This window comes from Melozone crissalis, unplaced genomic scaffold (genome assembly GCF_028551555.1).
Source record: "Melozone crissalis strain CALT ecotype California unplaced genomic scaffold, PUWL_Pcris_2 ptg000009l_1, whole genome shotgun sequence".
NCBI lineage: Eukaryota > Metazoa > Chordata > Aves > Passeriformes > Passerellidae > Melozone > Melozone crissalis.
The window spans coordinates 3,762,321-3,906,499 of record NW_026535787.1 but is presented as its reverse complement, the minus strand read 5'-3'; the positions used below and the strand labels follow the sequence as shown (position 1 = coordinate 3,906,499).

The window sequence follows — 144,179 nt, the reverse complement described above, 5'->3', positions numbered from 1 at the left end:
GTGGGGTCTGTGACACACTCACTGCTGTGCTGTGCTGTGGGGTCTGTGACACACTCACTGCTGGGCTGTGCTGTGGGGTCTGTGACACACTCACTGCTGGGCTGTGCTGTGGGGTCTGTGACACACTCACTGCTGGGCTGGGTTGTGCTGGGCAAGCAGAGCCTCTGGGCAGCCACCACGGGCTGTTTGTGCCCCTTGTTCCCAGATAATTCACTCCAGCTGCTGGGGCCCTCCTGTGAGCCCAGAAATGGGACTGGGATCCACTCCCACACACCTTGGTGCCATCAGGGGGCACTGAGTGACAGTGAGCACCACAGCTGTCCCTCTGTGGGTCACACGTGCCAGGCCAGGGACCCACACAGTCCAGGAGATCCAGCTCTCCTTCTCCTCCACCTGGCTGGCAGCAGGGCCCCCTAACCCTGGCCAAGGTACAGCTGCTCTCCTGTAAACGTATTCCTGAGAGCAAGGAGTGGTTCTTCATGAGAACCAGCCATGTTATCATTCCTGTACCTACAGGAGTGCTGTCCACAAGGGGCTGCAGCAGCACTGATGAGCTTCTTGTGGTGGGTGCTCCTCTTCTCAGCTCAGCTACCCAGGCTGCTGAGGAGGAGGGGGGTTCCCATTCCATGTTCCTGAAAGAGAAAACAGAAATTACCTCGAGGGATGGGGCAAAGGTGGCTCCAGGATGTCATGCACGGTGAGCTCAGGTGTGAGTGTGGAGGCTCAGAGCACACCCTGAGGGGCCCTTTCTCTGCTGCTGCCAGGGCAGTGTGAGCCCAGGCCATTCTCCCTGGGGCAGGGACACCGCCCGGGCCGCGGCACAGAGCCCCAAACACCCCGACCCGCGGGCAGGATTTGGGGGATCCCCGCTCGGGGGATGTCCCCGCACGTCCCCGGAGCCCCGCTTGTGCCGGCACAGCTTCGTCCCGTCCTTCCTGCGGCTGGGCTCCTGGAACGTGGTGATGTTCGTGTCCTACGAGCGGCTGCAGCGCCTGATGGTGCTGGCACGGCCGGCGCTGGCCTGAGCCCCCGGCGCCCCGGGCCGCCCGGCGAGGCTCACATCGATTACATTCATCGCATCCATTCTGTTCATTGCCGGAGCGCCGGGGAGCAGCGGAGCCACGGGCCCGGGGAGGGACGCGAGGAGGAGGAGGATGCTGTAGGAGGAGAAGCGCGGGAGAACAGAGGCTTTCAGATAAGAGTTTTAAGGGACGGAGGAAAAAATGTTTGTTGGCTTTGCAGCCGGGAAGAGCAGCGCTTCCCGAGGGCGGTGCTGTGGGCAGGCGGGACCAAGCTGAGGGCCAGGGAATTCCCGTTGTTCCTTGCTGGCGCTTCCAATAAATCGCCCCTGTGGGGTGTGATCACAGCGTGGCTCAGGGTTTCTGTGCCTTTTTGGGGTGTTCAGGGCCATTGTCCAGCTCTACGTGTAACACTAGTCCAGCACATTCTCTGTCACTGCCGGTGCACTGAACAACTTCCCACTGATCTCTGATTATTCGGGTCATTGTCACAACCACCAACAGCAGCTCCACCTTCTGCCCTGCCAAGGCAGCAGGTCCTTGACCCACGGCCATCTCTCTAAAGCCTCAAATGGTCCCTTTATAGGACAGTGAAGATGTGTATCCTGAGCAGGAGAGGACACAGAATTCCCTTTCCCTGTTTCCCAAGCATAAAACGCTGGGAATTGCTTTCTCCCCATAGGTAACTGGCAGGAACAAGGTTCCCTCTGCTGTCACTCCATCTTTAGCACCCTCATTTGTCACAGACGCTCAGCTCTATTTCAGGGACTCCCGTCAGACACCTGCTGGCTGTGATCAGAAGCAATTCCCCAGGCGGGTTTTACCCCCGGGAGCAGCAGGAATGGCCAAGGACAGCTGCTGTCCCGGGACAAGGCGGCCGGGCTGCGGTTCCGTGCCCAGCCCCGTGCCCGCCTGCAGAACGCGGGGTCGCTCTCTCCGCCCCGTCCCTGTGCCGGGATCGGGACAATTCCCCGGCTCGGGCAGGGGACGGTGCCCTCGGGTGCCCCCGGAGGGGACAGGGGTGCCAGGGGCCAAACCCCGGGCGGGGCGGCACCCCCAGGGCCGTGTGTGCCGTGGCGCTGCTGCCGGAGCCGCTGCCGGGCGGGACGGGTCTGTGCCGGCACTCGCGGCTCGCTGCGATCGCGGTCCATGGAGCGAAACCCGCGCCGCGCTCCGGCTGCGGTTCGATGGGATGGGCTCCGCTCTCGGCAGGCAGCGGGACGGGGGTCCCTGTGCCACCCCACGGGCCCCAGAGAGAAGCTGCTCCTGTGGCCGAGGAACAGCGGGGAAACTGAACAGTCCTGAGGGAAACCGATGGAAAAACAACTTTGGTTTGGGTTTGGACGTGACATTTTCCCCCTGGCCCCCACCTGATCCGGGTGTTTTGCCTTAGGGAACAGGAGCCAGAAGGGGGAATGGGGAAACAGATAATTTGTTACCCCAAAAGGGACGAGCTTATTTCTGTTAATTCCCGAAACACCTGGAATGATTTGGGTCTGGGAAGCACCTGGGAGCCTCCCTTTGAATCCTGGGAGGAGCCGTGGTTATAAAAGGAGGAAAGGATGGAGGCAGGGGGGGTTCGGGGGGGAGAGGAGCAGCGCTGCCTTGGGGATCTGAATCTGGAAGCGGCCACCAGTTTCCTGCTGGGAATCCTGGAAAGAGAACTCGGTGAGAAATGCGAATGCTGCAGCTGGAGCGCTGAGAGGGGAGAGTCTGCAGGGAATGTGTCTGGTGAGTCCCCTCATGCCCCATATCTGATGCTGGGCTGGCACCAGGGCACCTCATTCCCATTGAAACTCTCTGGAAATGCACTTAAATTACAAACTGGACTGCAAAAGGCACGAGGGAAGCTTTGTGTCCCTAAGGGAATGCTCCGGGGATGTGCAGCCTCTGACCTGCACAAATAACTCCTGCTCCCACAGAAACCTGCTGGCTCTAGGGCAGCAGTGGCAGCAAAGTGGCAGCTCCAGTGCCACCCCAATAGGTGACTGTCCCTGGGGCTCTCGGGGCCGGGAGGGAATGCTGTCCCTGCCCCTCTGGGAAAGCAGGAGCAGGATCAGGGCCGCAGCTGGGTCTGTTCCTGCTCTCTGTCTCCAGGGTGCCCCGGAGGGCTCTGGCTCGGGATAATCTGTGTGTGAGAGCTTCCCGTGCCTGTGCCAAACCCCTCTGGGCACAGAACGTGCCCAAAAGCTCCATTAACCCTTTCTCTGTGTGTGAGAGCTTCCCGTGCCTGTGCCAAACCCCTCTGGGCACAGGACGTGCCCAAAAGCTCCATTAACCCTTTCTGTTCTGCTGGCAGGGCAGCGTGTGAGCCCAGGCCCTCCTCCCTGGAGCAGGGACAGCTGAGGATGAGCCCCAGGGACTCAGCCATCAGAGCAGGTGAGGATGGATCTCTTTGCCCTTGGCAATTGCTCTGCTGGTTTAATGTCACACTGCAGGGCTCCTCCAGCCCCTGTGCCCTGCAGCAGCACCCACAGCCCCTGGGCTGGGCAGGGAACAGCTCTGGGAGGGAAATGGATGTGCAGGAAATTTCCAGAGTCTGACAGAAGGCTCACATAGTGTGGATCTGTATGGAAATTCTGAGATAAGAAATGCTGACTTAGAAATGCCACGGAATAGGACAGACATTGCTGAGAGAGAACTGGAGCTGGAAACAAGTTTTAAAGGATGACTTTGTAAATAAGACTGGATACCTTAGAGAAATAGAACTATGAAAGATGCATTGTAATAAGATTCACAAGGGGTAATTTTAGATGATTGGCCTTAAGGCATTTACAGCATGGTGTGGCAAAAGCTGACAGGCCAAGAAACACTCACAGTGTATGGAATTAGGAAATAGTTGGCTGCTGATTGTGATGGTGAATTCTAACATCTGTATTGTCTCACCCTTCACATAAGACTGAACATGGAATCAAAGTTTTTAAAATGCCTCTCAGTTGCCTCATGTCTGGGTCAGAAAGGAGCATAATCTGATAAACTGGAGCTTTGTGTGAGGAAGATTTAACAGATTCCTTCCAACCTTCTCTGGGGTTTTTGTGCCCAAGGGGCTCTGACCCCAGAGCCACACAGGGTGTCTGTGCCTGCATCAATGTCAGTGCCATTTGCCAAGTCTGGCAGGAAAGCAGAAACATCCTGGGTTTGTTTGGCCAGAGATGGAACATGGAGGTGTCTGTGCTAGCAGGGTGTGAGTGCTGCCAGCCTGGGCTCTGTGGTGCCCCTGTCCCTCAGCATCAGGGCAAGGAGGGAAGCTGCAGGTGAGGCAATTTTGGCTGTTCCAGGCTGCTTGGGCCAGAACTGGCAGCACTGGAAGAACAGCTTTCCTCCTCCTTTCTGTCCATCCCTGAGCAGAACATTGAGATGATGCTGCACTGAGCTGTCTCTTGTGGGTTGTTGTTTGGTTGGTTTGTTTGGGTTTTTTCTGTTTTTAATGTATTTCTAAGTGGTGCAGTGAGGAGCAAGGTGCTGGTTCCATGATTTCTGACTGACACATCACAGAAATGGGCACAGGTGAGTGCATGTGCTTCCTGGCACATCCAGTGTGCCATCCTGAGCGAGGATTTCCAGCCCCAGCTGCCCGTGGCACAGCTCCTCACTGCTCAGTCACTGGAACAGCTCCCTCCTTTCCTGGGCACATCCCTGGAGTGGGAGCAGAGTCCCCTGACCCTGCAGGAATCCCCTGCTCCTCTGGAGAGGGGGTGAGGCCAAGGCTTGGGGGCACAGGACAACAAGCAAAGCAGGGCCATTGTGTCCCTGATGCATCCAGGACAGCGTGTTTGCCTTGTTCCCAGCACTGGTGAATCTAAACAAGATTTATTTTTGACAAGATTGCCTGTTCTTCACTTCTCCAGCTCTCCCCCACACCTGGCCCTGCAGCTGTAGCTCACCTTGCCCTGGCTGTGGCTGATAAAATATCATTTTTGTAGCAGCAATCCATTCTTTTAAAGAGCACAAAGAGTGTAAAGTGCAGCAGAGACTTTGGGAAATCCATCCAAGTAAGGGACTCTGCCTTCCTGCTGTTCCTGTAGCTCTCCTTCCTGCTTTCACCTGGGCTGGCAGGATGGGCAGGCCCATATTTATCATATCAAAGTGCTGTTACTGGATTTGTCCAGAATCTCTGATTACAGACACTCATTTTCTGACAGCAAGCATTTTCACTTTGCTTTTGCCCTGTTGTTCCCAGGTGCTGCCCAGGCTGTCTCTGTGCTCCCAGGAGGAAGGGCAGCCCCTGCCTGGCCTGCCCAGCCCAGCTGGATGGGACAGGATGGTGTGGCCTGGCAGGGCAGGAACAGCTGGCTGTGCTCTGGAGTGCCTTGGACCCTTCCCCTGGCAGCTTTGGAGGGGTTTCTCTTTGGGATTGCTTGTGAGGCACCAGCCCTTTGTACAAAGCCCAGTGCTAAAGGACTGACGAGATGTGAGATTAAAATGGTTCTGGTAAAATGAGGCAAAGAATGCAATAAGAAAAATGAGCTTGCTTTTAATGTCTGAAATAGTTAGGAATGAAGATGCTGGAAAAGGGCACTGTTATGTTTGCATTGGTGTCACCTCTCACGGATAAAACCCCACAGTGAGCCCTCAGAGCAGAAATGTGAAAGCTGCATCCTTGGACTTCCACAGTGGACTTAATTTTCTTTTCCTCCTCTCTTTCAGGCCAGCAAAAATCACCAAGCTCCTGCCACCTTTGCCAAACCCTTTGGTGTTCCAGCAGCCACAGCCAAGGGGCCCCAGCACAGGGCTCTGCCTGGAGGGCTCAGGCCCTGCCCTGCTGTGGGGTGAGTCAGAGGCACACAGGGCTCCTCTTGTCCTCCCTGCTGCATTCACTGCCTGGGGATGCCATTGCTGCCAGCCCAGCCCTGGCACTGCTCACAGGGCCCAGGGGGAGGGAAGGGACCAGGCTCTGACTCTGTGGTTCACAGGGCTGGTTTATTATTTTATGGTATATATTACGTTAAACTATACTAAAAGAATAGAAGAAAGGATCTCACCAGCAGGCCAGCTAAGAATAGAAAAAGAAGGAATGAATAACAAAGGCTTGTGGCTGGGACAGAGAGTGTGAGCCAGCTGAGTGTGATTGGCCATTAATTAGAAACAACCACAGATCTACCTGTTTTATGTATTATTTTTCTGTTCATGCCTGTGTCTTGTATTTTTTCATCAATCCAAGCTTCTTCCCAGGCTGCAGATCCAATCTTTGGGTGTCTTTGGAAGTTTCTGGTTTTCCAATTCCCACATCTCCCCTCTCTCTCTGCATTAAGAAATTTTTATTAATAGATTTATATGGATAATTTGTAATTGGTATATTGATTAAGTAAGTAAAGAATGGATTTTTTTCAAATAGTGACAGATAAATACAAAGCATTTAAACTTGAAAGTTTAGTTGAAGTTATTTAAATGTTTGGTTTAGGTTGGTTCATTGGCAAAGTTGTATAATTAAAAGTAATCAAACTAAATAGAGGCATAATATTTGATTGAATTTTATATTTTTAACTTATTATTTAATAACAATTTTATACCATTGCTTTTTGTATTTATAAAGGAGCTTAAAGTTAATAGTTTTTGGTGGGTGTAATACAAGGTGCTAGGTGTAAGTTGGAATTTTTGTGTAAATTACATTTGTACTTACCTTGTCTAATTTTGTTTTTTTAGTCCTGGAGTGGTCAGTGTGGTTGTTTGTGTGATGTGGTTTTATGTTTCTTATTGAAACTTACCTGGGTTTTTCTACTTGCTGAGATGTAAGTAAACTTTATGTTTTCATATGAGAAATAAACTGTTGATACATCTTGGTTTATAAAATTGCATGGAGATGTGACATACTTATTTAAGATATTATTATTATAATTATTTTTGTTAAAAGTATGGAGAAATATTAGATTAAAATAATGTATGCAGTAAAGTAAAAAATTAAATTAATTAGGAATTATTTAGATTATATACAATTAATAACATGTGAAATGATATATTTATTAAGTATTAAAATATTGTATATTATTTTAGAGTTTGTAACAGTTGATAAATTTTAAATTAGTGGAAGGTTCCATAATTGCTAAAAATAGGTTTAGTTGTTATATTGATAAAGTCAATGTGTTAAGTTAAAATAATTTTAATTTTATTTTGGATGTAGCAAAGATTTGGGATTGTTGTTAATTATTTTATTTCAGTAGAGTTAGGGTTTGATTATAGTTTAAATTGTAATTGGTGGATGTTACTTAATACATTTTTATGTAAGGTTTTTAAAAATAGTAGTTATGAGTAAAAACTTTAGGATTAAAGATTAATTAAATTATCTAATAATTGGGTTTTTAAAAGTATTTTTAGAACAGAGATGTTTTGAATATAATAAACTTATTTTTTAAAGATTTGAAAGTGCTTATAGACAGGATTGTGAATTTGGATTTAGACATTGAGAGTGTGAGGGGGCAGGAAATGTAGTTGTAGGAGAGGCTGAATACTTAGTATGAAACTTAGAAAAATGAATTAATGTTGTAGCTGGATTTTTTATAGAAGGGTTTATGTAATAATAACTGAGGAAAGTTATAAGATTAATAGTTTGGAGGAGGTTTTTAATAAAGTCTAATTTTTTTTAACTTTGGAAAATATGTAAAATGATGAGATAATATTAGGCTAAATGACAGAGTTAGTGTAGAGATCAGTTAGGGAGTTGACTTGGTTTCAGAGATGTATAAGTAGTTAGAGAATAAAAAAGTGGGATTTTGAAATTATGTGGTTTTGGTAATTATATAAAGAGATGGTAAAGTATGTGAAAGTCAGTTGTAAATATTATAATAATATGTTATAAATAATGCTTATTATAAACTTAATAATTTTCTATAATTAGTCTATTAGTACTAAGTGTTTGGAGAACCTAAGATAACTTTCTAAAAAGATTTATGCATTAGGGAAATAGAGTAAAAAAGTTAAAATAGTATGATAGTAATAGTAATTGCTATTTTTTTGGTGTTATTTATAAAAGATAAAAATGAGACATTGTAATGAAGAATAGATTTTTTAATGAAATGGATGATGTAATAAACTGTATTTTTTTACTTATGAGTAGGTGTTTGTTAGAGTTTTATTGTAGTTGTTTTAATTTGAGTTGTTTTACTTTTTAAAGAAAATTAACTATATACTTTGTAGTTTGGAAAAATGATTGATAATAAAAATTAGGGTAAGTTTCATTAAATAAGATTTAGAATTAATTAATTCTGATAGTAAAGAATAATAAACCTACTTTTATTAGACCATTACAGCGATAAAACGAAATTTAAGACTATTTAGACTTAAATGTAGTGAAATTTAATTGTGTTTGATTTTATTAATACTTAAGTTACTGAAGGTCGTTATTTATAAATATTGAAGTTTTGAAAGTGTTTTGGAGAAACTTTAGATTGTTGGGTTACTATTATTACCTATATCCTTACATGGTGGTTTTATTTATTGGGAGCTATGTCTCTTGCTGAAAGATTTTTATTTATGTTCTATTTAGAATGGTACTAATTTGTATAGTGGGGGTTTTTTTGTTTTTTTAGGATATTGATTAGAATGTTCTATATTTTTGTGGGCTTTGAGTAATATTTATTTATAGGCTTTTGATATTTGAATAGTTTTTAATGGTTTTTGTTACTTTTTAAAGAGTTTTTGATTTAGAAATTGAAGAGTATTTGGTGTTTGGAGGAAATAAATTTGGAGTTATTTTTGGATATAGTTGAATTGTATTTTTAATGTTAATAAGGTCTACTTTTGGTACATTAGTTTGATTTTTTTATTTGGTTATGGGGAGGGTCTCTTGTGTAAGCCTGAGACTGGTATCAGGACTTTTTGTCTAATGTTCTATGAGTCTGTTGAGGAGGAGGTGTTATTTTAAGTTTCATAAAATCTACTGAGAATCAGTTAAAATGAAGGAAGAAACATTATGGTAATAGAAGGGTGTTGTGTTTAAAGAGTTTTATGTCTTTTTGAATAACTTGAAATAAGGTGAGCCCAATCTACTTTTTCTGCCCCCAGGAATGGCATCACCTGTGCCCACTGCTCACAATTCACCCAACCAAAATCAAGAGCAAATATTGGCTGGGCTCTAAGAACCTGAAATAACTTATAAGCAAAATAAATCACATTTTTCTACTGTGTTTTTTTTTTTGTTTCAGATGCTGGACTTACCTCTGTGGACGTGTGCTGGGCTGTCACTGCAGGAACCTGTCAGGCCTCAGTGGCTGTGAGTTCATGTTCTTCTCACTGGGGAATTGGAAATAATTAATTCATTAATTGCAGAATTAATTAAGTTAATGACCCCTTTCCCCTTTTGTGCCCTGCTGTGTGGGACAGGGGCAGAGAGAGCGAGCAGAGGAGCGGCCGGGGCTGGAGAGGGGCAGGAGAAAGGCAGAGGGACCTCCCTGGTGTCACCAGGGCACTGTGGGGAACAGAAGGGACACCGTGAGGGCAAGGGCAGGTGAGGAGGGGACAGCTTGGGGCAAAACCCGGGTTCACCTGCAGGGAAATGAGTCAGGGATGGTTTGGAGGGAAGAGCTGAGGGGATGAGTCCACCCAGCTCGGCCCAAGTGGGAGCAGAGGTGAAGGCCAATCCAAAGCCAGCCCTGCTCAACCTCTGAGTCCCAGAATAAATACTACAAACTGACATTGAGGGACTAAAAATATATAAAAACAGACCCGGAAGCAAACCAGAAGGTTCCTGGGAATCCCATTACAGTGCTGTCATAGCCTTTTTAACAGGATTTTTATCACAACACTGCATTTCTCTGTTGGGATCGCTCACTCTGTGGGCTGTGGGGTTTTTGGGTCTGAGCTCCCTCACGGCGGCCCTGACACCCTCAGGAGCGGGGAGGGAAAGCAGAGTCAGGGCTGCTGGCAGGGCAGGGGGTTTTACCCCAGAGCAGATCCAGCAGCTGCCCCCCAGCCTGGCCAGGAGGGATCTGCTCTGGCTCCTGCAGGGAAGGAATGTTCCCAGCCGATTCAGCCGGCATTGCAGTGGCCTCATCTCCCGATTCAGCCGCCATTGCAGCGGCCTCACCTCCCGATTCAGGTGACATTCCAGCGGCCTCATCTCTCCTGCACTCACCCATTCTGAGGGGAATTTGTCCCACCGGCAGCAGGGGAAGGACACCAGCTGCCACCCTGGGACTTGGATTGTCCCCCTGGGGAATGCTGGCTACTGGGATTCAGAGCATTCCATGTATTTGGCTGCTGAAATTTCCCAGTCCAGGGATTTTAGCTGACAGGGCAGCACAGAGATTGTTCTCTATGTGGTGACTGGATTTGGGGTTTGGTGTCAGCTTTGCTAGTTCAGGTGAGTTATACCCACAGCCCCACATTCCCTGATGAATTCCTGCTGGAATAACCTGACAGCAACTCATGGAGAGTGGAAATTCCCATGCAGAGGTACCACTTTCACACCAGCTGTGTCAGGAGCCAGCAGAGGTTCCAGGGAAGCTGAGTGGGATCAGGACAAGGACAGGTCTATGTTCCATAGAACTTGCTGTTTAAAACCCTCATCCCCCAGCTCCCCTGATGTCCCTGGGGTCACTTGGCAGAGTTCCCTGGAACCCAGCTGATTTCACCCCCCAGCCCTGGAGCTCGGGCTCCAGTTGATGTTTTAAAGCAGGACAAGGCAGTGGCTGGATGCACTCCCAGCCTGTGCTGAGGCAGCACACCTCTCCCTGAAGAAGCCCAGCTCCTTTCAGAGCTTCAGCAGCAGCCTCTGCACATTTTTTCCCCTCAGGAAAGGGATGCACATCCCTGCCTTCAGCACACCTCCAGTGGGACCCACCTGCAAAAGTTTTCCTTCACTTCTGCACTTCAGCTGGCTCCCTGGGAAGTTCCAAACTTCATCCTGCTTGAACCTCTGATTTTGAGGCATATCCCAGGTATGCTGCTTGGAATTCAATATCTGTGAGGGAAGATGGCTTTGGTGTTAGCGCTGCTGAGGAACAACGGCCTCAGGCTGGAAAGGAGAGAGGAGATTTGGGGTGGCCGAGACATACCTGGGAGCTGTGTGGGAGCTCTGGAAGGTCAGAAATGGGAACTGCTGTCTGAGCCCCTCTGCAAACGGCCCGTACCTCCATTCCAGGCAATGCCAGCTGCTCCTTGGGGTCCTTCTGCGCTGTCGGTGGTGTCTGTCCGGGCTGAGGCATCTCCGTGTGCCTGTCCAGAGCAGCCCCAGGCTGAGGGGCCGCAGGCAGCGCTTTAGCCGTGTCTGTGCCAGCGCTGTCCCGGTACCCCGGTGCCCACACCGGGACGTGTGTTCGGCACGCTGCAGGCACAGCTCCTCCTGCAGATCCCAGGGACGTGAGGGCTGCCAGCCCTTCGGGGGCTTCTGGCCTCCTCCAGGCCCACACCGGGCACAGCCGCAGCGGGAGCAGCGGCCCCAGCCCCGGTCGTTCGGCAGGGATCCCCCGGGGATGCGGACACGGAGCGGGGAGATGCGGGCGCTGTGGCTCTCACAGGGGAGCGCGGTGCCCGCGGTGCTGCCGGGCTGGGCTCGGTGTCCCCGCAGAGCTGAGGGGCGGCGCCGTGTCCGCCAGGGGGCGCCCCGCGGGACGGGCGGCGGCGCTGAGGGCGCGGCGGGGCCCGGGGGGTCCCGGGGATGCCACAGGCGATTCCCCTGCCCTACCCGTTTCCAGCCGTGACCCAGGGGCTGCTCCAGGGAAGCGCCGTCTTCCTGGGGGCCCGGCACCACCATAGCCCCGGCTCCCAACGGTGCAGAGCCCCAGCGAGACCCCAGTCCTGCACCGACCAGAGTAGGAGCGGCAGTACCAGGCTCGGTCCCAGCGCCCGTCCCGGAGCGGCTCTTCCTACCTGTAGCGATGCCGGTCCGATCCCGGGCTCAGTCTCGCCTCGATCATCCGGTCCCGGCGGGACCCCAGTCCCGCCCTAGCCGCAGCCGGAGGAGCAGCATCAGGCTCGGTCCCAGCGCCCATGCCGGAGTGGCTCTTCCCACCTGCAACGATACCGGTCCTGATCCCAGCCCCAGTCCCGCCTCGACCCCAACCTCGCACTGGCCGGAGCAGGAGCAGCAGCGCCCAGCTCGGTCCCAGCGCCCGTCCCGGAGCGGCTCTTCCTACCTGCAGCGATGTCGGTCCGATCCCGGGCTCAGTCTCGCCTCGATCATCCAGCCCCGGTGGGACCCCAGTCCCGCAATGGTCGCAGCCGGAGTGGCAGTGCTGGGTTCGGTCGCAGCATCTGTCCTGGAGCGGATCTTCCCACCTGCAGCGATGTCGTTCTGATCCCAGGCTCAGTCACGCCTAGACCATCCAGCACTAGTACCCACACCCTGCCCGCCTCCCACAGCAGACACCGGCGGGACCAGGACCCGAGCCCCCAGACCCAGATCCCGATCCCGGTCTTACCTGAGCGCCTCGAGCTCCACGCAGCACCAACCCCTGATCCGGATCTCCTCGCAGCACTCCGACCGTCGCTCCCGCAGCATCCCGAGCCGAGCATCCCCCGAAGAAAGTGGGACAGGCGCGGATCCGCCGGGTTTTATGGGCGGGAGTGGGGGGCGGGGGGGAGGCGGGGCCCCGGGGGCGGGGCCGGCACAGGTGCGAGGGGCGGGGCGTGCACAGGTGTGAGCGATCCCAGTGCGCCTGCGCGGGGCGGGGCCTTGGGGGATTTAAGGCGCGGGGAGGGCCCAGCGGAGCCATTTGCTCCTCGGCGTTCGGTGGGGTAGGTTGCTGTCGGTGGGGGCTCTATATCTCTGTTTCTCTTTATTTTCCTTTATTTTCTTCTGCGTTTCTTTTCTTTGGTGTTCTTGTTTCTCTACACCTCTCCTTTCTCCCCTCCCTTCCTCCCCTCCCCCACCCCCCACACCCACCCCCCCCCCCAAACCCCCCCCCCTCCCTCTCCCCCCTAGCCCTCCCCTCCCTCCCCCCCTACGGCCGCCCCCCGCCCCTCCTTCCCATCCCACCTCCCTATTCCCTCCCTCATCCCTACCCTACTCATCCCTACCCTACCCTACCCTATTCCTCCATCCTCTCCCTTCCCTCCCTACCCTGCCTTCCCCCCTGCCCCGTCCCCTGCTGCCCCGCACACCCCGACCTCTCCCCGCCTTCCCCTCACGTACCCCCCCGCTCCCCTATTCTCGTTCTGTATTCCTCCCTATTCTTCTTTCCTCGCAGCCGCGGGGCGCGGGGTGCCGGGCAATAATAAAGCCCTGAGGGCCGGAGCCCGGCGCCCCCGCCCTCGCTGGGGTCCCCACACGGGGCCGGACCCGCTCCGCGGGTCCCCCCATTCCAGTTCAAGCACCGCCCCACACCGCCGGGGTTCCGGCTGTCCCTACATCACACTGGGGGGGTCCTGGGGCGGGGGGTGCGGGTTACAGCGGCCCCCTCGTTAGGAGGGGGTCGGGGGGGGGGGTAGGTAGGTAGGGCCCCCTCCGGAGGAGGGGGTCCCGGGGGGGGCGGGGCGGGCCCCCTCCGGGGGAGGGGGCCCCGGGGGAGGGGGGCGGGGCGGAGGGGGGGCATTCCCCCCTCCTGGCCCCGCCCCCCTCCCCCGGGGCCCCCTCCCCCGGACGGGGTCCTGGCCCTGCCCCCTCCCGGGGACCCCCTCCTCCGGACGGGGCCCTGGGGGGGAGGGGGGGCGGGTGGGGTGGGGGGGCCGGACGGGGGAGGGCGGTTCGTGGTTCGTGTGTGGTGTGTGTGTATGTGCTTTTACACGTGTATGTGTTTCACGGCGCAGAGTGACGTGCCCCCCTCTGCTTCCCCCCCACCCCACCCGCCCCCCCTCCCCCCCCGGGCCCCGTCCGGAGGAGGGGGTCCCCGGGTGGGGGCGGGCCGGGACCCCGTCCGGGGGAGGGGGCCCCCGGGGGAGGGGGGCGGGGCCAGGAGGGGGGAATGCCCCCCCTCCGCCCCGCCCCCCTCCCCCGGGGCCCCCTCCCCCGGAGGGGGCCCGCCCCGCCCCCCCCGGGACCCCCTCCTCCGGAGGGGGCCCTACCTACCTACCCCCCCCCAAGGACCCCCTCCTAATGAGGGGGCCCCTTCCTAACCCCCCCACCAAGGACCCCCTCCTAATGAGGGGGATCCTTCCTAACCCCCCCTCAGGACCCCCTCCTAATGAGGGGCCCCCCACCCCGGGACCCCCTCCAAACAAGGGGGTCCCCAAACCCGACCCCCCATCCCGGGACCCCCTCCAAACGAGGGGCCCCCGTGGGATGGGGGAAGCGGAGCCCCGGCGGCGCCCCCTGCGTTCAACCATGGAACTGCATGGGGACACCAGCGGGGCTCCAGCGGGGCCGGGGGCGCCGGACTCCGGCCCTCTGGGCTTTATTATTGTCCGGCACCCCCAGCCCCGCTGCTGAGGGGAAAGAAGGAACGGACAGAACGGGAAGAGAGGAGGGATAGCAGGGAGGAAAGCGAAAGGGAAAGGCTGTGAAGGGACAGAGGGACAGCGGACAGAGAAGGGAGAGGGGCAATAGAAAGGAGTAGGGGGAAGAGGAGGGGAGGGTCTGGGGGACAAAGAAGAATACGGGGAGGAGAAGCAAGAGTAGAGGAGGGGACAGGAGGGGAGGCCGAAAGGGGAGGAGAGGAAAGGGGGGAAGAGAGAGAAGGAGAATACAGAGAGGAAAAGGAACGGCAGAGGGGGAGACCGAAAGAGAAGGGAAAAGGAGGAGAGAAAAGGGGGAGAGAGAAAAGCAGAGAAAGAAGGGGAATACAAGCAGGAGAAAGGAAAGGTAGAAGAGGGAACAGGAGAGGAGAAAAAGCTGCGGAGCGGGGACAAAAGCCACCCGTCCGCAGCCTGCTCCGAGCGAGCAAATGGCGGTTAACGAGATTACCGGAGCTTAAAAAACCTCGGCCACGCCCCGCGCAGCCGCGCTGGGGTCCCGCACACCTGAGCCGGTCCCGGGCCCCAACCATGCACACCTGAGCCGGAGGCGGGACCCGCCCCTGAAGCTCCGCCCCGGCCCCGCCTCACGTAGCTCTGGCCCCGCCCCCGGCTCCGCCTCACGTAGCCCCGGCCCCGCCCCCGGCTCCGCCTCACGTAGCTCTGGCCCCGCCCCCGGCTCCGCCTTCACGTAGCTCTGGCCCCGCCTTCGAGCCCCGCCTTCACGTAGCTCTGGCCCCGCCCCCGGCCCCGCCTCACGGAGCCCCGGGCCTGCCCCGAGTCCGCCCCGCCCTACCCGGGATGGGGGCGGGGTCATCGCTCGCGGCCCCGCCCGTGTCCCCTACACCGGCCCCGCCCGTGTCCCCTACACCGGCCCGGCCCGTGTCCCCCACACCGGCCCCGCCCGTGTCCCCCACACCGGCCCGGCCCGTGTCCCCCACACCGGCCCCGCCCGTGTTCCCCACACCGGCCCCGCCCGTCGCACCGGGCCGAACCGGGGCTGCTCCCGGCGCTGCGCGGAGCCCCGAGCGCTGAGGCGGGGCCGGGGATGGCGCCGGGGTTCTGGCTCGGCTCCTGTCGGTGTCGGCTGCCGGGGGGTCCCGAGCGGTGCCGCCTCTCCCGCGGCGGGCGCGGTGTGGGGCGGGGATCGGGACCGGGATGGCCGCGGGCGGCGGGAGCTCCAGAACGGAGAGGCTCCACACGGACGGAACCGGGAACCGGCCGGGGCGGGGGAGCCCCAGGACCCTCAGACCCCGCCGCTCCCCCGGTGCCACGGAATCATTTCCCAGTGTAGGCCGAGGAGTCTTTATGAGAAAACTCAAAACTCAAGGATACGGGATCCGAGGGGAGGGGATGGGAGAGAGTCTGGTATAAATTCAAAACACATTGCAAAAAATAAATCTATGGAACAGCCCATGTCCTCTGCCAGCCTGGTTTCTGTGTGCTCGTCTGTGATTCCAGCTGCTCCCATGGGATTTTCAGCCTGCGGGGCTGTAATGCCTTGCCCGGTGCTGAGCACGACAGGAAGCAATGGGAAAACCCTCGGGATCAGGCCGTGGAGCCTCTCGGTAACCGTGTCCCAAAAGGCTGGCAGTGCTCAGCGCCTCTGGCTGCAATTTGAGGGGTCCCAGCACAGGCCCCCAGCACAGGCCCCTTGCTTCCCCAAGTTCCCTTTAGCCAGGATGATTTTTGGGCTAGGAGCACCCAAAGCCAGCAGAACTGGCCTTAACCACTTTTTGTGGGACCTCTCCTCTCTCTTCCTCACCAAATTCCCTCTGTCAAAAGCCATGCCCTCAGTCTCTCCAAGGAATTGGGCTTGGATTTCCCAGTCCAGCAGGGCAGAAATGCTGCTGTCCTTAGTGTATATCCTAATTGCAGTAATTGCTTAAGAAATAATTGAAAGGAATTAAAGGAATGAAGAGAAAACAAATAAGAGCTGCCAGCTCCAACTAAGGGATGCTCAAACCCCTTTTCAATAATTTGCTTTAATTAACCAACTCAAACAAAATCATTGACACCACATTGATACAGTATGACTCTTTTTAATGGAGTTACAGATAAATATTGCAGAATGGAAAAACCTTTATAAAGCCAGAAACTCTTTTAAGAGATAGACAGTGTACAGCTGCAGAGAGTCTTGGGATTCAGGAGAAAAATCCCCAAGTTTTCAGTCTTTAGCATCTTCCACTCTGTGGTCACTGACAGCAAACGTGGCTTCAGCCTCAGGAAGGCACAGGGAGTCAGGGATGTCACGGATCCTGGTGTCACCTCAGCCTTTCAGCAGGCACAGTCTGCAGGGAGAGAGAACAAACGGGTCAGAATGGACAGCCTAATTCCAGAAAATCATCCCAATCCATAAAGCACTGAGCAGAGCTGTAAGAACTTCCCAAAGGTTCATTGCCCTGAGGACTGAGGGCTCCAAGCTAAAGGCACAGGCTGGACCTGCCATGGACAGACTATGGGAAGCCCAGAAGGAAAAGCTACTGGGCCAGTTCTCTCAAACATTCCAAAATCAGGCTCCTCACCTGGTGGTGGAAGCACATCTTCCCTCCTGAGGGTTTTTTGGGATCTGCAGTGAACTGCAGGGGAAACAACCAAAACCCAAGTATTTCCCACGATTGGAACAGAACAGTGGGGAAAAGGATGGAGGGGCAGCTCCTGGGGTGAATAACTGGGATCCAACCCCTCCAAACCAATGGAAGCAGAGGCTGAGGGACAGAGCCCTTGGGCCCAATTTGGGATTCACAGGAAAACTGTTGGGTTTGACTTTGGCAGCAAAGCCGAGCTGGTTATCACCTCACCACCAGGTACAGCAGCAGCACCCACAGGGACCTGGCCAGGTGTGGAATTAAGCTATGTGGAATTAGCTGTGGAATTAGGGAAAAAACCCAGAAGCACTATCCAGAGCATGAGGGTGAACATCCACAGCAAAATGAATGGGAACTTCAGAAAAAACAGAGACATTGAAACTAGTTCAGGTGAACACTGTCCATCAGAACAATGCTTGCATAAAGGAACTCTGGCACAAAGCCTTGATTCACTATATGGTTATTGAACAATACCTTAACACCACTTTTAAGTGCTATAAACCAACTAAGCCCAAGCACACTTTCATTTTCTAGACAGATTTTAAACGGCTGAGTGAGCCTCAGGCACATCCTCAGCTGTCGGATTTGCCTTTGCCCACCCTAGAGACAGAGCAGATGTGGCCAGCACAGGTCAGACCTGCCCCGAGTCCTGCCTGAGCCCCTCTGGCCACGCTGCCTGCTGGCAATGCTGACCCCAAAGGGGCTCCAGACAGGCCTGTCTGGTGCTTGGCTTGTGTACTCCTCAGAGAAAACGAAAGGAACCTCCCGTGCCCTGGACCTGCTGGTATTTGCTTGGCAGGAATGCAATTTCTCATACAAAAGGCAGATCTGGCTGGTTTGGGGTGGTTTTTTTCCTAGGATTTGCCTTACACAGTGATGTTCCTCAGAACTGAGCACTGTGATGCCAACAGCAGCAATACAGAAAACCCCTCTGGGGCAGAGCAGCAGAAAAAGTCACCTCTGCACTTCCCAGAGATACAACAGGAGAGCCCTCAGTGCAATGCCTGTGAGTGCAGTGGGGCTGGCACACAAACATTCTGTGCTTACCTTTCAATGGAGTCAATAGTGAAACAGAACAAATCTCTCTTGTAGTCCAGGCTCCTTGAGGTGCACCTGTAGATGCTGCCGAGGGTCTTTGAGCAGCCAGAGCAGAATAAGGTTTCTACTAAGCTGTAAGTGAGAAATAACATTGATTCAGGAGAAAAGAAAAGGAGGCAGCTGGCCCCATCCCTTTCCTTAAAAAAAAAAACTGAAACAAAAACCCCCCAAACAATCATGCACTATAATTTTTTAAGCATTCATTCTTGCTTTACACAGTGTAAATTATGAGCACTCATCTTTCAGCCTGAATTTGCAGCGGCTCCTCAGGATGACTGACCTCAGCAATCCCACATCAGAACTGCTAAAGATCAGAATCACCAAAGATCAGAATCACTAAAGATCAGAATCACTAAATTGTGGAAGGGACCTCAAAACCCATCCCATCCCACCTGTGCCATGGCAGGGACACTGCCACTGTCCCAGCTGCTCCCAGCCCCAGTGTCCAGCCTGGCCTTGGGCACTGCCAGGGATCCAGGGCAGCCACAGCTGTGCCAGGGCCTGCCCACCCTCACAGGGAAAACTTCTTCCTGACACTGAATGTAAACCTGCCTTCCTTCATGCTGAGGCCATTCCCCTTGTCCATGCCTGTCCCTGTGAGGAATCCAGCAGCACCCAGGGGAGCTTGGCCCAAACTGGGGGCATCAAACTGGGCCAGGCACCCCCAGCCCCTCCGGCCACGAGCTGGAGCTGGGCAGTGCCAGGGTCCCAGACAATTCCCCACCTGCCAGGAAATGCCACAGCTTTGTCCCAGAAAGGAGAGAGTCCTGCAGCTTTAGTCCAGTAAAGGGAGAGGCACTGGGGAATGTGCCCAAGGGGTTTTTCCTTCTCCCTTTCTTTCTCTCCCTCTCTCTCCTGGTTTTTTTCTCTCATTCTCTCTCCCGTTTTTTTCTTTCTCTCTTTCTCTCTCTCCCTCCCTCCCTCCCTCTCTGTCCCTTCCTCTCTCCCTCTTCTATTTTTTCTCTCTATCTGTCCCTCTCTCCCATTTTTTCCTCTCTCTCTCTCTCCTATTTTATTCACTCTTTCCTTCTCTCCCTCCATCTCCCTCTCTCAGTTTTTTCTCTCTTTGCCACCCTTCCTCTCTCCTCTCCTGTTTTATTCTCTCTTTCTCTCTCTCTTCCCCCTTCCTGTTTTTTTTTCTCTCTCTCTCTCTCCCTTTTTCCCTCTCTTTCTCTCCCTCCTTCCCTTATTCTTTTTCTCTCTTTTTCTCTCTCTCCCTCCTTCTCTCCCTCTTTCTCTTTCTCTCCCATTTTTTCCTTTCTCTCCCATTTTATCTCTCTTTTTTCTCTCTCTCCTATTTTATTCCCAGTTTTTTCTCTCTTTCTCCTTCTCTCCCGTTTTTTTCCTCTCTCTCTCTCTCCTGGGTTTTTTTCTCTTTCTCTCTCTCCCCCGTTTTTTTCTCTCTCTTGTTCTCTCTCTTTATCTTCCTTTCTCTCAGGGCTGCAGCCTCCTTTAATCCCAAACTCCCAGACCTTCCCAAACCAACTGCCCCATTTCCCCCCTGAGCCTGTTATTTCACCCCAAAGTTCAGGAACCCAGCCTTGTGCAGAGCCCAGAGTGCCTGGGCTGTGTAACAAACCTGCCAAAGGCAGCAGAGACACCAAAGCCATCCCAGAGCCTCACCCCTCACACTGTCTGTAACACATCAGTTTTCCTCTCAGACTCTTCAGCTGCCTTTGCTTTTATTCCTTTAACATTGTATCATTTCTTTTTCACATTAACGTGAAGCAATGTATGTCCCCATTGCCAGGGAAAGACAGCTTCAGTATTTTTATAATGCTCCTTTCTTCTTCAGTCTTGGTTTTTACATTCTGCTTGGGGTTTTGCTAGATAATGAACAAAGTGGGTTTGATTCCTTGGGAAATAAAATATCCAAAAGTGATTTAGTGCTGGCTTCCCAGACTTGCTCATGAGAAGTTTCCTGAAGCAAAGTGGTGTTTCAAAACCTGCTCCCAAAATGTACATTCATCTCTGAGATGAAAAGAAAAGATTCTGGAGCAAATAATCCACCACAAAGACGCAGCCAGGGGAATACATTTATGGTGAAAACAATGGCTTAGCAAAACATTATAGCAGGGAGAGGATCAGGCAGGCTCTGAGACAAACACACACACACGGTGCTCAGTCCTGGGCTGTGAGGGGCATTCAGAGTAAATGTGTTTGTGCTCAGCAATGTCACAGCTCTGCTGCAGATCCCTGTGAGCTCTCACACAGGAGCCTGCAGAAAGGCAGGAGAGGTTTTCCAGGGCAGCCAGGGGAGCTGGGCCAGGGCTGAGCCCCAATGAACAATCCCTGCCCTCTGCCTGCCCTGGAAATGCTCCCTGGCTCACCCACCTGCCCTCCTGGTCCATCCCAGAGTCTGACTGAGGCTCACCTGGCATTCCCTGGCCACTGGTACAAGCAAAGAGCAGCAGAAACCAGAACTGTGCTGGGCAGGGAGGGCATTTCCAGCTGGGGATCTCTGTCAGTGCTTCCTCTATTGGGCTGCCATCAGAAAATGCTCCAGCTGTCAGTGAGGACAAACACAACGCACCCGAAGGCACAAATGTTCTGGTTTTAGCCATGCCAAGGAGCAGGAGTGGCTGTGACAGGAGGGGTCACAAGCCATGTACAGCCACAGAGTTTGTTCCATTCCAGGGATCAGGAGGGACTGAAGCCACTGAGTCCTCAGTGACAGCAAATACAACCAATTGTCTCATCCTAAAAACAGTTCAGGGGGAAAGAGAAAATCCACATTGACCTCAGCTGCCTGCAGCAGAACAAAAGCAGAGCACAAATGGCTACCTGGGATCTCAGCCCTCCACTCCCAGACCTTTAAAAATGAAAGAGGGAGCTGATTTTACCATTAGGCTTTTTGTTCTTTTATCTCATGCTTTGCCTGTCCCTCCAAAAAGGCTCCTCACTCCAATGTGTCACACCTGAGCAGTGGGAAATTCTGAGGCATTGTGGAAAAGTAAACTTTGCTGTAAACTTTTACTTTTCTGTTGTAGGCAGTGAGCCCCAGCAGGGTCTGTGCCAGTGGTGCTGCCCTTCAAAGCACCCCCCAGAACAAATCCTGCTGCTGAGGGGAGTTTTCTGAGGTGCAGTTTTAACCAAACACAATCTGAGTACTGATGAACACCTCACACAGCTTCCTTCAGCACCCCCTCTCCTTTAAACATCTCTCTTCATTCCAACAACACCCAAACATTGAGGGCTCGCAGCAATTTCAGTGACAAACCCAACACCTCAGTGCAAAAACACCCTTCAAAAGCAGCAAACTCACCTGTTCCCTGGAGCAGCCACAGCAAGGCCATGAATTCTGTTCCCCATTCCTGCTGAGGGCCTGAATCCTCTCAGGTGCTCTGAATTGCCAGAGGTGATGAGCCCAGCAGCCCCAGGGACTGGCAGGGCAATGCTTTTCCAGCCTGAATGATTCTGGGGTTCCAAGAGGTTCCTGGTGGGCAGAGGCACAGTGCAGGTGCCCAGATGTGTGTGCTGCTGCCCCAGGATGTCTCCAGCAGCCTTCATTCCAATCCCTTTGTGCATGTCTCTTGAAGCAGCCAAGTGCAGTGATGGTCCTGCACCCATCAGGAAATGGAGTTTGTGCACCAAGGGATGTGTGCAGGGCCATGAAGCGCTGCCTGTGCAGTGTCAGGCCTGGCACCCATCAGGAAATGGAGTTTGTGCACCAAGGGATGTGTGCAGGGCCATGAAGCGCTGCCTGTGCAGGGATGGGCCTGGCACCCATCAGGAAATGGAGTTTGTGGAACAAGGGATGTGTGCAGGGCCATGAAGCGCTGCCTGTGCAGTGTCAGGCCTGGCACCCATCAGGAAATGGAGTTTGTGCACCAAGGGATGTGTGCAGGGCCATGAAGCGCTGCCTGTGCAGGGATGGGCCTGCACCCATCAGGAAATGGAGTTTGTGCACCAAGGGATGTGTGCAGGGCCATGAAGCACTGCCTGTGCAGTGTCAGGCCTGGCACCCATCAGGAAATGGAGTTTGTGCACCAAGGGATGTGTGCAGGGCCATGAAGCACTGCCTGTGCAGTGTCAGGCCTGGCACCCATCAGGAAATGGAGTTTGTGCACCAAGGGATGTGTGCAGGGCCATGAAGCGCTGCCTGCCCAGCCCTGCCTCAGGGATTTCCTCTGCTGGGCTCCCCACAGCCAGCAGGGCTTGTGTGACACCCCAAACCTGTTTGCACATTTGGAAACCCTCCCCTGGCAGCAGGAAGCACTCAGGGATCCCATGGCAAACTGGCTGAGCTCTGTGCCCCACTGCCTTCACGTGGCACCGCGGGCCAGTGCCATTCACACACACAGAGCCAGAACATCCCTGCAGCCCTGGGATGGCACAGAGCCACAGGGATGGCAGGGCTGGCACAGAAATGCTCTGGCTGTTCCCATACACCCCGAGGAGGGTGAAGGTCAGGGGTTACTGCAGCCCCTGCAAAGGTCCTTGCTGTCCCCAGCTGATCTTTAAGGTCACAAGTGTAAGCCCCAGTTAGAGCTACCCTGGGGCAGCTGCCAGGAGCCCTGGGGGTGTTTGGCTGCTTGTGAGGACAGAGCCCTGCAGCCCTGGAGATGTTTGTGAGGGGATGGACACTGCCCTGCAGCCCTGGAGATGTTTGTGAGGGGATGGACAATGCCCTGCAGCCCTGGAGATGTTTGGTTGGTGGTTTCTGAGGGGATGGACAAAAAAATGACCTAAAGTAACCCCTGGAAAATACAAAAAATTCTCAAATGACCTAGAGAAACCTTTGTGTCCTCAAATGACCCCTATGACCAAAAGTAACCCAAATTTGACCTTTCATGACCCCTACAACCTGGAGTAACTCTGATTGTGACCTCAAATGACCTCTCATGACCCCTGTGACCTAAAGTAACCCTGAGTAGGGACTTAAATTACTTTAAGTAACCTGTCCTGGTTTGGAAATAATCCCAAATGTGCACTGGACCCAGACATGGCCCTATAGGGCTGGACAGGTCCTGCTGACCTCCCCCTTGGCTCCCCAGTTCCCAAACCATCTCCTGGGAATGGGAATCACAGACACAAGTTGAGACAAGGCTTATTCAGGGCTTTATTTTGGTTTAATTAAGGGGGGAAAAGAATAAAAAGCACTTTATCTTTGTTGGGCTGTTCTACAGCCAGTTTTAGTTATGATGAGGAATTGTTGGTGGTGCAGGGCTGCTCTGGGGATTGGTTCCTGTTGTTCCTCAGCTCTCAGCAGTCCCACAGCAGAGGGCTCATCTGGGAGAGCAGGCAGGGCATCAGCTCTGTGATGGCTTCTGTCTGTGCAGCAGCAACCCCAAAAGTGCTGTCCCTCTAACCCTGGCCAAGGTACAGCTGCTCTCCTGTAAATGTGTTCTTGAGGTCCCTGCAAGAGAATCAGAGAAATATTATTATTCCTGTTCCAACTGGAGTTCTGTCCACGAGAGACCAGAGCACTGTTGACTCTAGATGAGCAGCCTCTGGTAGATGTTCCTCTTTCAGTTCACATCCCCAGGCTGCTGAGGAGGAGGGGGTTCCCATCCCATGTTCCTGAAATTAAAAACAGAAATTACCTTGTGCAGTGCATCCTCTCTGCCTGGCTGGGGGACAGCTGCTCCTAATGCAGAGACTTGTTGGTTCTGCTGAGGTGTGGGAAATCCCTTCCTGAAGTGGTAAATCCCTTCCTGAAGCTCCTTTCTCAGTTTCTGGTGGCCTTCCTCAATCAAGCTCCAGCTGTGCTCAGCCAGCTTTGTTTCCATGGATGAGAGATGGGTGCATAACAGAACAGTGACAGTGTCCTTGTAAATTATTCATTTGTTGACCAGTGCTCCCACCTTGTCCTCTCCTTCCCCCACTGCAGCATCTCCAGGTAACAGAAGGATCTCTGGTCCAAGCTGTACAAATCCCATCCACATCTGCAACGTGCACTGGACACCCTTGGGGCTCTTAGGGAAAAATTATCTCCTTGTTCCATCGTACTCTATCTCCCCTGGTGCACCTGGAGATCTTCTTTACAAAGGCATACAAAGGCTGGAAGAAACCATTCTCTGCTCTTGCCCCCAAGGGCTGGGTGTGATTGTTGAGGAGGACACAGATGCAGCAGCCCAGGCTAGGACAAACAAACAGAACTGAATTTATATTCCAAATGATGTTCACTGCCTCAGAGGTTATCATGCAATAAACATAATAAACCAATAAAGCAATTTTCATACCGTTCCCTGAGCTCAACAGCAGCATTGCAGAGGCAGGTAGTTCCCCCTGTGCAGAAAAATATAGAGAGCAAGATATAAGACCCATGTAAGCATGGTGAGCATCATGGTCCATAGGTGTTCTTCTCTAATACAAAATTGTAATTCTGACTTCTCTCAGGACTGGCCCCACACAGGCTGCCAAAATATGTACAGGCCTGAAAATAAACCAGTGGGAGATTCCAAGTCAGAACTACAATTGAATAGGGAAGTTAAAATAAATGCAATAATACAGAAACAGTGACAGAGTCAGGATACAACCTGGCACCCTGGAGGTCAGAGTGATGTTAGCACTCCTATGGAATGGTGGCTGCAGTCCTGGAGTGACAGATGTGGTTCTGTTGAAGCAGTGATCTCGTAGAAGGGTCTGCAGAAGGGCCTTCTTCTTCTGAAGGTCCAGTGGTGGTTATGGAGCTCTTGTCCCCTGGGGCTCCTGTAGAAAAGGCTGCTCTGGTGTCCTCCCATTATATCCAGGCAGGTGCTTGGCTCCTCCCCTGGGCGCAGCATCTCGCAGTGGGATGATGTCATTTCTGAGGCATGCAGTGACACTTGATGGCCCATTAACAGAGAGACAGCCTCCCAGGGCCTGCAGGGACCTCAAGAAACCCCAAATGGCCTCAAGAAACCGCTGTGACCTCAAGCAGCCCCTGGGGTTCTGCACCCGCAGTTCCCAGGGAGGAGCAGCCTGCAGCAGCCCAGGTACCAGAACAAGAACCAGGTCCCAGATCCAGGCTGGCAGGGGCAGGGGTGCCAGGCAGGCTCTCCACAGCTTCCCTCCCAGCCTGGTCCCTCCATCCATCTCCTCTTCTCCAGGAGTTGGCTCCTCAGCAGCAGGATCTGAGCAAGCCAAGGAACTCACCTGGCTTGAGGCAGCCCTTCAGTTCTGCTGTGCACAGTCAGTACCCAGAGTCCTAAACTGGGCTAAAAAAACCAAAAGCAATTCTTGTTCCACACAGAAAAAGTGTAAAACAACTCAGTGGACACGAGACTGCTCATGTCTCATCCTGCCTGGCCTCTCCCAGCCCTGTACAAGGTGTTTGAAGGGAATGGCAGCTGTGGATGTAACACACACAGTGCTCGTTCCCATCCACACACATTCACCAATAGTGCTTGAATCAAATGCACCTGCTCATCCTTCCAACTTCACTAAAGAAGATCTGAACAACTGTTCCCCCTTTGGCACAAAATTCACATCAGACACAGGAGTTCCCATGTCTAGCAGGAAACACTTCTTGGTCCAGCCAGGGCTGCAGTGTGGTGAGCCCGGGTACAGCAGCAGATCCTGGCACCCTGAACAATCCATTTCTAATGTTCTTTATAACAAATGGCCCAGTGATTCCTTCCCAGTCACTGTCCTGGTGGCTGCCCCCTTCCATGCTGCCCTGAGGCTCCCTGTGCTTTTTCCCATTGGGGGATGTAAAAAACTGTGCCATTATCCTTGCCTGTAGCTTTTCCTCATCCCTTCTTTCACACCTTTCTGAGATCCCTTTCTGACCAATTCCTGTCAGACTCAGCCACCTCTCCATCCCCTGCATGTGGGCTCTCACCCCCCCACAGCCTCCAAACTCTTTGCAAAATCCCTCTCCTCCCCAGTGATCCAAACAAAATCCCTTTGTGTGTCAGGCCCGGCTTTGGTGACACTTTATCTCTTACAGGGTACACTAAAGGTGATCCCTGTGACATACACCAAACCCTGTCCCTATACCTCACAGGGCACACCAAACCCTGTCCCTGTACCTCACAGGGCACACCAAACCCTGTCCCTGTACCTCACAGGGCACACCACAGCCTGTCCTGTACCTTACAGCTCCACAAGCTCTGTGCAGCAACAACCCTTTACAAATCTGCTGCCAATTTCAGCTGTTTATTTAGCAGCTGAGATGAACACGGAGGGGGTATTTGGTGTGAGGAGTTACCTGTGGTTTAACTTAGGTACAGCCTATCCTGCATTTCAGACTGAGTTCCTTTTCTTTATCCCAGACACATTAGACCAGGGTCCTAAAATTTTTCTTCCTGGGGTCCACATTAATTTTGTGCTGTTTTACTTCCCAGCTTAATACCTGTAATTTCAATCAAAGACTAAAAAATTCTTCTGAAGCTGAAGAAATATATTAGAAACCACGTTAGACTTTCATTTTCTTTTATCATCTTGATTTATGGATACTGAATAGAATTCAGAATATGAAATACTTATATCAATAGAGTAGTAGTGAGAAAAATAAATAAAAAGGAAAAAAAAAAGAAGCATACCTGTGTTTTGAAGCAAAGCTTTGCAGTTTTTGAGTTATATCAATAAATTACCTTTGCTGAATAATTTAAGCCTTATCTCCCAACATATTACAGTTAGTGTGGATGTTTCATTTTATGTAAAGTGAGCACAGCACCCTTGTCTTCTGCTCTAGGAGGGATTTTTCATGGCACTGTCAGCATTAGAGCAGTGGAGATCACAGAATCCCAGAGTGGGTATGGTTGGAAGGGACCAAAAAAATAAAACCCTAAAAACCCAAAACAACAAAACAAACCCCAAAATTTAATAGATGAAGGAGTAGAAGAGCCTCTCAGGCTCTGTGTTTGTGTCCATCCCCAAACAGGCCCAGCTGTCCTTTGCTGATAACCTGCCTAAGCATTGCTTTTCTAGAGCAGGTGAAATAAACTGCAAAAATAAAGTGTATTTGTCACACTGCTGCTAAGCTTTAATTTGTAACCTATGTGAAATCAATTGTTCAGATCTTTAGGAGGCGTGTCTGGAGGCAAAAAAGGTTAATTCTTTCTATGCCCTTACTTAGAAGGCTTCTGTATATTTAGAGAACAACCATTTAGCTAATTACTTACTAATCCTGAGCTTGAAGGATCAGAGACCCACAGAAAACAGTGATGGAACAGCAAACTCAGTGAAAACTGTCAAACCTGATACAGCAGGAATAAAACACGGGTGTTTAATCAAAGCCAGGAATGTGCAGAACTGGGTACAGGACAATGTTCAGACTTTAAATATAAATATTTCTTTGGCATGACAAATTGGACATCACTGGGCTGCCTTTTTCTGATTTTGGAATCATCATCTGAATTAGGTCATTCTCTCAAGAGGAAAATTCTTGAGAATTTTGGTCTCTGAGAGATTCTCTGAGAATTCTTGAGAGAGCTTGGTCTCTGCTCTCTCAAATAGAAATTCTCATCTCATTGGATATCAGGATTTGATATGTTGCATTTTTAACCACAGCCAGAAAGGTTTGGTTTTTTTCCATGCAATGTGATTATCTGGGGGCATATCCAAGGAAAATTAAAAAAAGAAAAAAGGCAGCTTATTCCAGCAATGCTCACCCACTCCCACATCAACAGGAATGTGTTTCACCAGGTGTGCATTTCCCAATAAATATTCAGATGTGGAACTGTGGGTCAGAACCCAATAATATCAGACCGTGCAGAAACACCAGAACAGGAGAATAAAAGGTGGAAATTGCCCCAGAAAGCCCCATACAGTGAATGGTTTGACCTCTAAACTTAGACTTTTCTGGTGTTTTTCTCCCAGCTCCAGATTTATTTGCAGCCCCTTCACTGCAAAATTCTTGGATGAAGGGAAATAAAGTAATGACTCAAAATATGCTGCCCAGCAATCTGCTGTGGAAAAAAAAGAGTGGATTTCTGGTAGTAAAGAGTAAGTGTACTAATAATGATTTTTTATGTATTATTCATACCCAGAATGCACAAGAATTTTAATAACTTGAGTGAACAGAAGTCAACACCAGGACCAGATGGAAAAGAGAGTCTGGAAATTCAGCACCTATAGCAATTTTGATACAACAATGAGCAGCACATCTCTGACCCTCATCTGAATCTGAAATGTTTCAGATTTCTCTAAGTAATGCCATTTTGCACCAGTCAATATATTTGTATTATCAGAAAAGCAGGTCTGCCATAGTTGCAATTAAAAAATACTAAACACCACTAAAATTAATACATCACTGAATAATTATATGTGAGTGTAAGTGCCAATTCAACCATTGCTTATTTTGTCATTTCTGCAGGAATCTTTTTAAAGTTCCCTGTCAGTCACAGATTTGATTTGTCCACATGAATCAGAATCACACAAAAATTCACCTATTTGGAATATAAAAAAGCCCCAAACAAATAATGAAAATAAATTGATCTAGTAAACATACCTTAACCAACAGAAGAAATTTTTACAATTAATAGGCACTAATGATCTTTTCAAGTAAGGAGCAATGCTCAGTAATCACAGACCCATCCTTGTAAAAAGTTTGGGGGGTTTTTTTTGCATTTTTTGCTAATGGTCATACCAGGATTTCAACAAACCACAAGAAGGAGATACTCTACTTCTTTGTGGAAGGTTTTGAGCAACCTGAAAAAAAAGGATAATTGGGACAATAAAATGCCATAGAAATGCCATTTATGCTGAAATTATTGTGAAAAAAATCTGTGGGATTTGTTCGCTAGAGTCTTGCTTTAAAATTGTGTTAAAACTTTCTACAGGAATGAATATCACAGATAGTATTTCTATTAAACACTACAGCATGGCTCAGTTTAAGATTGGAGCTTTTCCATTAATAAGAAGGAGTTACCTGCAGTTGTCCTTGACCCTATGTGGGTCATATGCAATATTTCATAGGTTTTTAACCTTTATATTTCACATATATCATGTTAATTTTTATTATTTATTAATAGGCCTACTAAAAAACCTCTATATTTCTAGTCCCATATTTTGGGCTGTTTTACACCCAACAGCAACCATCAGGGGTAAACAGTTTTACATTAGAAGAAAAGAGAGAGTGAAAACTATTACTTACAGTGGCTGAAAGAGTATTAACAATTATAAATTTTGGCTGATTCAAAGCATGACTTAAAAAAACTAAAAAATGAAAAAAAGAGGTGGGATGAGCATCACCATCAATGGTGCACAACAAAGAGCAATAGTAAATCGCTCAATTTTATCTGAAGCAATAAAGCAAAACCTTCTAAATAGTAATGAACAAAAAATAAAACCTAAAAAACCCATAGAAATACAATACCAGAACTTAAACAAAGTAATTTATAGGAGAATATTTGTAGCATATTTCCAAAGCACTGCAGTAGGAAAATTCATGAATAATATTAGGAGCATTTATGTGATTCACTTTCCTCCTGTACAGTGTTGGTCCAACATAATGAGACCTGGATTGGCTGAATATAATACAAATTTGAGAGTGTTATACTTGAAACTGATTGTGCATGTTAGGAGGAGTTAAAAAAAGGGAAATGGAGCATTTTTAATGCCTACAATGGCATGTGAGAATATTGACACTCAGCTGCACTGATATAGGTTATTGCTACTGAATTAACAATGCTCACAAATCAACAGCCAGAGAAATACCATGGATTACACTTGCATCTTCTGTGTAAATATTTTTTTAACATTTGTTTCTCTTCAGGTCAAGGCCGTGACTTTCTAATTTCATTGGAAAAATTCAAGTCCCATTCTCTGAGGCAGGCAATGTGGGGGAACTATGACCCACCGAAGATGGGTTTGCTTTATTCTCCAAAATTGAAATGAAAATTACATTTGTGTGATTACATTATAATACAGCCTCCCATGAATATACATACCAATATACATCTCTCTCTATATATATGTTTATATATATATATTGAACTTATTACCATTCCAGACACTAAAAGTTTACAGCTGCAGGAATTCAAATAGGATTAGACAGAAAACTTTTACTTGTTTGCAAGCCTTGCATAAATTTTGAACAGCAGTTTTCACCAGGCAGAGACCATAAAAGTCTCTGCCATTCTGAGAAGAAGGCCAGAAAATATTAGCTGGGATAGGGTTGGGTAGGAAGGACTGCAAAATGTCATGTTTTCATGAAATTCATGCCTTTTTCAGGCCTGATCCTGCCTCATTCATTATAGGAATAATCCATTAAATAGTGTATACCAGTTGCAGGTATTCCAACAAAACTTTACCTTTGCTTTTCCCACACAAGTCTACACAATATTTTTATTAAAATCCCCCCACAGCAGATCAACAAGACTTTCCTCCACCATCAGTTGTGTACCTGAGGACCTGTCTTATAGAACTGAAACTTTGTCCATTTGGAGCATTAAGTTTAACATTTTCCAAGTGCTGAAATTATTTTGAAGGCCCAATGAACTGAAAAGGAAAAAAACTTTTTCAGGGTCACTTAGGCACTGTTAACCCTGCAGACAGACTAAAGGGATCATGTAAAGAGAGAAAGGGAATTCCCATTTTCCTTTTAAGTCAACAGAGGATGTGCTTTCCCGGGAAGTTTTTATATTATCCTTTTTACAGCCTATTTCAGAAACAGCACATTTCCTGCTTTCTTTTCCTCAACAGAAAGAAAAAGGTGAAAGAAGAAACTTTAGATTTCAGAATTCTAAGATACTTCTCCATAGCATGGGTTTGTTTCTAGATATTCCTCTTATTCAAAGTATATGAAGAAAAATCAATAATCAAGCATGTTCAATAAAACAGACAAAACAAAACATACCCAAGTTTTAATGGTTAAGAATGTGCTGCTTGCATATCGTTAGGAGCTCCACAGCTACAAATATATGCAAATCTGACCATTGAAAAGGGACAAACCCAGAAGTTCAGAGTTCTGTTCCCAACACTCTTAAGACTCTTTTTTCAAAGTTTTCTGCCACTTGAAAACACCTGGAAGTAACTGAAAAATTGGTGTTCCAGCCATTACTGTAATTACCTTAATTTTCTTTTTACTAGATCTGCTAGATAGCTGTTGCACTCTACAGTATTTTGGTTCCAGCATGGGAAATCTGGGCTCAAAATCCATTTTACGTGTAATTTTCTATTTCATGGGTCAAGCATCAATAACTTTAAAAAGCAGCTTATATCTTAGACTAAAGCAAAGCTGAGTTTAGAAGCTAAAGCATTTTGTATTCTGCAAAAAATAGAAAAGGCAATTCAGGCCTGCTGAATTATGCACTCACAGGTACCTCCTACAAGTTTTAGTTACACTGCAAACTTCTTGTTTGATTCTTCTGCAAACCCTGCTTGTGCACTGGACTGGGAATGTGCTGCTCTCCAGCATCCTTTCTGGTGAGGAAAGGAAGCTGAGTGAGAACACCAGCCTGGCAGCTCATCCCATTTCCACTGTGCACACATTGAAAGCTGCTCTGAATCCAGAGCTTTCAGTGCACAGCCAACAAGGTTCACAGCCACTGAAATATGGCTCATGCATTGTGCATTTTCTTTAAAGAGGGTCAAGGATGATGGATTCTGCAGGTAGCAGGCACCTTGCCTCCATTCAAAACATTTCCCAATTACAACATGAGTTAATGTACTCATCCAATTAATTTTTGTTGTTGTTTGTTTGTACCTTGCTGATTGAGTGAGTCGCTATCCAAACAGCTGCTTTTCAAAAGGGACCTTTCTTAGCCTCTGCTGCTGCAGACTGCTGTGTTATGTACTAACCCACTGATCCATACTGCCTTCAATTTTCTTTGATGCTTTCTAGTTTTTAAGTGCTGCAGCATAATGTTAACCTTGCAAGGGCAGCCTCTATTTCTAAAACAGTTACCTCCTGCAATTTATCTGGGCAACTTTTTCAAAGGCAGTACTCCACACATGGAGACATTCTGCATGCATCCTGTGCCCCTAGCAAATTAAAAAACAGGTAGATAAATAAAAGCCAACCTTTAAATCCTGTTTTGGAGGCAGATCACATTATCTCATCAGCTGCAGATCACATCAATGGTTGTGACTTCACCACTTTATAAAACACTCTCTGAACCTTGGCTGAGGAGCACGTTACACACAAAAAATGGCGTGTGCAGGAAATATCCATTGTATATCTACAAAATGGGCCATATCCCAGTGCCATTAAAATTGATGGGAGTTTTGCCATTGCCTTCAATGGGATCAGCAGCAGTATATAAAGATGGATTGGCTCTGAGCGTGCACACTGGCGCTTTATGGGCGTGACAATATAAAAGCCCTGTTGAAGTAATGGAATGAATTATAACAGTGCTGGGGATGTCAATTTGCCTTCTTCTACCTTCACTTGCTGTACACGGAACATTAAACATTTCCCTGGTTAGCCAGAGAATCATAAAAATTACAGATAAAAAAGTACTATTAAGTCTATTTCCCACCAATACAAAATTACTCCTCCTCGTACCTTTTCTGATCCTCTCTGCAGCTCTGTTTTACACAACTCAAATGTTCTGGCATGTTCTCCTCCCTGTAAAGAATTATTCCATCAGCTACTTATTCACATATTCAGACAAGATAGATTTTTTTCCTAGAGTAAACCAACAAAGCAAAATAAAAAGAAATATATATATATATATATAGCTCTGAATTTGCTCTTAGCATTTTATTCCACTTTGGGACAATTAAAAAAGACTTTTCAAGAATTTTATCAGTGACATTTTTCCCTACTTTTCATGGCCCACCACATGCAAATGCAGGCAGGAGGAGCTGCTCATTTGTTAGTGGTGGGATGGTTCTCCACAAGGTTGAAATCATTAAACAAGGAAGCCACCTTTCTTTTCTACTCTTATTTGCTTCTCTCCCACCTTCTCCCTACTGTCTCATCACACTTCTGGGCTTTACCCTGTTTTGGTTAGGATAGAGAGCACTCAGTCTCCTCTATTTTTTAGGGTAGGATGTTCAATAAGGACCCAGTACATTAAGGAGGAAAAAGCAGATGTAAAGGATGTGCTATGTTTTGAGGCATCCTCAGATCAAGGGACCTCGAGCAGGTTATAATAAATGTTACCACAGCACTTATTCTGAGACAGAAGTTTGGCCAAATGACATCAAAAGGTGGTTTGAAAGCCATTCCCAGGTTTCTCACTGAAGATATGTGACTCTAAAGATCTCCCCAGAAGCAAAGGAATTTACTGGAGACAGGGGAAGAATCAGCAGGAATTGTGTCAGGCCCATCCCCAACACAGATGCTGCTGTACAAGAATTACCCCAGAGCAGCACAGGGGACTGAGACACAGCAGCATCAACCCAAATCTCTTGTGGATGCTGCAAGATCTGCTCTGACACTGCATGCAAACAAGCCCCTTGTCTGCTCTGACTGCTTTATTTGACTTGCCTTGTCAGAGGTGAGGTCAGGCCAAATGCCTGTGGTCCTTAAAGATAAAAGACTCATGTCAGGGAAGCATCATTTTGGAAAGAACAAGGTGAGAATGTCACTGACCAGCTGAAGTGCTGGCTCCATTTAAATTTGGATTGCTGTGCTGCCTCCTAGTGCCTTTATCATCTTTAAAGAAATAGTCCTGCAGCAACATTTGCAGCACCTGTCACTATAGGATTATTACCTGTTTAGGGTTTAGGGCAGCAGATCCATTTCTTTTTCCTCAGGGCCCACGAAGGCTCACATCATCACAACACCATGGTGACCATCTCAGAGATAAACAGCAAAAAACACTGATGGGAAGAACCACCTTGGATACAGCTGTAGGGAGCAGAAATTCCTCTGTGGAGTACAAAACACAGACCCAGGTTTAAGTTCCATCTCTCCCTCTCAAGAGCAGCTGTGACTTTTTGATCCAGGCATTTGGTGGCACACAAAACATTTTTGAGATGGAGCTGTGGAAGGTGCATGATGCTTGACCCTGCTGAAAACTATGGAAAGCTATTAAAAAAATAAAAACTTCCAAGGTCAGGAGACCTTGACCTCAAGTCATAGGATGCAGACAAGAAGATCAGAGAAGGAAAACATTTTCTGACAAGTGATAAACACCAGTCTTTAGTCAGGAATCACGTGGTGGGGTGACATCTAAAAGCTGTGACCAGTGACTGTGTGCCCTGTGCGCTCTGAGCCAGGTTTGGCAAACAGAAAACTCCAAATTTCACTTTTCCCTGGAAGTTAAGAGACTACCAGCAGGTGCTGTTCCAATTTCCCTCAGAATAAAGAATCTCATAGCCAATACTGCATAAAGTTACATCAGCTTAGAAGTAAACCAATTTCTAATACAGTCAGGCCTGATTCTGAAATTTTCCTCCCACTCACCAAATTAATTTTTCTGACAGGAACATCTACCAGTACAGCTGTTTGCTTGGCAAGAAGCAGGTAGACATGTTTCATTTAAATGTTTATAGCTGGGTTAAAGATCCTGCAAATTTAAAGCAATCCCACTGCAGTTTTCACAACTGATGTCCTCAGTTCTCCTTCTAAGGCAGTCAAATGAAATGAGGGGATACTCCCAGCCCAGCACTTGTGGCTCTCTCCCCTCTCCACTCACAGAGCTTTTCCTGAACAGGCAGCAGCCACTGCTGCTCCTCCATGCTAAAAGCCACAGTATGGCACATTGGCACATTTTTCACCCACTGCTGCAAGTCCCAATCTTTTCATTCTGCCCCTCCTTCAACCTTCCCTTCCCACACCTTTCTGAGACAGCCAAGACTTCATGAGTCCCCTGGTCACTGCATCAGCACACACACATTGTGTAATCTGTTTTTCCACTCCACTCCACTCCACTCCACAGTGGAGAATGCTTTTGACAAGCCATAATTGAACTGTGTCAGATGCCACTGAATAAAGGATAAAATTTGGTAAACACTGAAATTGCCTTTAGATAAGGCTTTCCAGTTTCTTATTGTGCCAACCCCCTGACCCAGGGAAGTGACTTTTTGGATGCTGGAAAAGGGAATGGCAGAAAAGCATGAGGGCAGCTGAACTCCAGAGCTCTCTGTTGCCTCTACGATGCTGGCAGTGCTGTGTGCTACACATACAACTGTGGATCTCTAATCTTCATTAGAGATCATGAAGATTTCTCTGGGACTCCCCAATGCAACAAAAATTCGTCATTTTCCTGCCCTCAACTTGCCTGGGGCTGCAATTTCTTCTGTGATAGAAAGGTTGATTTGTTTTCCACCCCATCTCCATCAGCATTGCTCAGGAAAGAGGAGGAAGGACATGGCAAGGAATTAAATTACAATTACCTGTCTGAGAAAAAAAAATAGGTGAAAAAAGGAAAAATATTGCAGCCTTGTAATGAAGGGGAGCAAAAGTCAGAAGTATCCAGGAGATACATGAATGGACAAGAAGCCTTTTCAAGAAGTGCCTTTGAGGGGACAGTACTTGCCAACATGTGCAAATTTTGCCCCTCACCTCTACAGGCCTGCCTCCATCCTTTCTGCTTTTCCCTTCTCACTCCACATGTGCTCACCAAATTCCTGTCACCAGCCAGAACTGATTAGAACAGAAGTTAAAAACCAACTCCACAGCACTCTGGAATAGAGTATAAACCGGAATTAATCAAGTACAAACAAAAATAAGTATCACTTATTAATTTACCTTGTTTTTACCTCTCTTGTTGGTGCATTTTCAGACTGGTTTGGGACTGGAAAGGGACTCCAGGAGATCAGCAAAGGTTATGTAGAACTCAGTGCAGCTTTTAGACACAGGCCTAAAACAGCTCACAGGGATTTGCCCATCTGCTGAGACTGAGTTCAGCTTTCAGGGGCCTCTTTGTTCTTCCTGTGATTACCCAGTCCACGTCCTCCTCAACCATCCAATTCCAGCACATATTTCAATTCCATCCCTGAGCAAGTTACATTCTTACCTTTCCATTTCAATTTCCACAGGGCAAATGAAACTGATGGGAAGCATTCTGCCAAAGACATGGTTATTTCACCCAGCAGCCTGACATGACTCCAAATCTGGATATTACATTTAATGTTCCTGGGACAGATGCTGTCAGGCCTTTTCACAACATCCTCTGCATACTCAAACTCATCAACTTTACAGCCTCTCAAGTTTTCAGAGACATTGCTGACAATTTAACACTGCAGGGCCACCTCAAACATTTTTCATCCCAAAGCAGGGGAAAGGATAACTGTGAAAGCTCACACAGCAAAGGGTGAGGTTTCAGAACCTCTGATGCATCTGTTTGCCTCAGCAGAAGGTACAGCAGTGTTCTGAGGGCAAACTGTGTGATACACACATAAAATATACCAAATGTTTGCAAACTGAAGCAAGGGAGATTTGGATTTGATATTAAAAATAAATTCTTTACAGTGAGAATATTAAGACACTGGAACAGCTTGCTCAGAGAAGGTCCCATCCTGTCCCATCCATGGAATTGTTTAATTTAAGGTTGGATGACACTTGACAACCTGGTCTACTAGAAGGTGCCCCTATGCACAGCAAGGAAGTTGAAACTTAATAATCTTTAAGGTCCTTTCCAACCCAAACCATTCTGTGATTCTGTGAAATTAATAAATGTACAATGCCACACACCCTCATTTCCACATGAGCAACTCTTCTACCTCTGTTCCTTAAAACAAAGTTTTTAAAACCAGTGATTATCACCTTCCATCTGGCAAAGAACCCTTGGGGATGAAAGGGTTCCACTCTGCTTCAAGCAAAGCATAGGCTGGAATATACACAACATTACTCTTTCAATTCATATTTTTGCAAGCTCAAAATAGAAGAATATTAATAAATTAAAAAAAAAAAGCGCTGGTGTTGATCTAACTGCTGACCTTTTCATCTATAAACAAAAGACACCTTTGTTTTTTAAGCAAACAACTTAGCAAATATGAAACCTGTTCTGCCAGTGCTTGAAGATGACACTGTCCATACAAATCAGTTCTCGCAGAAACAGATTTCTAAATGTGTTTAGAGAGAATGCAGGATTTCCATGACTTCAGACCACTGAAAACAATTTATTTCAAAACATACTGTATTAGAACCAAGCTAGTAAATAAATCAACCAAAACCAGTGCAAAACTCTACCACATTAAGCCCCTATTCTAGAATCCAAATGTCTTTAAAAGCATCACCTTGAAAACAATACAAAGTTCATAAGGACTTCTCAGAAGCTCACAAGCCGATGCTGGAAGGCACATTCATTATTTTAAGTTAAAGTAAGTTAAATTTCTTGCTTCCTTTTGATCAGGAAACTGCAATGCTCTAAATTCAGTTGCCTTGGATGTGTCCACATTCACATACTGTATTTAAATCAATATTAATTTATCATATACTGCTCATAACCAACAGGCATCAGCTGGAGGACACTTTCTTTAATTTAGCCACGTACATGGGACCCCACGCTCTCCCTTTCTCTGGGAGAACCAGCAGTTCATGCTGCTGCATTCCACTGAGGAAAGTGAATTCCTGGGAGACACCTCTGGCCATCCCACTTATGTCCACAGGCACCACATTCCTGCAGGAGCTCAGCATGAGATTGATCACATCACTGTTTTCTGCCCTGGAGAGGGTGCATGTGGAATAGACCAAGGAGCCACCAGGACGCAGGGCTTCAACAGCAGACCTGCAGAGAACAACAGGAAAAAGGGGAAAAAATCAACATCAAAAGTGACATACTGCTAGTGGGAGAATGTGTAGACTTATAAATCCAGAGTATAAATAAATATGACAAAAATAACATTACAAAAATGTCTTAACTTTAGGTTCAGGAAACCACCCACAACACAATTTTGCTTTTCATTTATTGCTGCATTCTCAGTTAGCTGAAGGTATTTTTTACACCACAGTGACAAGCACAAAGCAACATCCATTCAGAATATACATCAGGCATCCCTGTGCTCAGCACTGCTGTAAAAATGCTGCAATTGCAGACAGAATGGGTTACCCCACATCAGAAGGGCCTGTTAAGACACTTGGCAAGATGCTTGTGTGAACCTGCAGTAACACCTGAATTAATGACAGGGCTGTAATTTTAGAAACATTCCTGCTAATTCTGCAACTCATTTAGCAGGTAAGAGGATTTGGGGGTGTCACTGAGGCCTTAAAAACCTCATTTTTTAAGGATCATATATTTATGTGCCCTTCACTTATTAACCTGTTGACAAATTTTGACTAAACAAAGGTAAAATACTGGCTTAAAGCCTGAAAGCTTCACAACTACTGCTGGGTGGAGGGAGGCTCTTTACCACTGAAAGTGAATTTAAATAAACTGCTTATTTCCCACTACAAGATCTGCCAAGTCCTTACTCAGACACACGAAACACAACATATAGAAATGAGATATGCAACTTGTATTCACCTACTCCAAATTAAAAGAGTAAGGAGAAAACTCAAAAATCTTGCACCACAGAAGTATTCTTCAAACCTGGTACCACCACATTTCTAAAAGAAGCTACACAAAAGATTAATTTTGCATTTAAAACACTGTCTGAATATAAATCGCACTAAATCATATGTTTTTGAGCCATTTTTGGGTCAAAGACTGCATTGTAAGCTGGTATACAAACAACTACTACAGGAAAATAATACATTGAATACATTTGTTCCCTTAGTAACATTTCTTTAATACCAAGAAAACCAGAACATGTGAATGGTGTAAACGACGCTGAATAACCAGAGACTTGTAGATGTTGCTGACAAAACTGTGCCCAAGCCCCAGGGGGAAAAATATCCTGGGACAAATAAAAAGAAGAAAAGTAACAAACATCTCCTCAAACCAGATGAGGTGAGCAGTCCCCAAATGCAGAAAGTCTGATTCCAAGTCTAGATAAACAAAGACAATGCCGTGGAAACAGCAATTCCTCTAGAAACATGCTGAGGACTTCCCAAGGGTGATAGCTGACCAAAAACAGTTGAGAAAGGAAAGAAGAAAATACAAGGGGGAGAAAAGATAAGCCATTTAACAGAATTGTAACTTTTTGGGAAAATAATCAATAAATAAAAGCTTTAGCACAAGGGGGACCAAAGCTGATCACAGCTTTCAAAGCTGCTCTGAAAGTCCTGCCCAAAATAATATGGGAACACCAGGACACTGCTTCAGACAATGATAAGACCAGGTGAAAACTCCTGAGAATTACACCAAACCTGTTTCTCTTGGGAGCATACACATGACCTTGCTCAATTCTTTTATGAATCTTGATTATGATAACCAGTGAGCCAAGTATATATTAATAACCCCAGTGCACCCACATATATGGACTTACCTGCTACATTCAGGCAAAGGAGGGATGTGCAACCTTCCCTTCTCATGGACCCCAAACCAGCAAGAAAGCCTGATGCACTCTCTCTTGGCCTCATTCCCATTTGGGGAAATTAAAATCACTTTTTCCCCCCATGTATTGGATTTTGCTTTTTAACTTTCACATTAGAACTCAAAGAGAACAGAGGTGAAATCTAAATGGGCTCTCATGAAGTCGAGCTGATCTTCAGATTTTTATCAGAATCCACCCACATAACTCATTTTTGACAGACTTTCCCCTGCCAGCTACACCTTTTCCATGCATGCAGGAGTGCCAAGCCCTGAGGGCAGCCAGTGAGCTTGGGAACGCTTCAATGTGACAATTGAGATGTACTTGTAGCAAACCTGAGAATTTTACTCAGAAAAGCAGATAATGGCAACAACTTTGCTTCCTCTAAGACTGCATTTAGACAAGAGAGAAAATGCTTTTACCATGTAAAAGTGGGAAAGGTAAAAGATAAAAAAGGAGATGTAGTTACAGGTTAAAAGGTTAAAATCCTGGACACTTGCTAAATGTTCTTTTCTTCCCATTCATGACAACATTTTCAAGGGCACCATGCTGCTTCAACTGAGTCCATCGGAGGAAAGAGCAGCACAGGCCTCTGAAGGAAAACTTGAAAAACTCACCTCAAAACCCCCTTGTGTCTAAACCTCAGCTTATGAATCTTCACTGGCCCACGACCCAAAAAGGTCAGCCCGCTCAGTGCAGCTCTCTTTATTTTGAACCTGCAGCAGGAATTAAAATATCTGAGGAGAATTACTTGAGGCAGCAAGGTTAATCAATGTATCTATCCATCCTGTCAAGAGCAGCAACAGTTGTTTCAGTGCCTGTGCTCAAAGTCAGTGCCCCAGCTCTGATTAAGCCGTGCCTGGCTCCTGACAAACCTGCAGGGAGCTGCAAAACTCCAAGTGAGGAGGAGCTGGGCTCAAAGTCACTCGGGGTGACACTGAGCAGGGCCAGAGCCAGGCAGTTTGGTCCTCTCCTCAACAGCAGCACAGAGAATTCACTCAGGACGGGATCTGAGCATCAGGGAATTTGTTCAAATGTATTTGACCAAACTCCTCTCTAACCACTGGAGGCAAACCAGCTCATCCAAGGGCTAGGCTGGAGATGAAGCACAACTTAGTCCTACTGTAACTCCACCATCTAGGAATTAAGATTTCTCTTTTATTTGGGATCTTAATTAACCACTCTTAGCTGAAGGAATTCACTATCTGTTACTTTGTGACTCCCAAAAATGGGAAGTCAAACCTAGAATGATGAAGATGCCAAAATATTTTTCCACCTTCCTCTTATTGCAATGTTAAAAAAAACCCTCACATTGTTTAAAAGTAGTTAATCGGCAGTTCTTTTTCTCTTAGCAGCACACATTACATTTATTTATTAAAGAGCTAAAACTTTCAGCTGCTATAAACATCTAGTTAACATCCTAATGCTATTTCAGGTACATATATTTCCTGTAATGAATTTTATAAGCTTACAGGCACTACTACTGCAAGGTTTCATGCTTCACATGAAGAAACATCAGAAACACACATTAAGAGCCCTGGAAACTTTTTCTGGAGCCCTTCTCTGTTCATCTCATTCCACAAGTTCTGTAAAACAAATTAACATATGCAGATTACTCCTTTTCTCTTTCTAAATGAGACTTTACAGCACTAACAAAAAACAAGTAAAGATATTATATATTTATATTTAATATATAATATATAAATATTTTATATTTATATTTTGGCAGGGTGTGTCTCTGGGTATAGGTTCATATTGTACTGTGGAAGTCAGAGATACAACAGATGCATTGATCTATCTTAACTCCCTGTATTACAGGAGTACCAAAAAAGATTTAAGAAAGAATATATTATTTCAAAGCTTTTTTTTAATTTTAGTTTATTTCTCAAGATTTACTAAAAAAAGAGAAAACAAAACAGCATTACTGTTTAGTATTTCAGGGGAAAAAAAATGATCATGCTGGAACCACATGACAAACCCAAAAAACTCTTCCATGCAGCTAATATGTAGTTAGCCAGGGCTTAAAAAGGATTTTTCCCACTGACAGAGGAAAGTCTTGGTGTCTCAAATATCCTTTTAAAATTGGACAGTAACAAAAATATATATTCCACACTATAGGTAGCACCTGCATGTCCAGCCTATCCTCTGACACGTGGGTTTATGCTTCATGCCATGGGAAGGGGCAGCATTAATTTTGTTAATAATTCGACCAATTTTTGTATTAAAGTTTAAAGATGACACAATTTTAGGGCAATTTTAAACTAACAAAACACTTCAACAGTGCCATCTTTTGGCAACTACTATGTATTTCTGCTCAATAGGCAAGATAATGTCTCGTCAGAATAAAAAATGCCAATTCTATTCTTTTTATTGACTTAAAATATCCACATTACCTTTTGCCTCTCACAAGAGTCCAGATACTCTGTGGCAATATGACCTGCATGTTAAAGGTTTTGCTTTTATTTCTTTGAACCTGGACAAAATAATAAAGGAAATCCTTCAGTGTCAAAATATCAATTCTTTTTAATATTTTGTGATGGGCAGTGACAGTAGTTCAGCACTTCCTCTGCTCCTCTCTAAATAAAAATTGCTCTTGTAGAGAAACACTGCAGCTCAGAATAACAGGAGAATCATGAAAATCAACTGTCTTTTAATCAACATTAAATTGAATTATAAATAAAAGGAAACACAGGCATCACAACCAAACCCAGTCTGTTGTACCCTAGAAAAAATTTGTCCCCAAAGTCCTGATAAGCAACATTTCTATTGCAAATAATTCTAAATTATGCTAAAGTAAAGGCATAAACCCAGCTAGAATTATTGATCTTTCTCCTTTAATGCATGGTGACTTCTGGAATATTCATACTGTTAAAAGAGGGATATGAGACAGCCCAGGAGGGAGAATGAAAGACCTTTGAAGCCCACTAAAGAGAATTTTAGGGGTTATCCTCACAGCTCACAAAACACACAGAGAAAGCACTGAAGGTGGAATTAAAGCAAAATTTGTGCCTGAACTCAAATATGTGATCCCAAAGAGCTGCTGAGTAGCTTATTTGTTCAGTCATACAGTTATTTATATATTCAATAGACCTGGCTTTGCAACATATCCTAAGGGACTTGATCCATAAGTTATTCACAGTGTGCTGCCACACTTAAAATCAGAAACCAATTATTTTAAGATAAAACATGATGGAACACCTGACAGAATACCTGGAACCACAGCAGTGGCCACAGCACTCACATTTTGTGAAGAAATTCCAAGCAACCATGTAAAACTTCCTATAACCCAATCATAAGTGCTTTGGGGAATGGCATAGCACAAACACACACAAAATATTCAGCTTTTGTACGATAGAAAGTGGCTAAAGAATCCTGCCATTCACACAACCCACAGCAGATTTGCTGGTCCAACAGCTGGAATTCTCAAAAATTCCCAGTGGAGCTAATAGACAAGATGGTTTTGGACAATAAAAGGATTATCTGGGCAGCTACAGAGGAGCACAAGGAAAAATTCCAGGGGAAAGAGCTGAAGAGGTGATGAAGCAATTCCCAGCACAACTTACTCCACACAGCAGAAATGGTACAGTGGTGACATATGCTAAATATATATTTATAAACACAATTTTTGCATTCATTCTATAACCACAAAAAAGCCCAGCTAAGAGCACATAATTCCTTTCCTGTGGAAAATTCCACAATTCAGTGAGAATACAGAGCTGTTTAATTACTCAGAGATGCTGTGTATAGAAGAGTTCCAGCAGTCTGAATGCCTTTGCTGAGTTTTCTAAATTGTATTCTGTTGGGTTTCTGTTCTGCTGAGCCCTAACACAAGTTCCTTTCAGCTGCAGAAACCAGTCTAAGAATAATTAAAACATCCATAACAGTTTAACCACTACGTAATTGGGCATTCAAGCTTAGCCCAAAATTTAATTTCTCTCTGAGAACTGATAACATTGGTAAATTTGCTTTTGGGAACCACTGTATTTTGTGTTAGCATTTAGCATCAGGAATTGAATATTTCTTTTTTTTTAACTTTGCAATTTGTTTTCTGCACGAACACTCCAAATACTAACAAGATTTGCAGTGTGTTCTTGGATTAGAGCACTCAGCAGGGATGCTTTGGTTTGGGTATGAACAATCATTAGAATCTCAATTCCCTTCAAATCAGTGGTGCCCTCATTGCTTAGAACATTTGCTGTTCAGCATTTATATCACTTATTTACATTTCAGATTTTATGCAGGCTGCAGGAAGAAAATTGTTGCCTCAGCTTCTTACAGACCTTCATCCTCTGAAGCCTCTATGTACTTAATTAATTACACTGTATTGCAAACACTACTTTTCCTTCCTTAACTTCCCTCTCTGATGACCCCAGCTTCCCTCAGAAACAGGTCCATAAAAACAAATTAGAGGTGAAGCCTTTCCTTCATTAAGGAGGGAACATCAAATTTTAGGCTGCTGCTTGACAGACATGAAAACAGAACTCCACTTTGCATTTCACTCTCATTTTTTTGTTACACTTCATCCTCCTGCTAAACTGAAATAATGCTTGGTCCCTCAAGCTTCACTTTCAAATCACAGGATGGTTGGGGCTGGAAGGGACCTAACGATCATCCATTTCCAGTCCAACCCCCAAACTATCCCAAATTGCTCCAAGCCCTGTCCAGCCTGGCCTTGGGCACTGCCAGGGATCCAGGGGCAGCTCCTCTGGGCACCCTGTGCCAGGGCCTCAGCACTCTGACAGCAAAGAATTTTCTCCTCTTGTCCCATCTAAACCCACTCCTTCTCAGTTTGAAGCCCTTGCCCTGGTCCTGTCACTCCATGCTCTTATAATGTATTTCTTACACTATTCTCAATGAAACTGCTGGGATTCAGCCTTACACTTGTTTTTGGTTACAGACAGAGGAACCAAGGTCAGGAACACCTGGGAGCATCAAGCACCAGGTAACCTGAATCAATGAACCAGAGAGAGCCCTGCATGAGCTGGCTGTGTAAAAAGCAGAAAAGCCTTTCTTTCTTTTTTTTTTTTTTTTTTGTAGTAATATTCATGGAGGCTCAGCCCTCCTGAATTTTATTGGAAGTACTAGAGAAGGGATTCAAACTCAACTTTTTATTTGTAATTACGCACTCTAGTCATTAAACAGAGGCTTGAATAGGGAAGCATTCCAGAATTTTAGTTCTAATGCACTTGTCACAACCCATTCAGCCTTTTGTGATCTTGCTTTATCATTTCCTTTTTCCCCTTTCACATGGGATCTGAGATGTCTTTAGAACTGGGAATTCATTCTGAAGTGATCAGGTGAATAGAACAATAACCAGTCAGTGGACAGCTATCCTTTAAATATTTTACCCAGTAACACAAATAACCCAATCAAAAGGCCATATATACTTTACCAATAACCCTTATAAACTCTAACTCCTGAAAATAACCATCCTTGTACTACAATTTATATAGCAAAGGTATTTTACTAATTTATATAGCAAAGGTATTTTGTCTTTACAAATTCTTATTACTGTTGCTGAGGTAAAGAACATTTTCAACAGAAAGTTCTCTCTCTATTTAGGAATAATTCAATTAAATCTGATTTGGGCTGACAGGAATGTATTTTTTTTTTTTAAACAAGGTTTCTGCTGTCACGAGTTCTCCAGGATTACAATGTGGAATGATTTATGCAAATTCTCAAAATTTCTCTGCATGATGTATGCTTCCTTTTGCTACAAGTTCACAAATTGGATTTTCCATGTCAGATATTGAAAAGGGAAAACTGGAACAGGTCAGTGTTTTAAATGTGATTGATTTCTTCAAAGGAAATGGATGACATGATGCATTACTGCAATAAGATCCTCATATTTCTGCTATAAATCAAAGGCTTCTGCCAAGCCTTTTTCAACTGCAAGTCTTGCTAAACTATCCTGAACTGCAATGGGAACTTTCCATAAAAATTTTCCTTTTTTTTTTAATAATATGTTATTTTTCCCTCAATTTGCTTTGACAGATGGACTTCAGGCATGACTGTTACTCCACAAATAACATTCAAGGTTTTATTTTAGAAGGTTTTATTGAAAAGTCACTCTTTTTTCTCCCCCATGAGAAAAACTGTGCAGTCTGAAATGCTTCACAAATATCAGCCCAGAGCTGGTAGCTTTAAAATGTGTAATACACGAGAGCCTGGCCTTGGATTACTGGGGGCATGTTCTCAAAAACAAACAATCCTCTCTTTCCCTCACCAAACCTCACATTGTTTTACTTTTTACCCTGCCAGTTAGGACTGGGAGCCTTTCTGTGCTACAAACAATCAATATGGAATATATCTAAACCCATTTCAGCTGTGTACACCTAAAATATTTTGATTTTACACCAGGCTGTTGTGAGTCATCTGCAAATGGACATCCCTGTGAGTGAGTTAAGAGGACCAAGGCTCACTGCTGATATCACCCACAGATATTTCCACATCCTCATTATCACAGAACCCACTGGTTATTCTAAACAGCCACATATTCCTGACATTATTTCCAGAGGGAGAATCCTGGGTTGGTTTATTAAATCTTGCTCCCATGTAATTTTTATTAGTTACAGCAAAGTTCCTTTACCTTTTTGCACTTCTCACCTTAGGAGCTGGAACTGCAGGGAGGACAGCTCCTTCCTTTGCATGAGCCTGAGCACAGCTTGCTGAGGGTCAGCAGAGAAGAGCCAGCTTCTGTCATTTGAACAAGGAGCATCAACCAGGACCTAAACCATTAATAAAATAAACATTATTTTTAAAAAACTCAACAAAGATGGTCACTTTTTGAACACCGAAATATATTAAATTTTCTTTTGCCAATATTAAGAAAATTTTATTTTCCATTTTGGGGGTGAAATGATCCCATTACTATTTTAGATGCTTTTATGGGGTTAGCAGTTGGGAAAATAAAAAAAATAGTGCACTGAAAGTAAGATTTACCTGAGCAGCTCCCTCTTGTTGTCCTCCCCTTCCTAATTACACATCATGCAAAAATAACAGCTACAAGGTGTTCAGAATTCACTCCCAACATTATCCAGCACAGGAATAAATGCACAACAAGCTTCATGAAGTGCTTCCTAAGGCTCTACAAATCCTGTACATTACTTTATTCCCCTTGATAGGTCAGGAATTTTTGTGGAGGGACCAGAAAAAAATGAAAAAAAAAAAGAAAATTAGAAAGACAGCAGCATAGTAAGAAGAAGAAGAATCAGGATGCAGAAATATAATTTGCCAATAATAATGTTACCTTGTCATAAAATTCAGGCTGAAGATCTCCAATCTGTCTACCATCCAGTTTAGAGACTGTTATCAAGTTAATGACAGGATCTGGGATGAAGGATTCTATTGTCTGCTCCAACCATCTTGACCTCAAATCATCATATTCATTACAGTGAAAATGACCTTAGAAAATTAAGGAAAAACAAAGAAAAGTAAACACCCAAAGATAAGTCTCTATATATTTTTCTGGGGTTTTTTTTCACAAATGTGAGGAGTTAGACCCATTTTGGAAGTTTTACTGCACTGCCATGACTACCATGGAGTTTACACCTTATGTGCCTGGGTTATTGCACTTTTTAGAACACTGTTGAATTTTTATAAACCTAAATAAATTTCAGCATGCTCCTACAGAGCAAACCCTAAATATTTACTAGCAAATCCTTCTGCAGCAATAGCACAGTAAAACAAACTTTAATCACGACCCATATCCAAAGAGTGAGTGTCTTCCTGGGCTCCTTGAGCCACCATCTAAATGAAGTGCATGCCCCATATTATTAAACTGCCTTTTAAATAAATAAAGCATCAATTTTGTCTATCTTAAGGTGCATCCTAGCATTCACTGAGGTATATTAAGAATCAAATTCTTCACATCTCCCATTCAGCAACAGGTCTCTCCAGAAGCAGACAGAAGGTAAAGTGTTGGGTTTTTTTTTTCCTCTACACTTCTGAAAGGACAATTCCTATTTAATTCACTTCATTAGCATCACCCCATTCCTCTAGAAGAGGAAGGGAGGGAAACCAGCTGTAATCAGCTGCTGCAAGTGGTTATAGTAATGGTCTCACCAGCAGGAGCACAAGGTGCTGTGAGCATTTTGAAAAAAAATAAACTGGGACACAGCAATCCCTGCTTGCTTTAACTCCTTGGCCCAAGCTGCTGCTTGCTGCTGCCTTCTCAACACTCTGATCATCTCAGAATCCTCCTCCAACCAGTCCCTTACCATAAACCTTTTCCCTTTGCCCAGATCTTGCACATTTAAAGACTGCATCTTGCCTAATTTCTTAAGCTCTGCTTTACATCAGCACACTTGAATTTACCTGTAGTGTTTGCACAGTATTGACAAAAGAGGCGACAGAGAAGAAGGAAAAAAAAAAGGAAAAAAGGACAAGAATAAGATTACAGATTACTTACATCACTGTGCCAACAAACTGATACGGCTTTAAGCAACTTCTGGAGAGGTAATAGTTGAGAAAAAATGCACAGAGCTGCTCTACTTCTGCCTGTCACTCTGCAGTAACCTATGTTAAAGTAACGACTGCATTTTTAATGCTTAAAAGGCAAACAAAGATTTCATAAAATCCTTATGAAACAGCACAGAACTAGGTGGAACACAAACTGTTTGGGTTTTTTCCCCCCCACCAGCACCTGGCTCCATTACCTGGGCAGGCACACTGCAGGATAGCTACAGACTTTCCCCCTGGTGCAGCACAGAGATCCAGAACACGCTCCCCATCCTTCACCTCCAAGGCCAGCACGGGCAGCAGCGAGGCAGCATTGAGCAGGTAATACTCCTTCAGCCTGCCAGGCTGGTGCTTCTGGGCAGGGAATCTGCCAGGAGCTGCCCTGCTGTAACACCTGAAGGCCGCAGGGAGGTAGGGCAGGGCTGCTGGGAAGGCAGGACGGTATCCCTGCTCAGCCAGGCTGCTCTCCAGGCCAGGGCTCCGGCTGAACCTGTGAAAAATGACCAGATAATATTGGCTTTCTCATTTATGTACTAGCTTATGCATGTTGTTAGTGATTAGTTAGTTATTAGTATAAGTATTTAGAAATAGTGTCAATTATTATCTCTTTTTAGCTGCTTTTAATATAATAGAATCGATCAGTTTAAGGGTGCACTCTGTTGCTCACAGAAATAGCACTTTAATGAATATAATATCTATGTATCACTTATGGAAACAACAGTGTGATTAATGTATTGTATTACAGACCTAGGCAAAACATAAGATGTGAAAAAGGCTTTTGTGTAACTAAAACAGTGGAAGGCCATCCACTGGCCAACCTGTCCAAGCGATAAGATAACCACGACACAAACCAGAGCTCCAGAGAACAATTAGAGATACCACATTAAATTTAAGGAGGACATAGCAAATCCTTATCAGAGGATGTGAAACAGCAGGGTGGAGACACAAGAAGAAATAAAAGATATTGACCCGACTCCCAGGATGCCATGCAGACGAGGCAGTGTGTGAAGAAATCAAATAAAAGAGTTGCAAAACATCAGAAAATTAGCAAGAATGTTTGAATAATATATGAAACACATGAATATGCATGTACCTCAGTGATTTAAGAGTATAAAGATAACACTGTTTGTATACACAGAAGTTTCTCTGGCTGTTGGCCAGGAGCACCCCAGTGCTAGAAATACTGTCCTTCTTTGTCCTATTATTATTCAACTTTAAAAAATTCTACAAACTGCATTCTCTTTTTCACAAACCTGTTCAGCAGCACAGCGTGCTGCCAGCACCACGGCGAGGTCAGCACATCTCTAGGGTGAAAAAAGGAAAAGCCATTCAATAACTCATCAAACTTTACATACAATCTCACTATTGGATAATTCTGGTGTAATCAGGAATTCATTGTTTTGAGAGTGAAATTAACCATTTTGGTTAGAAAAGTACACAGGAAAATAATTTTAATAGGAAATCAAGCCGCTGTTTTTTCTAATGATTGCACTTAAAGCACCAATTTCTTCTGAAACAAGATAGTCTCCATTTTTTTAATGTAGGAGATATAAATGATGAAGCATAATGGTTTTCCTGACTATAAAGTGCTTCCCTGGGGACAAAGAATAACTGTAGTATTAGCTGTAAACAACAAAAATAATCACACAGACATTAGCTTTACAATGCTCATTCCAGCCAACACTAAAATGCCATTTTTACAAGTTTTCTTTTTTACGTTTTGTGTTCTGCAAACACCGGGCCAGCAAAACTTAAATCTACAGATATTTTTAGAAGCAGTGGTATGTGATAGAACCATGCTTGTTTGTATTTCAGTTTGCTCTTTCTTACAGGGATTTCCCCCCATATCTGTTTGAATTCCTATTAGCAATTTTTCATTTAATCTCAAAAAAAAAAAATTAAAAAAATATATTTCTCAGGAGTATTCACTGTCTAAAGCAGAAAAACACATTGATCCAATCGAAGAGCTCTTAAGTTGACTCAATTAAACTAATGCTATGGGTGGATACTTTTTGTTTTTTAACAATGAAGTTCTTTAGCAGCTGTGTGATCAAGACCCAAATTCAGTGACAGCCTTTACCACACGTGTCATTACTAATTCAATTCCTTATGTCTCCCTTTCCTTCCATGTCCCCAAAGCCACAGACCTGACACCGCTCCATGCATCTCCCAGCTCTGCCGTGTACTGCTTCTCGAAGTGATCCAGAACCACCTGGCAGATCTGCTTCTGGAGCTTCCCTTCTGCCTTCTTCTCCAGCTTCAGAGAAAGCAAGAACAAAAAAAAAAGGAGTAAAGCCAAATTAAACCCTCTCTAGTACTCGCTAGAATTAATAAAAAACATCTTGCTAATGACATCAATTTAGTATCAGTGTTATTGGAATGCTTACATATTAGCATCAGTGATATTACAATGCTTAAATGTCACATCTTCATGTGATGAAGATGTAATAGACATTTCAGAGAGCACAGGAGTTAAGCTACAGCACACTCTTCCTCCCTGCTCGGCAGGTTAATAAATACCTTCCATATCCACTGTGCTGATAACCCAGTGTGCTGCCTGGCACTCTATTGATAGAGATTACCCTACAAAGGAAGGGAAAGAGCTTTTGGCGTCTAAGCAAACCCCGAGGGCAAACGCTGAATTTCCCTCCCTCGGGGCACCCAGCAGCCCTCCCGTCCCGTCCCGTCCCGTCCCAGGGCGCTCCTTCCAAAAACAGCACCGGGACGGAGCTGGGGCACCAGGGAAGGCTCTGTCAGTGCCGGAGCAGCTGCCGGCCGCGGGTACAGAAACCCAGGGCGCACTCGGCGCTGCGGAGGAGAAACACGGGCAACACACACGGGACGGGCGGGCTCTCTCCCGTCTATTGCTCGCACGGCCCGCGCAGGAAGCGGCCGGGCCCTCCCTCCGCGCTTCCGGCCCCGGCTCTCCCGGCTTGGCTCAGGCTCCAGCCCCAGCCCCGGCCCCGGCCCCGGCCCCTTCTCACCTGCCCCGGGTCCTGCCCGGCCGCCCGGCCCAGCCCCAGCCCCAGCGCGGCCCCGGCACGGCGGGCGAGCAGCAGCGCCGGGCCCCGCATGGCCCCACTGCCCGGGGCGGGGCGGCCGCGGCCCGGCCCCCGCGCTCGGAGCCGCCGCTGCCGGGAATCGGAGCTCTTCACAGCGCCACGGAACGTAGAGGGGCAGGAACGGACCTGAAAGACCAGCTGGTCCCAACCCCTCGGCCAGGGGTGCGGACACAATCCCCTGGAGGATGCTCAAGTCCCATCGAACCTGGCTTTGAACGCTGCCACGATTGAGGCATCCTACAACTTCCCTGGGAACCTCGTTCCTACTCTTACACTAAAAAAGCAAAACAAAACAAAACACAAAACAAAAAAAAACCCACACTTCCTAATTTTTAGCTGCCTTTTTTTTTTTTTTTTTTTTTCTTCTTTACTGTGGCAGCCTGACTTGCCATCCCAACTCCTCTGCCTCACCAATAGCCAAACAGGATTAGACAGCAGCTGGGCTCTCACCTAATCAATTTACAAAAGTGATCCTCATCCCAGCGCCTGCTGGAGGGTCTGATGGCACCCACACCCCCCAAACATCAGGTCTCGGCTTGTGCCTCACCAGATCTTTTTTCCTATCTGCCCAAGGCTTTAGAAGTGGTACTCAGCTCATCTGAACCACACTGGAGATCAGCTCCAGCTTAACCCACTGCTACTGCTATGGAAAAAAAAACTGCTGGAGGCTTGAGAATTAATTATTCACAGAAATTTCTGTCACACACTTTCAGATCAAACATTCTCTGGGGACAGGAATCAGGAGGACCACTGCATCCCAGTTCAGCTGCACCTCGTTCAGCAGCACTAAAATCAGAGGCTGCTCTCATCTGATCCCTTCGTCTGGACAGAACTGAGACCTGCAAACTGCTCCTTCAAGAAAGGGCATCCAGCAATCAATGTGTCCTAGCAAAACAAAAACAAACCCTTTTGTGCCCATTTGCCAACTCTCTTGCTAAGATCAAGCCTTGTGGAAGCAGCAAACTTGTTTAAGAGTGGCTTTAACTAAAGCTTCTGCAGGCTGAACCCAGCCTGGAAATCCAGACTGGAAAGGGGTGCAAAGGTAAAGGCAGGAGTGCTGTTGTATGGATAAATATTTGAGTTTCAGGCACCAGCTAATGAAGACTAAGTGGTTTTGCTCACCTCATGCAGATTAGCTTGAAAGTTGATTTAAAATGCTTCTATCAGAGTTGTGACAAAAGGCCTGGAGGCAAAACAGAGACCTCTTACATATCAAATGTGAAGGAAAGCTGAAAGGCTTTTTGATAAGTGAGTTTTACTGACAGACACAGAACAAAACTGGTATAAAAAGTAGTTCTCTGTGGTTGTAATTCTGCCCAGGCAGTACCACACCAGAAAACGTACACAAGAATTGAACTTCACTGTAACAGTACAACAAAAAGGTCTGCTGAATGAATCACCTTCCCTTAAATCTATGGCTATATATGATAGATGCTGCCATGGATGCCAGACTTCCACCAAAGAAAGGACTCCAGTTCATCAGCACCATCACAGCCAAACTGCAAACAGCAGTAATGCATCTTGTATCCCTCTCATGTGCTACTGCAAATAAACTTACTTCAAATTACACTTACAACAGGCTCTATTAGTTATCTCATTTACAAATGAAATACAGTGGGTATGTTCTATTTCAAAACTGAATGAATCTCAGGAGTCAAGAAGCTAACATGATAGCAAAGTTATTGGGCAAGCATCCTGAAGTTACAGTACTAAACTTCCCACTAAAATACTGGAATATATTACTTGAAAAAATACTGCTTGAATCTTGTTTAAAGGGGAAAAAAAGTATCAATGTTATTTACCTTGTTACAGTCCATCAATCCTTTCCAATCTCACACCAGAGACCTAATGGATACCAAATATGTATATTTTTAATAATTTTGATTCAAAAACCTTGAAATCTGTGAGTAAGGTCTTTCTCTGGATTCTAGGGTGTGACTAAAAGGGAAGACAACTGAACAACTTATTTTAAAGCACTGAGTCTCTCACATTAATTCAGTAAATGAACATTACTATTCCTTCTTAGAAGATACTTTTTAGCTTACCTTTAAAATATTTTGTCTACAATGTATTCAAGACATTAGACACAGATAATACAAAATGTTCTGCTTAAATAGTGAATTTCTGTGTTCTTAACACTCCTGTATTTAAATACAAGTACTCTTAGCTGCATGCATTGATATATTTTGAAAGTCGTGCTATGGATGACAATATCTGGCAAAATCTAATTTGTGCTCTCAATTTACAGCTGCACCATTTTTATCTCTCAAATATTAAGTGCACTATCAAAGCTTTTTATAGGTATACATATACACTCAACTTATTGCCAATCTATCAGTATGTTCTAAATGTGATCACATTTCTCCTGCAAAAATATGCAAAGATTCTGTCTATAAGGACTCTATTTCATACATTTTAGGAACATGAGACTTGTAGCCCTTAAATATTTATAGACTAGACTTACTCCCACAAAATTGTAAACACAGGAAACATGTTGAGGCTTTGCATTAGTTTTATTCTATACATGTCATCTTGAGCAAATAAAAAGTCATAGCAGTATAAATTACTGAAAAAAACCCCAGCATAGTAAATAATTACAAAGCATATTAATAAAACAAAAACTTATAAAACATTTTTGAGTACATTGGTCACATACTGGCAAAATTTTTTTTAAAAGCAAAAATCAAAAATGATACATGTGTCCACACACACAACACACAGTTCATATATAAGCATCAGCATTTTCATTTCTCAAATTTGTTACCACAGCAGTATTTAGCTTTATTTTTAATAAAGACTTCCATGATTTATTGTAGGAAAGAAGGAAAACAAAACTGTAATACATTCCTAGAAATTGAAGCTGTAAAAAAGTAAGTCTGCAAAAGTAGAGCCTTTAAGCCAAAAACTTAAGTGGTAACAAAACTAGTGTTAGTAAAGTGGAGATTGCACATATAAATTTTTGTGCAACCTCCTCTCCACTTCGTATTGTGTTGTCTGAAAGGAAAATGACCAAATCCTGAGAATAATTCCACTGAATCATGTTCCACTATTAGAATACAACAGAAGTATTCTCATGCTGGTAGTCACATAGAAATTGTTTCCTTCTTTCTCTACACTAGTAAACAGAGGAATAAACCTCTCCACCTATTCCAAACTTAGTATCCTTAAGACTGATTCCACTTTACTCTTTAAAAAATCTTAATTATTTCATTTTAATATGGCAGATGTTTCTGCAACTCCTTGCTACAAGGGGTGCATGGTGAGGATTTCCAATATCAAAGTGCTGAACACGTAACACATCACATTGTTTCAACATCTAAACTCCTTTGGTAAAACCACATTATTGATGACAGACCATAATATAAAATAACCAAATACTGCTTCTCCAAAAAACCCCCAAATGGGGGCTTCCTCCTGTCTGTCATTAAGTGGCAGAACAATGAACCTCTACACATACACCACTGGTTGTCTCCCATGTAACAGTAAAAATATTTAAACAGGAATATAACAAATTGTAACCCTTCTTGTTTAGGTATAACTGGTATGCGATTTTCAACACATTACATGGAAGTGTTAAAGAAATCCTTAAAAACACAGAGTTTCTTCAGTTTGCAAGATGATATTTTAGTATTATTGAGATTAAAAACTGAGGGAGATCATCTGCATACTGGTTGATTTGGTTTCCTATCAAAACTGATTATTTATTTAGTGCAAATTTCCCACTATGTGAATTTTCCTGTTTGTTGTAGTAGACAATACAGTATTCACTCTATATTTTTCCACAGAATTTATTACCTATGTCAAACTCAGTTAACAAAACAAATAAAACAACAGGTAAGAAAACCTCCAGATATTTCAAATAGCATTATTTTATATAAAATATATTTATTTTCATTTTTTTTATCGTACCCTCTGCTTCAGATTGTCAGAAATATTAAATATGTAGTGTAATACCTAAGAAAAGGTATTGGTACTGTAAAAGAAATATAAGAGTCAAACACACTTTATTTTTATGCACTTGACTATCAGCTTTATAATGCTCCCTAGGTATCATTCCATTGGTAGCAGGAACTGAGCTCCACTCAAACTTTCAACTTGTTTTATAAAAAGGTAGAAAAATATATTCAATATTTGTTTAACCTTTCTATATTCATCCTATCATACAGGAATCTTACAAAATGCTTTAGAATAATTTATTCCCTGAAAAAATACCAACACCTGCACAGCACCTGGAGAAAGGTCTCGGTGGGAATGTACAATCCAGTATTATGGGATCTTGAAGGTGTTTTTCTTCAGGTTTACAGCCATGTCTTTTCACAAGTAAACCACATAAATCCTGAAGAAGAGCTGGTGATGTGAAAAGTAAATGATAAAGTCTGACCATTAAGCACAACAGGATGAACTCCATGTTTAGTTGCCACACACTGATAAAATGTCACGTACAAAATTTTCCTTCAAGGGTAAAAAAAAAAATAGGATTTTTAATTTATGTTTTTTTAAAATTCTCTTTGTGCTCCAGTCAAGCAATGACATCATGGGTATCGCTGTTGGGTCTTTGGCGTAGAGTCAGTGGAGGCAGAGGCTTTCCATAGAAATCTGTGGAAGAAATTCCAGAGCAGAAAAACACATCAATCTGTCACTTGTTCCCTTCTGGCTCAAACAATGTTTACTACATTACTTCCTTAATGAAAGCCAGGTATTCTATGAGTTTAGAGCTAATTCCTCCAAGCAAGCTTTCAAACCTAGTGCTAATTAATGTCTAGAGATGGACTGGCCAAACGAGGGTTTAATTACATTTTGTTATACATGCATCAGCATTTGCAAGATCAAGCCCAAAGGGGATCTGTAAACATCCCTAAAAATAGAAAAGGAGAAATTCAAAGTGTACAATAACACTGAAAAAATGAAACACTGAGGTTTGTATGTTGCTGTATTCAAGACTGCACTACAATATAGTTTTAAATGACAGTAATACTGAGCAGAATCCAAAATTTTGGAACCATTTATGCATGGCATTTATCTTCCAAGCTAAAATAACTTTCTAAAATAACTATTTCAGAAGTTGTAGATAAAATTGCAGCATTTCCTTTAGGCAATAAAGGAATTCAAAGTGATAAAATTGTAGAAGACAAAGTTCATAAGTACATCAGAAGACAGTAACAAGTGTTCTCAAACATTTGTAATGGATGTAAAGTAAAAAAACCATGCAGACTGGAACATGCAAAGCACTTCACAAACAAAAAAATATGGAAGATGGTAAGAGGAAAGAGGTAGAAATCAAGAAAAAAATAAAAGCAGCTTTTTGAAGCATTCAAATCTCAATTCTGTTTATACAGACCACCTCTTCCCAAAGAAAGCCTTGATGGCCTGCCAACACAAAATCAGCTTTAATAAATCATCATTTTCCAAGAATATATCCCACTTGTCCTACAGATGCAATAACTTCTGTTAGAATTGTATTCCTGAGCTAAGATTAACAAAAGCAAACAAACTGGACTACACTACTTCAAGAATAGGTAGAGCTGTCTGTAGGACTGAGGTTTTAATTATCTTTACATTTGGTCAGCAAAATAAGAATATTTTTATGTTATTGTCATAAATATTTTGATTTCAATAGCACTAATTACAGCAGCAAGAAAACTGCAACCAATGATTCAAAGGTCAATGAAAATCTGTCCACTGGATGATTTTATTCATCCAATTTTTGAGGTTGAGAAGAGCAGTTCAGGACTGGAAAAGAATTTTGCCTCCTATAATGAAAGAGGTTTAACATTCTTGCAAATGTATCCTCCTCAATGAAAATAAGCAGGCACTCATCACCTCATGTTGTGCCAAAATTATTGGCATGACTGGAAAAATTGCAGTCTTCAGTGAATACAAGTGTGTTATTACGAAGTTTGAATGTGTGAAAAAACTTTTAAACCCATCTTTGAATTTTGGGAAAACGTGGGGGAATGAAAAAACAAAAAATCAGCACTGATTTATTTCTCTGCTCAAGGGACAAATGGGCAAGGCCAGGTGGCAAATTAAATCAGTGCAAGATGGACTTGGCAGTGCTGGATTCACAGTGGAACTCAAGGATCTTAAGGGTCCTTTCCAATCTCAGTAATTCTCTGATTCTATAGATCTCAAATTGACAGTTAAAACCCCACAGCTGCTTTAAGCAAATGAAATAAATAAATGATGTTTTTGGAAATCAGGACCTAACTAAAGGTGCGACAGTGCTGGGCTATGAGTGTGAAGAACTTTGCTCATTTATAAATAGTGCTTTCCTAATAGCAGTTTTCTTGCTAGGATTTCCAAGTGTGAATCTTGTGAGTGGTTCAAAATTCCTGGAAATGAGAATAAATCTCCCAAAGACTAGGCAATGCCTTAAATTCAGCTATAAATTCTGAGTACTTCAAGTTTACTCTTACACCTCTAGTCAAGAGATAATTTCCCTACCAACATATTTACCATTTTCAGCTTCCAAAATTATTTAATAATTGTACTTAATTTACAAATTAACACCTAGCTTAAGCAGGTTTTTTCCTCTTTGTCCCACCCACGCTCTTCCTACAGAATGCAACACCTCCAATAGGCACAGATAAAAACTGAGTTCCTTTCTTCCCCTCCCTACCTCTTCATCTGGCTTTTATTTCTTGTCACCTTCTCTCTATTTGCCTTTAAAAAAAAGAGCAAGATGGGTTTAGGATCAACATTACAAACCACATTTTAAGCACATGAATTTCCTTCCTGTGAGAAATAAATAGTTTGGGTTTAGACATCTTATTTCCTCTTCAGGCATCTTTTGGTTCTTTGGCAGAAAAGCTCCTTGTGTTCCAGATGTCTCCAAATTCACTTTTCAAAATTTGAAAAATAAAAATGTAAGCAAAATGAAGAAGCTATCATCTCAAAAAGGTACTATCAACATATGAAAAAGTCTTCCACAATCTTCCAAAAATAGACAATAGTAATTATTAAAGCAAGAATTCAAGACTGCTTACTGCACCTTGATATTTCCAGTTAAAAATTATCATTTTAAATGCAGTATGCATTTGGACTCAAGTAACTGGCACCATTACTCTTTGTCACTTGATACTTTTTGGGTGCAAATAACTTCAGATTATTAACAATTTATAATATCCCATACCACTTTAAACTTTATGAGGAAATTGGAGAGAACTCATTGTTTTTCCTAATAAAAAATCAGACTTGAAAAAATCAAAAAGATGCTTTCTACTAAGCAAAAGGGAAAGCTTTTGGTCAATAAAAACTGGAATTTAGAAATGAAGAACAGACAAAGAATGAAGTGAATGTAGAAGTGAATGGACAATGGAGAATGGTTTGAACAGGTACAAAGCTCCAAATACTTTCAATTACCAGGATGATGTGTTTCACCAAGAGGCTCAAGTTTTCCAAGTCTATTAAGTTTGGGAGTTCCCCATCCAACTACAGGAAAACAAAAACTGTCAGAGCATTCCGTGACTGCACTGAATTATTCTGAGCTGTACAGACCCCACATCTCCCTGGGAGAAATCAAAGCATTTAGAAATGCCCAAGCTATGCACTACATTGCATCCATGGTGAAGAATAATGAAATACTTCAAAAAATAAAATGCTTAATCTTAAAAATATTGCTATTTTTCATCACTTCAGTGAGTCATCAAGCTGCTGGCTCTTTTTTTGGAAAAATTATGTTTTCTCCATGGAACAGGCCAAATCAATACTGCTGGAAGTTCACATCATAAAGTGGGAAACTGCATTAAAGATTTTCTAGAGAGGAAGGTTTAGTAGCTCCTCTCTGTATGAAAACCAGTCCCATTTCATCCTTCACAAATGAGACTTTTAAAGGATTACCAACTACAAATTGAGACATCAATTACTGTTTTTACACTTACCTGGTGGAAGGGCTGCTGGTGGTGTAGGATTCTTGGGAAGAGAGTCCTCTACATTAACAGGTTCTACTCTGTGACCCCTTTTTAATTTTGGTTTTTTACTTTTTTTCTTATTGTTATCTACATCCAACAGAAAAAAAAAAAAAAACATTATATATCCTACAGTTATATTCAGGTAATATCCTACATAAGATTCTAATACAATTGTTGGGGAGATCCATCAGAGCCTTCAGTCCAGACTTAGACATAAAATTATGGGAAATGTAAATCACACAACATTTTGCTATAGAAAATAAACTGTGGGCATAAAGTATATGCAAAATCTAGGTTTCCATAAAGAAATTCAACTTGGATAACCTACTCCTGCATTTTTGTGTTTCCAATAGATGACACCATTGGTCTGTGGTATCATGACAAATAACATGGACAGAAGGAAGAATCATGTGAAAAATCCCACGAAATGATTAAAAGGCAGCAGTTTTACCTGAGTCAAGGCATTCTGAGGCTTGTTGGTCACTCTCTTCTGCATGCTGCAAAAGCTGGGCAGTTGTAGAGTTGGACCTTTCTAGCCTGCTGTCATTTGTGTTTTGGCTACTGCTGCTTGATAAGTGGTCCTGCTCTGCTTGGGATTTCAAGACAATTGCAGCCTTTTCAGTCTCCAACTTTTGTCTCTTCTTTTCCTTTTCCAACTGTTTTTCATTCTAACAAAAAAAGGACAAGAATTTTCAAAAACTACTTCTAATGCTGTAAACTGACTAGTAGGAGAGAAAAGTTATTAAAAAGGAAAACATTCTCCAAATATCTTATTTAGTATAGAATTAATTTTCAAATAGATGAAGAAATTGAATTCCCAATATCCTATCCAGAGGAAGGGAGAGGGAATTATAAAACAAAAGGATCTTTAGATTTATTGCCTGTTTTCTTGTTTTATTTTTGGTCCTATTAAAAAAAATAATCAAAACAACCTTCTACTTGCTTTCTCCTCAATCACTTTTTTTTAATGTGTGAGTTAAAAAAAATACAGATGCACAGAGCCTAATTCTCCAGAAAATGGTACCCTAGTTTGGATAAATACCTATTGTGGCATACAGCCTCCATGACAGGCTGCTTCACAATTCTGCGTCACTAAATCACCATCTCTGCAATATTCCCACCTGCACCTTTATTTTCTTGCTTTTGATGTTATTACTAAATGGATTATTGTGCATGTAGCTGCCCTGACATGTTCTGTGGATATGGGTGCTTTTGTCTTGGAAAAAAGCAAATGTTTGAATTATTTGCTGGAAAAGTTTACGTGTTTCTTTAGATTGTGTTATCTCCAGACAACTGATTAAAAAAAATACGAACTCAGAGATGTAGGTTAAGGAAACTTTAATATGAATGTGATTTTCATATTTCAAAATTAATAAAAAACTCTCAAGAGTCTATTTTTAACTGAAAAGAGGTTCTGCTCACAAATCTGAATAAATTAAGAAGTCAGAAGGATTTGATATGACTCAACCACATCACTAAAACACCTTAGAAGAAACTAATAGACCTCGAATACTTTCCACGTCTGAATCCCAGGAGTTTAATTAGGAAATGTTTTCAGTCATGTGTTTACATTTATTTTACTGTGTCTACAAAACTTTTGTTCCCTAATCAATAATATGGGTTTTCTTATCACTAAAACATTGATTCAATGCACAGAAAACAAGGCTGCCAAGATTAAAGTAAGAATTAAAAAAGTGCTGTGCAGACAGAACTAGAACAACACTTTCAAATGACCATTTTTCTTATTCCCTCTCAGACATTTGTTAGTGTATAACTTAACAGACACAGATTTCCACATATTCTCCTACCTCAGAGATTACAGCAGATATAGGCTGGAAGGGGTTTCCACATTTTCCAGGCTCAGGGTCTTCATCCTCAGGTGCATTTCCTTCCTCTTTTTCCCTTTGGCATTGTTGTTGGGTTTGTGTTGTTTCAGTGGTTTTGGTGTTTGGTTTTGGGGGTGTTTTTTTGGGGCAAGGGGAAGGGAAAGAAGAAGAATGAATAAATAATTATGAATAAGCTATAAATTTTATAGACAACAATGTCTGCCCTCCCCACTACACCTCTCAGTGTGGCATAAACCCAACACAATCCAACATGGTCAGGAGGCTTTGTGTGTGGCAGATTAGGAGCTCACCAATTTTTTAGAAATTTGTGGAATCTATATGAAGACCATGTCAAGTTGCAGCTGTTTAAAATGTACTTTAGTACTTTACTTGCTTATTTAAGCCAAAACAGCCAAAATACAGTCTAAGATACTTCCCAGCTACTTCTCACAGTAACTGAGCCTCAAATTCTCTGCCTATATAAGGCAGAGGAGAGGACAGGGGTGCTCAGCAAATATTTTAAGAATGCCCCAGTAAATTATTCACATCACCTCTTCACAGGCACCACAGCAGGCTGCTAAAGACCAGAAAGGGATTTGAAGGGGAGTAATAAATCAGTTATCCTGCTTTCCCTCACTGCATCATCTTTAGTTCCTTCAGGCCTCACTTGTTGGATATTCTGAAGCTTATTAAGCATAGTATTGAATAAAATTTCATATCTAGTCTTTGATATTCACATATGGGTTAGAGAGTCTAACTTAATACTTTATTTTAGAAGGCAACTTCAGATTAAATCACAGGAATTATTTTTTAGGTCAACTTTCTGTGAAGTTATATCAGTAAGGCCAAATTTATCCCACAACTACCTTGCAATTCTCATTCACAGTACACTTCCAGCGTGCAGCAAATCAAATAAAGGGGATGAAGAGGCAAAAACTTCAAGAAAGACTCTTGGCTTGTGAGCTTTAAATCCTGGATAGCCTGGTTCCCATAAGATCCATGCACAGGAACGACCCAAATATCTCAGAGAAGGGAGAAAGGGATGGAGTGGGGATCACAGAAAATACCTCTGCTCCCGTATCCTCCTGACTCGCTCAGCTCGTTCCAGTTTCTTCTGCTCCTCAAGTGCCTTCTGCTCTGTAGTGTCTCTCTGGATGCGCTCACTTAAGGCATCAAAATCTTTTGCTATGATATGGAGAAGCCAAAATAATCCCTTTTTGATTGATTTGTCAATTTTTTTCCCACAGCCCATGATCGCTGAGCAAGGCTCCTGTAAATATATAGAAAAGGAGGGAAACATTTGCAGTTCAGAACACATTCCTTGACTGGAAACAAGAAATTAGCTGAACAATTACCGTTGACTATGAAGCTTGTAAAACACTGAGAATTACGCGTTATGAATAGTCCATGCTAGATTTATCAATCAAAATGGAAAAATCTGAGATCAAAGAGAATCAGCTTTGCTTCAGTTCATGAAAAAAAAATTCAACATGTTCATAAGCACCTTGGGAGTAAATAAAATCTCCTGTGAATTTGACAGAAAAGTTGTCAAACCAATTTTTTACATCAGAACAGGCACTGCAATTCAATTGGAGTCATACTTTTTGTCATTATACTCTCAGCAGCAAGTGAGAGAAACATGATCTAGGCAAATCTGTTGAAAGAGAAATACAAATCTCATTGAGAAAATAGTTCTGAAATTTTTCTGAGAACACATCTGGTAAGAAAACATTGAAGGACCAAGAGTGCCTCTCTTGAGATTAAAACACTTCAGGGAGATAGGACAAGAGCCTTCAAAAATATAAGGTGAAACTGCAAATAGGAAAATAATAATTTCCTCTTAATTTTTCATGTCAGGAGGACAAGTAAAATAGGCTTTAATTGGGAGAAAAGAGGCAGGGCTTGACTCAAGCTTGGAACATGGAAACAATACTCTCTCAGAATCTCCTGAGAGCTGTTTTTTAGATTGTTTTGGAACACTGTATGTGTCTTTTAAAACATTCTCTGAATAACAACTGAACAGAACCAGCACTGTGTATGACATGTAGAGATGATATTTCACACTGATCGTGTTCAGGATTTGTGTTTATGAAGATTAAAAGAGACTCTCCAATGCCAACATCTGAAAAACTCTCAGTGCTTTCTCCATCTGACAAGGATTTAAATGGCACCACAGTCAGATATGGAATGTCAAATTTGCAACAGAAAAAAACCAACTGACCAGTTATGTTTAAATTAAGGCTCAAATATGAGTCCTTTTCACTATGAACCCTGCAATACCTTCCAGCAGAACCTACTCAGGAAGGAGATATATAGAAGATGTAGACAACTTGTTTCTCTCAGAAAACTGAGATCAAATACTGGCCAGCACTGGGGCAATGCTCTTCTCAGTTTGCACCAAAATTATTGTTGCTGCAGTTTGGTTACAAAATATAAACATTTAGAAAAATGGAATATACAGACATATTAAATAAGAAAAAGAGGAAGGTCATTCTCATTGACACTGTCCAACAGCAAGACAAGTTACTCCTTCCTTTTGCTTTAATACTTTGTGGTGAAATTTAAAGATCTAGTGGAAAACTAACTACAAGAAGAAACAAAAGGTTTTTTGGTCATTGCCTAACTTTGCATCTTGTTTCACAATGCCTCTGTTTAAACTGACCCCAGGAGCTCTCCTACTGAAGGAATTTGGGACCATGTTTATCTTTGAAGAGCCTGGTACAGAAGGTGCCTATTAGAGCATGAAGCAGCCTTCAGAGTGTGTGATCTGGTGTCTTTCCTAATTACACATAAAATATAAATAGAGAACAAGAACAGCATGTCAGAAATTAAGCAATTCAAATGCCTTGGAATACACTAGTATCTTTCAGGTCATCTTTTACTGAATATTTTTCAAGAAAATATTTTTGGCACAGAAGGTCCTTGGAAAAAAAAAACAAGGATGAACTTGCAAATTTAATTTTTATGATTGCTATATGTGCATAGTGCAAAGCTCACTAACAGAAGAAAAACACTCAGATAATCATGACATAATAAACAGAGCTATGCCCTGCTCTAACTCAGCTATCAGCAAAAATAATAGCAGTATGTAGTGCTCTATAAATTTTGCAAATCTCCCTACTGAATTAAAATTATTTTTTAATTTTAAAATCCAAAGCTTAAATGGTTCTGCAAAACTGCCTTCTTATCTTGGTTAATAACACCATAACCCTCATTATCTTTCAAAATGTTTTTTATTGCCATCAGGAAAAGATTGTGGAAGTAAAGCCCTATCTAAGACACTGGGAGATTAAAACAAAGCCCTAAAGAAAAACTTCAGGGACTACTAATTTGGATATATTATCTGAAATATTGACCAATATTAAACAGCTTTCATAGACTCCTGGTTTTGGCTCCCCCCACAATGACTTCCTGCTAGGTTTTTTCTTAACAGGACAATGAGTACTACATCTAAATTTCAGTTTTATGCCATGCAGCCTAATTTCCTACCTTAAAGGAAGCTTTACAACTATATGAGAAAATACAGCATCTTAAAATCTACTTACAATTTGACAGAGACACTTGTGTTCATTAACCAGCCTTTCCAGAGATAAGGACTCGATCACATCTGCTTCTGACAGAGCTCCTTCTCTGTCCTGCTTATTTGCCAGCCTGGAGGGAAGATCAAAAGAAACACTCAGCATCCTGCTACAAGAGAGGCTCTTACATCTCCAAAAGCTGAGCTGGTGACAAAACTAGAAAGACGACTGAGAAAGAAAAGATGAAATTCCTTGTTTCAGCTTTAATCATTTCTTCTACTCAATAAGCATGTTAATCTATGCACCATTTTAATCAGGTACTTGATTAGATAATCACCAAGGTGCTTAGTAATAAATAAATATTATTTCTAGAGAAAGGAATTATATTTACAGTTAAGAAAATGGACATAAAAGACCATACTGCTTCACATCTTGGAGTCTCTGAAGGAAAGTTCACAGTTTTGCAACTTCGCAAACCATGAGCATTTCCCTGTTTAAAAGTGGTTCGTCTCAGCTCTGCCTGCTACCCAGCATTTCTCTCTGATGCTTAACAACATTTTGAACTTGCTCTTCCTGAGTAAAACTTAAAAGTGTAGAGGGAAGAACTTGCATGAATGGCTCTAAAGAACATATTTTATTAAATAGAGGAAAGCAAAAGACTCCCACATAAATCACAAAATAAGTATTCTGTAAGATGAAGATCATTGTCTTGTCACATTTATATGGTAGGAAACAGGACTCTAGAAGACGGACATTCATTTAGGAGTATAAAATTACAATCCAACCATATTTTGTACTTTCTATAACATTAATAATCCAAGCTAGAGTGCTGCACAGCATTAGTAAATATGAAATTTGTACTTGCTTCTCTCTAATAAAGGAGTTCCACTACAATAATGTTCCTCTGAAATTTAACAACATTTCAATGACATGAGAACTCTGATTCAATTTTCTGGATAAGACGACAAATATTTGGCATCCATGAGCTCAAGGGCAGAAGGTCTTGGAACCAGACATCATAGCCTTCCTCCTGAAATTTTAAGTCATTTTCATGAATTCAAATGGCTTTTAGGGAACTTAGGCCAAAGCTTGTACTTCAAATTTATGTTAATTCCTTGCTGGGAAGGAACAGTGGTAAGAATTCACTCCATAGTTACCAGAACTTGTCAGCACTTGAATTTGATCAAAGACCTTACTTGTCTCTATTCTCTAGAATCCCATTATGAGAGCTTCAATTCTAAATCATTTCACTTCCAAGAGATTTTTCAGCACCAAAAACATTAGAAAAAAGCTGTGTTGCATCTACAGCCCAAAACTCCACATTCCTTGTCACCATTACCCTCGTGAGCTACGATTCATTATCTAATCTTTTATCTTCCTTTTCAAGAAGAATTTATTTATGAAGGAGACCATAGAAAAGCAGCATCTCAAATGTCCAGCTCTCTCAATCTTCACCATTCTTAACTATTTGTGGTCCAAACCATTCACTTATTTATCATCATCCTCGAGATAAAAATCCCTACATCTTAATGATAATGAGAACTTTGCTGGCTTGGCCAGCAGAGCTGGTAAGAGCATAAAGCTCTTCCCTGCCCTTCCTTGATAATGAAATCCCACTTCTTAAAGAGAGAACTTCTGCAGTGCTTTGTATGATTTAGTGCAGGGATTCCCCAACTGCTGCTCAACAGCATATACAGAACCTGTGATACTTTCAGCATGTTTATAACACTCTGGCACTGCTTCTTTTCACCAAACAGCTAGAACAAGACTTGTCCTCCCAGCTATGAAACCAAAGCTAAACCAAGGAAAAACTGAGATGCAATGCAAAAAAAAGTAATTGAGACTGGAAAAAAGTTACCTTCACTTTTTTCTCCCCCACATAACCTATTTTTGTTACAGTCTGAAAATCCTACTGTGCTGCCTCTTAGACTCAAAAAGCATTCCTCAGCAGTGCTGTCAATTCATCTAGAGCTAATTGAAGGAAATATTTCTGAGCAGTGTTTGTTGCCACAGCCTATTCCTCTCTCACCTGAAGATTAAATAGCTGCACTATTGGCACTATGTTTGCTCTGCACAGCCTACAAAGCACAGCTGAAGCAGAATGAAATGCTGGTAAACTGCATGGCTCAGTGGCAGTTTGATACTAACATCCCACAGCTCCCAGTAGCTGCTGATTTTTAACCTCTAACACCTTCAAAGGTGTCACGTTTGTCTTTCTGGTCAATTAGCTTCCACTTTCTCTGCAGCAATACTAACAAAACCATGGCTGAAGTGCTGTACCTGGAAAAGCAGCTCTCTGCCTATTGTGCCCAGAAAGTGAAGTGGTTTTGCTGAGGTCCATCTACTGATGGACCCCTCTGCTCACTTCAGACTTTAGGTCAAACTTCTAAACAGACTTTAAGTATTTTGTACTAAAATGCATTATCTGTAGGGGCTATTTTTATCCCCATGAACAGATGCACCTACCCTCAGTAATTCCTGTTCCCTCCACGCTTTGATGCAGAAGAAAGCAAAGCCTGCAGTTACACTTGAGCTTCCAAGGTAAGCAGGGCTCCACTCACAGCTCCTAAAGGGATCTGCTCCAAGGCACTTCCTGCTCCTGGCACTGCGAGGGATCCGCCTCCAGCAGGGCTGGCTTTCAAACAGGCACGACCAGATTCCCCAGGCACAGAGTAATCAATTTGCCTGTCCTGCAGTTGCAAAAGGCAGTTTCTCTCTCACTCTACCTCCCGCTCCTGAGGATGATCACGCTTGGACGACAGTAGAAGAATTAGAAGCAGGAGGAATGAAGGAAATACTTCATGGAATGCTATTCAAGACAAGTTGCCTAGGGAATATTCTGGAAAAATGTTTTTTGGGATTATACTGAAGCTTAACCTCAGGAGTTCCTGTGTAAAGGGTAAAAGCCACCAGCACAAGATTCAGAGGTAAACACTCTTCTCTTACTTAATGTTTATAAATTTACAAACACCAGAAAAAGTCTTTGTAGAGGGATTTAGAATGGAAATGTGCCTAAGTGTCAAGACATAAAAATAATGCATGTCTGCCTTGCAAAGAGTTCGGTATTTCTGTGGGTGAACATGGACTCACAGCTCTGCTGCTCTTTCACAGGAACAACAGGTTTGAGGCAAGTTTTATGCAAAATAAACCCCTTCTGTAGGGAATATATCAGTTATCTTAAAAGACAGACCTTGATTTTAATTTTCCAAGTCAGCTCAACTTCATATATAGCAATTTTTGATGTTTAAAAACCTGTAGGAGGTATATATCAAAACATATTTGAAAGCACAGCAGAGTGGCTGTTAGTTTATCATATTAAGTTTGCTCAGTAAGAAGCTTTCATCTATAAAATCATGCTTGGCTTATTTCAGTTTCACATAAAGTATATATGAATTGTCTTAGTGTAACAAACATACCTCGTGCAAGAAACAAAGAGAAAGTTGGCACCTACTGCTTTTAGATCAAGTGGGATTTTTCTAAGCAACTGGAGAGCTTTTCAACTTTAAGAGTCACGGGATACAATGTGGAAAGGGAGTGTTATGTGTGCATTGGCACAACTGACATCTACAGCTCAGTGACAATATTTCTCTTAGAAGCCACTTCTGCTAGAGAAAAACAAAGTCTGAATGCTATGGAAGTTCCTTGGCCTGTCTATAAAAATCTCAATTACTGCACAAAGAGAGGAAAAAAAACCCCAATAGAAACCAAAGCAGTATTAAAAGTTTACTTGGCAATACAAAATCTGTAAAAATGTCTCAGATATGCTACTTTTGGGGTTATATTTGTTTAGAAGCAGTGATCACAACCCCAAAATTTTGTGTCAGATCTGCAGAGTGTCCATCAAAATTAATGAAGAGCAAAGCATCCCTGAGGTCAAAATATTACAGCATCAGAACAATCTTCATGATTGAGAGCAACTATAGGAAAATGAACTTGATGAGAATGGTTTACCTACGATCAAGATCAGTCTTTAAGGCTACTTCAAGAAGTCATAGCTTTAAGGGATGGAATTAGCTGGGAAAACAAAGCCAGAACCTTTGAAATTAACAGCAGTCTAAACAAGGGGAAAGAACAATGCCATATTCTTCACTCTACAGTGAATCTTCTATTTAAAAATGCCGCTCTACCCTTTTTCCCTTTGGAATTTTTCTCTCTCATCCATTAACCTTTATCTTGAGCAATCCTGTGGACAGCCATCACAAGGTTGCTTTATTCCAAAGAAGCGAGCCCTCAGCAGATGCAGCCTGAAAAACTTTCTCTCTTTATGCTTTGCTTATGTTAACATCCGTGAAAGTCAAACTCCTGACCCACACACAGGCAAAAATAAATGTCTGCTTGTTTTTCTTGTTCCTTCTTCTTCATTTATTGACAATTCACGAGGTTTTTGAGGAAGTCATGGAAAATATAATTCTTCATACTTTTAACAAACAAATAGAAGAACAGACCAAGAGTTTCAAGTGGCCCACGGAAGGCACTCTTGATGAAGTTCTGAGCCTGCTCTATCAGATGATTTTTTGCAGATTGCCTTCCAAATGGAATTGTTGACAGATCTTCAAGCACATTCTTCTTAAGCATTTCAAGCCCCTGCTCCTTCTGGGTTGCTGACAATTAGAAGCCTATCAGTAAATTTTGACTGTTAACATGTGGCTCTCTCTCAAATTAAAAGACTTAATTTCAATTCATGCCTTCAATTCTCATGCAAAACAATACTTTGAATATTATGGTAAACTATAATGAGAAAAAAGTGATTAAAGTGCTACAAGATTATTGACCTGCTTTCATGCAACTTCAGGGAGCTGTGGGAGACATTTCAATACGTCAACATTTTCCCTAGACAGTTCCTCCAGGTCACTTTTAAATAAGAGAACAGTTAAAACTAAGATTCTAAACAACTCCTGTTTACAATATCTCTAGGCAACTTTGGTCTCATATTAGCTTTTGAACTGGTCATAAGAACAGCAATTATAATTAGTTTCATTTTCTTAAGTGGCCTCATTCTCACCACAGGTCTGAATCATATTGCTATTTACTGAAAACGTTTCGTGACACACTGCTCTGCTATCAGTTCAGTCCCACCTCTTAGTCAAACAGGCTGCAGCCAACGATGGCTGAGCTCACCTAAAGCAAGTTATGTTCAGCTTCCAGATGTGTAATTCCAAAACAAATGACAATAAGTGATATAACAATATATTTTTGGACAAGATTAAAAAAAAAGTGAATTGGTTTCTTATACTCTATTTCACCCTGATATATCCAGCTATAGGCAAACTAAGTATAGTAAAATTGCCTCTATGTTTTTTTTTTTAAAAAACCTGCCTTACATTTATTACAGGTGAGTTCCAAGGCTGTGATAGTCAGCTCTTGTGTCTGACAGAGATGAAATGGGAGTGTAAAGCAGGTGGGATGGTGCACAGCACAAATTCTGAGTCTGCACTTCTACTGACAGGAAGACAAATCTCTCACACCACTTAGAGCAATACAAAGCTGTTAAGCATGAATTCAAACTACATATCCAATTAAATGGAAACAATCTCACCTGTACTCTATCCTGCTGCAGCCCTTTCTCTTGTTCCTATTTTATTTTCAAATACTGCTTTAAAATATATCAATATTTGGACCTTAATGAAGTGATCTTTGGGCAGAGGAGATCATGACTTTCTAGGTTTCTGTGACCTCTAGGTTTGTGAGGATTCTTAAAGAACACCACTGACAGCAGATCTCTGGCTGAACAGGTGAAAAAAATCACCATCAAAACATGAAGTTCTTACCAATTACAGAGAATTAGCTGCAGACTAAGTGACTTGCAGAGTGAGATCATTGTTTTGTCAGTGAGGTGCAGTGTCCATCACCCTCACTGGAAATTATGTCAGTGCCAAAGCATGAACTCCTCACCTTCTATTACTCAAAGTAAATTCTTTGAATACTCAGGTCTGCTTTAGTGTATTTGAATTTCTTGGTTTTACTCAATATCCACATTTCTCCCCCTCCCACAATCCATTTCACAATAATTAGACAGTTCCAAGCTACCTTGCTTCAGATGCAGCATTTCTATTCTTGCACATTCTGATAATTTTGGTTTCCCTAGGGAAGTCTTGTGGCAGTTTTTACACAGTGATAGGACAAGGCAGAAGTGTTTTAAATGCAAGAGAAAAGATTTACATCACGTTAGGACAAAATTCTTTACTGTGAGGGTGGGGAGGCTCTGGCACAGAGAGGAGTTGTGATCATCCCCTTTGCTCAAACTGTTACTGATTGTGCACTATCATCTCATCTGTGGTATATTTTTAGGCAGGGAAAGCTCTCTGTCTTTGTTATTTTCTTGTTAAACCACTCCCACACTTTCCACAAACAGAAACCTGAACATACAACTATTTTTAAGTATGTTTTTCTAAGGACTTATCTTACACCAGAGATGCTTAAGAGCATATTTTCATCCAACCACCTTGTGTCTTTTAATCCTTGGTTTAAAGGATTTGGATAGGTTTGTTTACAAGGTATTTAAGTTAAAGGAAACTTTACAAACAAAGGAGAAACTAAATGTAACTTATAACAAGATGTCCTACTTTAGTAACCTCAGATACATCTTTGAGTAACAGGGCAAGATTTCAAAACACCACCAAACAAGTGCCTTCTTTCCTTGTGAGAACATGAGAGAGCACAAACTGAATTTCAACTCAAAACACCAGCTTTCCCCAAAGACTACTATAAGGATTTTAAACTAGAACCATTTTAATAATATTTGTGTCTCACTAATTTCTTGTTGCTAACTTAAGACATTGATGCAGTAATCAAGCTCCAGAGTATGACTCCAAGATTTCCTCATTGCCATTGTGCTCAGAAAAAAGTTAGATGGGTTTCTTGGCACCACATGACAGAGCTGTAATGCAATTCCACTGAAGCTTGGAAATGAGTAAGAAATAATAATTTAAAAAATGTTTAGGATTACATGTAACATGAAGTTCCCTTGGGACACATTGCCTGAAAGTCTCCCCAGTGCCCTTAACTGACTCATAGCTAAGGGTTGGGAAAACAAGCCTACCCTTATTTTTGGTGCAGTCATTTTAAAAAAACCAAACCAAAAAACCCTGCCCCCCAAAAAAAAGCCACTAACAAACCAAAATCCAGCAGTTTCAGCAGAGGTAAAGAAGGCAGCATGAGCCACAACACAGATATCAAAGAGCTCTAAAAGAGAGGGCTCTGTTCCTTGATTGCCTGCAAGTCCTCTTCTCTAGAATATACTAAAACCAAGGTGAGGTGGCAAATTGTATCAAAGATCAAATAGAAACAGAGCCTTTGCTGACAGGCATTTTAATCAAAGTGCTGAATAACTAAGAAATAGTAATCAAAAGCAGAAATTAAAATGAACAGGAGGCTTTGGTAATTTGGGGACTGGGGAAGAAATAAAACAATCCAACAAAGCCAAATTAGAAGACAATAAACCCAAGTACAACCAGAAACAAGAGAATTCCATATGATTAACTTTGCTATTTCACATACCTAATTATGTCTTTTAACTTAATGTAGCCCAAATCTTATTTTTGGATGTAGGCTCCATGTTTCCTGGGTCTACTGATAAATTTATCAGACAGGTGGAAGAACATTCTATGTGGCTGCTTTGAAATAAAGCAAGTGGTCCTTTCAGCTTACCTTTTTTTCCAAATGCAGAAGATAATACAAAAAATTTCATTTCTGTCAAACTCATTATCTTGGAGTTCTAGACATATTTTATCATGATGACAGATTCTAATGGTGGTCCAGCTACCAGGATCTATTATTCCCCTAGTCAGCGTGCTGAGGTAATGGTATTTATCAAGACTTCCCCAGTCACACATGGCATTTAAATTGTGAGATTCACACAGCCCTGTTTCTGAGAAGCAACACAGTCAGGTTATCAGAAGGCAAAGACTCTTGCAATACCCTTAAAATATATTTGACAAGGATGTGAAAAATGCATTTCTGAACCTTCCAACTATATATGGCTATAGATAAAGGTGCTTCAAGAAGAACAAACTTAATTACCAAGGGTTTTGCAGGATAACAACTGCATTGGGCAGTGAATGTAGGGGCCACACTAAGTCACTGGAGTGCTTTCAGTCCACATATTCCATTTACTCCACTCTAAAGAACGGGCATATTCTCACTTTACTGACAAAAACTTCAAGGAAAGTGCTTTCATCTCAATCAAAAGAAAAACAGGATGTGCCCCTATATACAAACACAGGACAAAACAAGGACCCAGTAAATGAACAGAGCTTGTTGTGGAACACTCAAGGAGCCAAGCCAACAATTTCCAAGGTTATCTCTCCCATGAAGACATCCTCATTTCTTTGAAACCAGCATGTGTTCCAATTGCCACTATAATCAAGCACAATTATTGGCAAGCCTGTTCAGTGGCAGGCTTTGAAGGCAAGCCCAACAGTAGAGAAGATATGAAACTAAAATTCAATTGCTTGCATTCCAGTCTTTTGTGAGACTGATCTTTAAACAAGAAAAAAAATCTCCAGTATTTTCTGCTCACTTCTCCAATATTTAACAATATTTGCAGATTTGTTTTGCAGTTCTGTGAGGTTCCTCCCTCCAACTCCAAGGAGCACAGCTATTTCAAGAACAATGCACCAATTCCCTTGGATGCAAGAAATTCTTGTCACCTCACAGCATGAGCATTAATGGTACCCTTAGAACTTGCTTGTAATCCCAGGTTTGCCCAGCCCTGCTAAATTAGCATGGGTCAGCAGATGTGTGAGGCTGGACTAGAACAGATTTTCAGGTCACATCTCTGAAGCCCTATTTAGCAGCCCTGGGTCCTTTCACATGCCCCAGGCTGAACTTTCCCTGTTGGTGGTGCCAAGCAGCTCTGGAACATTCCTGAAGAATGTTATCAGGCAGAAACTGCCTGCTTCTGCCATGGGGACATCCACTGAAAAATTCAGCAGTGGAGAAGCATTACTGTCATGAAATGAACACATTTTGCATTTTCCTCACCTGAGAATAACACTCCCCAATAAATAACTTGTAAACTCTGATCACAAGTCTTCTCTTGATGTGAATCAACAAACACTAAATTCAAATATTAAGCCATTTAGGGGAAAAAAAAGCAGTAAAGAAAATTCACACAAGGGTAGAATATCAACATTCTTTCTCATGACTGACCTCTGAAGCATTTCAAGGTTTGTTTTTCAGCTAATCCTCCTGCAGAAAGCCCAATTTAAGTCTGTGAAGACGTGTCCACACTGCTCAACTCCATGACTTACACAAAAATCTATTTAGAGACGTGAAATATGCATGGGAGAGCAGAGATACCACAGCAGTGTCATTTGGAACTGTTCAAGTAGAAGAGAATCATTTGCATATTGACAAGTTACTGGATAAACCCTTTGCAGTTTCTAAAAATGCATCTTTTGGATACTATTAAGAAATCCTACATTTGCTTGCTAAGAACCAAATAAAATCTGTAGAACCAGGGTTTAATAAGAGTTACACCTATTTAATGCTACTATTTCAGAAAACAGCCCTAAAAGCTCTGAAACAGCCAAAAGATACTACTGTGCTGTTTAACCTTTATGCTTGCACAGCCCTTTGAAAGCCACACATCTGATTGAACCAGAAGACCTTAAATAAAAATCCCATAATCTTCTAGTCCTGAACATGTTACTTCTTACTGAAATCTTCCATTCTTGATCACACTCCAAGGAAATCATTTATGTAGAGTTTGAGAGAAATACCTTCTTCCCTATGATTAAAAATAGCTGAACTTAGTTTCCATTGGGCGTGTTTTAGAAAATAGCTTGCTCTTAATTATCTCTCCAGTAAAGCTTGCACAACAGCTAGGGAACAAAACAAAACTATATCTGCTTTCTGTTAAATAAGAAGCAGCACTGACTTATAGCTCACTGTGGTTCACAATACACATTTGCATCAATTTTATGAAGAAAGTAAATGACAGTGTAAGCATAGATAACAATAATTCAAAAAGGCTTAGAAAATCTTCATGCTGCAACATCAGTGATATGGATTCAACTCCACAAAAGCTCAAACATAAAAAATTAATTTGTTTCCATGCTAAATTATTAGAGTTCTGAAATGATGAGGGATCTGTTTTTCTGTTTTGTTGTAGCTAACTGCTTCAGTTACTATCTAACTCTCCAGGCAAGGAAAATGGAGAAAGGTCTTTGAGGGTGGCCAAATTAATAATCTTAATTCATGCCAGAATGCTGATTTGTTACAAAGTCTGTCTCATAATGCCAAAAACTGAAATATTTCCTACTAAGAATCCAAAAATGGCACAGCCACACTCACTTCTACTTCCAGAAAGATTTATAAGTTGATTCGTTTTAACCAAGTAAAGAGTAACAGTAAAATAATTGGAGTGACTTCTCTCTTCCTCCCCAAAATAAAAGTCTTCTCTGTTGTTATTTCAAAAGTTCCACACCTTCTTGGTGATGTCTCACAGGCAGCTCTTCACAGCACAACCAACAAACTCCAGCTCTCTTTTTCCAGCTAACCCACTCCTTTACAGCACTCATCCTTACTAGACACAGCTGTGGCCTGTTCCTAATCTTTAGCAATTACTACAGCTGCAACTCATCAGGGGTGAGATGATGGGGGTACTTCTGCACTAGCTTTATTTTCTAACATTCTACCTCCCCACACTTCTCCAGTCTCAGTTCACAAATAGACCTCAAAAATGGCCTTGGGCTACAAATCACAACTTGTTCAGAATACCCCCCGTTCCAAGTCATTGCTACTTTTACTTTGGTGCAGAGAGAAGTAGCTCTGATCCCAAAACTACTTTTCATATATACATATAACCACTAACACTGATTGTTGTTACATTTTGATTACAGTGCAATGAAACAAACCAAACAAAAAAGATACTGGAATTAACTTCCTGTGTTGCAAGAAGGGAGAAGAAAAAAGCAGCAAAGAATCCTGACCACAAAAACCATGAGAGACCGTCTGCAAGAGCTCAGACTGAGGGCTAAGGAACTACAGATGGGTGGGGAAAACAATGGTGCAACTGTCCAAGGAGAGGAGCAGGAGGAGTTTGAACAGCAGGCCATTATTTATGAAAAAGAGCCCATCACTGAAAGGCACTTGCACGAAATCCAGAAGCTTCAGAACGAAATTAATAACCTGGTGGAAGAAGTCAATAAATTCAGCCAACAACAAAAAAGCCTCGTGTCCTCAATGAGAAGGTTCAGCGTTCTCAAAAAGGAGTCTAACATAGCCAGGGAAATCAAACTGCAGGCAGAGCACGTCCGCAGAGGTTTGGATGAGCTGTCCAAAGCAGTGAGGAGAGCTGAGAGCGAGCAGGGGCCAGCCCGAGCCGCGGTGAGGATCCTGGCGGCCCAGCACGCCTTCCTGTCCCACCGCTACCTGCACGCCATGCTCGCCTACAACGAGGCCATCACCGCCAAGCAGGACAAGTGCAGGACCTTCATCCTGCGCCAGCTCGAGGTGGCTGGCAAAGAGCTGTCTGAGGAGGAGGTCAATGACATGCTCCAGCAAGGAAAGTGGGAGATTTTCAATGAAAATCTGCTCACTGAAGTCAAGATTACTAAAGCTCAGCTGTCAGAGATTGAGCAGAGACACAAAGAACTGGTCAATCTGGAGAACCAGATCAAAGATGTGAAAGAACTCTTCATCCAGATCTCGCTTCTGGTGGAGGAGCAAGGGCAGATGATCAACAACATAGAAATCTACATGAACAACGCTCAAGAATATACTCAAGCATCTAAAGAAAAGTTTGGGCTTGCAGTCAGGTATAAAAGAAGAAACCCTTGCAAAGCAATTTGCTGCTGGTGTTGTCCGTGCTGCAGATGACACCAGGAATTAACTGCTTGAAATACCAGTGGTTCCTCCACACCAAACTGATGTTTGAAAGCACTCTTGGCATCCCTCAACTGCTTCACTTTTCTTCCCATTTTCCCTTCAGCAGAGCTCTCAGGAAAAACTGCATCTGTTTTTCAAGACAGAGTAAAGAATTCTATGGTTTTCACAGAAACACATGAACTACAGGAAAGGGTCAAAGGATATAAGTGACTTTTTTTGTGTTCTTATAAACTTCTTCAAAGTTTAGTTTGGTTCTTCAAGCTAAAACAGTACGGCAACAAACTCCCTGTGCTGTTGGGAGGCATTGAAAATATTGTTAATCTCAAAGACAGGATTCAGAGGAATGTTTTACTTACTTTTCACAAAATAATAATAAGTATTTTTAATTGCCTTGTGCTTTTTTTAGCATCTATATTTACTTGCTCAAATTCTAAATGTTTTTTCCCCCAGGAGTCTAAAATTCTACAAAACAAATCTCCACACATGAAGCAGACACCATTAGTAACAATCCAGAATGGGATGCCTAAACCAAACAAGAGGTCAGAAAACATATCAAGAATGTTTCAATACTACATCTATAGGAAAAGTTCATAAACTTTTCATAAATTGACACAGAGATACTTATATTATTTAGCTCCACAGACAGTGCCCTACCACGATAAGGAATATGATCCTTAATTATACTCCCACAAGGCACATTCTTAATGCTGCCTGTCCTACCTAAATACATAATCACATTTGCAGTCTCACTTTTGCTAGCACAAAAATTAACAAAAAAATAGAACTCCATCCTTACACCCCCTACTCTTCCCCTATAATCTAGAACCAGAGAATGATTTAGGTTGGAAGAAACCTCCTGCCACCAACTCCTTTTGGAAGTGAGTGAGAAATAGCTCTCCATGCAATTTAACAGACAATAGCAATGTCACGGAGATGAAAAAGTTCTTTCTAAGAAGAAATAAAAAAAAGTTTCCACATTAAAACCAAACAGCAAACCAGAAATGTATTCCTGAACGGCTTTGTGCTGTGCAAAGACACTTTATTTGGATAGTCAGAGAAGGCAGGAAAAACTGCACTGCAATTCAGCAAGACACTAAGTGAACTGGATGCCTTTAGTTGCATGTAGTGGGGAAAAAAATAATCTACAATCAAATTTTCACATTGTGGTATTTAGAAATAGTTGGATTCCTTCCATCCCAGAGCAAAACTGCAACTGAAATTAACTGCTATCAAAATATAATCAAAGGTCTCAACCTTAAAGTAAAAAATATTATTTACACAGTAGCAACAAAAAATAAACTTAGATGATGACATCACTGAAACAATTTCATTAAATACTCTCCCCTTAACTGCATATATTAAAAAAACATTTATGTTCCAAGGGCAGAGTAGAAATTTGCCAATAAACAGGCTGTACTTCCAGTAGTGGAATAAAACTCAAGTTTTCAAAAGTCAAGTTTTAATACTTAGGAAAGGAGCTGCCTGATTAAGTAATTTCCAGATGTAAATTGGTTAGAAACAGGCATAACAGATAAAACACATTGAAGGAGAACTGGGAAATGAGAAAGACTTGTGGAAAACTTTTCCTTGATACGGGGGTACTATTAACAGAAAGTAAATAGTATGAAATAATAGTATGAGCTACAGTTTACATTGAATCTGATACTGAGCATTCAAAATGATTAGCAGTAGAAATCTGCAATAATCACTAAAGTAACTTCCCAGTGTTTTCAGTACTTACATAAATATGCAGAAAACTAAACAAATAAGAGCCCAGCTGCAAGGGTTCTATGAAGAGAAGTGAAACATTAATAGCTATAATCCCTTATCACCAAAATAACAGGTAGAAAAAGCTTTCTCCTAGCAAAATACCTGCCCAAAAATCTCCTTGGTATAAAATATCAGTCACAGCACATGGGCTTGCATTTGCTCTTGTACATGGTCCATGTCAACTTAAATTAAAAAAAAAACCAAAAAAACAAAACTAAAACAAAGACTCCAAACAAACACAACTAATCCCAAAAAAATCCCAGGATTTGCCTGCATAATATGATGTCTGTGTGCTCCTTTCTGATAAAAGAAAGGACAAAAATAATCCTAAGTGAAGAAAATTTAAACTTGTACACAAGTCTTGAGGATGCTGCCAGAAGAATTTACCCATAAATAAAGTGATAACACTGAACAGTAAAAAAACCCAAATGAGAAGTTTAACATCTCTGTGTAATCTATACCAAGAGACAGTAAAAGACAATACTATCACATTTGAGGAAAATTGTCTTAAAATGCTTCTGTGACACCTCCATGGGCAGCAATAAATAACAGCATGGGAGAGCAGCAATTAAAATTTGTAGAAAACATCACATGGAACATCAGATTTCTCATATTCCCATATTTCTGTAAGATGAGAGAATTTAGCAGCAATTTTATGACCACATTGTGCAAGTCAGCCTATTCTGCATAGATTAAAATGCACCAATTAATGTAGAAAGGTATTGGGGAACTTCTTGCTACATGGGTAGCAAGTATGTCTTCAAAAAAAAACCCAACAAAACCAAAAAAGCCCACAAACAAAATCTAAACATTAAAATTAATATGATATTTAAAAAGGCTAATTTTCAGCATAAATTTGGAAATCTGACAATACAGGAAAGAGTTCTTAACTCAAGAGGCAAGCTCACACAGGAGCACAAACCAAAGAACTTCTGGATCCCTCCACAGAATTGGGATACTGCAAAAGCAAAATCTGATCAAAGGCTCGAAGTTTTATCTAATAAAAAGTAATAACATCAACAAATTCGGTTTAGTCACCATTGGAGCAATTAATAAATACACTCTGCCTTCTGATTAGCTACTGATAAGGATCAAAGCAATATCAAGATCCAGGGAAGTGAATAAAGTCTCTGCAGCTCCAGTCAGCCACACAAATATAATTCCATTATAGGATTATAGAGATTTCTACAAAAAAAAAAAAAAAACCCAACAAAACGAAAATACAACCCAAAACCCCCCATAAAGTCGTATTTAATCAAAAAACACAGCACAGCTTTCCACAGTCCCAGCTGCATTTTCATTTGAGTTAAACTAAGCTGGCTTTATTGCCTTGCCTGTGCCGGTAACACGCAGAGCAGTGAAAGGTAAAATCTAATCTATTTTCAACATATACACCATTACTTGGCTGAACTACCCTCCACTTCATCAACACAATTAGCCAGGCTCAGCTTCAAACCAGCAGAGCATCACTACTTCTTAAAACTAAGAGTTCTCTCCTCTTACCTGTACAGATTCTTTATGATAGCACAGAGATGTTGTGCAGTTTCTGCATTATGGAGGTCTTATGTTCACCAGACATGAAGATACTGACTTGACGAACCATTTTAAATTTTAAGAGTTTATTTTTTAATTTCAAAAGCTTATATGTTAGCAAATATTTTTGGTGTGGAATTTAAAAAACATGTTCTTTCCAATATTTTTACAAAAAATATATTCTTTCCAATATTTTACAAACAATTTTCTCTTTTAAACAGAGAAAAAAGCAGGTGCCTAATACAACTAAAGCAAGCCTCCTTTAATGAGATTTTGTTGATCATGTCAGCAGCACCATGTATTAAGTAAATAAGACATTTATTGCTGAGAGATCACCCTATTGCTGAGTATAATCAACCATTCACTATTTAATTAATTGATGTAGGCATAAGTAGTAACAATATTTTTGCATCATGCTGCCATGCCAAATTTATAAAGCCTTTTAACCTAGTATTTCAAGTAATATTAGAATTTTAAAGTGTTAAAAAATCTCACCTTGTTGTTTTTCTATGGCTAATGAAAGAGGAGAGAAATAAATATCCCTGAGAAGGATAAAATGAAACATAAAACCATAAAACTAATTGCAATATTGGTTAGTGCTAAAGTTCCAGCAGTATTAGTTACAGAAATAGTTCTTTAGGTCTAAATTCACCCAATTTCAGATAATTAGGAGAACATTTATTAAGCTACTTACACTAACACAGGTTTTCCTGATATCTTAGGGCTTTTTAACACTTCTGTCATGGCTTGTTTTGTTTCTTCCATTCTTTCAATGTCACTGGAATCCACCACAAATATGACACCGTAGGACTCAGCATAATAATTCCTCCAGATATTCCGGATCCGTTTTCCACCTCCTAAATCAAAGATGGTGACTTCAAAGCGTCCCTGTTTAAGATTAATTTTGGAAAACCCAACTGTTGGAGCCACATCTTCAGGAGACTCTGTCAAAGAAGAAATCCTTCAGTTTAAAGAGGATTTTATAGTAGCAAAATTCACATTTTAAAAACACAGAGTGAAACTGCCGTGGTAAATATTGCTGACCACATTTTTGCTTACATGAAGATTTCCCCTCTCCTCAGAGAATTTTAAATTAACTAGTCTCTCAACTAGTTACTTGACATTAATTTAGATAGGAGCACTGGGGGAGTGGGAAGGGTGAAGAAAAGAGAGGGGCCCTAAAGGCAGATGTTAATATTTCACACCAGTTCCATTGCAGTGGTGGTTACTGTACTGCAATTCCACTTCCACTCTCATTTCCATGGTAGTAATTCAACTCTGAGAAGGAAAACAACCAAACCAGTTAATGCACTATGACCCAGGAACCCTTGTGCTCTGCCAAATTTATATTTTATCCTTCATGGCTGCCAAAACAGCTTCAGAAGTTCAAACTGAGGGCTGAGGTGAAATGACTGAAACCATCTTCTGAGATGTAAATTATTTGATTCCCTTTATTCAAGGTCAGGTTTTAGCCTTTGTTTGTTTGCTTATTTTTATTTGCTGTTTTTTTCTAATTTGCCATGCAATATGCTAAAAAATGACAGATTTCTATTTAATACTTCTGCTTGCTGCCTCCTTTTCCTGAGGGCAAAGAAAGCCTGGACAAATCTCACACCACTAAGCTGTGCCTGCAGGGTTGAGCTAATTGGATCTGTTTTAGGCAGCTGGGGAGCACAAGGCAGGACAAACATGGAAAATTCAGCTTGTTGAGAGGAAAAAAATGAAGGCCTGGCTAAAAGCACTGAGCTCTGAAAAGCAGTGCAAAAACTGAGTCCCCACCAGCCTTCAGAGAGCCAAGATGGGCATTCAGGACATTTAAACCCTGGGGAACACTCAAGGAAATCAGAACTACCTTTTCCTTGAGTTTCCCTTAAGAAATACACATCTTCATCTCTTTTTTCCCCCTGAAAAATAGGAATTTTAGAAAAAACTCTTACATTCAGATGGCAAAGATAGTAAAGGTGGCTTTCAAATAGAATGAAAGGCTAAATTATGAAACACTCCTTTTTTAGGGCAAAGATGGAGGAATAGGAGAGAATACTCATGATTTGATCTGTGCTTTAGCAAGTCTGTGAACTTACATAACACAAGTAAACAAACTCGAGGTGGAGTCTCCAAGTCTGCCAAAACACTACTAAGTAAACTCTTGTTCTTGCACAAGATGAAAGTTATTTAGAAAGACAATCCCACAAGTGGAGGAAAAAACCCAGAATTTTTGTTTTCGTAAGTTTTATCTCAAATTATATTCTGCTTGCATGTGCCAGGGAAAGTACCCTTCAAAATCAAGTGGTCTTTTAGTGGCAATTTTATTTATCATCATTTTTTGATTATAAATCATGATAAAAAATATGTAACACTAGAACCTTAATGTTATACATACCAATTTCCTTTTTTTAGGCCTTAGTATATACTTACTTACAACACAGATTTTTACATAAAGTTTACTGCTGTATGCACATTATTGGAATGGTCACCTGAAAGCAACTTTAGCACATGCACACAAGGAAAAATGAGAAAAAAAATCAAGTCCATGATTGTATTGTCCATTGTAGAGTTTTTTATTAAGATGTGATAAACATGGGATTTGGATGGTACAACCACCAAGATTTTCTTTCAACAAGATAGGAGGGAGAGATACATTCAGAGATGAAGCAATGTTTTCAGATTTAAATGACAGAAAATTAGGAATGATACTCTCAGTGCTTCATTTGGATGATAAATTAATCACTTACCTCCCTGAATTCCTCGGACTGTAGCAGTTTTCCCAGCATTATCAAGACCCACCATTATTAGTGTCACCTTCCTCCATAAGGAGAAAAGAAAACAGAAAGATATTTATTTTTTTTTCTCAAGCTACACATCATTTACTCTTTTTTTCAACACATGCACAGCAAATTTACCATCAAATAAAAGAAAGAAGAGGTTTCAAAAGAGCAAGGCACTGTTACTATTGTGTGTCTGGTGTTTAATATGTCCAATCATCTGATTAGACAGAACAGCAGTAGAAGGGAGGAAATGAAAAGTCTCCTGTCATGGTCTAAGTTTCATGTGAGACAATGATTGCTTTCAACTTGATACTTGCCTGCTGCAATTTAATTTCACAGTACTGTAAATTTTATTTGGTGTGGTCATGGCCCCTTTAGCAATTTCTGTTATTGCAGTTCCATTCCCCTGTATTTTTACCATCTCTCTGCCTCAGAGTTTTTCCTGTATTAGATAATTATTTTTGTCTCCATCAGTGTGTCTGAACAACACCTGTGTTGTGCTGGAAATACGTGGGACTCACCATGCCTTTGTTTCTAGACTGTAAATGTGCAAACCAGTGGTGCTAGGAATGCACAATTTATTAACAAACTTGTATACAGGTTAATATTTTCCCAGGATAGGATTTTAAAAGGCACAGGAAAACCTTATTTATGTGTGTATACCTCAGTTCTTCCTCTTGTTCACAAACACAGTGGTCAAATCCATTTGCTCAATTTTATGCCCCCTTAAGTGAGAGAATTCTAAAAAACATTGTTATTTGCAAACTTGAAACTGTAATATTATCAAACATGAAGTATAATTTATACAAGTTCTTTCAGAAGAGCAAGAAACCTCTGAGAAAAGAACTCAAAAATTAAATTGCACTTTAGAATCTCAAAATGCAGAAGCTGCAAGAGTGAGGCAAAAACCAAACAAGCTTTACTTTGAGCAGCTTAGAAGCTTTCTGTGATGGAGTGACCAGAGCAGAGGACAAAGGAAGGATTACAGATATTGTTTATCATGAGTTTTGTCCAGATTGGAGACATGGGTTCAGTGGATAGAGTAGCAGGTAGATACCTCTTTTCCATTGCTGATACTGTGGGTCAGGCTATCAGCACATGGAGAAGAGCCCTAGGGAAAAAGAACTTGGGGGTGCTGGTGGGTGAGAGGCTGGGCATGATGAAATATGAAACAATGAATAAAACACAGTTTGGGAAGGTGAGAAATGTAAAATACTTTCCCATGTTTACCTGACAGGTTCCCTCCACCGTTTCAGCCAGTTGCAGCAATTGGCCATTAGACTGAACATCCCTCTTCACCTGCCATCCAGAGCCACCAAAGCTGCAGGAATGATGTGGCCAGGCCAGAGCAACCCAAGGAGACTGGCAGAGAGACTGCAGAGCCAAGGTCTTTCTTGTCACTCCTAGAAAGAAAAAAGGGACAAAAAACATTAGTTAGGCAGTCTCTAGAAAGAAGGCAGCAGCCTCCTGCTCAGTGTGTTATGTTCAGTCTTGTTATCTTTCCCTTTTCCATCCTCACACACTTCACCCACCCCCCTCTTACAGATCTGGGCAGCCACCAGACACTGCTTATCCCAAATAATGCCAGGCCACAGCACAGAAGGAAACTAAGAGGAACAAGACACATCCAGCTACACAATTTCAGAGCTTGTCTCACCAACACGTGCCACAGCCCTGCTGACTGACAGGGAATAAGGACCAATTTCAAGCATGAGTAAAACTTACAAGAATATAACAGGATAAAACATCAAAAGCAAACAAAGAACATCCCTGCTAAGTGTGTTCATTGAAGTGTCAATTTCTTTTGCACAAAAAGATCCCAGAGCAAGGAAGCTGGGGCTCTCTAGTGAGTATTCTGAGGAACTGGCAATGACATCTAGTAAATGTCACTAATTTAAATAGAAGTAGCAAGTACTTCCATTATTCCACTCTTCAAGCAGAAACAAACAGAATATTCCTCTTTTTGAGAATTGTCACAACAGGTCTCCCAAAGCTTGTATCTCAAACTTCCCTTCATATTTTAAATTATAGCTGCCCTCAAACTAAGGTAATTTTAAATGATGGCAAAAAGTGAATAATTAAAGATCATAGCAATCCTGCTCAACTGTGATGGCTTAGATAATTTATAGAGGTAGGAACTGAACTCCTCCTGATCTTATGAAGCTCATTTTCAAGGATGCCTTTGCATGGGTCTGCTGTCATTCAGTGTCAGAAACAGGTCAGGTTTCATCCAAAGCAGAGACAACAGCTACTCTTTAAATATTTATATTCCATTATCCTCAAGAACCTGAGAATACCTTCTCCATGAGAGAGCTGAGTGCATGAAGAGTAGAGAGTTTCTAAAAACAGCAAAATGATTAAAACTGTTACAATTATTAAAATCAAGCTCTGAAGAATACAAAATCTTTAAAAAAAAAAAAAAAGCCCACACGCAGTGGGCTGCAGTGCCTCAACCCACGAGGAACTCTGAACAAAGCTCACTTTGAGAGCAGAGCCACACAAATTTCTAGAAAGCAAAATGTAACAGCTCAGTGAACAAATGTGCCATTGTAATTGTGTCAAATGACATAAATGTAACATTTTCGGTGCCTGAACACCTCCAAAGAGCAATTCCCATCCCATTATATAGACTATCTTTGCAAACTGCCACAAAATTGCTCTTGAGCCCATATGTGGCCCAGAGCATTCAGATGGGATCCATGAGACGAACAGAACTTATTCAAGAGTGAAAAGCAGAGAGCAGCTAAGCCCTAGCACAAGAATATTGCTTAAATACAAGACCATTAAAGGAGGTGGATAGGAATTGACAAATTTGATAAAAGTTTGCAGAAACAAACCACTCTAGGAGGAAAGGACATTCAACACTGCTGAAAATGTTATGGTAGGGAGGCAAATCCCATTCTGCAATAGCAGTTTGGAGAGACTGGATCTCTGAAATACGTACATAACATACATCAGGTGTTTTATAGGGTGTTGCTATCATATGGTTGTTATCATATTTCTAGAGTCCCATACCTTCTGGGTGGTTTTACTCACACACAGCTCTTCACAGCAGCGTTGTTCCTGCTTCTTCTCCAAGGCTCTCCCTGACCAGCCAGCCCACCCCCTTTGATCCCAGTTATCTTCATTAGCCACAGCTGCAGCCCATCAAAAACAACTGGGACTGGGGCAAGGCCACTTACACAATACATAGATTTTACTAGGACTCCTGCTATAATAGGGTGCACTAACAACATCCCCAACCTGTTCCAGATATTACATCTGTCAGCTTGCTGAGGACAAACAGAAACCAACAAGCCCAGAAACCTGTCAAACTTATCAGCGAAGCCTGCACAACATTCAGTGGAGTACATTCAGCACATCACCTTCACAAGAGGCTTTTACAGTACAGAACTTATTTCAGCCACATCAAGCTTTCACGTTCTTGGAAACGCAGCCCAACAAATCATTTAGAGCTGACCTTCCTTACACAATTTAATTATTTAACTTCTTCCTTGTCTGAATATCAACTATAAGGGCACTTTACTGTGTTATGCTTTGAACAGCAAACCGAGTGACTGAACAGCAAAGTAGCTACATATTTAAGGATAATTTGTGAACATCACCCTCTCTGCCAGAATTGAAAACCTAAATAAGGTGCAACAACTGTGACGTGCTGAAAGCCCGAAGCACTCAAATCTTTGTGCAGAACAGCTTTAGGACCACCGTATTTCCTGTAAAGAGTTGTTACTGCAAGTCCAGCAGTTCATTGCACTTTCCGGCCGCGTTCCCACCACTCCTTTCCCGTTTCCAAGAGAGAAGCGACTCAAAAACCCCGCCCGTGTCACTCGCTCCTCTCTCCCACTGTGGCAGCACTTTTTTAGCTCATAAACCCAACGCTTTGTACAAAACGCGCTCTCTGAGAAGGACAGAGCAGCCCTGAGGCTGCCGAGCCCCCGGGCCCTTCCCCGCCCCGCTCACCGCTGCCTCCGCCGAGGCCCCGCAGCTCAACGGCTGCGCGCGGCCCGGAGCGCTCCGCCACGCTCGGCCCGGCCCCGCCACGGCGGCGGCTCCCGGTGGGGACCGGCGTGAGCTCCGGGCTGCGCTGGGCCGCTCCCGGTGAGGCGGGGACCGGCGTGAGCTCCGCCCCGCTCCCGGTGGGGACCGGCGTGAGGTCCGGGCGGGGCTGGGCTGGGCCGCTCCCGGTGAGGCGCTGCTCTGGCGGGGCCACGACGGGAGCTCGGCGGCCGCGGGGACGCCGCACCGAGCCGGTCACCCCGGGAGACGGCCGACGGCGGCCGGCAAGGGACACGCTTAATGGCGTGCACGCAGACGCTAGGAGGCGGATCGGCTGCCGACCAATAGGAGGGGGCGGTTCGCCCGGTGCCGGCGGAGGATTAGTCAATCAGCGGCGAGGATGCGCGCCCCGGCCCCCCCGGGCTGTCCGGGAGTAAACACCGGAGCCGGGGCGGCCCCGCAGCCATGGGGGGCAGTGGGCGATGCCCGCCCCGTCCTACCCCGCTCCGCTCCCGCCGAGCGCCCTCCGCTCCCGCCGGGGATGCCCGCCGAGCCCGCCGTGTGCGGCCGCCGCCTCCGCGGGGCGGGCCAGGCGCGACCCGCCCGCGCCCCCGCGGCGCTGTCCCCGGCGCCCTGGTGACGCTCCCGCAGGGAGGGCAGCGCTGCCCGGCCCCGGCCCAGCCTCCCCCCGCCGCGCCGCCGCCCCTCCCTCCCGCCCCCGCAGCCTCGCCCGGCCCCGCAGAGCCGCAGCCGCGCAGTGCCGGCCGCCCCCGGGAGCGATGGGGCCGCGGTGCCTCCCGCTGCTGGCGCTCGCCATCGCCCTGGCCCAGGCGGCGACCTGTGAGTGAGGCGGGGCGGGGGACGCGGGGCCGGGTGCGGGGCGAGGGGCGCTCGGAGCCTGCAGCCCCTCGGTTCTCCCGGGGCTCGGGCCGTGTGTGGGGTTCGGGGCTGCCCGCAGCGGTTCCTGCGGGCCGGCCGAGCCGGGGCTCCGGGCTGATCTCGGCTCAGCCGCCCACGGGAAGGTGTCGGCACAGGGAGCTCGGCTCCCTTGCAAGGACTGCCCTCGGGAGATCGCGGTGTGCTCGGAAAAGTGGCTTTAGTGTGCAGTCCGGCAAGCCGCGCTCACCCTGCTTCTGAATTCAGACCTCTCAGCCTAAGAGCTACGTGCTCTCACATACAGATAAAAAAGAAAAAAAAAAAAAAGTATTCCGTCTTTGACAAAAGAGACTTTGAGCTTAATAGTGGAAGACTGTGTGGCTGAAAGCAGCAGAATTGCAGCTCAAAGCAAGCCTGTTTCTGACCTGTTTTACTAATGATTAAACTGGCAGAACAGAAACCGAATGTTTACTATTCTGCAAGGTGCTGGGGTATCTGGCTTGGGAAGGCAGCAGTATCAAAAGATGAAAGTTCATTTTGTAATGTTTTTAACAGGTCCTAAAAATAAACCTTCTAATAAATATTTCATAATGATCTTTTCTTCTGTTTTCATCACGTTTTTGCTTCCATTTATCTTCTCCACTGCGTACCTTGTCATTTTCCTTAAGAGCAGGAAATGAGCTGTCCTGCTCATCCAAAATTTCTGTGGTCCATATTTCCAGTTTCCTATGCCTGGCTCTGAACAGTACCAGGGATTTCTGGAGTGGCAGGGGAGAAGAGGGGGAAGAAGAGAAAACAGCTTAAAAATGCAGCTCATACTGTTCAATAATCATAAAGTTGTCTCTGCAAGCCTCAGTGCGGGTGGGTTTGGTCAAACATCAGGTCAGGGACATATTTTGGAGAAGGTGCAGGTAAATATTAGTGGCCAATTTTATTTTGTTGGCTGCACACTGTTACTGAGGAGCTTTTCAGGATAGTCTTGTCACTGGAGTTACAGAGCTGTACAAACAAGATTTTCATTCAGTTTTATTCAAGTGCTTTCCTTGGCTGAGGTTTTAGGTAAGCAGCTCGAAGTTATGTTTAAGTGGCCCACTTTAAGCAGGTTTATGGTGGCATCTGCATGACAAAACAGCTGTAAGAAACCACTGAATCTCATCAATTTGTTTTTTCTTTTTTAGCAGCATCACTTTTAGATGCTTGATAAGCGTTCACTAAACAGTGGCTGTGCACCACCTCTGGAAATTGTTAGGCTCTGGAGTTGCACAAGGTTTCAGTGATCACCGCATGAAGCAGCCCGAGTGCATTAAGGGTTAACTTGGTTTGGCAGGGTCAGAAAGGGGATGGAGTTTCCTGTAATCAGACTGGCAGCGGTCAGGATTTTTTGTTTTTAATAAAGGTCCTATCATAATCTTTGTAATTAAAACACACATGAATAAATACACTGCTAATTCTGTGTATGGGGATTGAAATATTTGCACTGAAAAAACATGGAATTTGCTCTGAGTTACGTGTTTTATTTAAAGTCAGAAGTTACAGGAAATCAGCTTGGGAGAAGGATGAACTGCTCTGATGTAGGGAAAAATATTTGTTCCCATTGCTCCACTGTACTGAAAACATGAAGTAGAAAGTGTTGCATCTGTTTGTACACAACTGAAAATTTGTGTTTTATTTACTGTAAAACTGTGTGAAAATGACAATGATGTAGCTAAAGGTCAACAGCTTTGTGGGGGGTAGAGATCGCCCATGGAAATAAACCCAGCAGCTATTCTCCTATTTCTGTTGTCACTCCTTTTGCCTCAGGACAGATGGTCTTTCTGCATCTTTTTTATTAGTGAGAAATAAAGCATTTAGTCTAATTAATTGAACTTCTTTAATTTCTAAGCAACTTGCTTGTTTCTCTCTGAGGCAGAGGTGTGCTGTAAAACCTTGGAGGTGAGCTGTACATCCACCTTATTCTCAGGAAATCTTATTTACTGCCTTACCAGGATGATTAGTTTTGCCAGAATGAAAGCAAATAGATTAGTTTGTAGTTACAAGCTCAGCCCATGTCAGATTCACTCAGGAGGCTGTAACACAAAGGTTGCTTCAGGTCATTGCCCAACATTGCAGCACTTCAGAATGTTCCCTGTCACTTAGTAGAGGCCTTTAATGTGTTTGGGATGCTGTGGTTTTAGTTAAATGTTAAATCTGTGTCCTTTCAAGCCCTGGGCCTCATTGGCTGCTCGTTCTAGTCAGCTTCTTTGAGTTTTTTCTTTCCTGCTAGTGGGGAGCTCTTCTCTGGCACTTGGTTATTCCTCTGGCTTTGAGGAATTGTTACAGGCAGTGCTGGATGGACTGTGTGAGCTTGAGTGGCTCTTTTCTGTGGAGCTGGGATGAAAATGCATGGCCACCAGAGCTGGTGTGCACTGCAGGTGTCACAGCCCGCACACAGCTGGGCAGCTCTGACAGGTCAAGTTGTGCAGAGGCTGAGGAAAGGAAAGTGTGGTGCTCTCCAGTTAACATCTGTCATCTGCACTCTTTGACCCAGTCAGCTGGACTTCTTCCAGCCGTGCTCATCCATTTTTCTCTTGCTCACGAGCTATATCCAAAAATTAAACCAGGCAGTCTAATTTACAGGCTGTTCCTGGAGTGTTGTGTGCTCTGCAGAGAACATTGAAGCAGACATCTTTCATTTTCAGTGTCACTTCTCAATGTTCACCACTTGTTAAAAGTCACTAAAATGACAATAACCAGATACATGAATATTAAGTAATGACTCATGCTGGGTCTGAAACATAAAAGCTGGCTAGGATTGTTTTACCTTGTAAAATGTGGATGTATTTATAGATGGTCTGCCTTGATATTCCCAGGACAGCACTCTCACCTTTGTCTTGTTCTTCACTGTTCTGGAAAATAAAATGACATTTATGTTAATTACGTATAACAGGTAGTCTAACTTTCTAAGACATAATTTTGTTCTCACATAAATTTAATACGGTCAGAATATTTACTTGCAGATCACTGAAACTGGTAATATAATCAGCTTTTTAATGTACTTGTTGCTTACATATCTCACTTTGTAATAACCATAATCTAGAAAAATAAATCTTGTCCTGAGTATGACATGTAAATTATGCTTCAGACATGGATACTATTTGAGATAAATAGCACAAATTAAGGATTTTTTTTATCAGAAACAGCTCCCCCACATACAGAATCCTAGGATGTCTTGCTCGCATTTTTAAAAACAATAGCAAACATCAACTCCTAACTAAGCATTTAATTCAGAATTTTGTGTTAAATTCTCACATCTGCTCAGTGTGCACAGCATTTTTCAGCTGTTGCAAAAAGAGATAAATAATAACAGAGTTGCTTTGTTTCTCCCAAGTTTTACCCCAGCAGTATGCATCTCAGTTCCTGCTGAGGAAACGCCGAGCAAACTCTTTCATGGAAGAAAGTAAGAAGGGAAATCTAGAGAGAGAATGCATTGAAGAATTATGCAATAGGGAAGAAGCCAGGGAAATCTTTGAAAATAATCCTGAAACTGTAAGTATTTCATGAGTATCTATGACATAGATAGCAGTTCTTTGCAGAGGGAAAGACAGAAGCACATGGAATTCACAGTTCCAAATAACAACACTGGGCAAGATCCTCCCATTTAAAGAGACAATTTTCAAAGTAGTTTTGACACTCAATTCATTTGCATTGCTTTCATTTTGCAAGTGTCCAACTCAGTGCAGTATTTTAATCTCTCCACTGAGTTTTGTGTGTATTAAATAATCTTCTGCTTTAGCCCAAACTGCAGTCATATAGAAAACCAGGCCTATATTCTGTGACTCAAAGTAACTTTTTCTTCTTCTGCAGTTATAATACCAGTATACTTCAGAATATATTCAGTGATGTATTTTGCTGTCATTTTATCTACCTGAATTTTTTCTTAGCCTTTCTTTTTCTTTTCTTTCTGCAGGAATATTTTTATCCAAAGTATTTAAGTAAGTACAAAAAAAAGAAAACCTAAACAACTGTAGTGTGTGATTCAGTGATGCTCTCATTTGGGTAATACTGGTTTAGTTTTTCTGCCCCTAGCACTGGGATGATTTCCATGCTGATTATAGTGCAGACAATGTCCTGTGTGCTGAGATCCTCACAGAGGCACTGAAGGTTGGGCTGTCATCAGCTGTCCTTAACATGCCCAGACCAGTTTTGCAATTCAGGCTGTGAGAACAGGCTCTTTGAAGATGCCACGCAGCAAGTGGTGTAATTTCAGTGCAAATGAGTTGTTTGGACCCTGAGCTGACTGTGTGGCTTTGCATTTGCAGGCTGCCTTGCCTCCCATCGAGCAGGGGTGTTCAGGGTGGCTGCAGTCACTCCAGACTCTCCAGCTGACCTGAGGGCTTGTGTCAAGGGTAAGTGCTGACGTTGGAACACTCAGTGGCTAAAAAGCAGTTCACAGAGACACAAAAAGAGACAAAAACCGGTTTAACGCAGGCAAACTCAATAATCAAAACCAGAAATGGACCAAAAAACGCGAGGTGAGAGAGAGCATTTCCAGAGAAAGCAGTTTAAGTGACTGCTTTTAACTTTATAAAGATAAAGGAACACAATTGACTGCAACATGGAAGGCAGAGTTCTTCTGCAAACAGAATTGTCTTACACAAACCCAGCAATATTCCCCAGTGTGTCCTCTGTACTCTACCACATCTTTAACAGTTAGGCCAAACACTTTGCCTCTGGCAAGTCATGTTCTGTCAGGTAGAGTAAGAGAGTCTCTTGTTAATTATCATTTCTACCTCTGCTCTTTGGCCTGTAGTTACATTACCAGCTGAAAATTTCAAAATTAAAAAAAAAAAAAAACCCAAAAAAATCATCCAAATATTATTTGGAACACAGTCATTGACTCAAGTAAAAGGTCACAAAGCATGAAACTTGGGATGTTTCTCAAATGTTTGGTTTTTATGCCTATGCATTCACAAGCCCAGCATGAATTGTCTTCTTTCTAGTAAATTCACAGCAAGCCATTTTTACCATATTTCCTACTGTCACAATTTAAACATCTCTCTAAACCTCCTACAGCCTGGTTATATCAAAGAAACTTCCAGCTGAATAAGAATACTTATCCCTGACCATCTGACACTGGTTTTATCATTGAAAGCAATGAAAGGCAAAAAAAATCCTTAATAATTACACTGCACATGGTCATGGCTGAACATGTTTTCCAGATCAGTTTGTAATCATGCAATAAATTACCAGTTTCTCCATCTGACCACTCTTGAACAGAGAAATTCAACTCCCTAATCTTGAATTCTTGAAACTTTAATCTTTCTAGTAAAATTTGTGGTAGTATGATGGGGGCAGAGCACTGTTCTTTAAAAAGTGAAATACATATTTTAAATAGAATAATATCAAGTCTGGTCATATCTTGCAGGATTAGCTTAGCAAGTAATTTGGCTTCTAGTTGTTTTCTGCCTGGCAAATAAAAAGTACTGGTGGCTTTGTATGTTGTCACTCACTTAAAAATTTTTGCTGACAGAATGAGTTGCAAGATTGTTGTGGGGATGCTTTATGTTATACATCAAGAGCTTTCCTATTTCAAGACCTGTAGGAAGAGAAGAAAGACTGAAGTGATTGTTGAGGAGAAATAACCCCAAATAACAAGGATCTCTCATGTTTTCCATCCCACAGAAATTTCAAACCAGTGCAGCCCCCTGCCATGCCATAAAGATGGATATAAGGATTGCATAGATGGACAAGCCAAGTATACCTGTGTCTGTAAAGCAGGATGGAGAGGAGAGAACTGTGAGGAAGGTACAGTCTTCAGTTTCATGGCATGTTGGTTCTTAGAAGCACAATTACATTTCTACTGTTGAATCGTATTTGCAGCTGGTCAGTTGATGCCCTCCTGTCAGCAGAGAGTTTGATTCTCTTTTCTTTATAGACATAAATGAATGTGAAGACTTCAATGGAGGCTGCAGCCAGCGCTGTTCCAATTTCCCTGGGAGCTTCCGTTGCCTGTGTGAAGATGGCTACTTCATGCATTCCAACAAAAGGGATTGTGGAGGTAGGGAGACTTCAGGAGAACATCTTTCCATGCCACCACAGTGCCTGCTGACAAGAGAGAGGGAAGAGTTTGATCCAATAGTTCCATAAATGCTCTTGCCTTGCCTCTGAAAAATCCAGCCCTGGTTTGGTTTGGCTGCTCATTCCTTACACGCTGCAGGCATTTGGGCAGCCGAATAATGAACCAGATCAAGAAGCAAGGAAAGAAAGAGGGAATGGCTATAGATGAGATTCTGCTTCATTACTGGAGCTCCTTAAAGCTCATTTTGGTCTCACACCAGTTTCACATATCCTTTAAGCACCCTGAAACAGAAATCTCAAGTGATACAAATGACTGATATTGTTACTGTGGAAATTCTCTCTGGTAAATATGATTTAGGCTAAATCACTCCTAATTAGCCATGCTGCTTTTCTGCAGTTTGAAGTTCATTGGGGAAGAAACTATTAATGAATCAAAAAAAACTCTTAAAGGAGAGAAAGATTTTTCTTTGATTCACCCGGCATAATTTTTTCTGTGCATGCTTGTGTCTACTGTTGGCCATGATCTACATGCTTCATTCCATTCCAAATAAATACTGTGTATTGACATAATTAGCAGTTCTTACTGCATTTTTAGAAAAAATTACTACTTCATTCCATTTTAATGGAACAACAGTTTTGGATTATGACAGATTTTTCTTTTGTCCAAAGACATGCCAGAATGACAGAAGTCTGTGGGTTTATGAAAAATGGCAAGCAGATAAATTGGTTAGAACTTCTGTAATTCTTGGAAAATCTGGTTAAAAAGTTATCAAAGATAAAAATAGACTAATATACCTTAGTGCCTTCAATGTTAGTTTAATCATTTGATAAACTGCACTCAAGTATTTTATTACATGCAACTACAGTGTTAAACAACCAGGAATTTGGAATACACTTATTAACTGTGGAAGAGTAGTCTGAATTCAGGGCAGCTTTGACTTACTACAGTTCCAGGACTCCAAGCAAGCCAGTGGCAGAATCTCCTGTGCAGCACCATTTCCACAACTGCTACAAAATCACAGAGAAAACCAGAATGATCCCTTCATCCACGAGTGGGAGTGAAGTGCTGCCAGGGATCTGATATTTTTCTGTCTCAAAGACACTTAGTGAGATTGATACTGTACCCTGAATCCCACTGTCACATCTGCATTGGGAAAACGACATTGACAAATTGAAAGTAAGACAGAAGATAGGCACTAAAATGGTTTGAGGGATAGAGAGAGACAGTGAGGGACTTGAACACCTCTCAGAATAGCCAATTAAAAGAAAACTGACATGAATTGATTGTAGCATGGAAGAACCTCTGATTGGATTATCTCTTGTCTTTCTGGGTGTCTTTTTCTAAGATGGAATTTTCCTATGCAGCCTGGTTTCGGTTATGGGAAATTTGTAGCCTGTTTCTCTCTCTGCTTTCCTAGACATGCATCCCTTTCCCTGTTACCCACAGAAGGCATGAAGGGATGGGAAAGACAAGCAGGCAGACAATTTTTTCACTGGGGACATGCAGAAGTGTTTTTTACAGCCCTCTGGAAATCTTTCTGGCTGTAGCTCTAGTCTGCTGTGACAGCATAGTAGAGCTACCAAGAAATTTTGCGAACCTCACTCAGTTCGCACAGTGTTGGATAAAGTTGGGAAGAAAAATGGTGTGCAAGAGTGGGAGTTGTTTTTTAATAACTTGTTTGTGTTTCTAGATATAAATGAATGTGTGCTACATCCAAATATCTGTGGGACAGCCACCTGTAAAAACACCCAGGGGAAATATGAGTGTGAATGTCCAGAAGGCTACACATATAATTCAACTTCCAAGAACTGTGAAGGTGGGTCTTTGCTCCAGCTCCCCCTTTTTCATATCTTTCATCTTCCCCTTCCCTCTTCCTTTTTTAATCCACTTCTATACCAAACTCAGCTCCTCATCTAGCAGTGCATTTCTGAATCTTCATATTCTTTATTAAATTAATTGTTGTCAAGTTGTATTACATGACAGCATGGCAGTTCTCTAAAGTTTTTTTTTTTACTTTTTTTTTATAAAGATCTCAAATGTCAAATAAAATTCCTAAATACCCAGAGAAAGAACTGTGAAAAAAAGGAGCTGCTCCAAAAGAATATTTCCTGAAATGACAATCTGGAACTAAAAATTTCCAAAATTCTGTAACAATTATAGCAAAGCTGAGAAGTATTGATAGCTTGCAGTGAACTAGCAAGAAGCCACTCCTACAAAGACCAGAACTTCTACACTGTTAGAAGTGTTTGCATATTTATCTTAGAATATGCCTAATTTCTCTGTACTTGTTAAAGTTTCTGCTTACTGCACATCAGAAATTAAATTTCAGTTGTAAACAGATAGGAAAGCTTTTAGAGTTTTACAATGAAGATGAATCTTTTACACTGTCAGTTTAGGGAAAATCTATCAGTGATTTCTATTTTAAAAGCTGCCTTGCATTACTGCTCAGAAGGACACAAAAGCAGCTTTCTGGTGGCCATGAATCTTTAGCTCCATGGCTTTTCCTGCAGGTCTTTTGTGCCAAAGCTCATCACAGTGGCAGTTTTTACATATCCAGGTGTCAGCTCTTTGTCCAGTTACCATGGGATTAAAACACTACTGACAATTTTCTGTTCCTGCATGCACCAAAGTGAGAAAAACTTCTCAGTAATTAATTTTTACTCCTCTCAGGGTTTCCTTCAGATAAATCCAATTTGATGCAGCCCATGTAAAGGCTGTGTTTCTACTGGGACATGGATTCAGGAGGTTGCAAGATGACAACATTCCAACGGGGAAAGTCTTACCTCCCTAGCAGGAGGATTATGCTGCTAAGCTGTTAGACCTTGTTGTAACCACATTAAATGAGTCACCAAATCCTGTCTAAGGACAGGATTGTGCAGCCTGACAGGAATGTAGCCTCACAGAAATACTAAATGACATGAGCTTTTCATTGTCATATTGCTTGTAGGTGGCTAAACTCAATTATGCTTATTAGGAAAATTGAATTTACATACATTTATGCACAGCTATCTCTATGATGGCAGATACTATTAGACTGAAGAACAGAACAGGGTTTGTTACATTTTTCATTACCTCTCTTCCTCCAAGCAACTGCAAAAAAAAAAAAGTATTTTAGTCCTCAAAACCTCCATATTTAAATGCATGCATTGGTACAAAATTTTTTCTTCCCACTAGAAGAAATATTGGTTTCAGAATAAATGTTGCAGTTTGCTGTAATCTGAAACCCAAATCACCCTCATTGGAGTCTCTTGTCAAGGAGAGATTTTGTTTCTATATTAGAAATGTAAAATTTACATTGGCTGTTTAAACAGCCTTTTATTTCTAAATTACTTATTTTACACAACCTACTAAAAAAAAAATGAAATTCTCTTATTGATTTAGCTTAAATCAGCTCAAATCAGACTGTTCTTCTCCACAAGTAGATGCTATCTGAACCTTAGGCATTATGAGATTATTCTATGTTATTTTAAAAGGTATTTTGCCCTGAGATTATTTGGGGTTTATAGTAATAGAGCACATTCTTTCTTCACATATTTTCCCTATATACTTCTAATAATCTGAGCTCTTATCATGTCTTACAAGGAAAGCAGCTCTTATCATGTCTTACAAAGAAGATCTGACCCAGAATGGGATTTGTGCCATCTGTGGTAGCAATTTATGATATCTCTCACTATTCAGCCACCTTGTGCCTCAGAAATCAGACCAAATTGTCTCCAGCTCTTCCCTCCAAGCCTTTATCAGATTACTAAATCACCTTTTGGATTCATATTATTCTAGAGAACCTCTCTTGTCTGTTAGTCCATTAATTTGTGTTAGTTTTCAGTCTGTGCCATGAAAAAAAAAAATCTTCTGTCTGCTTTGATTTTCCCTAGATATTGATGAATGTGCTGAAAATATTTGTGCTCAACTCTGTGTGAACTCACCAGGAAGTTACAGCTGCTACTGTGATGGCAAGAAAGGGTTCAAGCTCTCTAAGGACATGAAGAATTGTGAGGTAAAAGTGTGCTATGTAAAATTTCATGTGGAAAACCACAAAGTTTGGTATTTCTTGATGAGAGGATAACTCAGATTAAGGAAAATAGGAAGCTATTTGAGAACTGATTAAAAATTCCTGAGAAAATGCTGGGGATTCTGATCTATGGTTTGGCTCACAAAGCAGCAGGGATTTGGATGCCATTCAGTTCATGCATGCTCATTTACAGGAGTCCTGTCAAAAGCAGCTTGCTTTAGCCAGGCATCTTTATTCCCTGCTGCTTCCAAAATAAGCCTCAGCTTTCTCCTATCAAACAAATAATTCCTGCTCAGCCCACTCGGAGACAGAATGTTCCTTTTGTCCATATGTTCCCAAGTTTTCCTTAGGCTGTGCAAAAGTTTTCACTCACTGTTTCAGAATTATTCTGTTTGGATTGAAAAAAAACCCTGGATTGTTTTCCACAGTTCTCATCTGCCGTAGCTTAAGGAAAAGCACTCAGTAATACTTGCCAATTGGAGAACATCTTGCAGCCAAAATGGGCTGCTCTTGATCAGTTTGAAAATTTACACTTCTTAGGAGCAGAAAGTTTGAAACGCCAGAGAACTGGGATTCAAGGATTGAAGTCCAAGGATTTTTTTTTTCTAAGTGGTTCTCTGTATACTTTGAAAAGTTCAGGCAGTCTGAGATGTCATATGAAGTGAGCTCAGATAACTGCCAACAATAAAACACTTCTAACAACAATAAAACACTTCCAACAGACTATAACAAAATTTGGCTTAAACTGCAGGAACAAGATCTGACACAAGTTACAGGATCTGTGTATTAGGTCTTGTTTGTACTTTCTGAAATTTAATGAACAGCTCTTGGCAGTCATTTGATTTTATTCTGCTCATCCTTGAAATGTTGAGATGTAATGAGGCTGGAAGATGCTCTTATTTTCACTACTGTTGTTCAGCAGTGATTAATTCTCTATCTGAAAGTTAGTTTCATGCCTTTTAATTGGGGAAAAAAGTTCAGTCAGCTGAAAATACATTCAATCTAAAGACTAGTGATGCCAGCAGCCATAAAATGAAGTAGCCATAAAATTCAAGGAGAGCACCTGTACGTTTAATGGAACTGCTGCATCAGGCATAGCAAAATCAGAGTAGAAGACAGTCACAGAATGTTTTGAGGGATTGAAATTTGATCAAAGAGGCTTTGAGGCTTCTACTTGTCCATAAGCACTGTGATTCTTTAGTTTCTCTTTAACACAGTCAGGTACAGCTCTGGTCCATTCCATTTTAACACCTGAGCAGGTTTAGGTTCTGCAGAACTTAAATTTAACAGAGCTTGGTAGTTCCCTAGAAGGTGAGTGTCTTATATCCCTGGTAAAAGAAAAGTGCTTGATGGAAGATTGGAATTCTTAATTCAAAAACTAAGTATTTAAATATTAGTTTCAATCCACCAGAAGTGTGCGTCAACCTGGATTATCCTCCAGCAGTTTAAATAAGGGATGTTTCAAGCAAAAGCAGAACCACACCATTTCATTTGTACATAGGTATTCAAGTTAAAAAAAACCCCAAACCCAGAGGTTAGCTATTACTTTAAAAATAAAAAAGGCTAGCAGACAACAACAGGAGTTGCTTCATAAGCTATCACAATGCATTACAGCTTTTTTTTCTTTACCATTTTCAGTCTGTTACTGAGTGTATCCCACTGAATCTTGAAAAGAATTATCAACTGCTTTACCTGGCAGAGCAATTTATAGGAATTCCTGTTCTCTACTTGAAGTTCAAACTGCCAAATGTCACAAGGTAAGCATTTGCTATTGATAAAAGTATGCATTGGAATGATATTTGTTTCCATTAATTTTCTGAGGGTTTAGGAAGAATGCATTGCATGCTTAAATTATATCACCATCTCCCCCTTGGATAAGATAGCTTTACATGATGAATAAACCAGAAGGCATTTAGAATTATCAACATAAAATTCAGAACTTAGATGAAAATAGTTACAGTATGGCTTCCAGTTTTATATGGGAATGGCCACAAAGTCAGGCCATTGATCCTGCCCCTCCCTGGGCTTCCTCTCACACACAGAGTGTCCCAAGGACACTCACAGAGCTCAGTACCTTGTCTGGCACCAGCTGGATGATTTTCTTTACAGCTGTCAGAGCGATTGCCCTTGGCACTGACCCCTTTATTGCTCTTGGACCTCTTTGCTGCAGCAGCAGAAATTGCAGCGTTCCTGACTTAGTGACCAAACAACTGGAAGGTAACAGCAGCAGCAGCTGTGGAGCTGGTGATCCCCAGAGCCTCAGAACCTTACAGAAGGACATAAATACTGAGCACTCTGCCCTCTGCCGCTGTTCCAAGCTGACCGGGCATTGATAGTGTCCTGGAAGAGCTTTCAGAGATGATAAATGTTTGAAGTAAATACAGAGCGGGTTTGGGTGCGTGTGGGGAGGGACAGCCCCATCTAGGGGACACAGAGCAGCACTGCGAGGGACAGCGACCCAGTTCTGAGTTAGAGCTGCCTTGGCAAACCCCACCTTCCAAATGCTTTGCTTTCACCCTTAATCTGTTTTGTCTAGTCCCAGAAACCGGTTTTTACTCTACTTCTACTTTCCTCTACTGCACAGTAAATCCTAACTTTGCTACACACAAACACTCAACCTAGATCCAGCCAACAAATCCTCAAATGAGAGCATGAGCAAATTCCTAGGTTATAATTCTTTCAGGACAACACTTGGCAACCCAGCTGTACTGAAGCACATCATAAATCTTCTATTTTGTCTGCATCCCATCCATAAAAAATGCAATAGGGATATTACATGTCTCTTCTTGCTCGGGGGACTGGGATATCCTTCACAAGTGAAGGTCAGAGTGAATTTGGGAGTTGCACCAAGGCTCTTTCAAATCCCAGGTCAAGGTGTTAACCTGGAAACTTCCCACTGGATTTGAGTGAACAAGGCTTATGTTCCATCCTGCTTTTGACTAACTGTGCAAAAAATCACGACTGCTCAGATTTAGAGACACCAAAAGTTGTTATCTCTGAACCTTTCTCTAATCCTACTAATGAGTTATCCTAGGCTGTACAATATTTCACCTTTCCTGTGTTCTTATTAAGATTCCTTCTTCACAACTCAGATTTACAGCAGAGTTTGATTTCCGGACGTACGACGCAGAGGGTGTGATCCTGTATGCAGAATCCCTGGACAGCTCAGCGTGGATCTTGCTAGCTCTTAGGGATGGGAAGATTGAGATCCAATTCAAGAACGAGTTTGGAACAAAAGTCACCAGTGGAGGCAAGGCCATTAATGATGGACTGTGGCATATAGTAAGTTGGATTTTCTTCTCCCTTCCTTTTACTCACTGTGGGAGGATGCTGATAAATAAAGGAGGGAGAAACTGAGATAAACTAAACTACTAAAAGGCTTAAAATGATGCACTCAAATCCCAGGTTTAAAAACCAGCCAAGAAATGCACAGGCATGCCTTGCATCAGGAAGTTCCGCTACCTTTTAACAATCAAAGAGAAGATAATTACCTCTAGCTATCAACATGGCAATTATTAATTTTAAACATGAAAAGGAAAGTGGCAGGATATTCAAAACTGTGATTGCATGGTCAAGTGCACAGTTATTGGATACTCTGTGTTTAGAGCAAGTTTTACATCTTCTAGACCAAAAATTCGTCTTGCTTTTCAAGCCTTTACACCTGAGATGAAAAGCCTTTCTCACACAATCTATAGAGCAGACCATATTTGTAATGTCAGTTAGATTTTGTTTGTTACCCTCCTGTGTATGTCCCTAGATATGGGCAGCTGTCCTGCATCAAGTTTAAATACAATTTAAATAGTGACTGTACTAAAAGTATTTTACAAGGTTTGAAGAAAAATTAGTCATGCTTCATAGGGCTTACGTAATTGTTTTATAAAAAATTTTAAAATTAATATATTCTACATTTTTGTATGTGTGTATAAGTAATTTTTTGCATTTTATTCCAGGTATCAGTTGAAGAATTAGAACACAGCATCAGTGTAAAAATAGCTAAAGAGGCTGTGATGAGTATTAACAGCCCAGGAACTCTGTTTAAACAATCCCAGGGTTTCTTGGAAACCAAGGTGTACATTGCAGGATTGCCTCGCAGGGTGGGCGGTGCTCTTGTTAAACAGGTAATTAAATGATGAGACTAATTTTGATTGATCATGCTCTGTTCAGTTGTTTACTCCTGGAAGGCACAGAAGAAGCAAGCCTGGCATGGAACCCATTTAGAAAATGAAAATGTGGTTATTAAACCACTGTTTTGAAAATAAACACGTGTGAAGCTTTTCAGTCTGCCTTCAGTAAGGCTTCACTTGGAAAAACACAGCACTTCTGGTCTAATCTTTGAGGATTCTGTAGCCTGTTTCCTAACATGGCTTTAAGATTCCCTAAATCACCAGCACTGCTGCTGCTGAGAGTGCATTTCAGGGTGATTCATGTCCTGCTCCTGGCTTTTGCTAAGCTCTAAATGAGTGCAGCATTCAGTGTGCAGGCAGCACAGTGAGCTTTCATTTTTACAAGGTTTTACAGCAGCCCAGGCTGGACAAGGCCCATGATTCTTTCAGTCTCCCAGCCTCCAGAATGGCTACAGTCAAATTGTTGCAACTGTCTTTATAGTCCAGGAGCCTTCAAACTAATTGGCAATCTCAACAGAGAGTTTACATTAAAAAAAAAAAAAATTAAAAAATCAATTTTGCTCAAAAGGAAAGCAGAGAAAAAAAATCATGGAACAGTACAATAACATCCCTTTATCCAATAGAAAACAATTCCAAAAATTTCTTGGAATTTCTTGGAATTGGTACTCTAGTGTAAAGATAAAGCTTTGATCAAGGAGCATTGCTAGTGATTTTCTTTCGGCTACAGAAAATCTGCTGCCCTTTTGTCTAGGTCACAACACAAGCTTTAAAAGTAGAAGCAATCTCTTGTTGTCCAGATTCCTGGCAGCAAAGTGGGAAATGCTAAACCATAAATACCTTTTGAAGGCTGAGGTACCAAATGCCTGCCACTTGGTTTTCTCCCAGAATCACTGCTGTAACCTATAGCACTGTTAAGATTGGTATTGCCTGCATAGAAATAAGCTGATGTGGAAAATAATGCCTCATTACTAACTTTTTAAACCAAACTTTGGATTCAAACCCCCAATGCTGTCATTCTGCTGTAGATTAACCCTCGTCTGGATGGTTGTATCCGGGCCTGGAACTTGATGAACCAGGGACATTCAGGAGTAAATGAAGTTATTCAAGAAAAACAAAGCAAACACTGTTTAGTATCAGTGGGGAGAGGATCCTTCTACCCTGGCACTGGAATGGCAGCATTCCAGATAAACTATAGTAAGTATTTTCCTATTCCTGTGTTTTTTGTTGGACTGAGTGATGAAATTTTTAAAGAAAGAAAATAAAAAAGGCACACAAACTAAGCTATACACTTCTGCTTTCACCAGTGATTCCCTTAACTTCTGTTAGGAGTCTGCTTGAATGAGGATTTTGATCACAGTAGTGTAATCTGTTCAGTTTCTTCAGTGCTTTACAGTCAGAAGTTTATTTGCAAAGGTTGGCCTCTATTGAAGATCCAGGATTAAAAGTTAGTTGGGTTGGTTATTTTTTTATCTGCTTGCATTTGTTTAGAATTACAGTTCTTTCTATAAGTTTAAAAATTTAGCACTAATTTTTCCACAGTAAGGAGGAGATTTAAATACTAATTTTTAACCCCATATTAATTTTTCATCAGCAGGTGGATTTACTAATTTCAATTATTCTCTTTAAAACAGATAATCTTGACAGTGCTGAAGATTGGCTAATAAATGTGACTCTGAGTATTCGCCCATCCACAGACACTGGTGTTATGTTTGCCTTGGTTTCTAATGAAACAGTGCCTCTTGCCTTGTCCATAGTGGACTCTAACTCCTCTGACTCACAGGTGATCTTACAATTCTCCTAGCAGCTGCCAGGTGGAAAATCAAGCTAAAAAAAAAAGCTACTCACACACTTGCAGTGCAGCTGGTAGCTTCAGTATTTTGAAAATTAGATTGTGTAATAATGTGCAGAAAATATCTGTCTATTAATGATTGCTGCAGCAGTGACTAAGCACTAATCACTCATGCCAGGGAGATGACATTGTGTAATCTGAGCTCAGATCCATTCCATCATGTTTTCCTTAACCTTTCCTTCCAAATGCACAGAGCAGAAAGGGAACTAAGACAGCAGTGTATCCAGTAAGAGCATTATCTTAGTTCCAAATTATAAACTGATTTTGTTGTCCTTAAGTTTCCATTTATATCCCTCTACATCTGCCATCCCAAGCTAGAGCATAACTATACACCATGGTTAATCCAGGTTTTTTTCCTCCAAATAAGAACCTGTAGTGAACACTTGGGTACCTTCAAAACTGTAGGTGAAACAGGATTTTACCTCGGAACTGTAGCCAAAGTTGTTCCCTGTAAAACATTCTCACTTACAAATTTAAGAATGGCATTCATCATCAGAAGTGATGGTTACACATCAGCTTTTCCAGCTGAAGGTATCAGTATTTAATACTTTCTTCTACTTGCAAATACAAAGTGCACTAAAACCAAGTATAATGATTTATTAAAGTTGCATGTGACATCTTTGGTGATCTACCACTCTTCCATCTAGAAAATCACTGTGACTATTGGGAACATCATTGTTGCACAGCTGGAATCAAAGAAATTATGTACCCCCAGAAGAGTACAGGTTGGACTTGTAGTGACCAAACAGGAGCTTGAACTGGCTGTTGATTCACACACTGACAGAAGCAACTCTGAGCATCTCTCAACTCTGCATCAAGCAATGATGGCAAATGTTGTCACCTACCTGGGTGGCCTGCCAGGTGAGACCTGTTTCTTGTCATTAATGTCATTATTTCTACAAGCCTGGTTGTATTCAGCCTTACCCATGCTAGTTAAAGTCTACAATTATTTAAAAAAAAAAAAAAAAGGTTTTTTCCCCTCAAGTGCCTCTTGTCTCCTCCAGTCATTTCAGCTTTGGAGGCAGCCAGCTTTTTAACAGTAGCATTATTTGGACATTAAGACATGGCTCTCTAGAGGTTTGAATTTGGAAAATATCTTGATTTTTGAGTTGGGTGAGCATTGCACGTTTCTGAAGTGCCACCATCTGGCACAGCTGAGGAACTGCATAAAAAATGTAAGAAAAGCAGGCATTTGTAAATAATCCAAGTGTCAGAAGTGCAGAAGGGGAAGTCAGGAACTCTGAGCAAGAGATGACTGGAAATCTTTATGAGACAGAGAATGTGTTGAAACAGCAAATATTTCATTCAAAGCAAGCTTCAAGTTAACATTATTGAAACATAATGTCAACATGATCCTTATCACAAGGATTATTTTGCCCAGGAAGTGTGCACATACTTCTGTATAAATAATTTTACTTCAGGCTGAATCAAGAAGAAAAAGAGCATTGCCCTAGGTGAGAAATAGTCAAAACCTGAATTAAAACTTGACAATTGCTAGAGGAAAGGTGCCATGGTTACAGTGTTGCTACTTGTAGAGCTTTTCTGTATCCTGTTATTATTTTAAGGTGAATTAATCACTATTCCTAAGAAAATCCTACAAATTTGACTGACATGTCTTGAATTGACAAGGAATGAGTCAGTATTTACTTAGTAGAGGTGAGTCAGCAGTTTAGCAGAGCCGCAGTAACTAAGATTCCAGTCATTTCTTGGACCTCTTCATCTTTGTGATGCTTAAATGATTCTTTTTTAGTACTGCCAGCCACAGAGAAATCAACATCTTGAGAATGAAGAGCTTTGCATTATTCAGGCATCTCAAAGAGATAAGAAGCAAGTATTAGTTACTTGCTGCTCCTTAATCTCAGTTTTCAGTCATCTCTGTTTTTAAGTTTTAAAAGCTATCTTAAACATGCAAATTAACACAATAAAATAAGCAAACAAACCCCCCAAAAAACAAGCCTCTGCATTCAAAAACCCTCTGCATTTCATGAAGACCATAAGTCCCTGTTTTTGATACCCCTTTCCACAAACCAGTAACAGTGGTGGGAGTATTCCCCTGTTATTTCAGCACAACCAGTGCAGGTTAAATGAAACTTCCATGGTTCTGTGACAGCAGTGTTTTCCTCACTGGAGGAAAAAAGCAGAAGGGAACAATTCTACAGGACTCTGTGCAATACTTCAGCTTACAGCAAAATAAAATCAGGAGAAAATAGCATTTCTGGTCCCTAAGATAGCCAAATCTATCTGCTAAGGAGGGATAGGGTGATTAACACCTGAAAAAACAGAGGGTGCTTTTGAGATCAGCTCCTAATCATCCTCATTCTAATTGCTGAAGGTACTTGCATGCCTTAGGTCTACCTTGTAAGAAGCCACATGTACCCTAAGACTTGTGCTTAACATATTGTTTCCTGCAAACATATCCATGATCTGATGCTGCCCTAAGCCAAACAATACCTAAACGAGCAGCAGATAAAGTGAGTCTTTCACAGAGAATTCACTTGGAAGCTGCAGTGAGGAAGCAGGAAAATGTGTGAAGTTCCCAGGGGTGCCCCAAGTGAGAAGCCGCAGATTTGAATCTAGAGTAGCTTCCTGGCAGAAACAGGACAGTTCTTTGTGTGACCTCTGAGCCCAGAAACAGCTGTTTGTAGCTCAGGGCAGGAACAGTGGGCTCCAGGAAACAAACTCTTGTTAATACAGGAAAAGCTACTATGGAAAACATTCCTGGAGTCCATTTTCTGGATGCATATTTAACATTTTACTGGCCTTTCTCAGCTTTGCTGACTTGATCTTGATCTTAAGGGAGAAGAACTCAAGTGTTTCCTGCCAAACTGCTCCTTTTCTCCCATGACTGAATAATGGATGGGGAGTGGAGTATTCCCCATGTTTTGACTGACCTGAAAAATCCATAGGAACTTGCATGCCTTGGCCTGATGACCTGCATGTGTTTCTGTGCAGATGTTCCTCTGGGTGCTACACCAGTGACTGCTTTCTATAATGGCTGTATGGAGGTGAAGGTCAACAACAGACAGCTGGATCTGGATGAAGCCATTTCCAAACACAACGACATCCGATCTCACTCGTGCCCACTGATCATGCAGTAACTGTTCAGATCTTAATTTAACTTTTTTTTTTTCTTTCAGATGTAATTTGTGTAATTAGTATCATGCCATTATGGAGCTTGCATTGTTCCATGCAAGATGTGCCAGGGAAATAAGCAGCAGTGTGGTTTTCTCCCTTTCAATATAGAATGGAGGGAAAAAACCCTCTCTGTTCAGCTGGAAAGAGACAATCAAGATCAAAATTTTGTAAAACATTCTTTTATATATCAGTGGGAAATCTTAAAGCTAGATTTATCTTTCGTGTTCATGCTATGTCCTTTGACATATTTAGCTTGGACAGAAAGTTTAGGAATTTCTGTTTAGAAAGAATTTTACATCTTCTATTTCATATATCAGCACAAAGAGACAAGTAGCAAATAATTATAATGTATTAGAATCTAAATGAAACCAGACTTACTAAACTTTTTCAAGCATAATATGCAAAGAAAAATCCCTACAGGTTTTGTAATACGTGCTTCTGGTAAAGGAAAAAATATCCTGGAATCTATAGCCCAAACTCTCTGTGAATATGTTTACAGGTTGTTTCTATGGTGGTAAAGCAACTTCAAAATGGAAGTGTTTCTTTAAGTAGCTCAGTTTTTGAAAACAGTTTTGGTAATACTGGACCAGCTTTAATTTTTCTATCTTTAGACTCTAGCTTTAGAGTTTGAAAAGAGTTCTGGATCAGGTCAGGTCATTTACTTTCAAAGTGGGCTAAAAAACACCCTAGGCAGTTTTGAAAAACAGAGGAAATGGCTTGAGGGAAGGAGCTCTGCATCACAGGACATCAATCTGGAATTTGCTGAGTAAAACCAAGGAATTGCAGCAAATACTTCTTCCATCAAACCTAGCACTGTTCAACATAAGCACAGTCTGATGATCCATCATATTCCCTTTATTTAGGGTAACCTTGCCTTCAGAGAGCTCCAGAACAGATTTATTTGTGAGCCCTGCCGCCATTGAAAGCCTGAATTTTGCCAGTAACCTCAGAATGTAAAGCCATATTCTGCTCAGCCAACTTTAATAAACCAACAGGTAATTAGAAAAGTATTGCTTTCCTCAGGTGTGCTGATTTTGAGCATTTCCAATATTCCTTTAACATCCTTTGAGTGTTCTTTCCACTTCCAAGCTCATTTTCACAGCACCAGAAGCCTCCCTGTGCAGCTCACCTGGTAGTTTTGTTAACCCCAAACCAAATAAATTGCAAGAGAATTGCTGTGAGGTATAAATATATCCTCTCATCCATCAAGCATGGACATTTATCTGCCAGCATTGCTGACCCCAGCTCTGCTGTCCTCACTTCAGACACGGAAGTGGAAGTGGATGTCCAGAAGGATGGATTGTGACAATATTCATTTGGAGAACTGCCTTTCTTCAGGGATATTCTGAGTGGCATCAGGGAGGTTTTTACAGTGTTAAATGCAAGAGTTAGTGCAGATCTGAGCCCCTCTCTCAGTGTTATTATTGCTTTGGCTGAACTTATTGCTAACTTCACTTCCCACTTGGGTAGTGCAATGCAGGATTTGCTCCCAGCTTCCACCCAGTACAGCCCAGCAAGAGGCTGACACCCAGGGGCTCATTGCCATTAATACAAGGCCATTTTTCTGGGATGGCATGGAAAACAAGCTTGGAATTCTGACTCCAAGGAGGGGAAATCCTTTCCTGCAGTCACCCTTCCCTGCTCTTCCACCATACCAGCACACACACTCTGCCTGCAGGTGTTAGTTGGAGAATAACTTGAATGAAACAAGCAGGTTTGGCATGCAAGGCAGAGCTGAATTGAGACTTTTGACATCACATAAACACATGATCACTTTATTTATGATATCTCTGTGGCACCCATTAATCTTGGAAAGCCCCTGGGTCAGACTCTGCCTCATACAACAAGCACAGAAAGTAAGAGATGAGGAACACAAAAGCAAAGTGTCATCAATGTTCTAAATGCTTCTGGCCTGCAGGAACAGAAGAAAAGGTTTTTTGCTGTTGTTTTCTAGAGATTTTTTTAGGTTTTGTTTGTTTAAATTTAATAAATTGTATAGAAATGAAAAACCAATCACTTTGTCACACAGACACTATTTCTCTTTGTTTTCATGGAATAATACTTCCAGGTTTTGTAGTTAATAATGAAACCTCTGCACTTCTTTTTTAATGTAAAAGTGCCTCCCTATTGTAAGAATTAAATAAAGCAGCATTTGCAAGTTTCTTTTCATTTGAAGTTGTATTTGCATATTTTTGTTCATTTTTGCTGTGCAAGGCTTGTTCTAGTGGTCTAATGCCTTACTCAGGAGATTGTGATCACCTTCAGCATCAAAGAAAAGAACTGGCTCCAATTAACATGCTATCCAAATATGCATCCATACTCTCTAGATAATTAAGTTAATTAATTGTTTAATAGTACCTGAGGAAATTAGACTTTGCTTAAAACTGCATGTGGAAACAAAGAAGATGAGGGCAAGTAACCAATTCCTGCATTTTCTCCTTCATCAGATGTATTTCATTGTATTTTAAGGCATAATCATTTCAGCAAGGGCCATTCAGGGTTTATTCAGAACAGCTGGAGCTGCTCTGCATTTTCAGCTCCTGTGCATTGTGCTACAACTACACATGTCCCAATTTCCTTCAAAGTGAAACCCAGTCCTGAAATTGCTCCTCAATTACACTACAGCAGTTTGGTTTACATGCTTTAATGCCTGCATGTTTTCTGGTGGATTGAGGGCTCTTGATGCTCAAGATGGGCTCTAGATCATCTTCAAAGAAATGGAGGCCACGCTCACTTTTGTCACTTTAGTCCTGCCTGTCACTCACTGGTGATACTGGTCCTTTAATGTCATTCATCATATGTACACACTTAGTGTTTTATTGCCTCAGAAACCTTTTTATATCAAAATTACCACCCTGATTTGGGTACAATTTTGTATTTCACCTGCCAGAAATAGAAGTTATGTACCCCTCCCCACCCCCTAAACAAACAAAAAAATACAAGGAAAACCATAACAGCTAATACCCAACGGATAAGTAAGTAATGCACCACTTCCTGAGTAAGAACCTGAGTAAGAAGTAAGAATAAGGCACTGAGATGTTCATGCTTTTGAAAAATGCTTTCAGTCCACAAAATAGCTGTACCCTCCTTATTACACTGGGCACATCCTTCTGCTCAAGGGGCAGCTGAATTTCAGTAGGAATATGTGAATAAGCAGCTAAATTGTAAGGGTGTGTTGCTTACAGGCACTTAGATCTACTAAGTGGGTGCAAATTGATGCAACTCAGCACTTAATTATGTGACTTTAAAAAAAAAGGTTTTTATGGGTTTTTATTTCCCCAGGAATTTCTAGTATCTCAACAAATAAAGAAAAAATTCAGAAACACAGCCCACCTCAGTGCACTGGCTTCTGTCCACTCTAGCTGAGCACTGAGGGGAGGGACACACACGAGGAACCAAAATGACCATTCAAAAATAACACTAAACTTGAAACAACCTCCCCCCAATCCCAAACACACAATAAAAAGCACCAGCAACATCACCACCCTGCATGAGGAAACTGAGCAGGTGTGAGGGCTACTGAACTGGGGAGGAATAGTTCTAGAATTCATCAGATTCATCATCTACAATTCTTCTTATTTAAATATTTTAATATTTAAAATATTAAAAATCTTCATTAGTAGGACATAAGACAGATGCTAAGCTACACATGAATTGTTTTAAGTTTTGGGTAACTTACAATACCAAATAAAAATGGCTTTGCTTAAAATATGCTCCAAGAAAGAGCAGTTTACCTATAAAACAGTATTTCTTGCTACCCCTCAGCAATATCTTACCTTTCCAGCAATGTTTTTTTTCCCCCTTCTTGATTTCCATCAACCAGAACTCAGCTCACAGAAACCCTCACCAAGCCACAGCTGTCATTAAAGCAAGGATTTACTCTTTCCTGGCCTATCACAGAGTGCCTGATCATTGCCACCAGCTGGTGACAGACTCCAGACTCCATGGAAAAGCAATCTGCTCTTCTAAACCTGGGTAAAATCCAGCCTTTTTCTTAAAGGGATTTTTTCTGGGACAGGAGGTCGTGTGGATTTAACAAATCCATTTGCCTGGGGCAGACAAACCCCATCACCTTGTAATTCCTGACTTTATACAAGCACTATGGGCAACAGAGGCATTACCCAGGCCGTACAGATGAGCTGGAGTTTGTGTCTTGCTGGAGGTTTAAACTCTCCCAGTCTTCCAAAATTTCCTAAGTAATTCATTGGCAGCTTCACCAAACACTCCCAGTGAAGTCATTTTGCTGCATTTGCTGTTTCCCACAGATGGGAACCAAGCTGACACCAGGCTCTGCCCCAAACTGCCCCTGCATCTGCTGGGGTGGGTTCAAACCCAGGGCTTGGGGTGCCCTTCTCTGCAGGGGGAATGGAATCAGTCTGGGTCAATCCAGAGAGGGACTGGTGTCCTGTCCCCACAGGAGAAATGCAATCAGTCTGGGTCTGTCCAGGGAGGGACTGGTGTGCTGTCCCCACAGCTCTTGCAGCCACTCAGCACTTTAGACAAAGGTAAATGAACAGCATTTCCAAGCATGCTCTGTTTTAAAAAAGTCTTCCTCTTTAAATACACAACCTATAAAAACAAACACTTCACAGAAGGCAAGCACGCTGCCAGTCTCTTTTAAGCCTTGCACTCTTATTTCCTGAACTTTATTTAGTTCACACAAAAGACCTTCAACAAAGAGCCTGGCAAGAATTTGAAATACAGGCTGATTTTTTTTTCAGACAAGTGAACAGAATCTAATCACAATAATTTGGGTTAAGAGGGATTGGTGGGCTCTTTACACATCACTGAAAAGCCCAAGCACTGATGTGAATGATGTGAGTCACCTTTCCATATTTTGTTCCCACAGAAAATAAAATGGTTTTTAGAGCTACTGTACAGCAGGTAACTTCAAAGGTTATTCTCTCACCTTCTGGCACTCTGTAGCAACCTTTCTTCTCAATTGGCTTTGGACTTTCATCAAAAGGTGGAGATCTCAGGAGTCCCAGGTTTCTCACCACTAGCAGTATTAGCAGTGGCTGGATTTAGCTGTTCCTTGCTCTATTTTGGGTGTCAGTGATATCCTTAGCTGAAACTGGTGAAGCAGAGCTGTGATCTGTGATCTCAAGGGGTGAAAATGTAGTGTAGCTCATCTACAATGTAAGAACAATGTAATGTAAGAATGTAAGAACAAACTTTGCCAGTTTTTGAAATGTCGAGCTACTACCAGAAGCCCAGAGAGATCATCCTTCATTGCTAATGAAGGATAAAATTGATTTAATCAGTTTTACTCTACACCCTGTTTTAGGTCTTGATGTGAAAAGAATTCTCCATCCCTCCACCCCACCCAAAACCCAAAAAAACCCCAAACAAACAAAATGCAACCAGTGCAACTAAAAGAGTGGGCATTCATTTCTCAGAAGTGTGCACAGTGAATATTAAACAGAGCCCCAAAGCTCTTTGTGCCTCTACCCAGAACCAAATGGGTTTTCTTCCTTATGTGCACAGATTTTTCTGCTGCTAATGTTGGGTTTAACTCCTAAATTGCAGAAACTGCTTTTCTAGGCAAGTGGCAGAACAATATACAAAGCAATGATCTCCAAGGGTACAGAAGGAATTTAGGCATCTCTTTGCTGTTTTAAGTCAACCACCCAACCACCCTTCATGCTTCTGGAATTCTGTCTTGTTACACTGGGGATCTCAAAGCCAAAATTTAGGATATATGCTGTTCTTCACCAGAACAAAGATCTGTCTGGATGCAATTGCAGAGGTTTATGTTTGCAGTCAGAGGAGAAAGGCAGTAAGTCCAAAGATTCTCTGACTTCAAACAAAAATAAAGCATGTTTGTGGCAGTCCTACACGGGGCCACCAGCTTTAAGCTGTCCCTGCTGTGTGGTGTATACAGAGAGTGAGAAAGCAACTTTCCAGACAAGGCAGAAATCTGATGACTTCCCATGTCTGCTGTACATTTTGCTATATATAAATGCACAGCATAAACCCTTTTAAAGTGTTGAACATAAGCCATGCTGGCTTTCTGGATGGAGGAAGTTGCAATGACACCAGCGCCTTTTGCAAACTGCAGCTGGGATTATTTGCCACTGCCAGCACATTTGTGCTGCTTTGTTACAGGGAGAGAAGGCCTAGGTAGCTCTATCCCTTGTCTCTACAGACACTGCCCCGTTCATGTGATCATCTGCAAATGTACTTACAGAAATTCAAATGTACTTACAGAAATTACCTGCAAGGCTTTGTCTGCTCAAAGCCTTGGTGCTGCTGGCCACAAGGTTCACTTTTTCACTGAGTGCAATCCCAGTTTTGTTACCCCACCTCACAGGGCAAAAGCCAATCCTGTCTCCTGACTTTGTAAGAAAACTTTTGTCCAAACACTGCCCTGAGGGAAATTCTCTCTGTTAGTCCCCTCCTTTCATGTACAAGATGACCCATTCATCATCTGGTCCAGAGAAAGCAGATTCCTGGATGTCCTCCTGCTCTCTGAGGGCTCCCAAAGAAATTCTCCTGGGTGCAAAGGAAGCATTTTGAGATCCCTGTCAGTGTCTGTGCCTGTCCTGCTTAGCTTAGCAATAAAAGAGCTTTGTTTGCAGTGGAAAAGGCATGCTGGGCTCTGCCAGGCTCAGCCACATCTGTACTGCAGAGCCCACCACTAGTATTGAATTATCAATTCCCTTGCTGTTCCAAAAACCAGGGAAGAAACTGGTGGGTCATTTAGGACTTTACCTATTTCTCAACTTCTGTGAAATCTCATCTCTTTCACTCAGTTTTTCTCATCTCCAAGATCTCCAAGTCTCCTCATGCTTCTGGATGAGGCAGTGCCTACCTGAGCCTCCTTCTCTGATTTGCCTCACACTTATTCTTCTGCTGCTATTGTTGGGATTCAAAGCATCTGGTGACACCCAACAACATTTTGGTCTTAATGCTTTGGTTCAATAGCTCTTCAGGTTGTACTTCTGGGAGAACAGCGTTCCATGCTGCTTTCCTGGGCCAGCCTGTGGTCTCCATTCCACTGGGAATGTCCACTTCCAGGGTTGTACTGAGATGTTGTATCCCTCTGGGGTGTAGGTTTGAAGGAGAATCTGCATTTTTAGCCCTGTCAGAGTGGAGACAGGGCAGCAGAACTCCTCTCTGGCCCTCTGAGGTTACTTTACCAGCTGCTGTTGAATTCAGTACCTGGCCTCACCTCAGGAGCTGAACTTCCATCTCTCCTAGTACAAATTGATGGTGCTGTGACTTCCCGGGGACCAGGGTCTGCTTTCGTGTTCTCCATCACTGTTTTTGAAACTGCTATTTCTTTGTGGAGGAGTTGGGCCCTTGTTTCAGAAAAGACAGGTCCTGACCCTCCCAAAACCCCACTGCCCTGGCAAAAGAGACCCAACATTGACATGAGACAGATCCTGCTCAGCTCTGCAGGGGAGAAGCGTTCTCCTGCTGCTGCCCCTCTGCAGCCTGACTCTTTATGTGCTGTTAAGTGCTGGTCTTCAGCAAATACCTGGAGAAAATCAGTGGTTTGGATCTATCACTGGAAAAAAATCTGTAGGTGCTTAGCTGGCCATGCAAATTGTACTGTTGCTACACTTATTAAATATCTAATTATCTCCTTTGGAACAAAAGCACCAGACCTGACCTCTGTTTCTCCTACCTGCTGAGGGCAGAGGAAGAGAGTTAAACAAAATACTCTGATCCTTCCAGGAAATAAACATCTGGAGTTGATGGTCTTGCAGAGACGCTGAGCAGCTGCTTGTTTATTAATTCTCTGGAAATCTTTGTCTTGTTTCCAATAAAACACTTTCTGTCACAGTTTCACTACATTTCCCTAAGACTGGGGCACTGTTTTCCATTTGTATTCTCTGTTTCCTGGCCAAACATTGCATTACAACCAGAGAAAGCTTGCAGGAACGTAGCAGCATATTGGGGTGGAAAACAAACAGTCCAGGGATATTGCAAGTGTTTCCAAAACAAGCAATGCACCCTCAGCAGGGTCAGAACCAAAGTTCATCTGAAAAGGAACACAAACACTCGATGTTTGAGACAGCAGAAAGAAGAAATCCCATACAAAGCACTCTGGATTGTGAGGCAGGGGAGCTCCTGCTCACAGCACAAGAGGGGATGGAGTGTGTGCCATGTGTCTGCTGAGATCAGCCATGGTGAGGTGAGCCCTCAGACACTCCACCTCTCCTTCTTGGGCAAATCTGTTCAATTGAGGTACCAAAACCAACGAGAAAGGGATGCTTCTCACATGGCTGACTACTGAAGTGGAGCCTGTGTTTGTGGAGAATCCCCCATTTTAGGGACAAAACACAGCATCCCCTCCCAGTGGGGAATTTCTACCTTGGCTGGCAAAACTCCTTTTATGTCAAACTGCGTTATTTTGGATGAGCAATTGCCAGTTTTTCACTCAGGGCTTTGCTAGAATGTGATACTCCAGACCTTGTTATGTTTGTATGAGCTGCGAAACCCAGCACAGCTACCTGGAAACACAGAAACCAGGCTAATGTAAAATATTTGCTAATAATGTTATCAGTCCAGTAACATCAGCTTGGAGTTTGGCGATCTTTCCTCATGCTCCCCAGTGATGATTTACATTCTTTTTTCCCCGGACATCCCCAGCCAGCTCCATCTGTAGGAGGGAAGGGAGCAGCCCGTCAGCGGGGCGGGCAGCGGGGCCGAGAGCGCAGCTTCTGCATCCAAGAGCCCCTCAAACGCTCAAAGCTGGTGTCAAAGCCGGCTCCAGCCCCCCTCCGAGCCTCTTCAGGCGCTCCAAAGCGCTTGTGTCCCCGCTCCTCGCGGGCTGGGAATGCCGAGAGCCCGGGGATGCGAGCGGGGATGCGCGAGCGGCGCGGGGACCGCAGGGGACGCGCGGTGGCGCTGCGGCACCGGGAGAGACCGCATCCTCATCCTCGTCTGCATCCTCATCCTCATCTGCATCCTCATCCTCGTCTGCATCCTCATCTGCATCCTCGTCTTTATCTGTATCCTCATCCGCAGCCTCATCTGCAGACTAATCCTTATCTTCATCCTCGTCCTCATCTGCATCCTCATCTTCATCTGTTTCCTCATCCTCATCTGCAGCCTCATTCTCTTCATCTGCAGCCTCATCTGCATCCTCATCTTCATCTGCATCCTCATCTTCATCTGTATCCTCATCTGTGTCCTCATCCACATCCTCATCTTTATCTGTATCCTCATCTGCGTCTTCATCTGCAGCCTCATCTTCATCATCATCCTCATCTTCATCTTCATCTGCGTCCTCATCTTCATCTGTATCCTCTTTCCCATCTTCATCCTCATCCTCATCTGCATCTTCATCCTCATCTGCAGCCTCATGTGCATCCTTCATCCTTATCCTTATCTTCATCTACATCCTTATCCTCATCATTATCCTTATCTTCATCTGCGTCCTCATCTTCATCCCTATGTTCATCTGCATCCTCATCTTCATCCTCATCTTTATCTGTATCCTCATCCTCATCTTCATATTCATTCACATCCTTATCTTTATCTTCATCCTCATATTCATCTGAATCCTCATCCTTCATCCTCGCCCTCATCTCCTCCTCATTCTCATCCTCCTCCTCTCCACCCTCATCCAAATCCTTCATCCTCATCTTCTCTCTCCTCCTCATGCTCATCCTCCTCCTCACAGCCCCCAGGGTAGCTACAACCCTGTGGTGTTTTAAACAAGAAAATGACCAGTGCAACAATGGTTGTTACTGCATTTTTTTAGAATTATTGGGGTTTTTTTTTTTGGCAGAAACACTGCTGGAAGAAACTGAACATAAAGTGATCCTCAGGAATAGCTGTGGTACAAATGAACCAAGTCCTGCCATTTGTAGACTTGTGAAGCTCTCTAAAGACCGACATAACTTTTTTATTTTATTTCAGTTGATGGGCAAAGAGGATTTTCCTCCACCAATGTAAAAAGTAGAGATTTAGTTTAGATGAACTTATGAAATGGCACATGAAGATTTCATGAAGTAATCATAGCACATCTGAAGTAAATCTCAGTAAATTCATCTTCCCTTCCAGTCTGTGAAGTAAAGGGAATTAAGATGGTTCTGTCTCAGCTTGAAAAATTACGAAATTTGTAATTATGCAAGTTTCATAAAATTGGGAAAAAACCTCACCCTATGAATTGCAAACAAAGATAAAAGCAAAAAATCATGAGTGCAGACAGCTATGATCATGATAAATAAAAAAAATCATATATTTGAAGTATATTAGAGAGAAACTACTTACTTTTCTCTTTTAGCAAATCCAAAATATTTCACAAAGAAGTATCATCAATATATTCTGAAGGCATTCTCAGGTAAGCAAATGATCCTTTCCAGTTATGTGTTCCAGTGCCTCTGAGAGGTCTGCTTGTTCCTGAAGGTTTTGCAGGCAATTCCAGCACCACAGCACCCAAAAAGTTTTGCATCTGACAGTAAAGAGGACCAAAACCAGGAGCTCAAAGTATAAAAAATGCAACAGCCACCTGGAGACGCTAATTTACAGTTACTGTCTCCATGTGCCATTCATGGCAAGAGTAAAGCCAAAACAAAACTTCAAATGAAACAACAAACAAACAAACAAACAAGTGAGATGTGTTTGGGGATCAGAAGTCAGTGTTTAAGATACCCTTAAGTACAGCCGGGTTGCAATTCCCCATTTTTGGTAAAGCTCATCTTTTTGTTCAGATAAGTTGGTCAAAGTTTTCCAGCTAGGAATGACCCCCCTGTTTTTTTAAAGTAAAATTAAACCTTGACCTAAACTGAAAGTAGCAAGCCCACACACCACCACCACCACCATTCTCTGTATTTAGGAAGCACTGGGATGCAATGAGCCCATCTGGTTTGTATCAACAGGCATTGGGGGTTCATCTCCACACACATAATGTCCCAGCCCTGTCCCACACAGGCAGGAAGGGTTTTACTGCACAGAAATGGGAGCTTTGTGCTGTTACTGAGCACAGCCCTGCCACACAGACCTTACCTGCTCACAGCTCCTGGGAGTGGGTGTGTACAGCCTGTTTATGGCACTGACTGTAAAAACAGAGGGCAAAAAAGGGCCAGATGAAGTCATTTTCTGTGCAGAAGCTCAGCCAGGTACAAGATGGGCAAAATGGATTTTTATCCTCAAATGTACTCCAGTCCTCCAGGCAGATGGCAGCTTTTGTACCAAGGAGAGGGAGTGCTGAGGGAAGGAGATGAAGTGCAGAGCTCTGGGATTTTCCCTTTCTTTCCAGAGTTCCAGAGGGACCAGAGGAAATTGGATATGAGCTGGCTGTTCTGGCTTCGGCTGGTGATCAGGCAGGGACCAGGTGGCTCTCGTATTCTTAACCAAAAATATAACTTAATCCTTATCTTCCCCCTGAGCACTGGGGACAGGGAACAGAGCTGAGGCCAGCCCTTCAAACCAGCCACACTGATGCTCATGGAAGTGGGAACACCAGCTTTTCTCCTATGAATATGAACCACCAAATGCCTCTCAGACACTGTTTGATTTTTGGGTGCAATTGTTTCTTCCTCTCCACTCCAGTTGGGCAGTGCATGAATCTGAATTGGACCAAAGGACTTCAAGCTGGAACAGAAAGTAGTCTCCTGTCAAAAACAAGCAAAGATAAAACCCCAATATTACTTTTCAACTGGATTTGGAACAATTATTCATGCAAAAGAACTGAGGCTGGAAATTTGAGCTGCTTTGCTCTGCAGTAAGCAGGGGCTTGGGTTGGGTTTTTTGTTGCTGTTTTGACTGTAACAAAGGAATATTAGATCATTTTGGAAATATGAAAATCAGACACACATTTGTCATTGCCTGGTTGTCCTGAAGTATTTTGGAAAAGCAGAGTCAGACACAGAATATCATAAATCTCTTAATTAAGGCTGACTGAAGGGGCAAGGTTCCATAAGAGGCGACTACTCCTTCAGTTTTATTAGAAATTTTGCACAAATTGCATCATTATGACGTGGCCCTTACCCCTTTTTCTGTGTTGATTTATTCAAATCCACTTTACTATCAAACTGCCCCAGGATCAGCAGCTCCTCAGGACAGCCCCCAGCAATCAGCTCCAACAGGGAAGCCCTCCTTAATGAGCATTCCCCCTTGGGATACTTTCCAGCTTCTCTGTTAAGGACTTGTCCTTCTAGAACGGTCTTTCTACATTTCAGTAATATATTGTCCCCATCAACTTGCTGGCAAACTTCCTGCTTTTGATGTATCAAAAAAAAAAAAAAAAAAGGTTTTATTGTTAAATTTTGAACCCTTCCTCCTGAAAATCATTTTTGGCCAGCTTTATTGTTGCTTCACGTTTAGCTTGCCAGAAGGCTTATTATCTTTTCTGCAATCTCCATTTGGACTCCACTTATTGAAGGGTGTCTTTTATACTTCTCATAACATCCTTAGTTTGCCTTTAGCCATGCTCCTTTCCAGTCTTTCTTGTCCCTGGTTCTCTTAGATTTCAGGAGTGTTGGAATAAACTCCAAACACACACTCTGAAATGAAAAAGAATGCAACCCCTTGAAAGAGGCCAGAATTATTATTTATTTTTATAGTGATTTTTCAGTGAAACTGAAAATTGTCCTCACCCTGTAGCAGAAAATAAGGTTCAAACTTTCTCCCTCTTAGACTCCCCCTTAAAGTCATCACAGTTTTCCAGGATGAAATTAGAAGCATCTGCAAAGCTGAGGGAGAACACCTTTAATTTGGGGAACCCCGTGAGCCAGCAAGACTTCAGGGTGAGATGAAGTCCCTCAATATGCAAAATATCCACTGGCAGGTCTGAAAGGTTTAATCAGACCTTATGAAGCCATGCAGGTTCAAAGGATTGAACATTGCTTGGAAAAAGCCCTGAGCTGTTGATAGTGCAGGGAGCTCTGAAGTGAGTAATTCTCAGAGCACGTGCACAGAGCTGGCAAAGGCTGTGCAGACCCTTCAAACAGTGGTCAAGAGGGAATGTGTGATTTAGCAAATCAGTCAGGCAGGGAGCTTTCATCTTTGGAGTCCTGCTTTATGACTTACTTAGGGCGTTAATTATAAATGTCTTGGGCATCCACCCCTCACTTAATTAATCTCCACGCTCATGTGAAGTGTGAATCCAGATCTCAACCCACAGCTCTCCCAGCACGGAGAGTGCAGGAGAGGGGAAGCTGCTGCAGGATTTACACGGGGTGGGAAGGTGTGCAAATACCTGTGCAGCTGAGAGCAGAGGATTTGCCTTTTTCCTAAAGCAGTGTCTTCTAGCTTTCAGGTTTCCCAAAATGCCAGCACAGCATAACATCCCACCAAAGGAGGTTGTGCAGGTTTTTGTGCCCTCCTACTGCAATCCCCACTGATGAAAGGAAAAAGAAGTGGAAAACAGCAAGAAAGGTCACCGTGAAAGTGAGAGAGAACAGAGATCAAGGAAGAACTGGATGCCAAGAAGAGAAATACATAAAATAGAATTAAAAAATACAAAAATAGACACAGGCATGTCAGAGGCAATTAGATTTAAATGTTTCAGGACGTGGACTTTTCTCACAAAGTACATTAAGTGGGGAAACACTGGCAAACATGGTTTGTTTCACTGCATTACACAGAGCACTCACTAATTAAAAATAAATAAATCAAAATTTGGATTTCTCTGCACATTCTGGTCTTGTTACCTGTGTAACTTGATTTTTAAAGATTTTTTTATGTCTTCTAAAGCCTTTTAAGTTACCATTCTATTCAACCAGCTTCAGCATGAACATTCTTCCTCTATCATTAGCCTTGCACGTGAGTTAAAGATCTAATTCCATAATGAACTCATCAGGTTATGGGAGCTTCTACATCTATCATTTATGCAATCCATTTATTACTGAAAAGGCACACACATTATTGCAAAGCATTACTAACCACTGTAACAACCTCTAAGCATTTTTTAAGAACTTTATTGTTTGGTTTTTCTGCCCACAGTCAGGCTTTAATTAAGATTGCAGTTAACTGAGGCCTCATGGGCTATGTCTGGGTCATTTTCAATTTGGAAGCTCATCTGTGTCTCAATTCTGGATTGCTACAGCAAAACAATTCTCAGAGGCTAAAATTTTCTAACCAGGGGTTTTTACATGGAATATCTGACCTCTTTTTTCACACCTAAAGAATGGAAAAGCAATATTTCTCAGGTAATGCAATATTTTCCTGCAGAGCCACTGGATGTGCCCTGAAACTCCAGGTGAAGATCATGCTTGATGAATAATCACAGATTCAACATCCTCAGTCCAACTTTGCTTCTGCTCAATATTTGCACCAGATAAGGCGTAGTTAGAAATTAATTTAGGCAAAAAATATTTGTTCTGAATGAATATATGAATAGTTTTATCATGAAGAGTTTTTTTCTTGACTGTGAATGCATAAGTTTTACTACTCAGGGTAAAGCTATGGGGTTCCACTGTTATTATTTTAATAGAGACTAAAACAACATTTCCACTTTCTGAGCAGAACCAAATGTGTTACAGAGGCATCTGTTTATAGCTGTCTGTCAAAGGTCTGGCTTCTCAGCAGGTGTGAAATCTCCAATAACTGACATACCTGCAAATTCCAGTCACGTCTTTTATATGGAAACAGTCTGGCTGATGCTGCAGAAGTGAAATGTAGACAAAAGGCAGGGGTTTTTCCACCAAGGACCTGGCTGGGTTTCAACAGATAACCTAGAACAAATCTCTTTTGCAGAAATACAATTACCATCAGAGCACAGTAAAAAAAATATATGTATTTGCCATATCGCCCTCAGGGTTGTTGCAATACTTGGAAATGTGCTGCTTAATAGCTTAGCACTGGAATTCAAACTGAGAGCACTTCTTTTTATTTCATTAAGGCTTCTGATTTGGCTTTGATTTCCCAGCTTTTTGTGACTAATTTTTTTTGAGCACTGGAGAATGGTATTTTTAGTTACTTTTTTTTTCAGTTAAGGTTAACCAAAACTTACCTTTCTAAATCTCATTTCTTCTTCTTGCTGCAAGCCCTGTGTGCGCAGACACAGATAAAGGATCGTGGCTTCATCTCTCACGGACCCAAAGTGCTGCAGAGGAGCAATTTCACATGCCATTACCTTTAAGGCCTCTTTGGACACAAAAGCATCAAGCTGCAGCTGCATTGTAAAAAGCCAAATCGAGTCTCAATTTTTGTTTTACTTGGAACCCTGTGGACCATCTTTGGTTCAGACGTCAACCAGAGGAAGGATCACATAGTGACAGGACAAGGGGGAATGGCTGCAAAGGGAAAGAAAATGGGTTTTGTTTGGATTTTAGAAAGAAATCCTTGTGATGGTGGTGGCACAGGGTGCTCCAGAGAAGTTTGGCTGCCCCTGGATCCCTGGCAGTGCCCAAGGCCAGGTTGGACAGGGCTTGGAGCCACCTGGGACAGTGGGAGGTGTCCCTGCCATGGCAGGGGGTGGCACTGGATGAGCTTTAAGGTCCCTTCCAACCAAAGCCATTCTATGGCTCTGTGATCATGAATTCATTGCTCTTGTCATTCTACACAACAAGATAACGCCATTCTATCACTTCATCTGGGTAGCTAACCTGGCGTCTCACTCCACATGGGGAAAATAAAAAGGAGACCCTCTTAAAAAACAAAAATTTCATACAAATGAGTAGGTGCTCAAAAAATACCCCCAAAAAAACACTGAGGGATTTTTTTCCCCCCACTCAGATTATATTGAAACATCACTCACCAAAATGCAATGTTTCAAATAGTTCATACAGTCCAACCCAAACATAGTCAAAAATTCCACAGCCCCCATGAAAGTCTTTTTTGAGTCCACACCTCTGCCTGTTTGGGGGCACCACGATGCAGGGAGAGGGGGGTGCTGCTGCAGGGTGTGAAGGGTGACAGCTTAAATAAGAGCCAGCACTATGTAAATACTTTGACAGTCATTTCAATTGCATTTCTTTGTGATGGGCACAGACATCTGATGGCCTTATTTCCACATGAGAGAAACACATATTTTAATAAACCCAGCATTTCTCACCAGCAGGCTACGAATATTCAATTAGAAAATAAATTTTCTAAAATATTTTTTATCCTGGCCTTTTTTTCCTTCCATATGAAATTAAAATAAAAATGTGGGAAAATTCATAGTTGCTTGTTTTACATCCCCATTTTCTACATTTTCTATCTCTTTTGCTGTGGACTTGCATAATACTAAAACTATTCAATAACCACAAGAAATCCTGGGTGGCAACTTCCAGATCTCACAGCTTTTGTTCTGCTCTAAATGCTCATCCTTAAGGACTTAAAAAAAGACCAGAAAGTGGTAGCCACCAGGCTTTATCTGTCCTGTTAACCTCTCCTGTGTGACTGTTTGACACAGAATAAAAGATGGTATAACCTGTACTAGGCTGACACCAGAAGAAGATTGAGCACAAAGTTAACCAGAAAAAAATTACTTTCATTGTTTTATCAGACCTGTAATCCTCCAGGACTGGAGGAGCACAGGAATTGGGGTCCCTGCTGGTGCTCAGCTGCTGCTCCTTAAGATTTATACCTGGGCAAGGATGACAGTTTTGCTGTGCCTCTACAATCCCCAATGAATATATAAATAGATTAAGGGACATCAATCTAGAATCCACCAGGAGCTACAAATATTTAGGGATTATTCTTACAGAAGTCAAGGGAAGCATTATGGCAATTTTAGTGAATGTTGTACAAGATTTAAGGGCAGGGAAATTAAAGGTTTTGTTCCTGTGATTGCCTTACACCTATTCTGACTTCTGCTATCATGTTGGGGTTTTTTCCCCCAAGCATTTAACAGGCATAAATATTTGTATAGGTGCTACACAATTGTGCTATGGGGAAATGTTGAATTACAAACTAAACTTAGTTCCTCAGAAATTGTAATTACTGCCCAGGAGAGTGTGCAGCAAGAAGCTGCTTCCTCTCTGGTGTGGGAACCAGGAGTGTGCTGTGCACCTGATCAGAAAAAGAGAAATAAATCCCTCAAATTAAAAAAAAAAAAAAAGAATAAAATTCCCACAACCAGAGTACTCACACAGATTCACACCAATATGTTTGGGATTTCAGAGTTCTGCACAGATGTCAGACAGGGAATTGGGATAAGAGGGACCAGTGCCTGGTAATTATGGTTACATGAGCTGACAGAAAGGAAATTGGAGTTTAGAAACTCTCTCCCAAACCCAGAAGCCAGCAGAATACCTCCTGTTTGTCAGAACAAATCCCTTTCACTTCCACAGTATGGCTCCAGATAACAAAGGACACAAGCAAAGGGCAGGATCATGTCTTGCTTTTTCCTCAGTGATGTATCAGGAGTTCCAAAGATGTGCCACCATCACCTCAAAGGATTTTAAAAACCCTCATCTATATGTCCAGGCTCAAAGTTCCTGAGACATGCTAAAAAGCAAACCTAAAATCAATAAATGCTTAGGTTTTTAAATTTTCCCAACGCACTCACAGTTTATAAAATTCACATATTTCAAAATCCATGGGAGGCGAAAAACTCTTGTCCAACAACAACTCAGGTGCAAAGCAGATTTCAGCCCATATTGTGCAATTCATGAAGCCATGGATGCACAAGGCAATGTGACGCAATGTGTGGATGAGAGCAAGAGCTGTGTGGCCAGCCAGAATTTCTTCTTACAAGGCAGATTTCTTCACCAGCCTGCAGTGAAGCCTTCATTCTTCCCATCTCCTACATCAGGTGAAGTCAGCCCAGAGAGAGCTGGAGATTTTGGTTACTGATGCAGAAACCAAAGTTATTTCTCTCAAAAAGTGCTTCCATGCAGGTGCATTCTGAGCTGCAGCACTTACAGGATCACAGCCCTTGTGTGAGTTGCTGCTTTTCCCTGTGGTTGTATTGCAGGAGCAGCAGCAGCAGGGCTGTGACACAGCTGGAGACCCTTGGAAACCATTGTGCTTTACTGGAGTAGCTGCTCACAGCACTGTGGAGCTGCCCCTCTGCTCCTCTGAGGACAGAAAATTCACCTTTCCTTTTCACAGTGCCTGGCTTCAGAACCCCTGAAGGGCTGGGGGCTTTCCAAACACACTCTGTGGAGGGTGGGGATGTGCAAAGGCAGCTCCAGGGCTCTCTGGGAGTGCTGATGCTGGGCTTTGCACCCAGCAGGATCCCTCTCTCCAGCCTCCTTAGGGACAAGTGCTCATTGTACACATGCACAGTCGCTGGGGAGGAGGATGCAGGCAAGCAAATTCTCCTTAAACCTTTGCCCCCATGAGAGAGAATTTGCATATTGCCTGCCCAGGTGGAATTCTTAAGAGGTATTTGAACTTTTAACTAAGCAAAGTTTCCCAGAGAGCTGCAATCAAGGGAAGCATCAAGATGGAGGTGCCTCAGTGATGGGGAGCAGACTTCCTGAAATATTGGAGAAGGAAAACCTGAATTTCCAAGCACAGAGATTCCTTATAGAGCAACCAAGCCACCTGTAAGAGCCTGTCCTCTAAATGTCACTACAATCCATCCAATATTGGCAATGTCATTATTCTACTTTGGCCGTAATAAAAATAAGCACAACCTGGCTCATTAATTTCCTTTATCTATTTTTGATTTGGGAGTTGAGACTTTCAAATGGACTGAGAACCTCAGGAGCACACATTTGCCACCCTAGGCAGCTCCAAAATCATGGAGCACATTGAATTTCTTGCTCTGCAGGAATTGGAAGGGGCCAGGTCCTTTTGCACTTGTCCTTGGCACACTCTGGGAACAAGTGAAGCTCATTTGGCTTTGAGAGTGATACACTGGTTTTTAACAGCTGTCAAACTCTCCTGAACAGCTGTAAAATGCACTGTAGAGCAACAGGATGAAAGTAAGTCACAACATATTCTCAGAGAGCTGCAGAAGCTGTGATTTCATGTTCAATCTCTAAGTCTGAATTTCTTCAGAAGAAATGGATGTGAGTTCATTTCCTGGTCGTGCTAGTAAAGGAGCTCTGTGATTATAAGGCACAGGAGAGTCAGGGCTCTATAAATGTGAAGTAATAAACTTTCCTTGCCTAAAAAACACAGGGGCTGTGTGTTCATGTTTGAACTACACCAGTTAAAGCAGAGTATAAGTTAATTCATCCAGGGGCTGCTACTGGACAAATTATACACAATAATGACAAATGGTGCCTCAAAAAAGGCATGGACAGTGTGGACTCTCCTCAAACATGGAACCGCCTGCTTGTGGGAAGTCTTTAGTTCTGATTAAATCATTTGTAATCTGATCAAATGGAAGAAAAGCAAGTTGCCTGGTGCTAATGACTATTTTCCCTTTCTTAACAGCTGACCCAACAATTGGGCACCCTTCTGGGCTGAGGAACAAATTAATATTCCTCAACTGACTTGAAGGCATTTAAAGACTGAAAAAGGCTGCATATGGGGATGCAGCTAAAAGTAGGTTAAGTAGTGAGCAATTAGCTGCAGATAAACCATGAATCAGTCTGGCTGGATGATAAACTGTAATTTCAGCTTTTGCCTCCTCAGTGTGTTTCACAAACACAATAGGCAGGCTCACACTGAAAATGTGAGCAAAATATGACTCTTATGTTGAGGGAACACATTCCTTCCTTCCTTCCTGCTCTCTAGGAACCAGGGGGAAGGTTTGGTGGGGACACTTTCTCAAGTTTGTACAATCAAGCCCTTCACAAAAATCCAAGGAAATTGTTCACATCACCATGTGAGTGCTCCATTGGGAAAGGAAAAACATCACCAGTGTAATGAGCAGATCAGACTCTCTTTTTGATATTATGCATTGAAGCAGTGAACTGTCTGTCCAAAAAATCTGATTGATGACTACTGAAAAGATGATGTCTTGTAGCTACAATTTTTTTTTAAACTAAAGCTTGTTATTTCATGTTTCTCTGTCAAGACTGGTCTGCTTTAGTATTAAAATATACAAAACACTTACCTCACTGCCTGAATGCACAGAGTTAAGCTTCTACTAAAGTTTGAAAAGGACTAGAGGTAACAGAGAAGTTCAAGAATTGCCAAATGAGAAAAACATTAATCTGGAGAATGCAAAAAAACCAAAAGAAATACTAAAAAACTCTTCAGATTAATCTTAGGATTTCTGCTACAAACTATTTAAATTGGAGCCATTTTAAGGTTCAACTCACTTGCACCCCTTGGTTTGAAAGACAGTGTCAGAGGCCTGGTCTACAGCTTCATTAGTAACAAAAAATCTGATCAAACACTCTGGGTTACACTGGGGTCAGTGTTAAATGTAAGTTAAATGAGAAGAAGGTATAGCCAGGGCTGTTTGAACCACTAACCACAACATCAGGCTAATCTGAGCAACAATTTTGTAAGAATTAACTAATTTTCTCGTTTTTTAGTGGTTATTTATTTTCTTTGGATGTAGAGACACAGGAGAAGTTCTAGGGGACCTGTTCACTGAGGCATGGTAAATTGTGATACATATTTCCAATAATTCTATCAGCACTTCATGTGTGAAATACATCACCAAATGGTGCATATTTATTTCCTGCTACACACACACACAGAGGAAAAGGCCCTTTCTGCATAGATGGAGTTGGGGGAAACTACAAAGGGAAACTTTTTCAGAGATGCAGCTTCCACCTCTGCTTTTCTTTAGCCTCTCAAAATTCCATGGCTTGCTTTTCACCTCCAGCTTTCTTATTGCTCCTACTCCCATACTCCATGTACCTCCAAAAGCCATTAATGAAAGTTATTTATATTTATAGAGCAGTGCACCAAGTCCTGACCTCTTCTCAGAGTTTTTCTCTGCATGCCAATGCACGGGCAGGGCTGTGGGATTTGCTGCAGGCTCAAGCTGAATTCCACCTTCTCTCTAGTAATGAACATGTATTTCTCAATATCTGCTCCTAACATCAAGTCTTCTTCATCTAAATTGTGCTCTGGAACACATTCTGATAGTCAGATAGAGACAGGAGTGTTTTGGAGCTGGTGATTCTCCTTACCACAGTTAACAACAGTGAGGATCGCAGGAAATTTAACTGGAATTTTAGTACCTTAGTTCTGGATGACCAATGGAAAAATGATCTCACCTGGACAGCATTTTAAGGAGACATTCACAGAGAAATATAATAGACAGAAGTGCTCTTTGTGTGTTTCTTTTGTAGAAAGACCTTACAAAGTGTCATAAGCATTTGATACAAATATTTGTAGAAGTTTACTATAGCTGAATAGAATTTACTTATAAAGGCCTGCAGTAACCAAAGCACTTCTACCCTCAGCAATGAAAGGCCAGCTAAGAGACTGTCAAATAACACAGAATGAAATAATTTCTGGTTTTAACCATCCTATAGAGTCCTATGCATGTGATGTAATTCCCAGTTCAATTGCACAGAGAAGCTATAATTTCCTATTGGAGTCCATGGGGCTGTTTGCATGCAGGTTTCCTTTCACAGACTCCTCAGCATAGCCAGAAAATTCATTTTCTCTGTGTAAACTACATGGTGAAGCTCTTTCCTCTGAAGTCATGTGATGTCTGCCACCACAAAAAACAGCCTAACTCTTGTTTTTGAGCCTATTTCCTTTGCATATGGTTTCTGGATGGAGGCAAATATCACTGCACTATTTAACCAATGTATTGTCATACAGTGATTAATTTCTCCTTTATTTTCAGCATGAAAATCTGTGGCTCAGAACCCCATGTGGTAAAATAATAGGCTGAAGGATTAGCCACCACCACCATCTGTTACCTGTCCCTGACTTCATCCACTTTTTCAAGGGCCAATTGCAATTTCAAAATCTGTCACTGAATGAGTCTATTTTCTTTCACCTTATTACCTAGATGACTTCAGTAATTCTGCCTAAATGGGGCCTGAAAAAGAAATGCTGGGAGCAGTGAACACAAGTAATATATTTGCATAATGCAGTGGAAGAGGGAGTGCTGTGAAAGGAAATTCTCAGGGCTGGTGCCTCCCATCAGTGTTTACAGGAGGGTGAGTCCACTGCCTGCTCTGGAGGCACTCCAGAGAGCCATGAGAGAGAGAAATGAGGTTTTCAGCACCCCACTCCTTACCAAAGTTATCTATTGTGGACAAGGAGTGAGAGATAATAACACAATTCTTTCAGTATGCCTGTCTATCACATGCTGGTTTTGTTGGATATAGTTGAACTTATCATGTCCAAAACACAGGAAAGTAAAAGGGATGGGCAAAGAAAGAAGGACAAGGAAACCCAAGCAAAAAGAGGAAACATAGGAAAATCTGAGGGGGGATCAGTAAGAAAAGTATTCTGTGATCAATATTCCCATTAATTCACAGACTGATTACATTAATGTGCCCTGTAAGTGTGGCATGCAGCCCCTCAAACACATGGCAACCTTTGCAGGGAAACCTTTGCCTTTTGAGGGCTCAGCCCTGGGGCACAGCACACTCTGGCTGCAGAGCTCTGGGATGAGCAGGAATCATTCCCATGGATCAAGGTGAGGCAACCAAGCCTGGGAAGCAAACACACATCTAGCCTGTGGCAAATCCTACTGCAAGCAGCAAGAATCCACACTATCACCCTCTCCTTTTTTTTTGCTTTGGGAGCACTGCAAAGGCAGAAGCTGTGCCTCTGCATTTTACCAGCAGCAGCTTTGCAAACACTACTGCTGTTTCCACAACAGAAGCAGAAACAAATGGCATTTCTTATAACAGCCCTTTTTTTTTTGTTCCATCTGAGCAGGAGAATAACTCCCACCTTTGTGCCTTTAGACAAAGTTGTGTTTAGAGAAGTCCTCTTCCTTCTCTTTTTCTGCATGCAAGTTCTAGCTGGGGTCCACCCTTAAGGCTGCAAAGTTTCCCTCATTTAAACTTTGGAACTATATGGACATCAATAAAGAATGACACTTTTCTATGATATATAAAATGCTAAGCATATTTAGCAATGAAGTTTAGAAATTTTGCTATCCAATTTTTAATTTTGAGCAGGCAGTTGCTTTATTCCAAGCTCTCTTAAATAGCACACTACAGCACCTGCCTGCATTAATTCTCTTATTTTTACACAGGTACAGAAGAACGTTGAACTCAGCTGAATGAAGGCTGATGTGTCATGACTGCCCCACAAGCTGATTCACATCCCACTCAGTGCTCTGAGCTACTGAGGTGTGAGCAGCCCACAGCCACAAAATCCCACTTTAGTTTGGTTTTGTGTTTCCCTGCCTGGGCCATTCCCTGTCAGCTTTGCTTTCTGAGTTGGATTTGGGGCATCCACCACCGACTTCTGTGCTTGCAGAGCCCCGAGCCCATCGTGGGGACCCCACAAAAAAAAACCCTGCAGAGACACTTCACCCCACGAGCAGGGAGCTTTGTGTTCTGCCTCCATCCCTCAGATTGCTCTCCCAGGGATGTCAGGCCAAATTCCCGGTGGGAGCAAACAGCCCAGCCTGGCTGTGCGCTACAGAGCTGCCCCCAACATGAGCTACTCGTGTTTATGAGCAGGAACAGCCTCCGTGTCACTCTCACTCCTGGCTCAGGAGACCACAACTGTTTGACATAACCCATGTATTTGTTATTTTAGGGGGCTGCTTGGGAGGAGATGGCAAAGGTTTAGGAGTCAATGATCTCCACCAGCTCTACAAACAAGGCAGGACTGCTGGGCTTTGTTTTCTTTTGGGAGCTCTCCAAGCATCAGTACTTTGCAAAGTTACCCCCATAGGCAACTCAGTGTCTGTTTCAAGTTAATGTGCTTTGTTTTTCAGGCCACAAATAAAATCAGAACAAAGCAAAAGTTCACGTTTGTTTGAAAACAACCCAATTTGTGTATCGTGTGAAAAGAAAGGTAAAAAGAGGGTCAAGGAAGCTGGGAGTAGAGAGGGCACGGGATAGAGAAAATCTCTCCAGAGGAGGGAAAGTGGTTTATAATACATAGGAAAAGAATACACTGAAGAGAGGGGAAAAAGATAATAGTAAGAAATTCTGCATGAAATATTGTAGCTCTCTTTTTCCTAGTGAGGTTCTGGTCTCACTCATAAGAAGGTCACAGGGACTGAAACTACTCTCGTATTTCCATTGTATTAGAGACACATAAAGTAGATGACATCAATAAAACCAAGATACCAGGCCAAATCCTGCCCTTGATTACAGTCATTCAACTAATTTAAGAACCTTGTTCAATGTAACCTTTTAATTCTCTGATTCCTGAGTAAGCCAGAGCAACAATGGAGGACTTGCATTAATCAGACATCAAACACACTCATACCTTTGTTAAAACAAACTTAGCCAGTGAAGGATTTAGAGGGATTTTTTTTCTTTTTTTCTTGGTAACAGCTAAGATCTGTTTCCAGATCTGTGAATGTGATGCTGTGACAGCTGATTTCCCCCCTACCTTTATGCTTTCATGCCACAGCTGTTTTCTCAAGGATGGCACCAGAGTTAGGCTGCTCACCTGGTGCTTGGAAGACCTATTTTTACAATTCTTGGACCAGTTTTTACACCTCCACCCCTTCAGAAATACTGGATGAATCTGGAGACAGTGGTCCCCACCTGTGAGGTTGGAAATTCATTTCCACACAACAAAAATAGGGCAAAGGAAAAGGATAAGGGTATGCCTCAGTGCTGAGCTCTTTTCTGGAGTGACAGGTTTTCTTTCCTGTGTTGGATTTGTGAAGTCACCCTCAGAAATTTCCATTGACTGCCATGGCAACTGCACCGGGCCAGTAGTAGCCATAGAGATGCCAGATGGTGAGAAGTTATGCATATGACTGCCACAGAGAATTGCTCACTGAATGCTAAATTCAGATGAGTGCACTGGATCCAAAGTAAACAGACCTGAGCACAAATGCAGGCAGGGAACAACTTTCCCCCAGTGCAAAACCTGTTAAAAATAATACAGATATTTGTGAGAAATGAAAGCAGATAAAACCATGCTCAGTGGTACAACCACTGATATTCACTGTCAGTGGGGTAGTTCCACCCTAACCATCACTGGGCAGGTTTATCTTGCCATGAAAAAGACAGAAAATGAGGAAAAAAAGGCCAGAAGAGCTGATTTGACTAAGATGACTGCTAAGCAGTAGAACTGGCAGGCTCAATGAACTCTAAATAAGAGATGAAAGCTTTGAAATCCATGTCACCACCCTAAGACTGGCTTCAAACCCACGGTGACCCATGGGCATCACAATGCATGGATGAGGCTTTGGTTTCCTCCTGCCTTCATGTTCCTAATCCAATTAAGATCTGTTGTTCACATCAAGCAATTAAAAACCCAAAGCTGCACTCTCAGAGGGCTGGAAGACATGAAAAAACCTAAATCTCATTTGTGACATTGAGAGCAATTGTGTCCTTGTCAGAAGCCTGAGATTAAGAAGGCCAAGACTTCCTTCCTGCACAGCTCTAACAGTGAACCTCAGTGCCTGGATATTACAAGGAGAAATTCCATTAATGTGTTGTCATCTGGGATAAGAAAGGTGGCAGAACAGACAGAAATTTTTATTGCTCCTGTAAGGTGTGAGTCTACTCTTTGCACTATATTTGTTTGCTAATTTTTTCTCCCCAACTTAGAAAACTGCTTATGTAGAAAGCACAATAAACGTAGGCTTCAACATGCAGGGAAAAAAACTGGAATTGTCCAGTTATCTCCTTATCAAAAAATTTTATTTCCTCTGCAAGAGAGAAAAAAAACCCCTTGCCTTTCAAAAAGTCCCTCAATAGAAACAACAAAGAGATGCAACTGAAAATCAAAGCAACATTTTAGATAGTTTCCTTTCATGACAAAGTTTCAAGGTTCTCTGTCAAGAAGCAGTGTCAGGCAGGGAGAAAAGCATGCAACACTCTTCTCTTTGATGATTTAAAAAAATAATAGAGAAAGAGCCATTTCAGTAAAGCTGCAATAAGAAAAAAAGGAAGTGTTACCCGCTGTGGATGCTGATAGAGGAGCAGCCAACATGATGAGATTTACAACAGCTTGAAAATGCTTCTCCACACACAAAATGCACACATGAGAGAACATATTTTTGTGCTGCTTTTAGGATTAGCTGACTGATGATCTCCCCAGATGAGATGGTCACTTACCTGATGTCTCGATAGATTTATTTCCACAAGGAGGGATGCTGATAACAACAGCAATTCCATGCAAAGCAAATCACACCAAACCATTGATATTTTAATTTCAGCAGCTGATTTTGCATGGTTGCTAACAAATGCAGGCACAGAGACCACAGTGATTGCAGCAGTGAGCTGCACTCATGTCTCACTTGGATTGGAGATGCAGTTGGACAAGTGCTGCTTCAGCAAACCTGAGCACGTCAGATATTTTCCAATGATTTACTTGCCACAGTCACTCATAACATAAAAGCCAACAATCAGTCATTAGCACACAGCAAAGGAAGCTTTCCCAGGGTATTATGCATCATGTTTGGACAGTCAGAACTCACAGCTATTATTTATTCACACCACCATAAATTATTCTCCTCCAAATGAGCCTGAGTCACGTAAGTGCTGACTTGGAAACTACCAGTGGCCTCTCCTTTCCTGCAGTGTCTAGTTTTCCTTTCTGACAAACTTCCTGCCTAAAAATGGAAAACCAAAGTGAGGCTGAGGTGTTTAAAATCAATACCCTGGAGGCACTTTGGTTAACATTTGCTGTGTCCCTTTCAAGGCTCTAAATTTGTCAAGGGCTAAAATTGTCTCAGCACTGCAAAAGAGCACCAGTGGTGCCTTTGAGTAACTTTCATGCTAGTGTAAGCATCATATTGTTTTTCACAGGCTTTTGCCTCCCTCTTTTTTTTATTTTTAATGCCTATTTTGTCCTGTCAAACAATACCCAACCAGGCACTTTAGACAGGCCCTATAAAACCAGTGCAGGTAATGCAAAATTCCTGATGGGAACTGATGTCCCATGGATGTGGTTTACAGGGGCTGGATTTAAAGCAGGGGAAAGTAGGACTGAAAACTCCTTGGGAATTGTTACAAACAGCCAGAATCTGGTGCTGTATTATCACTAAATTGAACTCATTTTACCATGTCTGTGTGGTGGTCCATTTCCCCAGACACTTCCACAAATAGCTGATGACAAATAACTCTCCTGTTAAAAATAGTGGGAAAAAAATCCAAACAACAAGAAAAAAAAACCAACAAAGCAAACAACGCTATGAAAGAATAACAGCAAAAACCACACACACACACACACACACACACACTTTCAACAAAATAAAACCTACCCAGACTGCTTGCTGTTACATTTTGGAATTACATGATTTTGAAAGAGAGGTACCAAGCATGAACTGACAGGAGAGAAACTGAATTGCACTCACAGATCTAAGGGGTCCTCCTGGGCTCACCCCACTCCTCACAGAAATAAATCAATAATGCAACACCCTCTGAAGTTATCCCCACTGTTGCAGAGTTAAAGCCAAGCATTTTAGCGGATGGCCCTTAAGCACAGACCCTGTCACACCCTCCCAGAGCAGCTCTAGATACACCCCAGTGTGTTGTGGGGTCCAGGTATCCCACAGAGGGTGGTCCAAGCAACGATCAAGTTGGAAATTTCAGTAGAAAGTTGAATTTATCACTATGTTTAGTACTTCCTGCATCACTCAGTCTGTGATGAACACAGCAGACCTCTTCAGCTGTCCTCAGAGATATTTGTGCTACAACTCCTGGGTCTGCCTTATGCAAACACTCGGGTCTGCTCTGGGGCCAACTGCCTGCTCAAATCTCTGACAGCTTCATTGTCAGGCCATGGCAGAAGGAGATACCTCCTCAGAAAATAACTTGAAAATAACTTTATCGTTATTTTAGGCACCTCTGACACTTCTTTGGGATTTTCTGTCTGCAGCTCCAGCAGACACTGCTGGGAGAGGAACAATTCTATTGACAAGCTGTCCCTGCTCTAAATGTGATGCTGTGCCTTACTTGCACATTTTGGACGTGTCTTCCTCTTTCATCTATTTGGCAAAAATTGTCTCACACATGCTGGAAACATCCATGCTGAAGGAAATTATTGTTACTTAACTCACATAAACAATGCAGAAAGTATTGGCAAATAAAAGGGTTGACCTCCACTGATTGCTGCAGCCAGAAAATGTCTTTGGATAATTGTTTCTCCTGAGCCTTCCAGAATATGAGACAAGTGGTTTTAAATAACTGTAACTGCTTTGATAATTTCTTCTATGCTTAAATACATACATCTCCTTTTTTGTTTCAATACAGAACCAAAACCAGTCAGCCACTGTCCAAATCAGGTAAATCTGATGTTACCTTCATCTGTCATTAAAGCTTGAAGAGACAGACTGTTCTAGAGGATAAAATCAAACAAGATGAATTCCTGCAAGCTCAATAAGACCAAATAATGTGAACAAGCACTGAGAGACAGATCTTTGATTGATATGAGTTGTGACCAATGCTGCACACAAATTAAGAGCATGGCCCTGAGCTTTGGCATTTCTTCTGCAGGACCTTAGCTTTGAACTTCTGAGGTCCCTATTTACCCATTTCCTTGCAGAGAATGTTTCCTATTTAAATAAACACCATCAGGGCTCTTCACATAGCACAGGAAGTCCAGGACTGGGATTCACTCAGGGTCTTGCTGAAGTGAGTCATTTATTATTTCAATTAATTGTTCAGCTATACTTATATGTTTGCTATCATCCTAGCAGGTTCTGAACTCTTTCTTTTTTTTAAATTTTTTTCCTCATTCTCAGGGCATGATCTTTGCAGGAAGGGCCTGCACAACCGAGGCAGCTGCTAAAGAAATATGTCACTCATTAGCTTCACACTGGCAAAGTAAATATGCTAGCTAAAGTCTTACATGTCTGTTTATTTGTGAGAATGTCTGCGGCTGAGCCTTACGTGAAATAAACCAAAAGAAGCCAAACGTCAACACCTCGGCTGACAAACCCAAAACAAAGGGCTTTACCCTACACTGAGGGTCCTTTTTGCCTGCAGCAGAGCATTTGCAGCCCCTCTTGCTACAGAGGAAAGGCAGGAGCTCAGGGGAGCTGCAGGCACAGCCCTGAGCTCATCCTCCCTCCCAGGCTGGGTGGGATGCAGCTGCCCAGATGTTTGTTTGCCCAGATGTTTGTTTGCCCAGATGTTTGTTTGCCCAGCTCCCAGCCCTGTCTCCCCTTGAGGCATCCCAGGCACTCCTGCAGAGGCAAGGCTCTTCCCCCTGTGCTGGATAACAACTCCATTTCCAGCACTTCATCAACTATTGCAGCTGCAACAGACCCGCTGTAAGGGGGGAAATGAAAAATACAACAAAAAACCCAAAAAACCACACAAGAATCTCATCGATGCTGCCACATCCAGCATTAAGGATGGCACAATCCACACCATTTTTCAACCTCTTAAAAATAAGCTTTTTGCCTCAATATTTACAGCTGACAGATACATCAACTTCCCTCATCCCTCCAAGACTCAGTATCAAATCACTGTGATTTGGGAGTCTCAAAAATCTGAATTTCTGAATGGAGCACAGCCTTCTGCACTCTGCCTGTCCCACTGGCACATAGGCCACAACCAAAATCAGCTCTTGAGGGATCTCTTAGCAAATCCAGTTTGCAGTTACCTCCAGTTTGGGATTTTCCCTAATCACCTCAAATTTAGGCTATAAAATACCACTAAGGTGTTTGCAATAGGCTGCTGTGCATTTAAGAAACCCAAGTTCAGAAAGTACAAAGCTCTGAATTTCACTGTTCAGCAAAGAAATTTTCATTTTCCTACAAGAGGATTTTTTTTTAAATTTATTTTTTCTTAAAGAAGAGCTATTTCCTGGGCCATTCAATTTGCATTAGTAAATGAATTATGCACACTAGCTGAGAGTCACACTGTGAAGTGATGCTTTGAATGGAATACAGGATGTATTGGATTAGAGAAAACTTAGACTACACAAAAACTCTGCTGTTTCTTTCAGTAGATTTGCTGCAAAAGGACCTTCTTCCCCCTAATCCTACCAGCTGAGATGTTCTGAGTGTGCATCCTTAAAGCTGTTTTTATAATTATATAAGAAGAATTTAAAATCTCATAAACCTTGATTGAACATAGAATTTAGGCGATTCACAGATTTTCCTGTCACTTATGAGCTCCCATGTTTAAAGTTGTTAAAGTATCCAGCCACCTATGATACCAGGACAGGAACGTGATAAGAAAAGGAAATCCAAGAGATGATTCCCACAGGAATTTTGAGTTGCTGCTCACCCCTAAGAGGTGCAAGTGTGTAATGCACAGCTTTATATATACACACACCTGAAAAATTAGGGTTGGATCAATGAAGTTCTCTGGGAGGGACCATTCAGTCAATCTACCAGGATGAAAGGTGGAGATGGTGATGACAATTATGGAAATAAATAAGCCAAATAGAAGATAGACTTTAACTTGAAAGAGACAGATATTGAAAGACCCTTATTGAAATGTTCTAAGCTGTGAAATTGTCTCTTTAATGGAAACTAAATATGTCCAAAACATATATATTTTTACTCTCTCTCTAACAAAATCCTCCCCACCCCAATCAAACTGTGTTTATCTCTGCTAACAGAGATAGAGATTCTGACAGCCCAATTTTCTTCATTTGACTTTGATATTTGCTAGAAGCGCAGAGCTGGCAGAAAGGCAGAATTCCTGCTTGCCAAGCCAATGGACTCCATGGTGCTGGCAATGGCTGCCTTGTCCACACTGACCTGGAAGGAGACATCTCAGGGGAAGAGGGCTGAACATAATGTCACAAAAATGCTCTATTTTTGCAGCTGAACTGCACATCCCTCCCTGCACACTGTGTTTTTGCAGCTGGAATACCTAATTTGTCTTATTATCCACACCATATAGAATCTCACACAGAACGCTGTCGCAGAGGTATCAGGGCAACACAAATGTACATTAACTATTGCAATATATTTTGCCTTCCTTTTTATTGTGGTCACAGCAACAAAAAACTGCCTCAATCAACCTGTTTCAGGGCAGAGAATCACCTCTTACAGGTGCATTTGTGCTGCAATGACACAAAATGTCACACACAAGTGACATTTTCCTGAGCTCTGGGTAACTTCAGTGAGCTGCACATGCCCTGACTTGGCTTACTGGGGCCAAAATCTTAGTGAGGGGCTCCAAACAGGGGGTTAAACTCTCACTAAACAGCAACAGGGAGCAGGATGGTTGGCAGAGAAGAGCCAGTGCTCAGACCCTAAAGGTTCAGCTTTAACCACAGGGTTATGTGGAGAAGCACAGAACAGGCAAACCCTGCAGGCTGGAAGGATGAGAGCTTGGAATTAGTTCCTTCTCCTCACCCTCATTCTGAAACAGAATGCCTTAGAAACCATGAGAAATACTGTTCTTAAAGGCCAGTGGATTTCTATGGACTGTTCAGGGTTTTTCTGTGGCCTGGAAAGGTCCCATTCACCACCCTGACAAAGGGGAGCAGAGTGCCATCACTCTAGGGGAAATTTCTCTAAGTTCAGGTTCATACCTGTGCTTGATCTTCAGGGAACTAATACAGAACTAATGTGCTTTTGTATCTCTGAAGTTCCTTCTGCACAAACAACCAAATGTTAATCATGATCTGCCCATGTCCAAAGGGACATCCATTGATCTGAGCACTGTGCAAACGTGTTAGACTGCAATTTAAATGTCACATTGCATAAACCCACTGCTTGCCTAACAAAACTCAGCACTCCTTGGCCACACCAAGTCTCAGCCCCTAATTAAAAAAACTCAAGGAAAAACAAAACAAGGAGGCGGCTACACCTACTTCGTGTTGTCTAAACAAAACCAGCTTTAAAAGCAGAGCTCAAGGAACTTTGTGAAAAACCATGGTTTTGTGCTGGATGTATTTTCTCTAGGAAAACCAGGGTATCTTGCTGCCCAGTCATTGCCAGAGATCTTTCAAACGAGGATTACAATTTATTATTCCAAATACACTTTGAGATAAGGAAAGGCAAAAACATCCAAAAAACCCCACAAAAAGCAACCAACAAAACTCCTCAGAAACAAACAAAAACCACAGCCAATCAAGAAAGTCCCAGAGTCATTTAAAATATCTACACTGCTGTCTGTTTATCTTCACTTAAATCAGCTTGTCTTCACTCAGATTCTTATCTTGTTTATGTTGCTATGGGAACTGCATAGTTTTTAATTTGCAAAGAGAAGAGTGTAGTACTAAATGCTAATTGAATATTGGGAGCCTGGGAGCCTCCCAGATGCCTTTTTACAGACTCATAGAAACATTTACCAGACGTGGGAAGAGACTGAAACTTGTGGAAAATGGCAGGAAAAGAAATCACCTTACCTACTCCCCTGGTTTCTATTGGAGAAGATGAAGTACATTTTACTTACAAATAGCTAGTTTGAGGAATATAATCATATTTCAGTTTGGTTTTTCCCAGTATTTCCCATGGAAGAAAATGGGAGAGTCTCACTGGCATACATAAAAAACTACTCAAACATGGAAAGGATAGCTCCTCTTTTTATTTCTTTTACTCCAACCTGACAGCGAATTTCTCTGAGGGCTTCTAGATTTAGCCTCATCCACTCTTTCCCCTGGATGCTCCTGTACCCCATGCCTCACACAAATTCAGGAGCTGCATATATTTCAGATGCAAGAAGAGGTTTTCTGAAAAAGTCTGTGTACAAAAAGGACAAAGCAGATTCCTTCAGCCTGTGACAGAGAGATGACAGAGGGATAACAGCCCTTACACTGTCACATGGAGGACTGAGGGGTGCAGCCAGAGCAGAGATGCAGCAGCAGGCTTGCACTTTCTGCATTTCCCATTAATCCCTTTCAGAGAGGCAAAGCTTTCTCAGGGCTGGCCCCGATGTGAATTTAGCAGGGCTCTGGCTTAGCACCACTAATTAACAGCTCCTCTGCTGAGCCCTGGGGTGATTAGCAGGGCAGCTCTGGCTGCAGGAGGTGATGCCAAGCCTTTAGGTGCTGTGATATCACAGCCTTGGCATCTCCAGTGTCCAGGAGCCAAAATCCGAGAGCAGCAGCATCAGCGAGTCTGCATCCTTAGCCTGGTGCCAGAACCAGGACCAGCAAAGCCCTGCCCAGCTCCTGGCTCAGCACCCTGGTGCTGCTGAGCTCAGGCAAGGTGCTCCTGTCTTCTTGCTGAGCACATTTAGCTGAGTGTGATGGCAGGAGGTGAACAAACAACAAACCCTGCCAGCCCAGGCCATGAGTGGCACCTGCCCTGCCCAGGCTCGCTGGCAGCTGCTGTTCTCAGCCCTCACTGCTTCCAAGGGATTCAGCCCTCAGGTTTGTTTAGGTAGAACAACAGAAACAAGCCCTGTGTGAGAACCTCAGCCTGCACTGCACTCTCTGCAGCAGCATTACCTCAAAGTTACCTACAGCTCTTCTAAAATTAGCTCCTCTTGAGGCTGAGCACACCTGAGGCCAGTCCAGTGCCATCTCTGAATGGGCCAAGCTCATCAAACCATGGAAAACCCCCTGGACTCCTCACCCACATGCTCCAAAACCATTCCCCAGGCAGCAAACCTTGCAAGTGGATTTTTTTTGTGTGTGTATTTATACCTGTGTTTACACGTGCTGTAAGGTGTAATGTTTGGGATGTAACCTGTATGTTCAAAGCAAAACATAAAATTTGTTGTGTTTACATGGTAGTTCTTCAGAAAAAGAAACAAGAAACAAGTCATTTCTCACTTGAACACATCAACAAATCAAGAATTCCAAGCATTTTTTTCTGTGACAGCAGGGGAAACAAAAACCTGGAGCACCTTTCTCCTTACTTGCTTGCTGCTATTTGATGTATTTATTTATTCACCCCAAACTGTTAGAAAACATTTCTTCTTGAGGTTATTAGACTACAGAAAATCTGTCAAAAAGGTTTCAAGGCTTGCTATAAATACGTCAAGGTAAACTGAGTAAATGACACACCCAGGCAGGCTGTCCTGGTAGTTACTTATAATCAGTGTTTAAAAATCACACCAAATTTCAAATTTGAACCTGAATTTCCTAGGCTCCCTGAAACTGCATGTTGAAATACCTCTGCTGAATGAGACAGCTTGTTAGGATCAGAGGAGAGATGCTCTACCAGGATGGCACCACCTGCCATCTGCTGTGGGAGAGGCAGCTCAGGCATTTTCTGAGTGCTCTCTAGACCTGGGGAATCGTGTCTGAAGCTGCCTGCTTGTGCCCAGACAGATAAAAGCAGGCTGGAGGTTACTAACTTGCAACAAAGAAAGAAGATTTTGCAATGAACTGTGACATTTCACAGCAATGTTCAAGACATTAATAGAGAGAAGGGATGAAAGGCATTCTAGAAGTATTTTTTTTTTTTCCTGGGCAGAAAGAGATGAATTCATTTCGTTTCACCTACAAATCTTTCCTGGGCTACAACTTGAATCTTTCTTTGACCCTTGCTGTTCCATTCTTCGCGGCACCTTTCCAAGTCATCTAGACCAAATATTCCACACTGAATACCTGCATAGATGAAACACAAATCTGGAACAACAGCCCTGAAGATGTGAGAGGGAGACAAGTCTCCATCCCCTTTCCTGCTCAGCTAGAAGTGCTTTGCATTTTGGGGGAGAAGGCTTGAAAGTGAAAAGCAAAATAAAGTAATGGAAAATATTTAATGAATTCCAGATGATTCACCAACTGCTCGGCTCAAAATGCAGAGGGGAGCTGACAGACAGAGAAGGAAATGCAAATTAGATAAGCAATAAAGCAGGAGAGCTGCACAGCCCCAAATTCTCTTCAGATTTCTCAGAAGTCAGTGTTTAGATTTGGCTTTGAATTGACATAATGGGCACATTTTACTTGATGTCTTACTAGCAAGCGAGCCAAATCACAGTGCACTTTAGTGCTCCAGTGTTCTAATAAGTATTTGCTTCAAAGCAGCAGTTCAGATCTCCCTGTGAATTTTGTCAAGTACACATCATATCAAAGGATAAGCATTTGTCAAAGCCTTTATTCAGCCACAAAGCAGGGGGAAGGTTTGTTTAAAGAATGTCAAGTTGCACCTGCTGGCTCACACAGGGAGGATGAAAGGCACGACTGGAATGTCTGTCACTGTTGAATTTTTATTTTTCATTTCTTAAAGTATTTTTAACCGATGTGAAAAGACTTGTTGTATTACAAAAGCAGAGTGTTGCCATAAGCTATTCAGAGCCTTTCAAATGAGAAGATAATGGATTTGGGGCTAATAAAGTGGTGCTTGTCTGTGAAGCAAAAGAGTGGAATTAGGCTGGCATGTTAACAAGATGCGCATGCTAAAGCAGCCTGAAGTACTGCACGGTCTTTGCTATGCCAGACTTTCAAGATATTAAACCCTAAATTTGCAGTAAATGTGAGATTGTTCCTTTGGCCTCACGGGCAGAGACCCACAGCCCTTGTGGGGTTTGGCTTCCCTCTGGATATGATGGGGATGAGGAAGCTTTGATTCTGCCCTTCAGCCTCCCCCAGAGGGATTTCCCCAGCACAGGGAGCTGGGGCAGACAGAATCCCCTCCCCGGGGCAGGCTGGGGAGCTGTGGCTGAGACCTGGCCCTTGTACAAATAAATCCAGCTGCACTAATCATAAAACAATCCACAGCATCAGATCTCCACGTCCTCTTAGCTTGTAATATAAGTTATGATCATATGCACTGAATAAAACTTTTTTTTTTCTATGAAACAATAGTTTCTAGAAGAAAAAAATAATAAAAAAAGAAAAAAATTGAAGAGGGAGACAACACATACCTACATAAGGGTAGATTCATGTTACCCTGAGTGTAGTGCACAGACCCAGCCTTTCTGGGTTTGTATATAATATAATCATATATTTATTTAATTATTATATACAATCAGCAGCCTCTTTGCATGCTGCTGGCCAGGGAGAACCTCAGCTCTGCTCCTGCTGCAGGGCTTTGGCAGGGTGAGCTCTAAAAAGAATGAGGTGCTGAGATCAGCTCCACAGCAAGGAGCCACGTGAAGAAGGATTGCCTACAAGGGGATGCAGACCCATTTAATAAACCTCAGCCACTATCACAAGAGCACATGGGCTGCCAGGGAGGAGAAAACAGGGCTGCCTTTGCTGCAGCCCCACAACACTTTCTCCCCTTCTCTGCACAGCAAGGGATTACAGAGTGGAAAGTAACATTAGGCAGCACAACTCCAACCAGCCAGCCTGAGAATGAGGGGCTCAGAAAACCAATTAGAGAGGCTCCTCTGGTTTTTGTCATCCACATTATTAACAACTGCCCACAAAATTGTTTTCCAGGCTTTGCCTTTTGCTGTTCTGAAGTTCAGTTTCAAGTTATTGCCTCTTCTCATCTACACACTAGGTTGGGAAAGTGCAAGTTGCTCCTGATTTGGAAATTCCTTAAAACTGCTGATAACTTCAGAGGTTACCTGGCTTTCATGTTTTAGGAGAATATTCAATAGATGTGTCTCCTAAATCCAGCTGGCTGTAATGAAAAAAATTACCAAAAAAGATAACAAAGTTGGGTGTTTTTTTTGCTCTTCAGGTGTTAAACCAGACTGCTTTGAGCAACGCTCAGAGACAAGCTGTGCCCTGGAGACAACTTATAAAAGCCCTAAAACCTCAGCAGAGCAGACAGGTACCACAGAGCTGCTGCTGGCAGCACACAGGGCATTTCTCTGTTAAGGTGGGAGCCCTAATTAGAACTTGGCTGGAGCCGAGCCCTTGGACCAGGTACAGCGAAGCTCTGCTGCATCCTGAGCCCAGACACAATGTTTAGACATGATCCAATCCCCAGCTCAGCCCAGCATTGTGCTCACTTGGAAGGGGATGGGGCTCATCTCTGACTCCAGCCAGCCCGGTGGGAGGCTGGCCAAAGCTGCCATCTGCTGCCTGAGCTGCGGCCTGATGGAAGGAGTTTGCTTGCTGCTCTGCCTCGCTCTTCCAGAAGGAGGCTGGGACTACCAGCAAAAAAAACCTCCTAAAATAAAAATCCCAAACCAAGCACTTTTACCTACATCTAGTTTATTTAGCTTTTATTTTTATTTAACTTTTTCAGATTTTTGAAGAGGCTGAAGTATACCCTCACACCTCTGTGATGGTGTTCACAGGGGTCTTAGGATGATGGAAGAGACCAGGGTGTGACTCCACGTTTCAGAAGGCTTGATTTATTATTTTATGATATATATTACATTAAAACTATACTAAAAGAATAGAAGAAAGGATTTCATCAGAAGGTCTTTATTCTATTCTAGCTAAGAATAGAATGGGAAGGAATGATAACAAAGGTTTGTGGCTCAGACAGAGAGCTTGAGCCAGCTGATTGTGATTGGCCATTAATTAGAAACAACCACATGAGACCAATCACAGATGCACCTGTTCTATTCCACAGCAGCAGATAACCATTGTTTACATTTTGTTCCTGAGGCCTCTGAGCTTCTCAGGAGGAAAAATCCCAAGGAAAGGGTTTTCCATTAAAGATGTCTGCGACACACCTCCAAATCTTGGACCCCCAAACCCCTTCCCAATATGTTTACATTTCTAATCATACATGGAAAACTTTACAGGATTCTCTCAGGAATTACTTATTTAATTCGTCCACATCCCCTTCAGCTTTGACACAAGAAACATTACTGGGCTGGAAGACTGTGCTCATCAATTCTTAACTGTCCACCTTTATAGGGTGGACAGTTCCTGTCTACTGCCTAAAACTCAGCACAGCATCCTGTGCAACAGCTTCTGCAAGGCATCATCTTCCCCAGGCTCCCTGTACAGGATGAAAATGATTTTACACCATCACAGCCCTAGAAATCCATGCCCAGAGGTACCAGGCTCAAGAGGAGAGGGTAGGGGCTTCTAAAAGCTACTTGTGGGAGAAAGGAAGGATAGCAAAGGTGGAAGGAGAAGAGAGGAATTTGGAAACAGCAAAATATGCCAGAAACTGTGTGGGTCTCCCTGTCCTGCTGTGTCTGGATGCACTGAAAAGCAGGAAGCAAAGAAAAAACTCCCCCAAAGGTGATTTTTTTTAAAAGAAAGTTTAACCACGTATTTTTTTCTGTTTCTGATGAACTAAAGATGTTTTTAACTGAGTACCTTTGATAGCAAATGCTATTCATAAACTTTTCTGTCTGTAACCTAAAATTCCTCTGGTTCTAAGGCTTAAGAACACATTGTGAGCTTCAGCCAAGGCTTATCCCATGACTAAATCATGTTAAGTTTCCTCTGCTGTGTGGTTTGTTTTAAGCTGAGCATTTGTTCAGTGCTTTTAGCATCCACCAGACAGTTCCATCAAGCTGTGCCAGGGATGCAGGGAAAAACCTAAAGGCAATGCCAAAAGTGCATAACACAGTAGTAAATTTAATTAAACAGATCGATAGAAGATTTATTAGCATCCTCATCAGAAAAATAGATACAATCCTAAATTATTTGGGTTGGAAGGCTTGTTAAAGATTTAGTTCCAGCCCCACTATCACAGGCAGGGACATTT

The 144,179-nt window shown here is 42.6% G+C and overlaps 4 protein-coding genes across 6 annotated transcripts; 2 read left to right on the top strand and 2 right to left on the bottom strand.

Moving 5' to 3' along the window:
* Positions 1-34,995: 34,995 nt before the first annotated feature.
* Positions 34,996-50,745, bottom strand: NSUN3 (NOP2/Sun RNA methyltransferase 3). The gene is made up of 7 exons (XM_054270342.1): positions 50,656-50,745; positions 49,819-49,928; positions 48,925-48,975; positions 47,869-48,161; positions 46,461-46,615; positions 45,818-45,939; positions 34,996-37,527 (listed from the first exon to the last, which is right to left on the bottom strand). The coding sequence occupies exons 1-7, from the start codon at positions 50,743-50,745 to the stop codon at positions 37,257-37,259; spliced, it is 1,092 nt and encodes a 363-aa protein (XP_054126317.1). The 3' UTR covers positions 34,996-37,256.
* A 2,482-nt stretch (positions 50,746-53,227) lies between these two features.
* Positions 53,228-85,923, bottom strand: ARL13B (ADP ribosylation factor like GTPase 13B). Of its 3 annotated transcripts, none has more exons than XM_054270355.1 (11): positions 85,848-85,923; positions 83,118-83,290; positions 81,855-81,925; positions 79,817-80,066; positions 64,015-64,120; positions 61,537-61,739; positions 60,452-60,545; positions 59,095-59,311; positions 58,614-58,730; positions 58,096-58,164; positions 53,228-55,329 (listed from the first exon to the last, which is right to left on the bottom strand). In XM_054270355.1, exons 2-11 carry the CDS (start codon positions 83,174-83,176, stop codon positions 55,253-55,255), a joined length of 1,263 nt encoding a protein of 420 aa, XP_054126330.1. In that variant the 5' UTR covers positions 83,177-83,290; positions 85,848-85,923; the 3' UTR covers positions 53,228-55,252. The 3 variants fall into 3 exon arrangements, with proteins under 3 accessions (XP_054126330.1, XP_054126331.1, XP_054126332.1); XM_054270356.1 differs by having other exon boundaries at positions 81,855-81,921; positions 85,848-85,917; XM_054270357.1 differs by lacking the exon at positions 58,096-58,164 and adding an exon at positions 57,353-57,396 and having other exon boundaries at positions 55,268-55,329.
* On the top strand, positions 66,725-76,038 carry STX19 (syntaxin 19). Its single transcript, XM_054270358.1, has 2 exons — positions 66,725-66,914; positions 74,832-76,038. The coding sequence occupies exon 2, from the start codon at positions 74,932-74,934 to the stop codon at positions 75,808-75,810; it is 879 nt and encodes a 292-aa protein (XP_054126333.1). The 5' UTR covers positions 66,725-66,914; positions 74,832-74,931; the 3' UTR covers positions 75,811-76,038.
* A 705-nt stretch (positions 85,924-86,628) lies between the features above and the next one.
* Positions 86,629-107,650, top strand: PROS1 (protein S). Its single transcript, XM_054270430.1, has 15 exons — positions 86,629-86,723; positions 90,127-90,284; positions 90,706-90,730; positions 91,058-91,144; positions 92,421-92,543; positions 92,674-92,796; positions 94,508-94,633; positions 96,690-96,811; positions 98,465-98,583; positions 99,919-100,108; positions 100,777-100,944; positions 101,976-102,144; positions 102,582-102,730; positions 103,447-103,660; positions 105,752-107,650. Exons 1-15 carry the CDS (start codon positions 86,663-86,665, stop codon positions 105,895-105,897), a joined length of 1,980 nt encoding a protein of 659 aa, XP_054126405.1. The 5' UTR covers positions 86,629-86,662; the 3' UTR covers positions 105,898-107,650.
* The last annotated feature ends 36,529 nt before the right edge of the window (positions 107,651-144,179 follow it).

Excerpts from the sequence above, each read along its gene's own strand:
- NSUN3 (XM_054270342.1), bottom strand. The coding sequence starts at position 50,745 with ATGCGGGGCCCGGCGCTGCTGCTCGCCCGCCGTGCCGGGGCCGCGCTG. Across the intron at positions 48,976-49,818 it reads GATGCATGGAGCGGTGTCAG|AGATGTGCTGACCTCGCCGT; the intron begins GTCTGTGGCTTT and ends TTTTCACCCTAG. Across the intron at positions 37,528-45,817 it reads CTGCAGTTCCAGCTCCTAAG|GTCTGCTGTTGAAGCCCTGC; the intron begins GTGAGAAGTGCA and ends TGTTCTCTGCAG.
- STX19 (XM_054270358.1), top strand. The coding sequence starts at position 74,932 with ATGAGAGACCGTCTGCAAGAGCTCAGACTGAGGGCTAAGGAACTACAG.
- ARL13B (XM_054270355.1), bottom strand. The coding sequence starts at position 83,176 with ATGTTCAGTCTAATGGCCAATTGCTGCAACTGGCTGAAACGGTGGAGG. Across the intron at positions 61,740-64,014 it reads ACAAGTGTCTCTGTCAAATT|GAGCCTTGCTCAGCGATCAT; the intron begins GTAAGTAGATTT and ends ATATATTTACAG. Across the intron at positions 59,312-60,451 it reads TATCTGCTGTAATCTCTGAG|AATGAAAAACAGTTGGAAAA; the intron begins GTAGGAGAATAT and ends TTTTTTTGTTAG.
- PROS1 (XM_054270430.1), top strand. The coding sequence starts at position 86,663 with ATGGGGCCGCGGTGCCTCCCGCTGCTGGCGCTCGCCATCGCCCTGGCC. Across the intron at positions 98,584-99,918 it reads AAACTGCCAAATGTCACAAG|ATTTACAGCAGAGTTTGATT; the intron begins GTAAGCATTTGC and ends TTCACAACTCAG. Across the intron at positions 102,731-103,446 it reads CTAACTCCTCTGACTCACAG|AAAATCACTGTGACTATTGG; the intron begins GTGATCTTACAA and ends TCTTCCATCTAG.